This window comes from Odocoileus virginianus, chromosome 5 (genome assembly GCF_023699985.2).
Source record: "Odocoileus virginianus isolate 20LAN1187 ecotype Illinois chromosome 5, Ovbor_1.2, whole genome shotgun sequence".
NCBI classification, from domain to species: Eukaryota; Metazoa; Chordata; class Mammalia; order Artiodactyla; family Cervidae; genus Odocoileus; species Odocoileus virginianus.
In genome coordinates, this window is record NC_069678.1 from 73,851,377 (window position 1) to 73,973,272 (window position 121,896).

Genomic DNA, 121,896 nt, shown 5'->3' on the forward strand with positions numbered 1-121,896 from the left:
TTACTTCACTTAGTGTAATACCTTCTAGGTCCATCCATGTTGAAATGGCAAGATTTCATTCTTTTTTATGGCTAAGTACTACTCCATATATATTTTTTTATTTACCCATATCTTCTTTATCCATTCATCCATTTATGGACACTTAGGTTTTTTTCCATATCTTGACTATTGGAAATAGTACTGCGATGAACATAGGGGTGCATATACTTTTTCAAATAAATTAGTGTTTTCATTTTCTTTGGATTTATACAAAGAAGTAGAATTGCTGGATCAAATGGTAGTTGTATTTTTAAAATTTTGAGAAACCTCCATATTGTTTTCCATAGTGGTTGCACCAATTTACATTCCCTTCCAACAGTGCATGAGAGTTCTTTCCTTTTCCCCATATGCTTTCTTGCGCTTGCTCTCTACAAGATGGCAGAGTAGAAGGACATGTGCTCATCTTCTCCTTCAAGAAAACTAAAACTGCAACTTGTTGCTGAACAGAACAGCTTCTAGAACTACCAAAAAAAGATTTCCTTTACATCATAGGGAACTGGAATGCAAAAGTAGGAAATCAGGAGATACCTGGAGTAAAAGGCAAGTTTGGCCTTGGAATAAGCAAGGACAAAATTAAGCAGGACAAAGGCTAACAGAGTTTTGCCAAGAGAACATGCTGGTCATAGCAAACACCCAACACAAGAGATGACTTTACAACATGGATATCACCAGGTGGTCAATACTGAAATCAGACTGATTTTTTTTTTTGCAGCCAAATATTGAGAATCTCTATACAGTCAGCAAAAACAAGATCAAGAGGTGTCTATGGTTCATCATGAACACCTTATTGCAAAATTCAGACTTAAATTGAAGAACATAGAGAAAACCACTAGACCATTCAGGTATGACCTAATCTCCTATGATTATACAGTGGAAGTGACAAACAGATTCAAGGAATTAGATCTGATAGAGTGCCTGAAGAACTATGGATGGATGTTCATAGCATTGTATAGAAGGTAGTGATCAAAAGCACCCCAGAGAAAAAGAAATGCAAAAAGCCAAAATGGTTGTCTGAGGAGGCCTTACAAACAGCTGAAAAAAGAAGAGACGTGGAAAGGGAAAGGAGAAAAAGATAGATATACCCATCTGAATACAGAGTTCCAGAGAATAGCAAGGAGAGATAAGAAAGCCTTTTTGAGTGAACAATGCAAAGAAATAGAGGAAAACAATAGAATGAGAAACACTAGAGATCTCTTCAAGAAAATTAGTGATACCAGGGGAACATTCTAAGCAATAATGTATACAGTAAAGGACAGAAACATTATGGACCTAACAGAAATAGAAGATGTTAAGAAGAGATGGCAAGAATACACAGAAGAGCTACGCAAAAAAGATCTTAATGACTCAGAAACCACAATGGTGTGACTACTCACCTAGAGCTAAACATCTTAGAGCATGAAGTCAAGTGGGCCTTAGAAAGCATCACTATGAACAAAGCTAGCCGAAGTAATGAAAATTCCAGCTGAGCTATTTCAAATCCTAAAAGATGATGCTGTGAAAGTGCTGTGCACTCCATATGCCAGTAAATTTGAAAAACTCAGCAATGGTCACAGAACTGAAAAGGTTAGTTTTCATTCCAATCCCAAAGAAGGGCAATGCCAAAGAATGCTCAAACTACTGCACAATTGCATTCATTTCATATGTTAGCAAAGTAATGCTCAAAATCCTTCAAGCTAGTCTTCAACAGTAGGTGAATTGAAAACTTCCAGATGTACAAACTGGATTTAAAAAAGGCAGAGTAACCAGAGATCAAATTGCCAACATCTGTTGGATTATAGAAAAAGAAAGAATTCCAGAAAAAAATCTTCTTTTGCTTCATTGACTCTGCTAAAGCCTTTGACTGTGTGGATCACAACAAACTGTGGAAAATTCTTAAAGAGATGGTAATATGAAACCACCTTACCTGTCTCCTGAGAAATCTGTAGGCAGGTCAAGAAGCAACGGTTAGAACCAGACGTGGATCAATGGACTGGTTCCAAATTGGGAAAGGAGTACGTCAAGATTTTATACTGTCACTCTGCTTATTTAACTTATATGCAGAGTACATCATGAGAAATGCTGGGCTGGATGAATCACAAGCTGAAATCAAGATTGCTGGGAGAAATATCAATAACCTCAGATATGCAGATGACACCACCCTTATGGCAGAAAGTGAAGAAGAACTAAAGAGCCTCTTGATGCAGATGAAAGAGGACATGAAAAAGCTGGCTTAAAACTCAATATTCAAAAAACTAAGATCATGGTATCTGGTCCCATCACTTCATGGGAAATAGATGGGGAAACAGTGGAAACAGTGTCGGACTTTATTTTTGGGGGCTCCAGAATCACTACAGGTAGTGACTGAAGCCATGAAATTAAAAGATGTTTGCTCCTTGGAAGAAAAATTATGACCAATCTAGACAGTATGTTAAAAAGCAGAGACATTACTTTGCCAACAAAGGTCCATCTAGTCAGAGCTATGGTTTTTCCAGTAGTCATATATGAATGTGAGAAGTGGGCCATAAACAAGGCTGAGCTCTGAAGAAGTGATGCTTTTGAACTTGGTGTTGGAGAAGACTCTTGAGAGTCCCTTGTACTGCAAGGAGATCAAACCAGTCAATCATAAAAGATATTAGTCCTGAATATTCATTGGCAGGACTGATGCTGAAGCTCCAATACTTTGGCCACTTAATGAGAAGAGCCAACTCATTGGAAAAGACCCTGATGATGGGAAAGATTGAAGGCAGGAGAAGATGATGACAGAAAATGAAATGGTTGGATGGCATCATGGACTCAAAGGACATGAGTTTGAGCAAGTTCCAGTAGTTGGCGAGGGATAGGAAAGCCTGGCATGCTGCAGTTCATAGGGTTGCAAGGAGTTGGACATAACTGAGCAACTGAACTGACTCAACTTGCTATTTACCAAGTACTTTTTAAGTAAATTCAATTTATCTATTTATTTTTGGCTGTACTGTGTTGCTTCTTGAGCTTTTCTCTAGTTGCTGAAAGCAGGGGTTACTCTTCAGCTGCAGTGTATGGGTTTCTCATTAAAGTGGTTTCTCTTGTTGCTGAGCACAGGCAGTTCAGTTCAGTCGCTCAGTCATGTCGATTCTTTGCAACCTCATGAACTGCAGCACGCCAGGCTTCCCTGTCAAGGACACCCAGCCTTCAGTAGCTGTGGTTCACAGGCTTCAGAGCACAGGCTCAACAGTTGGAGTGCACAGGCTTAGCCGCTCAGTGACATGTGGGATCTTCCTGGACCAGGGATCGAACCTGCATCTCCTACATTGGTAGGCAAATTCTTTACCACTGAGCCCCCAGGGAAGCCCTGCCACATACTTCTTAAAACCCTAGACTTCTTCATAATGAAGGTCAAACTATTTAGCCTAGCACACCTTTGTGATCTTGTTCCCAGTTTCTTCTCTGACCCTCTTCATGGGTGAATTCAAGTCTTTCCTAACATGTTATGTTATTTTATACCTCTTCTTGTTGTTCTTACTTGGCCTTATTCAACTTTTATACTTTTCCTAACTTCCCCTCCCGCAGAGAAGCCTTCCTTGCCCATGACTGAATAGCCTGGCTGAGCCCTCATACCCCCTGTCCCATATAAAGTACCCCATATCCAACATTATCGTAAGCTTTGTTGTTGCTGTTCTTTTGTTTTTCCTCCTCACCAAGTTCAATGCCTGGCACAGAGTAGAAGCTCAACAGATATCAGCTGATTGAATGAATCAGAATTGGCTGAGAGCAGATTTAAGATTTTGAGCACTGGAGTTACCTGAATCACTTATTAAAACTATGAATGCCTGAGCCCTATCCTTGGAAATTCTGACTCAGTAGATCTAGTGTGGGGGCTGAGAGCCCACACTTGACAAAATCTCATAGGTAATTCTGACGTACAGTCTAGTTAAGATTAACTGTTCTAAACCTTTGCTATTCAAAGTGCAGCCAGTGGACTGGAATCACCTGAAGGCTAGTTAGAAGTGGAGACTCTCAGGCTCCATCCCAGAACTACAGAACACAGAATTTGCATTTTAACAGGATCCTCAGGTGATTTATAAGTACATTAGCATTTGGGAAACAGTGGTCTCTTCCACTGGACCAGTTACACCTGCATAATACAAAGATATATTTGTCATTGACATTCCTCACTTTGTACTTTTCAACGTACCTTTCAAGTAATGAAAGGAAAAGCAACCAAAAACTATTGGCTGCCATCCTCTGCTGTGTGCTGTACCAGTGTTATGTCATTTAACCCTCACAATCCTTTGAAATAGGCATGGGTCACGATACCCAGAACTCTAAGAGTTAAACCTATGAAATCTATCCAGGATAGGTTCTCAAATCAGATATATGTAAAGACATCCTACCAAGTGTGACTGAAGTCACATGATTAACATGTACCTTCCTGAAGGGTCACCATGAACATGTTAGTTGCTCAGTCATGTCTGACCCTTCGCAACCCCATGGACTGTAGCCTAGCAGGCTCCTCTTGCCATGGAATTCTCCAGGCAAGAATACTGGAGTGGGTTGCCATTCCCTTCTCCAGGGGATCTTCCTCACCCAGGGATTGAACCCAGGTCTCCTGCATTGCAGGCAGATTCTTTACCATCTATACTATTGTTCATATACTTTGGCCCAGAGAATCCAAAGTTCTTTGGGTCAATTTTGGAGTGCCATATAAAGTCGATCTTTCACCATATTTTTGCCAGAGAGAATGCAACCAAGGCGCCTCTATGATGCTCCTAATATTAGATTATCAGAATTTCCACCTGTTTCACATGGCTTCTTTAATCAGCAGAGCATGACAGGAGAAGGTGGCCTGAACCATGATATACAGGACACCTACAATGTACTTTAGAGGCCACCTGATAATTTGAAATAGTGTGACGCAAGATGCTAATAAAGCCTGACTTTATGTGTACAGTTTTAAAATAAGGCAACTCTCCTCATTTAAAAACTGTTAATCAGGACCTGCAGCTTCAAGGCTAGCTATGCAAATCTGTTGTGAACTATGTTTACATTCCTGCCACACGGTGGCGCCACGTTAGCCAATAAACAGAAATTCTTAACAGGATCCATCGATGTTGTCTGAAGGAGACATACTCTAGAAAGTCTTCTAATAACTGTGGTGGTTTTTATTTCTTTTTTGAGTTCTAAAATCCCTTTAAATATCTTATAATAATGTTATCCAAACATTCCATAACCAGTGGTGCTGCTGAGAATTCTGAAAAACACAGCCAGAGATCAGTTACAATGGAAAGAAGGTTAGAAGTGATTTTAAAAAACAAACAAACAAAAAAACCCCCTGCTATTCGAGTTGCAGAGAGCACACCATAAAATATTGGCAGTGATACTGAGAATACAGAAAGCAAAAGTATGCTACAGGGACTGTAGATTAATGCTTTCCTGGAATGGATTTCTAAAAATTATTCCTAGGGGAAAAGTAGCCCTGAATGATGGGCACTTGGATTCCTGCTCTGGGTGGAAAGGACTTGTTTATCTCACGTTCTCAGCCACATGCTGGGAGATCCGAAATGACCAGACTCTGGATTAGCTGTTGTTTTGCTAAGCAGTTAGGGCATGGATTATGGAGTGAGACCTTCTGAGTTCCAATCTTGCTCCCAAAAGTATGATCCTGGGCAAGTCATAAGTCTGCATCTTACCTCCTCATCTGTAAAATGGGCACGTGACTGTGCCCAGCTCATGGGGCTGTTGTGTGAGAGCTAAATGGTGACAATCTAGTTGGGGCTTCGCACAGTGTTTCAGGGCAGAGAAAGTGCTCGCTAAATGTTAGCCATCCTGCTTCTCCTCAGCGTCCCCTTATCCCTGCTCAGGGTTCTGCCAAACTCCCAGGAGATGGAGAGTTCTCAACCCCGCGAGAATTCTTTCCCCTTCATCTCTCTTTATGTCTGACATGTAACTGATCATGCATGTCCTGGAAAATCAGTATATTATTCTGTTCTTTGCCAGTGTCATTTTGAAATCCATGGGAAAACTTCTGAATTTTTCTGAAATTGTAGGAAAGGCTATCATAAACCTGTGAATCAAGATTGGCAAGATATTGGCAGAGTCTTCAGGGACCGGTCCCTCCCCTTTGCTACATCTACCCCTCTTTTTTGGGCTTCTCTGACTACCTCCTCACTTTCCTGGTGCCTTCACATGGACCTGCTGTCTGAAACACAGCACCCCATGAGCCAGCCCAGAGTTCTCCCCATCCCCTCCATCAAACCTCAGAGACCTGGGCTATATCAGAAATTTCCTTACTCCTTCTCCTCTGGAGGACCTGTTTTATGTGGGGGAAATAGGATATTTTAGGGATGAGTAAAAGGGTAATAGAGGCTAAGAGGGGATTATAGGGACCCTTCTCCCCATCCTTGAAGTAATATTTACGTGGGAAGACTTGAGGGCAAACTTTGAGGGCTGGGAGTAGAGACTGCTCTGGACTGGGAGCCTCTAACCTCAGGTCCCTCAGGCAACTGGACAAGTGCAGGAAGAGGGAGAGTGGGAGGGTGACTCCTGAGAGTTTCAGCTCTGTCTCCTGAAAGGTTTTAGCTACCCAACTGCACTTTAAAAACCATCTATTGGGCTTCCCTGGTGGTCCAGTGGTTAAGACTCCACCTTGCAACGTAGGGGACAATGTTCAGTCCCTGGTGTGGGAACATTCCACATGCACCAGGGCACCTAAGCCGGTGGACCACGACTGCTGAGCCGCATGCCCTAGAGCTCATGCCCTGCAGCAAGAGAAGCCACCACAGCGAGAAGCCCACACACCGCAACTAGAGGGTAGGCCCCACAGCAATAAAGAGGGCCTGTGCGCAGGCTTGGTAATGCTCTGGAAAGGGCCCTGGAGACCTAAAAAATGCCCTGAACTCCATCACTAATGTGCTGTGTGACCTCGAACTAGCCGCTCCTTTCAACCTCATTTTGGAAAGTGAGGGGATCTGACAGCATGGTCTCTGCGGTCCTGATGAGGGTTGCCTCCTCCTGATGCCATCACATCCCCTGTGCCATCTCAAGCCCCTGAGAGACACACAGTTGTCTCTTCTGTAGCTCCTTGTACCACATCCAACATAAAGTACCTACTTGGTATATTATGAATGAAAGACAAAAAGCTGATAGAGCATCTACAGGTACCAAGCACTGTGCCAGAGATGCTAGTGAACATTATGCATAATTCTGACAATACCTTGAAGGAGGGATTTTTTAAATTTTAATGCAAGAAATCAAATTGATCACACCTTTTGGTACTGGTGGGTGCATGCTCAGTTGTGTATGACTCTTTGCAACCCCATGGACTGTAGCCTGCCTGCCAGGCTCCTCTGTCCATGGAATTTTCCGGACAAGAATACTGGAATGGGTTGACATTTCCTCCTCCATGGTATGGCCTGTTATTGTCATTGATCTCTGCAATGTTATTTTCTGGTTTTATTTCCCCCCCTCATCACTAATCTCCATTCATAGGCATCCATTCTAGTGTATTTGATACAAATCTGTAAATAGGCATGTATCCTTGTAAAATACATTTTCTTGTTTTTTGTATGCTTCCGTCTTTTTTATTCATGTCTGTGGCATTGTGATACATGTTCTGCCCCTTAGGTCTTTACCCAACTCTGTTTTGAAGGATCATTCCTGTTGCTATATGTGTGTCTATGACTAGATGTTGCTTACATCTACTCTCAGAAATCCTGTAGCCACACCCACCACAGTTTACTTATGGTTTTCTCCAGTGGTGAAAACCTTCACTCCCTTTGCTGTCTGCCATCACAGACACCACCACAGAGGTAGAGGGATGGGGCAGGATTCCCCTCTAATATGTCTCCTTATTTATACACCTATAAGAGAACTTCTCTGAGCTATAATCCAAGATCAGGATTGCTGGGTCACAGGGCACATGTAAAGTAGAAATTTTAGTGCCAATTTTAGAGCTGAGAAAACAACACTTAGCTCACACAAAGAGAAATTGGGGATCTAGGATTCATTTCCAGGATTTCTGCCTCCAGATCCTGGGCTAGTTCCAAAGGGCCTTTATAAATAACTACATCTGGTCCAATCAACTCAGCAAGTAGTTTCCCTATTGTGTGGCTGTCAATGATGAACTCAGATAAACTGACTGGGTTGTCTAGACATCTTGGCATTTGCTATTAAGAGCATACTCACCATGCTGGGTACATTGCCCTGAGACTGTGGCTTGAGAAACTCTTGCTTCTTTGTGTGACTAACAATCTCTTGCATGTTACAGCAATAAGTAGTTAAAAGCATGTCCCATGTGTATTGTCTTACTTCTCATAATAACCCTGTGAGGGAGGAACAATCATCATTTCCATTTTACAGCGAAGGAAACTGAGATTCAGTGTCATTTCTCTGCAAAGTGACAGACCCAGGCCTTGGAGCCCAAGTTTGGTGTAATTTCCACCACATCAGAGCTGATAGCCTGGGAAAACCAACCTGCCCCGCACAGTCAGGCATTTGGATGAGATCACAAAAGCTCAGAACTTTGTAAATCCTGTCTGCAATTGTTTGGCCTTCAGCAGAGCCAGCTCCAGCAAGGAGACATCTGTTGGCACCCAGAAGGGAGAGGGACGTGGCACCAGGGAGGGCATCCCGAATGGCCGTTACAGAGCTAGAGTTCCGCGCTGTGTCCGCTGGTGGCAGCAAGGTGCTGTGCCCTGTGCCAATAAAGGAACCAACTGGCTTCGCTCTCTGACTCTCTCCCCAGACAGTGAGAATCATCACTGATGTTCACAGAGTCTCTCTGCTTTTGAAGACTTCCATGACAAATACCTTGAGTTTATTTTATTCCATCCCAGTGAGCTTGCAAAGCTGTGTAACTTTTAAAAATGTCATTCCATTTGACATTTACTAATTACTCTTTGCCAGGAAGGGTGCTCAGCCCTGGGGTTTTATTTATTTATTTTTAAATCTTAGAAAATCTTTTTGACTGCAGCCTGAGGCATGTGAGATCTTAGTTCCACCACCAGGAATTGAACCCACATCTCCAGTGCTAGAGCTGCCGGGACACCTCTTTGTGCCTCTGTGATCAGAAGCAGCAATCAGCGACCAGAGCACAGCCCCCTGGTACTAGAAGGACCTCTCTGGCTCCAGTAAGCTGCTCCAGGAACCTATGCATAGCTGTCTACCAGGAGCCTGGGATGGAGGATGGACAGCTGCTACTGTATGAAGAGCTGACATTGACCCAAATTAACTGCTATTTACCATCCAAGCCTTTGTCTGGAAGTTGCAAGCCTGGAACAGACTTCAGAGTACCAGAATATCTACCTCAGATGGATTCTGCCAGAGCAATTGTTGTCTAGGCTGGAAGATAGATTACTGGTGTTTTTTTAGCGTGCCCTGTCCCCAGAATCCCGTCTTGTGTTTAGTCTTAAAGCATCGCTTGGTACAGTAGATGGACTGAGAGGAAAGAACACTCAGGTGGTGGGAACAGAGTGAGCAGGACAGACTAAAAAGCATATGGGCATGCTCGGGAGGTGACAGGAATTTCAGTATGAGTGAGGTAAGGGAAGGAGGAAGAAAGGAAGGAAAAGTATAGAGAAGGGGACAAGGAGAACAGCCTCTGGCCTTTGTAATGAATACATTCTCATGGCACAGTTTCTGCTGATGTGCAAACTCAAACTTTTATTGGAGCATAGAATATGCTATGACCAATCAAAGGCTTTGCCCTTGAAATGTTGAGTAAATTTGACTTGTTCAACTTATCTAAACACAGCTATAAAAAGAGCTAAACAGAGCTTGAAAAGGAAGTTCTGAATTTTAAAAAGCATGGGGCAAGGCAGAGTCAGAAAAACCTCCTGCTGTTTTCAGGGAAATTGTCATCTCCTTGCTTTGGAACTGATGACTGCCACCTTGCATAGTTAACAGAAGTGAAAGATCCTGTGGTCCTAGTGTCTCATGGGCACAGCAGCCTCACAAGAACCTCTTCTGAAGCTTTTTCCTGCAGGCCTGCTGTCTTCCTCATCTCTGCTGCCTCCAGGCTCTCTCCCCAGTAACCATCCCACAGCCTGTTTATCCAGTCTAAACAATCAAGAACATCAAGGAACCCCATGTTGTTGATGGTATGAGAGCCTTTTGCATTGCATTTTATGAGCAATAAATAATAAGAAGACATGCCCCTGATAGACACTTAGTCCAGAAATAGTCCCCTGGGTTGGTGTAACCCCAGAACTGGCACCATCCAACTGCTACTCATTTTGTCTGGTACTCAGGACTTTCCACAACATTTGTGGAATTATAACATAGCAGAGACATTAGTTTGTCAACAAAGGTCCATCTATTCAAAGCTATGGTTTTTCCAGTGGTCATGTATGGATGTGAGAGTTGGACTGTGAAGAAAGCTGAGCACCAAAGAATTGATGCTTTTGAACTGTGGTGTTGGAGAAGACTCTTGAGAGTCCCCTGGACTGCCAAGGAGATCCAACCAGTCCATCCTAAAGGAAATCAGTCCTGAATATTCACTGGAAGGACTGATGCTGAAGCTGAAACTTCAGTACTTTGGCCACCTGATGCAAAGAGCTGACTCATTTGAAAAGACCCTAATGCTGGGAAAGATTGAGGACAAGAGGAGAAGGGGATGACAGAAGATAAGATGGTTGGATGGCATCACTGACTCAATGGACATGGGTTGGGTGGACTCCGGGAATTGGTGATGCACAGGGAGGCCTGGCATGCTGGGGTTCATGGGGTCTCAAAGAGTCGGACACAACTGAGCAACTGAACTGAACTGAACATGCCATCTTCATCTTTAAGAATCATTAAGGTCTGTTAAGTGAGGACTATATCTGAGGGCATTCAGATCCTCTGACTGAGTCAACTAGAAAGTTCAATTAACTAGAAAGCTCTATTTTCCAAATAATTCAGAATAACCAAGACTTCATTGGAATCTCCCTAAAAGTAAATATTCTGGACTTACTCCCCAGAATTTAATCTATGAACTTGGAGTTATAACAGCACACTTCACCTTAACCTAGAGGGCTATTCATTCAATAGTCAATAATTTAGTTAGCATCTGTGGCTCCCCTGGTGGCTCAGCTGGTAAAGAATCTGCCGGCAATGCGGGAGACTCAGGTGCGATCTCTGGGTTGGGAAGATCCCCTGGAGAAAGGAATGGCACCCAACTCCAGTAGTCTTGCCTGGAGAATCCCAGGGACAGAGGAGCCTAGTGGGCTACAGTCCATGGAGTCACCAAGAGTCAGACGCGACTAACACTTTCACTTTTTTTAAATTTTCCATGTGCCAGGCACTGCTCTGGTTTTAGCAGTTCAACTTTCTAGGCAACAGACATAACCAAGGGGTAAGGACTGAAGATCACTCAGTTGAGCAGAATAAAGAGACTGCACTGTGGAAATAAACAGAGACCACCCCAGTGAGAACAAACAGGGGCTGATTCTGAGCTTGCTAGAGCAAGGGAGTCAGCCGTGATCCTTTGCGTTTGACAGAGGCTCAAAGCCAAGCAAGGGTGAAACCTCCCCTGGCGGTCCAGTGGTTAGGACTGTGTGCTCTCACTGCTGAGGTCCTGGGTTCAATCCCTTGTCGGGGAACTAAAATCCCATGTGTGGCATGAACGAAACAACAATTTTAAAACAGGGAGGATGATCGGTTTATTATGAAAAAAGTGAGAGCTTCGGGGGTAATCTTATTGGAGGTTGTCGGCACAGGGTAATGGAAACAGCTGATTAGAAGTGGGGTGTCTTTATGAAATTGGTTTGGGAAGCAAATTTGGATTTTCTAGCTAGTCCTGCCTGAGTCGGAAGTGGGGGTAAAGATTAGAAAAGCTGACACTTCTTGACCTGGTCCTAAATGTTTGGACCTGATTGCTGAGGAGGTTGTGGCTAAGAGCTCAACTGTCAGCTATTGTAGATTTGTTGCCATTGTCTGTTTATATATTCGATCTCTCAGTACAAACACACTCCCCCAATTTTCATTCTCATTTTTGTTTTCAGATTATTCGAGACATTGATCAAATGTGACACAAGCTAGAGGCAAAACTGGGTTAAGAGGTGAGGAAAGGAGTTCAGCACAGTGATGAGTGGACAGCAGACATTTAATAAATCCATGGTTTGTTACTGATACTGGGAGATAAGTCTAGGACTTTAGACTTCTGTTATAGCTCATCCTCAATTCCCTTCAGTTCATTTCATCCATTCAACAAATATTTCTATTTGTTACTGTTGTGTTAAAATTGTCCTCTGTGTCCTCCATTAGTTCTTTCTCCAATAATCGTCATCAATCTGTTCTGATGTTTCAGCTTGGTTTCCCTCCCCCAAGTTTCTGAATTCTCTTAAATGGCTTGTATTGAGTTGAATAGTAGCTCCTCAAAAAGATATGTCTGCATCCTCCCTATAATCTGTGAATATGACCTTATTTGGTAAAAGGCTACTTGCAGATATCATTAAATTAGGGATTTTAAAAAAATTCTCGATTGGGAATCGAGATCCTAAATCTCGATTTAGGATCTGGGTGGATCCTAAATCCAATGTCAAGTGTCCTTGTGAGTGAGTCAGAGGGGGACCACACAGACAGAGGAGAAGCAATGTGAAGACAAAGATGGAGAGAGAGGGGCGCAAAGCAAGGAATGCCAGGGATTGCTGGCAGCCATCAGAAGTTCGGAGAGAGGCTTGATTCTCCAGTGGATTCTCCCCTGTGGTCTCTGGGGGTGGAATGGCTCTGCTGACACTTTGATTTAGGGCTTCTGGTATCCAGAACGGTGGGAGAATAAATTTCTGTTTTTGAAGCCACCGAAAAAAATGGTGATTTTTAAGCCATGTTTTTGTGATGTGTTTGTGCTCAGTCATGTCCAACTCTTTGTGACCCTGTGGATTGTAGCCCTCCAGGCTCCTCTGTCCATGGGATTCTCCAAGCAAGACTAGTGGAGCAGGTTGCCATTTTCTTCTCCAGAGGTTGTTCCCAATCCAGGGATAGAATCCTTATCTCTTACATCTCCTGCACTGGCAGGCGTCTGGACTCTTCACCACTGCGCCACCTGGGAAGCCCCACAACAGCCACAGGAAAAGAATATACTCACCCAAAGGAAGAAATCACTTTTGTTCACGTGAAATAGTTGTGTGATTTTCATTACTATGCTTATATAAACACTTAAAACCACCTAAAATTTTTTATTATGTATCTAGGCTACTTCCAAACTTCTTGTTACAGATAATGTTGCAGTGAAGAGTAATGGCAATAACACCACCATTTGTGCTGCCATGATGCCATGTGCCCACACAGTTCCCTGTGGATTTTTTTGGCTGCGCAATGAGGCTGGCAGGGAACTTCCCCTCTAGGTGATTTTATCTAAGCCTCTCAATCAAGAATTCTTTGAAGCAAGAGAGAGTTTGAGGGGGGAGATGGATATTACAGGCTAAGAAAATGGGGCTCTAAGAGGTAAATCAACATGTCCCCAAAGGCCCATAAAATTAGGAAGCAGGGGGGCTTGGGGTGAAATTTGGTCTGTCTCCAAAACTCATACTTGGTCATTAAGCCACACTGCCTCCCAAAAGTTAGTGCAAATAAAAATTTTAATTTGCATCATATCCTCAAATTACATTCCCAGGAGTAAGATGACAAAAGTCAGGGGTTAAATGCTTATCATGTCTTAAAAATACCCTATCATACTACCTGGGCAAAAATTTTGAAACAAACCAAATTTTCTACAGTCAACTAAACTGCTAAACAGCGATAAAATGTACTATAAAGAAGCCACTAGAAAGGCCTTGGGGAAATTTTGGTTACTCATATGAAAAGATGTTTATAATATATTAAATTAAGAAGTAGCATATACAATAGTTAAAAGGTAGAAGCAACCCAAGTGTCCATTAACAGATGAATGGATAAGCAAAATGTGGTATATACATATGATGGAATATTATTCAGCCTCAAAAAAGAAAGAAAATTTTGCAACATGCTGCAACATGGATGAACCTTGAGGCCAAGATATTAAGTGAAATGAGCTGGTCACATGATTCCACTTATATGAGGTTCCTAGAATAGACAGATTCATAGAACTAGAAAGGAGAATGGTGGTTGCTGAGAGCTGGTGGGAGGGGAGAATGGGGAGTCACTGTTTAAAGGTCACAGAGTCATGGTTTTACAAGATGAAAAGAGCACTAAAGATGGACAGGAGCAATAATTGCACAACAAAATGAATGTACTTAATACCACTAAATGGTACAGCTAAAAACAATCAGTTCCCTGGTGGCCCAGTGGTTAGAACTGTATGCTGTCACTGCCAGGAGTCCAGGTTCAGTCCCTGCTCAGCAACTAATATTCCGCAAGCTTCATGGCACAGCCAAACAAATTTTAAAAACTGGTTAAGATGGTAAATTATATTTTATGTGTACTTTACAACAATTTTTAAAAACTGAAAATAGAAAGCAGTGTGTATGTGATCCAGCAATTCTACTTTGGAGTATATACCCAAAAAATTGAAAGCAGAGATTCAAACAGATGTTTGTACGCTAACATTCATAACAGTGTTATTCACAAGAACCAAAAAAAGTGGAAGAAACCCAAATGTTCATGGATGGATGAGTAGATAAACAAAATATGGTGTACAACAGAATATTATTCAGCCTCAAAAAATAAGGAAATTCTGACACACGCTACAACACGGGTGAACCTTGAGGACATTGTGCTAAGTGGAATAATCCAGTCACAAAAAGACAAATAAATGATTCCATTTATACAAGGTGCTTAGGGTCCGAAAGTAAAGTGATGGTTGCCAGGGGATGTGAAAGAGTGGAATGGAGAGTTGGTGTTTAATGGGTACAGAGTTTCAGTTGGGAAAGATGAATGAAAATGTTCCAGAAATGGAAGGTGCTGATGGTTGCACAATCGTGTGCATGTGCTTAGTGCCACAGAACCACACACTTAAGAGTGGTTAAAAGAGTAAATTTCATGTTATGCATATTTTAGCACAAAGGAAAAAGAAACAAAGAAGCAATATGAAAGCTTTTGCCAAAAACTAAAGGCAGAAAACTGTTTGGGAGTATAAACTGAAAAGCTATTTCTGGGTGTTAAAGTACAGGATATTTTTGTGTTTTTCTTACTTTTCAACAATAAACATGTATTCTTTGAAGAATTTTCTTTTTTAGTTGGAAAAAGGAAGGAAACAGGCAGTAGAGGTACAAAGGCCCTGATGGGCAGTGTTGGGAAGGAAGAGCGCACCCCGACCTGTGTGATGTGGGCCACTCCTCTGCCTCTTCAGGCCAAGACCCTCTTTTGGGGCAAGGACTAGTTCAGGCATTGATCGATGGAACATAACTAACTTCAGTGGTCTTCATGTAGGTTCCCCCACGGTGGAGTAGGTCAGGACACTGAGTTTGAATGCTGGGCCCAATGACTCTACCGTTGCCATGGCATTTTACTTCTGCAGGAAGGTCAAGGGGCCTGTGGACTCAGGTTGTTTCTGTTCCTTGGTTATTGTGAACAGTCCTGCTGGGGGAGTGCAGGTATCTCTTTGAGATAGGAATTTTGTCTTTTTTTGGATATATTTAACTTCTTGATGCTCTTTATTGGATATTTAAATTGTGTAGGCTCTATTTTCCCCCAACTGCCTCTAGGAGGCAGCAATCCTTGTCGGAACTTTCCAGAAGCCCTAATAAGGGAAACCACGGAAGAGATTAGTTTGATCAAACATGTTAGACTTCAGTGTCTCTGCTGGATTCCAGTGAGCCTATCCCAGCAACATGGGAATTTCTGAGTGGGAAATCCTTTCAAATTGCATTTTGTCTTGGGTTTTCATCATAAGACTTTCCCAGGCACCAGGTCTTCCTGTCTCATGGACCCAGTTTCACTACTGAAAGTAAAAATTCAGTAAGATTATCATTCTAAACTAACTTGATTACATTTTTATCCTTTATTGAAAATATCACAAGTAGATACTTAATGATTTCTAATGGGAAGAGTAACTTTCTTGGCAAGTGACTTATGTCCATATATATTCTGTATTTTAAATGTATTTGTCAGTGTTTCTCACGTGGTCTTGAGCTACTCAAGAGCAAGAAATCCATTATATGTCCACATAGTAGGTCCTCATCTTTATGCTAATTAGGTAACCAATTAACTTCTTTACGGAAGCCAGGAATACTAAATGCTGATGATAATGATCAATGCATTTATTGCTTTACATTGCTATATTTCTTATGCTTATGCTACATATCAGGCATTGTTCTAGGTGCTGAGGATACAGTTCAGTTCAGTTCAGCCACTCAGTCGTGTCCGACTCTTTGTGACCCCCATGAATCGCAGCACGCCAGGCTTCCCTGTCCATCACCAATTCCCAGAGTTTACTCAAACCCATCTCCATCGAGTCGGTGATGCCATCCAGCCATCTCATCCTCTGTCGCCCCCTTCTCCTCCTGCCCCCAGTCCATCCCAGCATCAGGGTCTTTTCCAATGAGTCACAGTAGGAAGTAAATATTACAAAATGTAATTCCACCCGCTCCCCACCAAAAAATTTAAAAATCACTTTATAAAGCTTACCAGAAGCTGGGGCCCATAGATTTGACTATTTTAAAAAAGAGAAAAGGAGGCAGGAAGGCAAGACTATGCTGCAGTACAGTAGAATAAATGCAGATGAAGACTCAGAAATCTTTGGTTTACTCTGTGCTTTCTAACTGTCTGACCTTGGGGAAGTTAACTGACCTCTCTCTGCCTCAATTCCCTCATCTGTGAAACAGGGATAATGAAAATATCTAATAACATGGTAGTGAGGATTACATTAATCAAACCAAAGTGAGGTACTTAGAATAAAGCCCAGCACATGTTGAGTACCCAATAAATGTTAGCTATTTATTGTTGCTCCTGGTATGAACAACCCTGAATAAGTCACATAACATCTCAGCTTCAGGTTTTTTCCTTGTAAAACTGGGCATAATGGTAACATCTCCCTTATGGGTGAGGTTCAAGTGAGAGGAAGTAAGTGAAAGTGCTTTATAAACTGGGGGCTTAATCCAGAACTCAAAGCCTTGAGTGGGTAACTGCTCAGGGAACTCAGGGATAAGGGGTGATGAGGTGGAAGGTATGGGGAGTCACGGGGACTGTGGGCAGAGCGAGAATCCAGCCCTTAGTTCCAGCGATTGTGGTCATGCAGATGTTTCTAATGAAACCGCAAATCCAGACTTTTATGTAAGATCTCTAGTTTTTAAATGTTGGCAATTAAGTTGGACTTTTGTAAAAACACTTTGAAAGCCAATCAAAATAAGGATGCAGGCTGCCAACTTGTGACCTGTTTTAAACTTTTATAGCTATTACTTAATCAACCCTGGGGGAGAACTATAAAAACAGCTGATGCAATAGCTAAGCTGAAAAACCAAGAAACAACTGACATTAATTGGGTTCCCTGTGCCACGCACATTATAGCGTTTGATTCTCCCCGCAATCTCAAGAGATAGGGATTAGCATCTCCACTCTGCAGATGTGGAAACTGAGGCCCAGAGCTGCCTAAGGTCACATGACTGATGAGGGGCCAATAGGATTGAATGCCACCTCTCTGTTACTTCAAAGCCCAATCTCTCTTCACTCTGATGATGTTGCAAGATTGCAACACAGTATCGCCTGAGCCCACAGGCTCCTTGACTGAACTGCAGAAGTAAAATGCCATGGCAACGGGCAATTAGTGAGCCCAGCATTCAGACTGGTTGCCCTGCTCTGCTCCAGAAGGAAGAAACCTACATAAAGACCATTAAAGTTAACTCTGTTCTATCAGTCAACCCCTGAACTAGCCCTTGCCCAGAAAAGGGTCTTGGGCATTAGCCTATCTTTTCAGTGAGGCTTCCAGATAAGATAACCTCAAGAGAAAGGAGAGGGAGTCTGCAAATCAAAAATGGTCTCGGAACCAGCCCCAAAAGCAATGTACAAAAATGCAGCAAGGTCTATTAATACATTTTAACATATAAATGTTTATATATATAAAACAGTAGTCCTTAATATAAAAAATGAATACATTTTATGCTAAGAATCCAAACCATAAGTTTCTACATTGCTGTGGTTTAGACCAGTGGCTCTCATCACCCTCACCCCAATTTGCATCAAAATCTAGCATTTGACAGGGGCAGCGGTGAGTTTTAAAAGCTCCCCAGGTAATCAACTGAGGATCACTGATCAAGGGTCTACTGAGAGAATTCAGCATGTACATTTCATTCAAGAGCTACTTCTCAAGCACTTACTAGGTGCCAGATAAAATAGTAGTGTTGGAAATACAGTGAGCAATAGAAAGGAAATGTCCTGACTTTAGTGGGGGGAGGTGGGGAAGAAAAGAAATTAAACAAAAGAAATATCATTTTAGGTATAGTAATAAATATTATAAAGAAAAATAAAACATTTCAAGGGATAGAGAGTGATTAAGGAGCAAGTCATTTTACTGGACCTTTATTGGTTTCTTTAAATTGAGATTTCTTTTGAGTAGGTAATACATTCATAGGTTAAAAAAAATCAAAATGATAAAAACATGATACACCCTAGGAAGACTTGCTCCAACCTCTGACTCTTTCTATTCCATTTTTCTGGCCCAGTAGTTCTCAAAATATGATCCCTTGACCAGCAACCTGGGAGCTTATTAGGAATGCACATTTTGTTCTCCATCCCAGAGCTACTGAAGAAGAAGCTCTGGGCATGGGACCAGTAATCTGTGTTGTAGCAAGCCCTCCAGGTGATGATAATACATGCTGGGGTTCATGAACCACTGCTCTAGTGTAATAAATACACATCTCTTTTCATTTCTAATGTATCCTTCCAGTGTCTCTTTTGTAAATACCAGTAACATAAGTATTCATTCTTGTTTTCTTCCTTCTTACACAATTACTATTCTGCACCTTAGTTTTTTACTTAACATGTGCTAAAGGTCTTTCCATTTAAGCACAAAGTATTCTGTACTTTCCTATCCTTTCACAATGTGGATGTATCTTGGGGTATTTAACCATCTCCCATGTAATGGTTGTAGGTTATTTCCATTTTTTTGCTATTACTATTTGCTATTACCTTACTTAAAACCATTGTGCATGTGTCATTTCACATTAATACAAGTCAGAGGATGAATTCCTGGAAGTAGTGTGTAAGATCAAAGGGCAAAGGAATATGGAAATCTCATAGGGGGTATTTTCTGCTCACAGAAGTTTTTGCTTTCTTGTCTGCAATGATGAGACAATTTGTTTCACCACAAACTCACCAAAAACAATGTATTGGATTTTGCAAAGCTGTTAGGTTAAAAAAAATTGTAGCTACTAGACATTTTACTCTTTATTTCTCTTATTTTGAATGAAGTTGACCTTCTTTGCCTATGTTTAAGGGTCAGCCATATTTATCTGTGAATTTCTCATTCTTGTCTTTTGCCCATCTGTTTCTATTAGATCGATGTTTTGTTCTCCATTATTTCTAGAAGTTTTTTTTAATACCGGGGGATTAATCCTTTGTACTCAACATACCCACAAATTTGGAAAAACTCAGCAGTGGCCACAGGACTGGAAAAGGTCAGTTTTCATTCCAATCCCAGAAAAGAGCAATGCCAAAGAATGTTCAAACTACGGCCCAATTGTGCCATTCATTTCACATGCTAGCAAACTAATGCTCAAAATCCTTCAAGTTAGGCTTCAACAGTACGTGAACTGAGAACTTCCAGATGTATGAGCTGGATTTAGAAAAGGCAGAGGAACCAGAGATCAAGTTGCCAACATCCCTTGGATCATAGAAAAGCAAGAGAATTTCAGGAAAAAAACATTATTCTGCTTCATTGAGTATGCTAAAAACTTTGACTGTGTGGATTATAACAAATTGTGGGAAATTCTTAAAGACATGGGAATACCTGACCATCTGACCTGCCTACTGAGAAACCTGTGTGCAAGTCAAGAAGCAACAGTTAGAACTGGACATGGAACAAGGGACTGGTTCCAGATTGGGAAAGGATTACGTCAAGGCTGTATATTGTCACCCTGCTTATTTAAATTTTATGCAGAGTACATCATGAGAAATGCTGGGCTGGGTGAATCACAAGCTGGAATTAAGATTGCTGGGAGAAGATCAACAACTACAGATATGCAGATGATACCGCCCTAATGGTAGAAAGCGAAGAGGAACTAAAGAGCCTCTTGATGAAGGTGAAAGAGAAAACTGAAACAGCTGGCTTAAAACTCAACATTAAAAAAAAGAATTGTGGTATTGGGTCCCATCAATTCAGTTCAGTTTAGCTCAGTTCACTTCAGTCGCTCAGTCATGTCCGACTCTTTGCGACCCCATGAATCACAGCACGCCAGGCTTCCCTGTCCATGACGAACTCCCGGAGTTTACTCAAACTCATACCCATCGAGTCGGTGATGCCATCCAACCATCTCATCCTCTGTCTCCCCCTTCTCCTCCTGCCCCCAATCCTCCCAGCATCAGAGTATTTTCCAATGAGTCAACTCTTTGCATGAGGTGGTCAAGGTATTGGAGTTTCAGCTTCAGCATCAGTTCTTCCAATGAACACCCAGGACTGACCTCCTTTAGGATGGACTGGCTGGATCTCCTTGCAGTCCAAGGGACTCTCAAGAGTCTTCTCCAACACCACAGTTCAAAAGCATCAATTTTTCGGCGTTCAGCTTTCTTCACAGTCCAAATCTCACATCCATACATGACCACTGGAAAACCATAGCCTTGACCAGATGGACCTTTGTTGGCAAAGTAATGTCTCTGCTTTTTAATATGCTGTCTAGGTTGGTCATAACTTTCCTTCCAAGGAGTAAGCGTCTTTTAATTTCATGGCCACAGTCACTATCCGCAGTGATTTTGGAGCCCACAAAAATAAAGTCTGACACTGTTTCCACTGTCTCCCCATCTATTTCCCATGAGGTGATGGGACCAGATGCCATGATCTTAGTTTTCTGAATGTAGAGCTTTAAGCCAACTTTTTCAGTCTCTTCTTTCACTTTCATCAAGAGGCTTTTTAGTTCCTCTTCACTTTCTGCCATAAGGGTGGTGTCATCTGCATATCTGAGGTTATTGATATTTCTCCTGGCAATCTTGATTCCAGCTTGTGCTTCTTCCAGCCCAGCGTTTCTCATGATGTATTCTGCATGTAAGTTAAATAAACAGGTAACAATATACAGCCTTGACGTACTCCTTTTCCCATTTGGAACCAGTGTGTTGTTCCATGTCCACTTCTAACTGTTGCTTCCTGACCTGCATACAGGTTTCTCAAGAGGCAGGTCAGGTGGTCTGGTATTCCCATCTCCTTCAGAATTTTCCACAATTTATTGTGATCCACACAGTCGAAGGCTTTGGCATAGTCAATAAAGCAGAAATAGATGTTTTTCTGAAACTCTCTTGTTTTTCGATGATCCAACAGATATTGGGAATTTGATCTCTGGTTCCTCTGCCTTTTCTAAAACCAGCTTGAACATCTGGAAGTTCTCAGTTCACGTATTGCTGAAGCCTGGCTTAGAGAATTTTGAGCATTAATCACTTCATGGCAAATAGATGAGGAAAAAATGGAAACAGTGACAGATTTTATTTTCTTGGGCTCCAAAATCTCTGCGGATGGTGACTACAGCCATGAAATTTAAAAATGTTTGCTCCTTAGAAGAAAAGCTATCACAAACCTAGACAGCATACTAAAAAGCAGAGACATCACTTTGCCAACAAAGGTCTGTCTAGTCAAAGCTATGGTTTTTCCAGTAGTCATATGCGGATGTGAGAGTTGGACCATAAAGAAAGCTGAGCCTTGAAGAATTGATGCTTTTGAGCTGTGGTGCTGGAGAAGACTCTTGAGAGTCCCTTGGACTGCAAGGAGATCAGATCAGTCAATCCTAAAGGAAATCATCCCTGATTATTCCTTGGGAGGACTGATCCTGAAGCTCTAATACTTTGGCCACCTGATGTAAAGAGCTCTGACTCATTGGAAAAGGCCCTGATGCTGGGAAAGACTGAGGGCAGGAGGAGAAGGGGAAAGACAGAGGATGAGACAGTTGGATGGCGTCAGTGACTCAATAGACATGAGTTGGAACCAACTCCAGGAGATGGTGAAGGACAGGGAAGCCTAGTGTGCTGCAGTCCACAGGGTCTGAAAGAGTCAGATGCAACTTAGTGACTGAATATCAAGTCCTCTGTGATATGAGCTGCAGATAATATTTTCCAGTTTGTCACTTGCCTTTTGATGTTATGGAGTTGGTTGGGTTTTTTTTTTTTAGTTTTGTTTTTAATTTTAATAATTGCTTTCTACCTAAAATTTAGTTCTTGAAAATCTGAATTTGGTAACATTCAAAATGAATTGCAAGGCTCACCAGGACCTATCAGAAGCAAGTGGCCAAGTCCTAAGGAAAGCAACTGAGACCAAAAACAAGCTAGCTTTTTGTCTACAATATTTTGCAGACAACTATTTTGTCTATAAATATTTATATAGTATCTACTTTGTGTACAAACATTATGTAGTATCTACAAGTTTATTATGTTCATTATGTAGATACTACAAACATTTACATAGTAACCCAAACAACATCAACAGAGCCTGGTGGTTATACACAACAGGGCGACTTTCACTTTTTCAGTGAAGTCAAGGCAGGGCAAGGTAAACAATTAGGATAATTCTGGCAGGCTTTGGGCAGTAGGCGTGGTCTCTAGTTGCCCGGTACCTGAATCTGGGCTGCTTTAGGGCAGGAGAATATTGGCTTCAATATTAAGAGTTAGATAAAAAGGTGGTTAAGGGGATATAGACTCAGAAAGGCATACTCATTATCTCAGAATCAGCCAGCCTGGGAGAGGCAATCTTTTCCTTGATCTATAAAGGCCCTAAATGCCAGAGCATCAAGAATACAAGAAAGTATAGTTAATGTAATCGGCCCTGTGATGAATGGACGCCAAATAGACAAATACATTACCTAAGGAGACACAGTTGGAACACAAGCGTTCTTCGTGTATAACGCTATTTCATGCTCACAGTTGCCCTCCAAACAAGGAACTATTAACAGTCCCACTAGTTACTGACGGGCTCCTGGGCAGTTAAGTGACTCCCCAATGTCATTCAGCTGGTAGGGTGTTGGAGCAGGATTGACACCTAGGTCCGGGTCACCCGTGGGCCCACTGTGCCCACTTGTTGTCCTCCTATACCAAGCACTAGGGCTCAGAAGGGAGTGTGAGGGAAGGTGGCCACAACCACCTCCCCTTCCTCCCTCCCTGTCTCCTGGTTGCTCCAGGTGGATAGAAAACTCTTCTCTACAAAAACCTGGTTCTCTGGTTTCTTCTGTGACTAGGAAGGTAAGAAGTGCTGGGTTTTAAATCCTGGCTCTGCTACTTACTAGCTGAGTATCCGTTGGAAAATCAGTCTATTTAGGTCTAAGTGTTCTCGTTTGTGAAACAATGATAACAATATTTCCTCATGGGGTTGTTGTACAGATTAGATGAAATCATGTATGCCAAGGATGCTGCACAGAAGAAGTGCTGAATAAATGGGCTTTCAGGGCTTCCCTTGTGGTTCAGTTGGCTAATTTTCTGCTCTCCCAATGCAGGGTCCAGGTTCAATCTCTGGTCACAGAACTAGCTCCCACATGCCTCAACTAAGACCCAGCACAGTCAAATAAATAAATAAATACTAAAAAAAAAAAAAAAATAAGTGGACTTTCTTTTGGTGTGTTGATTGAAACCAAGACCTTCATCCACACTGGGAGAAAGTATTTCTGTTAGGATGCAGGTGTCTCCTGTCTTAACCCAAGAAAGTTACTCTGAATCAACCAATGATGAAGAGGAGGTGTCCTCTCCTTGGGTGAAGGGGATGACCTCTAGGCAGAGAGAAAGCCTCACCCTGATTTACTGGACCTGGCGGATTGTTTCAGAGTCTGTTAAAATAGGGCTGTCCTCGCCTTCTGTCGAGTCTATGTCAGACTGCAGGAGAAACTGGCAGTGCTTTACACATTTGTGGAGATAATGGGCCTTAGAAAAGAAATCTAGAACCCAAAACATTTTGCATTCCTCTGGTATGTAATCTATTTACGTAAGTAAGTTTCCTAGGTCTGTCCGGATTTTAAAGACAGAATCTTCTTTCTCTGTCAAGTTTACATTTCTTGATATTCCAAACATCTGATTTGAATAACCTGTTAAAAATTGTTGGTGCTCTCTGACACCCCAAGGAGAAGATGCTGCCTGTTCAGTGAAGATGTCCTTAGATTAATACAAGAATGTGAGCTTGGCTGGGAGGGAAAGAGAGGGAAGGCGCTATGGAAAGATCAGAACTATGTTTTAGGCAGTATTTATCACTCTACCAGAGTAAAATCCTTCCATGTATGCAGTTCCTGGGTTGTCTCACTGCAAAATATCAATATCAGACAAAATAGACTTGAAGGCAAAAAAATATTGATAGCGATAAAGATGGTCCCTACATAGTGATAAAATGATGAAATCATAAGGAAAACTTGTATGAAACTTAACCACACGGGCTTAAAATATACACATTACAGATCAAATGGACAAGAAGAAAAAGACAAATCTGCATCAGTAGATTTTAACATCCATCAGTAACTGCTGGGTCAAACAGACATGAAAATGGATACAGATGAAGATTTGAATTAATGTATTCTCATGTTTGACTTAATATATATATATATATACATATATAACACTGCACTCATCATTTACAGAATATGCATTCTTTATAGGCACATGTTGGACGTTTATAAAAATCAAACTGCTGCTTGGTCATAAAGCAAATCTCTACAAACACAGAGAATTACTTTCATGGATCCTCCTTCTCTGTTCACAGTAGGGTTATTAGAATACAATAACAAGCTTTTTCAATAAATGGTGCCAGAAAACTTGGATATTCACATGCAGAAAAATTAATCTATACTCTTAACTCACACAAAAATTCATTCAAAGGGGACCATCAACCAAAATTTGAGTTAAAACTATGAAACTTTTAGAAAAACTATAGGAGAAAATTTTCTTGAGTTTGGATTAGACAAAGAGTTCTTAGATGTGACACTAAAGAAAAAATTGATAAAAATCCATAAAAAAAAATTGATAAATGTGACACTAAAAAAGTTAGGGGAATTCCCTGGTGATCCAGGTGTTAGGACTCTGTGCTTTCACTGCCAAGGATTCAGTCCCTGGTGGGGGAACCAAGATACCAAAAGCCACATAGCACAGCCAGAAAAGAAGAGGAGAAGAGTAAAATACATAATAAAAGTCTTTTTTTTTTAATGTACTTTAGGACTTCCCTGGTGGCACAGTAGATAAGAATCAGTCTGCCAATGCAGGGAACAAGGGTTTGATCCTTGGTACATGGGCGTCCCTCTTGGCTCAGATGGTAAAGAATATGTCTGCAATGCAGAAGACCCAGGTTCCATCCCTGGGTCAGAAAGATCCCCTGGAGAAGGGAGTGGCTACCCACTCCAGCATGTTGGCCGGGAGAATTACATGGAAGAGTAGCCTGGTGGGCTGCAGTCTATGGGATCACAAAGAGTCAGATACAACTGAGTGACTAACAAATTTGATTAAAAAAATAAAACAAATGAACAGGAAGATTCCACATGCTGCATAGCAACTAAGCCCGCATATCACAACTCCTGAGCCTGTGTGCTACAAATACTGAGCCCTTGTGCCTAAAGCCCGTGCTCCACAGCAAGAGAAGCCTCTGCAATGAGAAGCCTGTGCGTGACAATGAAGAGTAGTCCTGCGACTAGAGAAAGCCCGTGAAAAACAACAAAGATGCAGCAGAGCCAAAAATAAAAATAAATAAATTATTTTAAAAATTGGTACTTTGAAAGACACTACTAAGAAAATAGAAAGATAAACCACAAACTGGGAGAAAATATTTGTAAGTCATAATTCTGATAGAGGTCTTGTGTTGAGAATATAGAGAATTTTTACAACTCAATAAGAGAGACAACCCAATTTTTTAGATAGACAAAAGATTTGAATAGACATTTCACCAAAGGACATGTATGAATAGCTAATAAGCACAGTAAAAGATGCTTAACATCACTAGTCATTAGGAAAATGCAAATTAAAACCACAAGCAGATTCCACTTCATACCCACTAGGATGACTATAATCAAAAAGATAGACAATAATAACTATGGGAAGGAATGTGCAGAAAGTAGAATCCTTATAGTTTGCTGACAGGAATGTAAAATAATGTATTAACTTTGGGAAATAACTTGGCAGTCTCTTAAAAAGCTTATATAAATTTATGTTTAACAACATAGTAATTTGACTCATAGACATCCACTCAAAATAAATGAAAACATGTGTCCACAAAAGCACTTGTACAGGAAAGTTCATAGCAACATTAATTCATAAAAGTCAAAAAGTGGAAACAATACAAATGTCCATTAACTGATGAGTGGGAAAAAATAAAACATGCTCTATCCATACAATATATATAATACGTCATCAGTAAGAAGAATGAACCAATTATACATGCTACAATCATGGAAGAACTTCAGAAATATTATGCTAAGTGAAAAAAGTCAAGGGAAAAAAGATCACATATTTTATGGTTCTATTATATAATATATCCACAAAAGGTAAATCTATGGATATGGGAAGTAGCAGCCATGAAATTAACAGACGCTTACTCCTTGGAAGGAAAGTTATGACCAACCTAGATAGCATATTAAAAAGCAGAGATGTTACTTTGCCAACAAAGTTCCATCTGGTCAAGGCTATGGTTTTTCCAGTGGTCATGTATGGATGTGAGAATTGGACTGTGAAGAAAGCTGAATGCCGAAAAATTGATGCTTTTGAACTGTGGTGTTGGAGAAGACTCTTGAGAGTCCCTTGGACTGCAAGGAGATTCAACCAGTCCATCCTAAAGGAGATCAGTCCTGAATATTCATTGGAAGGACTTATGCTGAAGCTGAAACTCCAATACTTTGGCCACCTCATGCGAAGAGTTGACTCATTGGAAAAGACTCTGATGCTGGGAGGGATTGGGGGCAGGAGGAGAAGGGGACGACAGAGGATGAGATGGCTGGATGGCATCGCCGACTCGATGGACATGAGTTTGGGTAAACTCCGGGAGTTGGTGATGGACAAGGAGGCCTGGCATGCTGCAATTCATGGGTTCGCAAAGAGTCGGACACGACTGAGCGACTGAACTGAACTGAATGGTGTTGTGCCTGGTGATTGAGGATTGACTAAAAATGGGCATGAGGGTTCTTTGGGGGATTATGGAACTCTAAAATTGAATTGTGGTGATGATTACATACTCAGTAAATTTACTAAAAAAACATCGAATTGCATCCTTTAAATGGGTGAATCATATGGCATGTAAATTATACCTGAATAGAGCTTTAAAAAAAAAGACAGAAAGCTAAATAGGAAAACTTATGTTGGGAAGATTAAAAAACATACTTGCAAAAGCAAAACAAATAGAAAATCCTTTTATTAAGTGAGGAATAAAAGAGAAAGAGAGCTTTCTTAATCTTAAAAAGATTATCTACCAAAAAACTATAACAATAACAATATTAATGATACAATTTTGAAAACATTTCTCTCTAAAATCAGGAATAAGACATGAATGCCCCCAAATCATGATTTTTGATTCAACTTTGTACTGGAGGTCTTAACCATGGCAGTAAGTGGGAAAAAAGTATAAAATGCTTAAGGATTGAAACGGATGAAGCAAAGATATCATTATTTGCTGATCATATGTTTGTCTACACAGAATACCTCAAAGAGAATTTGGTAGTCAACAAGATACCAAATCCAGGAACAAAAATCAGTTGTATTTCTAGCCACCAGAAACAAGTATAAAATGCAATAAAACAGGATATTAATTGCAATATCATCAACAAATATAAAGTATGTAGGAACACCTTTTTAACACAAGGAGAAAATGATAAAACTATTGAACTATGAAATAAAATTAATATTTTATGTCAAGACAAGAAACATTTAATGTAAAACATTCCTCTCTGCCCTTTGACCTCATTTCTCCCCTCACTGTTCATGGTGCATCTGCGTTATGCATTGACCAAACCTCCTCCATCAGCGGGAATACCTGCTCAGCCATAAAGAGCAACCTTTTTCCCAGCATCAACAATGTAACTTAAAAGAAAACATTCCAGAGAAAAATGGCAACCCACTCCAGAATTCTTGCCTAGAGAACCCCATGGACAAAAGGGCCTAGGGGTCTATGATCCATGGGGTTACAATTTAGCAACTACACCACAACAACCATAACAACAAACCCACAATCAGGCAGATTATGATTCAGGGAAATACCTTTTCATGAAAATGTGGCATAAAATGGAGAATGAAGAGACCTAGCAATGTGGAATGTAGAGTTTTGTAAGAAATTAAAAAGTGGGTATAGAAAAAAAAAAAAAACTTTCCTTCTTGAGCTTGTAAAAGGTCACATGACCTACTACAATGCCGCTTAGATCTGGATTATGTAAACTGTCAATAATACGTCATTTGGGGCTTCCTTCATGGTCCAGTGGTTAAGATTCTGTGCTTCCATTGCCATGGGCACACCCCAGTTGGGGAAGTAAGATCCCACATTTTGCACAGAATGGCCAAAAAAAAACCCCTGTAGCATGTCAGGCTCCTCTGACCGGGATACTGGATTGTGTTGCCATCCCTCCTCCAGGGAATCTTCCCAATCCGGGGATCGAACCCAGGTCTCTGCATTGCAGGAGAGATTCTTTACCATTTGAGCCACCGGGAAAGCCCTACATATGTTGTCTGATATACAGTCCTCTGTCTCAAAAACTTATACAACCGTTCCTTGAGTTCTAATGTGTGGAACAGTCTCGGAGCTTTCTGAGATGTTCTTCCCAGGTTATAATCCTCAAATTTGCTTGAATAAAATCTCCCATTTCTTTTTTATATTGACTGATTAAGTTTTTGTTGACAGAAACAAGTTCTAAATAAATGGAATGAAATATTATGGTCATGAATTGGAAGATTCAAAATCATAAGCATATCAAACCTGTCAAATTGAGAATTTCCATGCAATTATAATAAAAATCATAATTTTTTTCCTGGAAATTGACGAATTTTTTTTCCCCTAAATTGTTTTTGTGCCTCTGTTGAAAACTATTACATTCCTGAAAAGGAAGAACAAGAAACTTGCCTGGCAAAGTATCAAGAATTATCATAAATTTATAGTAACTAAGAGTGGCAGCAAAATTTATTTCATTTTAGTGAAAAGATAGATTTTTCAACATGTGGTACTGAGACGATTAGCTAATCTTAAGTAAAACATGATAGTCTTCTTTTTGTTTGAGATGACCATATGATTTTTATTTTTCAATTTGTTATGTGGTATATCACACTGATTGATTTGTGCATATTGGAAAATGCTTGCATCCCTGGGATGAACCCCACTTGATCTTGGTGTATGATCTTTTTAATCTATTGCTGGATTCTGTTTGCTAGTATTTTGTTGGGGACTTCTGCATTTATTTTCATCAATGATATTGGTCTGTAATTTTTTGTGTGTGTGGTATCCATGTCTGGTTTTGGTATCAGGGTGAAGATGGCCTCACAGAATCAGTTTGAAAGTTTCCCTTCCTCTGCAATTTTTTGGAACAGTTTCAGAAGGAAAAGTGTTAGCTCTTTTCTAAAAGTTTGATAGAATTCCATCAGGTCCTGGACTTTTCTTTGTTGGAAGTTTTTCAAACATAGTCTCAATTTCAGTGCTTGTAATTGGTCTGTTCATATTTTCTATTTCTTCCTGGTTCAGTCTTGGGAGACTGTACTTTTCTAAGAATTTGTCCATTTCTTCCAGACTGTCCTTTTTATTGGCATCCAGTTTCCCATAGTAGTCTCTTATGATCCTCTGTATTTCTGTGGAGTCAACTGTAACTTCTTTCTCATTTCTAATTTTATTGATCTGAGTCTTCTTCCTTTTTTTCTTGATGAGTCTGGCTAAAGGTTTATCAGTTTTGTTTCTTTCCAAAGAACCAGCTTTCAGTTTCATTGATCTTTGCAATTGTTTTCTTTGTCTCTATTTCATTTATTTCTGCTCTGATCTTTAGGATTTCTTCCCTCCTACTAACTTCAGCTTTGGTTTGTTCTTTCTCTAGTTGTTTTAGATGTAAGGTTAAGTCGTTTATTTGAAATTTTTTTGGTGTCTTGTGGTAAGATTGTAAACTTACCTCTTAGAATGGCTTTTGCTGCATCTCATAGGTTTGGGCTGTTGTGTTTTCATTTTCATTTTTCTCTAGGTATTTTTTAATTTCCTCTTTGATTTCTTTAGTGATCCATTGGTTATTTAGTAGCATATTGTTTAGCTGCCACCAGTTGTGTTTTTTTAGTTTTTTCCATGTAGTTTATTAAAACATGATAGACTTTTAAATCAGTCTTTAACCAGATTAGTTAGACCTATATGAGTAAAGTAAAAGTACACATTTCTTAGAAATTTAGATGACAGAGTAATTTTATTCAAGGATATGTATATTTTTAAAACAAGAGAGACAGATAATAAAGAAAAAGACTGACACATTTAATTATGTTAATAGTTATAAGGTTTTTTTAATCTAAAAATATCATAGATAAGTCATAAATAGGGAAATACATAGAAATGATAAAGAGTTAATATTCAGGTTATATAAAGAAGATCTATAAATCAATAAGAAACAATAAACAACCCAATTAAAAATGGGCAAAAGAACAGAAATTTCACTGAAAAGGAAACACAGATGGCTCACAAACACATTAAAATATGTTTCATTTCAGTGATGAGGATGCAAATATGTACCATAATGAAGTACTATTTCACACCTCCCAGAGTGGCAAGAGTTAAAAATTAATCAATACAAATGTTGGTGTGCATGTGGAGCAAAGGAACTTTCATAGACTGTGAATGAATGTATCAATTGGTAAAAGTAATTTGGAAACAGGTGGCATTACCGAGTAAGGCTGAACATCTGCATAACCTATGAGCTAATAATTCCATTGCTATGTATGTAACCTAGAGAGACTTTTCCCCACTTGCAGTTGTAGTTAAGAATGTTTACAATGGCATTATTCATAATAGGCAAAATTTAGGCAAAACACAAATGTCCATCTACAATATGTAAGTAAAAATAATCCATTCATACCATGGAATATTACATAACAGAAAAAATAAATTATAGCTACACTCAATAACATTGAATCTGTAGAGCATGATGTTAAGTGAAAAAAATTCAATGGCATACATCTACACAAATTCAAAAGTAGGTAAAACTAAACAATAAATTCAAATCTATGCATCGCAGGCAGATTCTTTACCACCTGAACCACCAAGGAAGCCCATAAAGAAAAGGAGTGTAATGATGAAACACAAAGTTTGTAGAGTGGTTACTTTGGGAAGAAAATAAAATAAAAGCTCCTCTTTAAATAGTCAACATGAGAGATGGTTAGGACTTACGTTCTTAACTATGACATCATTAGATTTTACTGATCATAGCTTGATGGGGGAAGCACAACAGCTAGAGCAAACTTGCCCCTTCTTAAGAATTTGGATGTAATTCAAAGTACTCAGGGGCTAAGTAGCTTAGCTAACCTGCTGACCCCAACAGGAGCCATCCCCAACCTTGACTTCTTGCCTTGATCTAATGACTAAAGATTCTAAATGCTACTGCTCATATTATCTTCAAGTGCCACATGCATCTCAATCAATGCACTAAGGAGTCCTGGACTTAAGGAGAACAGATGAGGTTTAACTGTAACTCAGTTAATCAAAGCCACTTCTGACCTTGGGTAAATCCCTCTCCTTTGCAGTTATTTCTCCCCTCCTCTGGAAAACACTGCTTGTTCTAGGTCAGAGTTACTTGACCCTTTTGAATACACACTCACTTTGGAGGAACAGAAGAGTTTCACATCCCCAGAGATTATGATGTGGCCCTTCCAGGGAACAGTCTCTCTCCTACAACATTTTGGGATTTTCTTGGCCAGTGGGGTTAGGTAGAAACAGCTCTACTAGCCAAGATGTTTTTGTTGAGCTCTACTCTGTGGTTCATAGAGTAAAAGAAAAGGGGATTTGGGTTTATTTGTAAAAAGTGAAATTATTGAGTATGGGTTTTAAAGCAAAACCTCCTTCAGAGGTTGTGCCACACCCCTCAAGGAATTATACTCTACCTCTCCCTCCCCGAGAGGAGACCCACCTGATCAGATGACCGGTCTGTGGTTGTGCCCACCTCTGGTGTCTGGTCTGGGTATCTGAGAAGGCCCAGGAGGTGAGGTTTGTGAACTGCTTCCCTGAGCTTCTCATTTCCTGCTCCTGAGAAGGCTTGTCTCTAGCCTGGAGATTCTCAGTGATTGCTGAAGACCCCTCTTTGGCCAGGCTTTCACTGAAGGAGGCCACTGGCCAGCTGTCTGCACCATTTTCTCTCATATGACTAGTCCCCTGCTGTACAAATATGAAATCCAAACACAGGCATGTGTGACGATGCAGAGAGACCTGTTTATAGTAGACTTTCTGGACAGACAATTCTCAGCAGGATTTTCTTTAGTGTTGTCCAAATGAGAATTTTCAGTGGTCACCACCCTCCCTAACCTAGGGGTGGGTAAGCAGCGTGAGAGAGGGTCTGGAAAAGACTGCTGGTAGCTATAACCCACTGCCCTTTTCCTTTCACTCCATCAGTTGAATCCCTTCTGCCAAGACAGAATGTGCCCTCCAAGACATTTCCTAGCTTTTGTTGGCTTTTGTCTGGGCACAAGGAATTTACTACCTTCAGATAGCCTATTCCATCCATAAACATTTATGGTTGTCAGGTTCCAAAATTGCTGTGGAATATTGAAATAGGGATGTGGTAGGAAGGAGGGAAGGTTCAAGAGCTTTTGAATAAATTGCTCTTTTAAGCTTAAGCTTTCTTCCTTGGGGCCGCTATACCTTGCAACCACTTATTGAGTAGTTACCATATGCCAAGCCTCTGTGTTAACTATTATTCATGTAAGATTCCATTGAAACATCCCCAAACCCTATGAGTTATATATATAATTAATATCCTCATTTCACAGATGAGGAAATAGAGATTCAGAGCAGTGCAGCAAAATGTCTAAGAAGTCACATGGCTAGTTAAAAATGGGGCTAAGTTTATATTCAGGTCTGTCTGACACCAAAGCCATGCTCCTCACCACTGTGCTTGCCTGTCTTATAGCCTCACTGTAGTCTCATGAAGCCAGGAGTCATCTTTGAGTTGAAAAAGCTGAGATTCAGAAAGCTCAAATGACTTCCCTGAGAGCATTCCTCAGTATTGAAATAAGAACTTAAATCTTTGCCCTTCCTCTGACTTTTTCACCCTCTACCCAGAACCTCCATGCACTGGCCCACTCTCACCTTGACTTTCATCAGAAATTAAGACTGAATCCATTCCTTGTTTAATTTCTTAATCTGATTCGCTAGCATCTGTGGTCCCAACTGCCCTAAATTCAGTCATTGACCACTGTGACTCTGAAGACAGCTGTCCTCTCTCCCTCCGCTCTGCCTCCCCCGTTCATTAACCGCTGACCTCAGCCCCTTCCCAAAGGAAATGAGCATCTGACCACCAGAGGCAGCAGGTACCAAGAGCTTGGACACAGGTTGCATAGGAATCAGTAGGCTGAGGTGGGGTGGGGGAGGAGATGTTCCAGAAAAGGGTCCACACAGTTACTGCCATGCAGGTTAGGAGATGGAGCAAAGTCTAGATCATAAAGGAGACAGACTGCAAAATAACAGCTAACAGCAGAACGATTCTTTAGGAAGGGCTGAATAGTAGGGAGAGGAAGACCCCAGTTCTGTTCTTGACCTGATGTCTAGTTTCCAGGTGGCCTTGCCCATGTTTCTTTCTCTTTTGGGGCCTCAGGAAATGTTCCAGAAAGTCCAGGGCTCCCTGTGGGCTTTAAGCCTGGGTGTTGAATGTGAGTTCCTTAAGTTGGTGGCTTTGTGGGCCCAAACAAGCGAGAAGCAGTGGGCTGAGAAGGAGTAAGAAATCACCTGGACCAGACAGTGGCCTGCAGTCTTTTCTGAGCCCGCTGTGGATGTGGCCCCAGGTGCCTGCTGCTGCCATAAAGGGGAGAGGTAGACATCAGAGAAAGAAGAGAGATGAGGAAAGTTGAGCTGCTGATCCTAAGTTCTGGAGCCAGCCTTACAGGGGATAAGATGTTAGACATTTTATACAAGAAAAGAAAGCCAAGAGTTGAATGACTAAGATGATGTACTACTTTGCTGTGTCTGTTCAGTCTGCTTTTATTTACTTAAATAAACTATTTAAAAATATTGTTATTTAGTTTCACAGAGTCTTATTTGCAGCATGTGGAGTCTAGCTCCCTGACCAGGGATCGAACCTGGACACCCTGCACTGGCAGTGAAGAGTCCTAGCCACCGGACCACCAGGGAAGTTCCCAGTCCACTTTTCTAACTCCTACCACATACATCTACAGGGTTACCATGAAAGCAGCAATTTTAAACATTATGACCCTGCCCCCTGCCCCTAGTAACCACAGATGATTGGTCCAAATCAGGCCAATTAGAACCTTTCCTGGCAATTTTGAACTTGGAGTTAAAGGGGCTACTGTTTCCTCCACTCGGACCAGAAAAGTAGTGGAAATGCTGTGTTTTCTCCTTTAAAGAAAGGATAATGCAGCCCAGATGTCACCACCAAAGTGTTAGCTCTGTGAGAGCTGAGGCTGTTGACTGTTTCTGTGTGTTGCTGTATCCCTAGAATATGCCCAGCACATAGTAATAATGAAAATAATAAGAATGTGTACATAGTGCTTATTATGATCAGACAACTGTCCTGTCTACATCACACATGTAATTTATTTAATCCATGTAACAATCCTGTAAGATAGAACATTATTATCCCCATATTTCATATGAGAAAACTGAGACACAGTGTAACTTGCCTAAAGTCACACAGATTATTGGTCTAAGAACCAGGATTCAAACTCAAGTCATCAGGTTTCAAAGTGTGTGCTCCTCATCACCATCTGACACCAAGTCTCAGTAAATTTGTGATGAATGAAAAATGAATGAACGGATCAGGCAGGCAGAAAGGAGAGCAGTAAGGAAGAGCATGCTGTAACAATCGAGCACCTAGCTCAGAGGATCTATGCAGCTCCGTGCTATTCTTACTGTTGGGCTCTGTGGAAGCCTTGCCATCCAGTCATGTAAGCAGGACTGGTTTCATGGGCAACAGAAGGGCCCCATGTGTGGCTTAATGCTCTGTTATTACCGCCTCTAAATTCTTATTAATTTTATATTTGAGCCTGTTTTATAAGCAAAACTCTGACAGGACAATGAAGCATGCACATGAGCTGAGAAGATGCATGTAGTATAAATGTCCTCCACTGTTTCTGATGTCTCCACCCACACACAGTGTATGTGATGCCCCATGAGCTCAGAATTCTGGTAAACTGGAGATACTTGGGAATTCAGCGAGACTCAAAGCAGGTACAAGGAGAGTATGCTATATTTGCAGCTGAGTAAGTAAGAGTGCTGAGAAAACACCCTTTCCTTAAACTTGAACTTGCTATGAACACAGAAAGGAGACAGTGTCATTCAAAGAAACAGAAATGACCAAGGAACCTCACGTAATGTTCTTTTTTAAAAAATTTATTTATTTTTAACTGGAGGATAATTGCCTTACACTATTGTGTTGGTTTCCACCATATATCAACATGAATCATCCACAGGTATGTCTAAGTCCCCTTCCTCTTGAATAATGTAATAATAATATTGATAATAATAATATTATCATTATTATCCATCCTTCCCACCCCATCCCACCACTTAGGTTATCACAGAGCATCAGATTTGAGCTCCCTATATCATATGACAAATTTCCACTGGCTATCTAATTTTACATATAGTAATGCATGTTTCAATGCTACTCTCTCAATTCGTTGCACCCTCTCCTTCCCCTCATGTGTTCACCAGTCTTTTTCTATGTCTGCATCTCCACTGCTGCCCTGCAGATAGGTTCATCAGGAACATCTTTCTAGATTCCTTGTATGTGTGTTAATATACGGTATTAGTCTTTCTCATTACTTCACTCTGTATAACAGGTTCTAAGTTCATCCACCTCAGTAGAACTGAGTCAAATGTGTTCTTTTTTATGCCTGAGTAATATTCCACTGTGTATATGGACCACAACTTCTTTATCCATTCATCTGTCAACAGACATCTAGGTGGCTTCCATGTCCTGGCTATTGTAAATAGTGCTACAATGAACAGTGGTGTACATGTGTCTTTTTCAATTACGGTTTTTTCAGGATATATGCCCAATAGTGGGATTGCTGGGTCTTATGGTAGTTTTATTCCTAGTTTGTTTTATTTTAAGAAATTTCCATACTGTTCTCTAGTTACATATCCTTTCTTACTGTGTTAGCAAACTATCTATACTGAAAATGATACAGAAGAAAAAGAAAACACAGGACTACCCATAGTTTTTTTTTTTTTTTAAAGGAACCTTCCTATTGCTGTTGGTGGGATGTAAACTGGTAATAGCCACTATAAAGAACAGAACAAAGGTGACATTATTTTTACTTTTTTAATATTTATTTTTAATTTATTTGCTTATTTGGCTGTGCCGGGTATTAGTTGCAGCATGTGGAATCTAGTTTCCTGGAAAGGAATTGAACCCAGGCCACCTGTATTGGGAGCTCCCAGTCTTAGCCACTGGACTGCCAGGGAAGTTCCCATAGTTTCTTTTCTTTTCTTCTGTTTTTATGTTTTTATTTATTTATTGTCTAGCTGGCTCTTTGTTGCTGCTCGGGTTTTCCTCTAGTTGTGCTGCATAAGCTTCTCACAGCAGTGGCTTCGCCTGTTGCAGAGCACGAGCTCTAGAGAATGGCGGCTTCGGTAGCAGCTCCCAGGCTCTAGAGCACAGGCTCAGCAGCTGTGGCACATGGGCTTAGCCAACCTGAGGCATGTGGGCTCCTCTCAAATCAGGGGTCAAACTCATGTCTCCTACATTGGCAGGTAGACTCTCCACCCCCACAGTTCCTTAAGTCCTTCCTCACTCACCAGTGAACCAAAGGGAAGAAGTGAAATACAGTTGAATTAGTTTTGTCCAGTGTTTCCACTGTTCTGGTTAAGAACCAAATACATATACATGTAAGAGTTACTACACATAGATTGTGTAATTTTGGTGATTCTGCATACTAGTTAAAAGCTCTTATATTTTGAAATTTGCATTGCAAATATCTTCAAGCATGAATGGGAAAACTCATGTTAGTAATTTAAGATTTTTATTTTTACTTACTTAAGACATTAAATAGCAAATTAAAAAACACTATGATAAGAAAGAGACTGTAGAGAAAAAAATAAAAACTAAATAATAAATAATAATAAAAACTAAATAATAAAACTAAAAAATGTTTTAGTACTTTTAATGCACTTTTTTCCTGCCTCACATGTTCATTTTGCTTTGGGCCCCACAAATTATCAAGTCAGCTTCGCTTATAAATTTTTTTTTTTACTGAAACTGGCTTGATTTAATTTCCTGTTATTTGCTAACAAGAGCCTTTGATTTGGAAACTTAATCTGAACTTGCTAGGGGTTTTAACTTTATACTTTGCTCCAACTATTATATTCAAGTGGGTGGAAGTGTGATGCAACACACTTGCAGGCTTTTAGATGTAGCAAAGAACACAAGCTCTTTTCTAGATGTAGAAAAGAGGCTCGAAGAGGCTTACCAATTTGGGCAAAGTCACACAGCTTCCAAGGGAAGATTTGAGTCTTGAATCCAGCTCATCATGACTCTATAAAGTTTAGTAAAACATTCTGTAACCCTATAAATATTCTGTAACTTCTCTGTTCAATATGGTAGCCACTAGCCACATGGGGCTATTGAGCCCTTGGAATATGGCTAGTGTGACTGAATTCGCTTTTTTCCTGTGTATAGCAGGACATGTATTCTTGTTATCATAACATTTTAATCTCATTACAAAGTAATTAGTGTTGTTTCCAGTGAAAAAGTCTCTACTGAAGTAACAAATCTAGTCCTATATTTATGTGGGTGCAGCCAGAAGTCCATTTATTTGATTCAATGGCTCAAGGGATGACAACACTGGTTTGACACCAGCTGTCCTTGTCAAAGGACATACACCAGGTGACCAGAAGCCCTTTTCAGGGACTGCGATGATAGTTAATTTTATGTGTCAACTTGACTAGATCAGAGGATGCCCAGATTTCTGGCTAAGCATTATTCCTGAGTGTGTCTAGGAGAGTGTTTCCGGCTGAGATTAACATTTGGATCAGCAGATGGAGGAAAGTAGATTGCCCTCCCCAATGGGGGTGGGCACCCTTCAATCTGTTGAGGGCTGGGGTAGAACAAAAGGGCAGAGAAAAGTTGAAATTCGCCCCTTTTTATCTGCCTTATTTCTTGAGCGGGACATCTCATCACACTTTAGAGTACTGAATTTTAAACTTTATGTCCCATTAATTTCATTTTAAGTAATGCTATTGAGTTGGACTGATCAGATCCAGAACTTGTGCCCTTCCCCTTGCACTTGTCCCCAAGTCCTGCAGCATTTGATCCAATTCAGTGATGCCTTTGGAGGGGCTGAATCGCTCACTGTCTCCCTCTGGTGTGAAGCTCATTGGCAGAGTCTGACACACAGTAGGTGCTCAACAAATAGCAACTGGTCTTGTGGGTGCTTAGGGCCAACTTCTAAAGACGAAGAATCTAGACAGGGGACTGGTCAGGGAAGAAGGAAGGTCATGAGAGAGTCACTTTACCCCATTCTCTGAGGCAAACACAGGAAAGGACCTGTCTCAGCAGAGGTCGGACAGCCTCTCAGTGACTAAGGCTCACAGGAATCCACGCCCAGTCGGGTTAGTTGTCCACAGAAAACCTTCCGGGAAGGGCCCAGCCTACAGAGAGCTGGGAGACGCGTCAGGGAGGAGTTGAAGGCGCCTCTGGTATGTCTCTGAAAAGCAGCCAACAAACCCAGAGCTGTCATCACCATAAAACTCAGCTGGGAGCTTAGACAGCTCAACCTAAACTCACTTTGATACACGGTGAAAGCAGTGAGACCCCAGGCTTGCCAGTCACTCAGCCCACTGTGTTGAGGGCTCCCCAAAGCAGCTCTTGTATCCCCAACCTGGGCCCCTCTTTGTAACAAGCTCTCCTCTTGCCTTCCCCTTGATCAACACTCCCTACCCTGGGTTAACTCCTGGGTTATTCAGGTCTCTGACTAAATGACCCCTCCTCCGAGAAGCCTTCCTACACACACCTTCCCTCGCTGAGTCAGCCCCTCTGCTGGCCCTGGAGAATCATTAATAATTAGCAAATAAATGGACCCTGCAGCTCTCTATTGTGATACATCCTGCACAGAGTTGCCATGGTGAGAACCAGGCTGACTACAAACTCATTCATGCAGAGTGCGACAGCTGTCCTTGTGATCCGGAGCTCTTTTTTTGCCAACACTGTTTATCTTCTCTGTCTACAGCATCTTAATCAGTGTGGCTCAAATCTGCCAGGAAGCATTTCCCATGCTTCCTGCTGCCCATCAGTTTCAGCTGCTCTGGAGGTAACTCCTTGCCCCTTGGGGCTCCCCTAGACCCAAGTCTAACTTTAAGGATGATCCTTCAAGGTGTTTTCAAATAACATGATAACAGAGACTTAATTTTGTTCACACAGATTTTTACTTCCTTGTCCGAGCCACCTAAAAGGGACTGGAGGGATTTCCCTGGTGGCCTAGTGGTTAGGAGTCCAGGCTTTCATGGCCATGGCCCAGGTTCAGTCCCTGGTCAGGGAACTGAAATCCTGCAAGTCATGTGGCATGGCACAAAAAAATAAAGGAATTGCGGTTACCCCCCAGTGGTGATTGCGAAAGGGCCTGAATTAGTGGGAAGAAAAGGAAGAGGGTGTACATCTGGGGTGATTAGGAAAGGCTTCAGGGAAGATGGGGCACTTGACCTGTGACTTTGGAGACAGAGAAAGACATTCCAGGCAGAGGAATAGCATGGGCACAGACGTGGAGGCCTGAGAGAGGATGCAGGGCTCCCAGAACCCTAAGTTGTTTGGTGTTATAGAAGCCTAAGGTGTTACGTTGAGCAGGAGGAGGTGGTGTGCTGGAGAAGTGAGCACATACAAGCCCCTGAGGATCTCAGAAACAGAGACTTCTTCCTGGAGGTTTCAGTGTTCCAATGTGTTTTCCCCAAACACCAGACCATAGAACTCTCAGCTCTTGAAGAGGGTTTCTGTACCCTCATGTGGAGACTTCCACCAACATATGCTAATTTTATAAAGGCTCTGCTAAAATGAATAGTAACTTCCTGTGAGTCTGCAGGGCACCCAAGCAATGCTCCAAGCATACAGCAGGCATCACTGAATTTGACCCGAATTTGATCACAACCCTATAAACTATGTAATGTTTTATTATTCTTATTTTATAAAAAGGTAAAGACATTTTATAGGGAGGTTAAGGTCACACAGCTAGTAAGTAGTAGAGTTAAGATATGAACTTGAATAGTCTGATTTTGAGCTTCCTGGAGTAAAGAACTAGCTGAATTTTGTTTCATCCAAATTATAGTTTTTTGCCCAGGTAGTAACATTGCAAGGCAATTGATTCTGTGGACAATGGGGAGCTTTTAAAGGGTTCTTATCCAGGAGCCTTTCTATTTGATTTGTAAATATCCTTAGTATGCTCATTATCAGTCACTTATACTTTAGTGTGAATTAGTCTTTTCCTGGGCTCTAAGTTGCTTTAGTCGTATCTGACTCTTCGCAACCCTATGGACTATAGCCCGCCAAGCTCCCCTGTATATGGGGTTTCCCAGGCAAGAATACTGGAGTGGGTTGCCATTTCCTCCTCGAGGGGATCTTCACCACCCAGAGATCAAAGCCAAGTCTCTTACGTCTCCTGCATTGGCAGGCAGATTCTTTAGCACTAGTGCCACCTGAGAGGTCCTTTCCTACAGCACCTCAATATTCTTGTAAGCTCCCTGAAAGCAAGTATTGTATCAACTCGTTGCTATGTCTCCAGTACCCAGAAGGGATGACATGAGAGGGTGCGATAAGAATATTTGCTTGGGTCTTCCCTGGTGGCCCAGTGGCTAAGAATCTACCTGCCAGTACAGGAGAAATGGTTTCCATCCCTGATCTGAGAAGATTCCACACGCTGAGGGCAGCTAAGCACGTGTGCCACAACCACTGAGCCTTCACACCCTAGAGCCTGTGCTCTGCAACAACAGAAGCCACCACAATGGGAAAGCCTCTCACTGCAATGAAGAGTAGCCCCCTCTCTCCACAACTAGAGAAAGCCTGTGCAAAAGCAACAAAGACCCAGCTCAGCCAAAAATTAAAAATATGTGTGTAAATCAATTAGCTAAAAAAAAAAAAGAATATTTGCTTAAATGAGTTGTAACTTCCCCTGTTGAAGACAGTGGAAGCAATGGAAAGGAAGGCCTGGAGCCTGGGAGGTGGTTGCGTCAGAGTGTGAGGGACAGGAGATAGGAATAGTTGTGGGGGCACCATGGGAATCTAGAGTCTTGGAGCCAAAACAGAAAACAAGACTCACCTACTTCATGGTTAAAGGCCAGGGTTGCACATCGACCAGCCTAGACAGCATATTAAAAAGTAGAGACATTACTTTGCCAACAAAGGTCCATCTAGTCAAAGCCATGGTTTTTCAAGTAGTCGTGTATGGATGTGGATGTGAGTGTTGGACTATAAAAGAAAGCTGAGCGCTGATGTATTGATGCTTTTGAACTGTGATTCAAAGACTCTTGAGAATCCCTTGGACTGCAAGGAGATCAAACCAGTTCATCCTAAAGGAAATCAGACCTGAATATTCATTGGAAGGACTGATGCTGAAGCTGAAACTCCAATACTTTGGCCACCTGATATGAAGAACTGACTCATTTGAGAAGAGCCTGATCCTGGGAAAGACTGAAGGCAGGAGGAGAAGGGGATGACAGAGGATGAGATGGTTGGATGGCATCACCGACTCGATGGACATGAATTTGAGTAAGCTCTGGGAGTTGGCGATGGGTAGGGAAGCCTGGCGTGCTGCAGTCCATGGGCTCGCAAAGAGTCATACATGACTCAGTGACTGAATTGAACTGAACTGCACACTGATCGAAATGCAAATCCAAATATCTACTCAGAATGTTTTCTCTTCTAGGCAGCAACTACATCACCTGCTCAATTGGAAAATAGGCATTTGTTGGAGCTGAAGGTGTTATTAGTAGATTCTTGGTTTTAAGAGTAGGAGTTGGAGGGGAAAAAAAAACTCTCAGACCTGTATCCACACCCATACTTCTAAAGTTACTGGAAAAGAGCAATATATTTGGAAAGAAAAGAAAGTGAAAGTCACTCAGTCATGTCTGACTCTTTGTGACCCCATGGACTGTAGCCTGCCAGGCTCCTCTGTCCATGGGATTCTTCAGGCCAGAATACTGGAGTAAGTAGCTGTTCCCTTCTCCAGGGGAGCTTCCCAACCCAGGAATCGAATCCAGATCTCCCACATTGCAAGTGGATTCTTTACTGACTGAACTACCAGGGAAGAGATTTGGAAGGTTGGCTTATGGCACCGAGGGATCCTTAGAAAGCACCTAGGCTGTTTCTCTCATTCTATGGAAGCCAAGACTGAGGTCCAGAGAGGGTAAGTTCACAGAGCTGGTTGAGACTGGAGGGTCCCCTCCTTGTTGGGGGCTCTGCCCAAGGCTTCAGGGCCTGCACCACTGTGCCCTCCCCCAAAACCCCTGGCAGTTCCTTGGCTCTGCCACCTTTTCAGGGGAGGCAAACTTGTGCACACACCACCCACCACAGACCCACAGACCCAAGCTCTCTGCTGTCACCTGACTGCCCTAATGAGATTAGTCTCCTAGTGAAATAGAGCGTTAATTCCCTCTGGCTTTAAAGGGCAGGCCAGGCCACAAGAAATAGCAAAAAAAAAAAAAACCAAACAAACCAAAAACCAATAAATAAACAAACCCCCCTCAAAACAAACAAACAAAAACCACCTTTATCTCTAACGCTGAATACAGATGATAATCCTAATAGCCTCTCCCTGCCGGGCACGTTACAGCTCACCCCTGCTTTCATGAATGTGTTCTGAGTAGAATGTTGCACCAGCCCTAAGGAAGTACATGGTGATTATTATGTCCATTTTGTTGGGGAAACTGAGGCCCTGTGTGATTAAATGGCTGTTCTGGATCACATGGCTAGCAAGTGGCAGAGCTGGGACTTGAATGTAGATCCCTTGGACATTGTCATCTCTAAAAACATGAAGCCCTGAGACCCTCCAGGGTTCCCAGCTTCAGGCTTAAAGCACCCTGAAGGACAATGGGTAGCAGAGCCTAAGTTTGAACTCAGGTCCACTGGACTCAAACCCTACATTCCTGGGCTTCTCTGGTGGTTCAGTGATTAAGAATCCACTTGCCAGTGCAGGGGACATGGGTTTGATCCCTGGTCCAGGAAGATCCCACATGCCACAGGGCAACTAAGCCTACACACCACAACTACTGAAGTCCACGCTCTAGAGACTGTGCTCCGAAACAAGAAAAGCCACTACAGTGGGAAGCCTCACACCACAACTAGAAAGTAGCCTCCACTTGCAGCAACTAGAGAAAGCCCATGCATGGCAATGCAGACCCAGTGCAATCCCCCCAAATTAATTATTTTTTTTAAAAATTTACAAAAAAATCCTACATTCCCTACAATACCGGAAAGGACCAGTGAACTCATCCACCTGTTCATGTGGTGGAAACCAAACCAACAAATTCCACTCTGCCACTTGCTAGCTCTAGGCCTGTGGCCAAAGGGACTCTGGCTCCCTGGGGTCTCAGTCTCCCTTTCAGTAAAATGAAGGTTGGAACCCAAGGCTGTTGGGATGATTCCCGATGATTCACACAGATAACACAACTTGAACAGGCCTGCCACACAGCATGCTTGCTTTTTCCCTACCTCTCTTTGCTCCATCTGTAAAATGATGCTAACAGTACTTACTTCTTGAGATCGGTGTTAGGATTAAATGTGGTAATACAAGTAAGGGGCACCTGGAACAGCACGTGGTGTACAATGAATGCTTAATGTTGGTGATTGTTAGCTCTGCTAGGTAGCTATTATTATTAGTTTATTGTTGCTTATTACTGTTACTTATTGTCTTGCCTTCAGTTCTTTCTGGAATGAAGAGGAGGTAAAAATCCAACTGACCAAACATTCCTCTGGTTCCTCCCACCAGTTCCCGGTCCTCTCCCCTCTTTAAGAGGAGGACTTGGCTTAGAGGTCTGAACCCCCAACCACGTGGCCTGCTCTAATTTCCCAGGCTCTAATCTGCTCCTAGCTCCTAATGATGCAGCTGGTAATAGGATTGTGGCTTCCCTCTGGGGCAGCCACGCAGGCCATGGCTGTGCAACTGGCGACTGGCGCTTAGCAACCTCAACCACCTGCCTGTTGAGGAGCAGGAGCCAGGACCCTGTGACCGGGCTGGCCTCCCGTGCATGGAATGGTGCTGTGCCCCGGGCCAGCAGGCTGGGCTCGCCATGGTGCTGGGTGCCATCCTGGCACGGGGGAGGGATGTGTGCAAGCGGAATGGACTGCTCATCCTGTCTGTGCTCTCTGTCACCGTGGGCTGCCTCCTTGGCTTCTTCTTGAGGACCCGGCGCCTCTCACCCCAGGTCAGCCATGCTGGGCACCGTGGGTCCCCATCTCAGAGGGCTGGGTGGGCCTGAGGGAGCTGGGGGTCACGCTCCCACTCCATGGCTCCTGGGTGGCGTGACAGTGAGTGAGTCACTTTTCATCTTAGGGTCCCAGTTTTCTCATCCGTAAAGCGGAGTGTGATAAATGCATGGCAGGACAAGAGTGTGAGAGGGAGTGGCTACACACTGGCATCTCCAGGTGAATGAGAGGCGAGGGTACCTTGTGAGAGTGCCCACAAGCTGAGAGCTGTGTCTGCTGTTGTTCAGTCACCAAGTCGTGTCTGACTCTTTGTGACCCCATGGACTGCAGCACGCCAGGCTTCCCTCTCCATCACCATCTCCTGGAGTTTGCCCAAGTTCAGGTCCACTGAATCGGTCCACGCAGAACGGAGTCTATAAGTGTGCAAAGCAGGCATTAGAGACCACCTCCTACAGCAGTTCACGGGGCATTCTAGGCAGAGGTAACAGCAGGAGTGGTGAGACAGAGGGGCATGGAAGATTTGTGAGGGAGGGGCGGAGCGAACTATTCACAGCAGCTGGAATGGACACTGTGAGTCTGGGGCTGGAGCACAAAGGCCATCAGGCTTCTGGATCCCATCACCCAGCACTGACTTAGGGCAACCTCGAGGAGCTCTGAGCAGGGCATTGATATGGTCAGACCTGAGCTTGGAGACATCCCTCTGGTGCTGAGTGGAGGATCCCTCTGGAGCTGAGTAGGACTGGCAGGGGGCAGTGAGGGGATGAGACATGAGAGTGGGGATGAACAGAGAAGATATGAGAACTGCTTCCCAAAGAAGAAGCTTTAGGATGTGGTGGCTGATTGAATGTGGGGCTGGGGACAGGGAGATAAGGTAGGCCTTCAGGGCTCTGGCCTGTGTAACAGCAAGGGTGATGATGCCTTGCCGGGGGAAGGGCCGTTTTCTCAGTTAGCACCCAGCTCCCATGGGAGAGGGAGGGACTCTCATGGTGTTGAAGAAAAAACTATCATGATGTTGCTAAAACAGTAAGGAGGACTTTATTCAGGACTATTGTGATAGGTGTCAAGACCACGGCAGTAGGGGAGAGTGATCAGGCACAACAGAAGCTGGGGATTTATAGCTGACAAGTGCAGTGCAGAGGTCAGTGAACAGACAGTTACTAAGAGACATCAAGGGTAGGGTAGGGGGATTCTTGCTAAACTCACTAACAAGATGCTTGCTGAAGGCAGAGTTGGGAGCTTCTCACTAAATTGACTTAGCAGGATTTTTGCTACAAATAGGTGAAGCACGATGAAGAAAAGGCCCAAGGATGAGGCTCAGTTGAAAAGAGGACTCAGAATAACCTGTCTAAAGTTTGGTCAAGGAGAGAGTTTTTGTCAATGGGTTTCTGGAAGATTCCCTATCTCATAGAATTCCTCTCTCTGCAGTTCAGTAATACGATCTCTACAACTGGGGCTCAAGGCATCAGATTTCATCATCCAGGAGAAGGAAAACATGCCTCTCTGGGAATCGAGCCCACTGTTATGATAGTGACACTGTTAAACTGCTATCAACTATTTAGGGAGAAGCATGGACTCTGGAGGCAGAGGAACTCTGAACTTTGTCTCTACTAGTAATGGCTGTGTGGCCATAGGCAAAATCCTATCTCCTTTCTGGGGCTCAGTTTCCTTATCTGCAAAATGGAGGGGGTGGGACTATATGTCTGCTAGAATTGCTGCGAGGGGTAAACAGGGAATCATCAGTGACCAGATGCAGTGGGTGCTTAGTGAGCGTTACTTCACTCCTCCTTCCCTTACCTATGAATCCAGGTGCTACCAAGAACCACCTCATATATCCCAAATCTGATAGAAATTCTTCCAGACCTGCCCACATCTGAAATTACACTCTCTTCCCACTCATCCCAGGCTCATCCCTCCACTGGAGCCCAGCCACTGGCGGTCTTGCTTCAGAATCATTTGTTAAGAGTCTATTTCTCCCATCAAACTTTGACTTGTTGACTAACACATAGGCTTTCTTGATCAAAAATGCGACCCTAGCTAAGTCCAGAGAGAACACTCAACTAATTGCTGAGTTAAACTGGCAATGGCACAATCTGCAAGACACTTTAATTTTCTTCATCAACTAAAATATATCTCTTGCAGGAAGATTATTTTGTGAAAACAAATTGGAATGCCTACTATTAAAAGCCAGACTCATCTGGGGCCTCCTTTGCCAAAGCTGCCTTCCCCATCTGTTTGGAAATGCAAACGTGTTCCGGTCTGGATTAACCTGCCAGATAAACTGAAGGAAGGATGTGGAGTCTTAGAACAATTATTTGGCAGGAATTGGCTTTCTCAGCATCTTACTTTGAAATCCAGGAGTTGTTTGTTTGATCTCTGCCTGTGACTCAGAAACCAAACCCTTCTTATTGTGTAAGCTTATGCAACAAGGCAAAAATCATAAACAATATGCAAAAGGGTAGAATGTCCTATTTGTGAAAAGAACTTACAAAATCACAACATTTATCTTTGGAAATGGGTATCTTGTTTAAAAACATAGATCATTTTGAGAGTTCCAGTTAAACCATGGTGAATTTGTAATTGCACCCATTTTTCTTTCCTTTCTGGGATACCACTAAAACTGTAGCAATGGGACTGTTTAAAGATACAAGCTCCCAAGAACAAAGATGATACAAAAGGAGACTCTGAAAAAAGAAGTTGAGGAATTACAATACATTAGATGAGAAGGGGATGGAGCTGAATGCTCTCATTTAATAGAGCACAGAAAGCTGAACTCCTGTGTCTGTAGAAGCAGATACCACTCGAGCTTGTCTTGGAAACTCCAGAAGGGCTCGGGACTTGAAAGCACAGGGTGCTGCAGGAGGCAAGGGTCAGGCATGCTGCTAAAATCGGGGATGTTGGCTAGCATTTTGTAACTGGAGCAGTTAGACCCCTGGGTCCCTTCCAGTTCATGTAATCAGGGGATTCCTTATCTACTATCTCTATTCCCCTGCTTGACACAAGGAACCAGAGAAGCTTGACTAAGAGATGTTAGGCCCACCTGTAAGTTCTGGGAGAAAGGAGGTGATGAGGCGCATGCTTCAAGAGAATGAGTGAAGGAATATTTGCATCTTGAGTGTGGGTCCACCTATGACTGCTGTCAGCTGGGCCTAGGCACAGCCACACCTCCACCTAGCCAGAAGTAGAAAGGGACTTCTCAATGAAACCTCAGAGGAGAAACCTCTAAATTCTGCTGGGAAGGAGAATCCTCCCCCCAGTGAAAACACCAGATCTTCATGCATCAGTCTTCCTTGAGGAGCCTTCAGTTGACAAGTTCCACTCATTCATACAGAAGTTTAGCATTTCACACTTACACATGAGCAGAAGGTGAAGTCAAACCTGCTAATGTGGAAGATAGCAAGACCAAACAAATAGCACTGAGGGTCTCTAACAAAGCATGGGCAATGCCCAGAGTAGAACATTTTCTAATCTTTTCATAAGTTCTTCAGGTATAAGAGAGAAGATATAGTGACTATAAAACAGAACAGCATGCAAAAAGAAGGAATAATTCAATAATAAGAAAGAGATTTTGGAAATTAAAAGTAGATGAGCCAAGATAAAAATGTCAATAGCTGAGATAAAGCTGCAGAAATCTCCCAGAAAGTAAAACAAAAAGAGATGAAAATAGAAAAAGAAAATATAAGAAAATGAGAACGTCCAACATTCAACCTCCTAGTAAGAGTTTTAAAGAGAGCTAACAGGAAAAAGTGGAGAGAAAAATTTCACAAAGAAAACAAGAAGTGAAAGGTATAAGCTCAGTGCTATGAATTTCTTAAAAAAGAAGAGAAACTCATACCATGGTCTATTCATGAAAATTACCAAAAAAGCTAGAGATAAACAAACAATCCTAAAATGGTTCTGAGAGAATAAAACAGGTCTAATTTAAAGAATGAGCTTCTTAGGTGGAGTCAGTAGTAAAGAACTCGCCTGCCAAGCAGTAGACATAAGAGACAAGGGTTCAATCCCTGGGTCAGGAAGATCTCAAGGAAGCGGGCATGGCAACCCACTCCAGTATTCTTGCCTGGAGAATCCCATGGACTGAGGAGCCTGGTGGGCTACAGTCCATAGGGTCACACAGAGTCGGACACGACTGAAGCAACTTAGCACACATACACACCTATGGTGTAAAGAATAGGAAGTAAGAATAGCTTCAAACATCTTCAGTGATGCTGGAATCTAGAAAACAAAGAGGAAATGCCTTTGAAATTTGGCAGGGAAATTCTTTCAAGCCAAGAATTTATCAGAGGTAAAGGGACAATAAAGGCATTTTTACTATGTAAGGGGCTTCCCAGTTGGCGCTAGTGGTAAAGAACCTGCCTGCCAATGCAGGAGACATAAGAGGTGTGGGTTTGATCCCTGGGTCGGGAAAATACCCTAGAGAAGGAAATGGAAACCCCCTCCTATTCTTGCCTGGGAAGCCCCACGGACAGAGGAGCCTGGTAGGCTACAGTCCATGGGGTCACAAAGAGCTGGACATGACTTAATGACTAAACAACTATGTAAGACTCAGAAGTTTCTCTCCCATTTGCCCTTACTGAGGAATCTATCAAAGGAGATGCTCCAGCAAAACAAGGAGGTAAACCAAGAAGACTAGGAATCCAGGAAAGGAGGGATCCTAGACAGGACAAAGTCCCAGCGAAGAAGAGACCCGTGACAACCACTGGCCTAGACAGCAGTCTATGCAGCCTGGAAAAAGAGGATGGAGAGCTTATGGACTGAGATCCCAGGAGCCTAAAAATGGACCCGTGTGTCTGAGGAAACACTATTGTTAAGCATTTTAAAAGAGATGTTAAAGCATTTGGAAGAAACTAATGAATGGTTCACAGAAAACAAGGTAAATGAAAAAATCAGTCAGTTATTAATTTCAGGAAGTAAATGAAGGTTGTACAAAAAGGGGCCACGGTTGGTTCAACAGTGAACAATATGTTGTGATCAAAGTTTTTAAATCTTGGCAATTAGTTTAACCAAGAAATGATATAATGGTGAAAAGATAGGAGGAAAAAGGGAGTAAGAACTAAGCCCTCATCTGTCATGGCAGGGAAGTTAATAGATGTCAAAAAGATATATCTGGAAATAGCATTATAACCATATTATTTACAAAGAGCCATACTAAAGGACAAAGTGGGTGGGAAGTTGGGGTTGAGGATAAAGATGGATGAGGAACAGTTGTTTTTTTTATCATTATGTGGTATGTTTCTTCAGTTGTGTCTGACTCTTTTGTGACCCCATTGACTGTAGACCGCCAGGCTCCTCTGTCCGTGGGGATTCTCCAGGTAAGAGTACTGGAGTGAGTAGCCACGCCCTCCTCTGGAGGATCTTCCTGACCTGGAGATCAAACCTGAGTATCTTATGTGTCATTATAGTGCTATTTAAAGTAAAGAATATATAAGAGATGGGGATACCAAATCACTTTACCTGCCTCCTGAGAAACCTGTATGCAGGTCAAGATGTAACAGAACCAGATATGTAACAATGTACTGGCTCAGAATTGGCAAAGGAGTACATCAAGGCTGCATATTGTCACCCTGCTTATTTAACTTACATGCAGAGTACATTGTGTGAAATGCTGGGCTGGATGAAGCACAAGCTGGAATCCAGATTGCAGGGAGAAATATCAATAACCTCAGATATGCAGATAACATCACCCTAATGGCAGAAAGTGAAGAGGAACTAAAGAGCCTCTTGATGAAGGTGAAAGATGAGAGTGAAAAAGCTGCCTTAAAACTTAACGTTCAAAAAAACAAAGATCATGGCACCTGGTCCCATCACTTCATTGCAAATAGATGGGAAAACAATGGAAACCATGACAGACTTTATTTCCCTGGGCTCCAAAATCACTGCAGATGGTTACCGCAGCCATGAAATTAAAAGATGCTTACTGCTTGGAAGAAAAGCTATGACCAGCCTAGACAGCATGCTAAAAAGCAGAGACATTAGTTTGCCGACAAAGGTCCATCTAGTCAAAGCTATGGTTTTTCAAGTAGTCATGTATGGGTGTGAGAATTGGACCATAAAGAAGGCTGAGCACCAAATAATTGATGCTTTCAAACTGTGGTGTTGGAGAGTTCTATAGAGTTCCTTGGGCTGCAAGGAGACCAGACCAATCAGTCCTAAAAGAAATCAATCCTGAATATTCATTGGAAGGACTGATGCTGAAGCTGAAGCTCCAATACTTCAGCCACCTGATGCAAAGAACCGACTCATTAGAAAAGACCCTGATGCTGGGAAAGATTGAAGGCAGGAGGAGAAGGGGGTAACAGAAGATGAGATGGTTGGATGGCATCACTGACACAATGGACTTGAGTTTCCGCAAGCTCAGGGAGAGGGCGAAGGACACAGAAGCCTGGCATGCTGCAGTCCATGGTGTTGCAAAGATTCGGATGTGACTGAGTGACTGAACAACAACATACATGGATTAAAATTAATTCAAAAGACAAGTCATAATGGGTATATATTTAAAAGTAGATTTTTGGGTGTGTTGGAAATGGTAGTGGAAGTGCACTGGAAGGCCCTATTTCTGTCCTGCACTGTTGCTAACTCATCCTGTGGGCAAATCACCTCCCTCTCCTGGCTCAGCTTCCTCATCTATAAAATGAGTCGACGGCTGGACTAGAAGATCTTTAAAACCCCTTCTCAGCACCAACATTCTATAATTTGGGGCTTTTCAAAGTATCAGACCAGTAACCAAAGCTATGTTTGGCTTTGGGTTTACAAAAAAATACTTATAAGTACAAAAATTTAAGTCATATGGTGTTTGTTTGAAAGTCTTGTACTGGCCTCACCCACAAGCTTACCCTCTGAGGAAAGTGGACTCAAGCTAGCATTGCCAGAAATAACAAAATTGAATTAAATTAAATTAAAAAATTTAAAAAGAACACATTCAGTTAAATTCGAATTTCAGATAAACAATGAATAAAGGAATTCCCTGGTGGTCCAGTGGTTAAGACTCTGTGTTTCCACTGCTGGGGGCAAGGGTTTGATCCCTGGTTGGGGAAATAAGATCCCACAAGCTGTGTGACTGGGGCAAAACAAGCAAACAAAAGCAAAAAACCATCTACAAATAATTTTTAGTATAAGTAAAGAACAAATATTTGTTGTTTATCTGAAATTCAAACTTAACTGTCCCTCGGGGCATCTTCCTCTTCAGTTATGTTCCAGTTATGTGACCAGTTACTCTGGAGACAGCAGATTGGGCAAGGACCTGGTGCTCTAGTCCAAGGGCCCCCAGATAAGGGGAAACCAGCAGCTTATGAGGAAGCTGGTTGTAAGAATTGCGCCCAGGAAGGGCTCTTTAATACAGACAGTGGTGTCTCACCAGCCAATCAGATTCTCTCTCTTTCAGCATTTTAAATGTGAGCCCTCCTTCAAAGGGCTGGTAAGCATTTATGAAAGTGTGGGGTGAGGAGACCCAGTACAGAAGGGAAACTGACTCAAGAATGCTGTGGTCTGTTTATGAGTCAGTGTTCTCATAAAGTAGACCGACAACTTCTCTGGTGCAGAAACTGCGCCTCGTTCACTCTTGAGTGCCCAGTACGAAGCCTGGCACAGTATGGGTGTGTGAACAGTATGCAACCCTGCCCTCTTGCCACATATCATCATTTCAGACAGATTTGTAGCAAGGCTAGGAGGATGAATGTACAGAGTCGGGGGAGAGAGGTGATTTAATGTGATTAATAACCATTTATTCTCATCCAGGCTCTCTGCCAAGTGCTCTGTGTGCATCCTCTCATTTAAGCCTCCCAGTGGCCCTATGAAATGGTTATGACCCTCATGTTACAGATGAGAAAAACTCAGAGAGGTTGAGTAACTTGCTTACGGCCACACAGCTACTTACAGGGGGTCAAGATTGGAACCCAAGTCTGTTTGGCTCCAGAGCCAGTGTTTTCTCCATGGACTCTGCTGTTCATGTGGTAGACAGGAGAATGTGGGTGAAATGGTGCTCTAAAGATTGTAAAATAACTATGAAGTCCATATAGGCTGCTCTAACCCCAGCTCTTGCTGTGTTTTCAGGAAATTAGTTACTTCCAGTTTCCGGGAGAGCTCTTGATGAGGATGTTGAAGATGCTGATCCTCCCGCTGGTAGTCTCCAGGTGAGGGGCGGGTGTTCGGCTGGGAGGGCTGGGGTGGGGTTTCCGGGAGAGGCTTCTCTACAGATTCCATCTGGGCCCTGCTCCTGCGGTGGGTGTCTGGACTGCAGGCTCCGGATGGCACGGATGGCATGGCTGTAGGGTCCTTATGGGGAGGAAGCTGTGGCACGGGCTGCTGGAGTCTGGCTCATTCAGTGGCACCGGTTGCTTCAGTCCCTTTCAGTGGACACTTTGTTGACTTAATTTGGAGTGATTTGGAGTCCTAGATATTGACCTGACTCCAGTGTAGCTCAGGGTCAGGGAGTTCAGGCCCTGCACCCAGGGAGAGAGGCTCTAGGTGATGAGTGCAGCGAGGCGTGGGGTAAAGGTGACCTTGGAAATGATCACAAGATGATATCCTGGCTCAGCTATGTGCTGTACTTGCCTGCAGAAACTTGGACAGGTTGTCAGACTCCTCTGAGCCTGTTTCCTCATCTGTAAAATAAGAAAAAAAAAATCTACTCCAAAAGGTTGCTGTGAGGACCATTGGAAGCTATCTATTTGCTAAACATTCAAGGACTGAGCACAGGCTTTGAGGGCAGACAGGTGGTAGATGAAGCTGGAGAATGGGTTCTTCATCACGAAAGACCTTGAATGCCAGGCTAAAGCATTCAAGTCTTTACCCACTAGGGTGAGGGCCAGTGTAAATCGTTGGAGGTCACCTGGTCTCTACCACAGAAGTGCTGGTGAGTTTGACCAAGGCCCTGGTCCTCTCTAGGTCTCAGAATTTTCAGATGTATAATGAGTTGGTGGCTCGAGATGGTGTCCAAGAGCCCTTTGCTCTGAGACCATGGGTTTAGAACCCTTACCTCCCAGGACTTGTGTGTAGGGAGGGAAGTGGACAAGCCTCTGAAACCTGGATTCAGGGGGCTTCTGGATGTAGGGGGCTCTGTTCCCCTGGGCAGGGTCATTAGCCTTCTTGGCCTCCATACTGCTGAGGAGAGAGCCAGCTCCTCTCCCCTGCACCTCTAGGGTGGCAGAGATAATAGTCCCCCATTATCTAAGAGGCCAGCTAATGGTGCTTTCTGCTGCCTGTAGGAGGCCTTGCCAAGCTCATTTCATCTGCATGCAGGCAGCATTTGGGTCTCTCAGGACTCAACCTTCAAGGCTCTGCTAAAAGGCCATTTCCCTCCAGAAACCTTGCCTGACTCCTCAACTGTCTTCAGTGGTTGCCTCCTCTTCGTGCATCTTTTGAGTCATTCGTTAAGTCAGGGAATCTGTCAAGGTCACCGGTAGCCTCCCTATTGCTACATCCAAAGGACACTCTGAGTTCTTGCTCTGCATGACCTGTTCACAACATTTCATACACTTGATACAATGATTGGTCACTCTTTCCCTCTTAAAACACTCCTCGCTATGACCTTACACTCTCTAGCTTTGTCTGCTCTCTGCCCCTTCATCCCAGTTTCATCCCCCTCTAATCAACCTCTGAATTGCAATTTCTCAGGCCTTTTCTCATCTGTCCTCATGGCTTTAACATACCACCTATAAGCCAAGTTAACAGACCCCCCTCCCCGACCTCCCTTCTGAGAATTACTCAAACTACCTACCTGAAACCGTGTGTGTGTGTGCACGCGCTCAGTCATGTTCAACTCTTTGAGACCCCATGGACTGTAGCCCACCAGGTTCCTCTGTCCATGGAATTTCCCAGGCAAGAACACTGGAGCGGGTTGCCATTTCCTGCTCCAGGGAATCTTCCTGACCCAGGGATTGAACCCATGTCTCCTGCATTTCCTCTATTGACAAGCAGATTCTTCACCACTGCGCCACCTGGGACATTGCCTTGATATTGACTTGATATTTCATGAGGATTTCAATTTAGTGTAATCAACATGAGATGTTTGGCCTGTAAACCCATTCCTTTTCCTGTTTTCTGCTGGTCAGTAAGCGGCAGCTCCACCTACCCAGTTATTCAAACCTCTGTGTTTATTCTCTTCTCCACCCCAGCTCATCCATCAGTGACTCCAGCTGATTCTTCCCCACAGCTAGAACCCATCGTCATCCCCACCACAGGTGCAGACTCCACTGTGACGTCAGTGGTCTCCAGGCTTGGGTTTTTGTTCCCCTCCCATCTCTTCTCCACCTGGTGTCCAGAATGGTCTCATGAAAAGCCCCTCCGGCCATGCCATTCGTTCCCCTAAAACCCTTCAGTGGCTCCCATGGCGTTTAGTATAAACCTCACATCCTTAGCCTAACTAGCAGGCCCTTCAGGGTCCTCAGCCTGTGCTTCACCTGGTCTCGTGCCTCACTCACTCCAGCATCCTGGCCGCTTAGCTTTGTAAGCAAACCAAACCCTCCCCATCTCAGGGTCTCCACACATCTCAGGGCCTTCCTTCTGCCTGGAGCCTGCTTCCCCAGCACTTTCCATGTCTTCCCCTTCCTCTTCTTTTAAATCTCAACTTCCATGTCACTGCCTTAGAAAAGCCCTCCCCACCCATCCCCCTTCACTGCCACCTTCACTCTCCCCCATCATGCCCTCTTCCTTTTCTTGCTTAGCACTTACTATGTGTTATTATTCTATATGTATGTCATCGTTAACTTGTCTTCCACTGGACTATACTTTCTGTGAAGGCAGAGGCAATATTCTGTTGAGGTTCCACCCAGGAACTTGTCAAATGCCTGGCGTGCTTTAAGTGCTTATTAATACTTGCTGAGTGGATTAATGAGTTCAACAATTGTGCTTTCTGGCATGTGGCCCTGTACTGAATGCTGTAGATGCAGAGATGAATGAGGTTCTGTTTACTAGGAGCTCGCAAGCTATGAGGGAGACTGATGAAGAAATAGACAATTACACAACAGCCAAATAAACATGCTGCCGGAGGAACACAGGACTCTGTTGTTTTGCTTCCTTTTCCCCAGTTGTATAGCAATATTATGGGGCATCTTCATCACCCTTTATTGTTGACCTTACTCACTGCCAGGGTGTTGCCTCTTACTCATAACAGAAACACTTCAAATGAAGTGGCCCTTGCATGGACCCTGGAATCAGGCAGACCTGCCTGGGTTCGCATCTGATATTTCCTAGCTGTGTGACTTTGGGCAAGTTATTTAACTTAAAAAAGAGTCCCGAAGTCAGGGTCAAAGGCCTGGGTCCTAGGTCTGCTTCTGCCACAATCACCAGGTGATCTTGGGGCAGGCAAGTTTACCTGGGCCTCAGTTTACCCAGGCTACCCAGTGATTTTAGGCCCATCCAGCTCTCTGAGTCCTGGCTCTCAAAGGCCTGGTCTCACGCCACCAGACTCAAGCGCTTTCTCTTGGCTGAAAGTGGAATGTGGTATTAACTTGAGAAAAGCCAGTGTGTGTTTATATGTTTCATGTGTTTATATTATATAGTTTGGGCTGGTGCAGAGCAACCATGTCACTGAAAAATGAAAGTGCTGTAAAACTTCCCTATTAAGGGAGAATTAAACCTTCTTGGGAGAAAATGACACATTTCTGAACGTCTAACTGCTCCATCCCTGAGCCTGTCTTCCTTTAGCTTCAACTGGTCTGTAATCCATCTGCCCATCCATCACCCATGGTTCTCTGAGCTCTTGCTCTTGACCATCCCAGGGCCAGGCATTTTTATCCTCAAGGAGCAGCCACTCTGGTTTGGGCTTGTCGCTCAGGACAGAGCAAAATCACCAAAGCAAATTTGAAAATTCAACTGTCAGGCCTCATTCCCAGCTTGCTGAACCAGAACTGCCAAAGGGCCCAAATGAGTTTGTTTTAAAAGTTCCACATGTGTTCTAAAGGTTTGAAAAGAAACCGTGATGACTTGGGATCAGAACTTCTGGCTGGATAGCTAAAGAGCCTGGCTTGAGGGCTGTTGCTCTTCTGTTCCCGGGCCTCCAAGCTGTACCCCCAGGAGACAGAGGCTTCCTGCTGTGTAAATTGCTCCAGGGCAGTGCAAGGACACATATCAAGGCACATTTGCTTCAATTCCAGTAACCTGCAAGTTGGGGTCCCAAAGCCTGGCACCCATTCCCCTCTTCCTGAGAATCTGCCTCCCTTCCCTACACCAAGCCCCTGCTATCAGGCTGGTCCCCTCATTAGTTTCTAAGCATGCCACATGCCACCTCTGCTCAGGCTGCTCCCCTCCCACGATGCCCTCTTCACCTCTTAATTAAGTCCCCCTCTATGTTCACAAGGGCATGGATCACTAGGGGTCACCTTAGGGTATGTCCACCTGTTTTCTGTCTCCATACCTTCCTTCTCTCTACCCCTTCAAGACGAGCCAGAAATCCTACCCTCCTTGTCTTTAAAAGTCATCTCCACTCACGCCCTATTCCTGGAGTGGGGTTGGGTGGAGGTGCTTCCCAGCTTCTGGTCATAGTGGCTCATCGAGGAATTTCTTCTGAACACGGGCAACCTCCTTACCATAAAAAGGATCCTGAAGAATATGAATTCGTCTCTTTCTCAGGGACATCACAGGGTCTGGTACATTGTATGTGCCTAAGAAATGCTTTTTAAATGAACAAAGAGCAGTGGAAGGAAGTTGAGGCAGAATTCAGGCAAGGTTTATGACCAACGTTTGAGCAAAGATTCGGAGTTATCTTTTTAAAATGGTTTGCACTTTAAAAAGTTACATAAGCAAATTACGAACACTGTGGATGACAAGCAATCCTATCATTCCACATCCCTAATTCTGCCCCTATTCTTTTTCCTGAAAATGTTTGTTCTTGTCTTTCTTATTAGTGAATTCACTAGGCCCAGGGTGTGGTCCTTGGCTTACTGATTCAGAAACTCAACCTCTTCTGAGCCCCTGAATTGGTCATGCCTGTCCTCTGATACCGGCAAGAAGCAGCCAAATAAACCAAATGTCAATTTCTTCATCCACAGAGATAAATACAATTGCCAAGGAGGACAAATGCACCCAGCCTCTGGCCAGAGCACTTCTCCCTATAGACTCATCACTTGGGGACCTCACTGGTTAAATCTGTGCTGGCAGGACAATTATGTAACGGTATAACCTGTATGAGTCTAGGTTTGCCATTTTTAGTTTTCAGGGCCCAGGTGGTGGAGTTCCATCCTACGTGCATTTAAATTCAGTGAATTCAATTACATGCAGTATGAAAAAGAGAGAAAATCATTTAAAGAAGACAAATGGCTTCCCCCATTCAAAGAGCTATGTCCTGGGTGCCTGTACCGTGGGAGAGCTGGGTCCACTTCACTCTAAGGCAGTTCCCACGTGTCTTGCAGAGTGAGCATTTCCCCACACGGCTGTGGTGATTCTAGGCCATGAAGAGAGGATTGTATGGTTTCTTTTTCACATCATGGCCTCCAAGTGAATGCCGTCCACTTCAGCTGGTGATCACCTAAAGAAACAGCAACCCAAAACTGGGACGAAAACTGTCTTGAATGAAAGTATATACCTCCTGAACTTTATGAACAATTTAAGGGATCTTCAAGGGAAAATTTAATTATGAATGGTTTTTGCTTTATGTACTGACTTGAGGACTGAATATGCACAAGCAGGAAGCCCATTTTCTTCCTCTTGAGGCCTGCACCCATTGGCCAAGATCAGCTTATAAGTATTAATAGGTAAAGAGAGAACTGGAACATCTGATCTTGCCACTAGCCCTGTTGCTCTGGTTCCTTCCACATAGTGTCACTGTTGAGCACAGGTCCTGCATGGATTGGTTCCAGCCTAAACACGGCCCTTTGCGGGTACATGTACCTGCTCAAGCCACAGGGATGCTCAGTTCTGGCTCTTAGGTCATACCAGAGAGCTCAGCTGTGGTTCTTCAAAACAACTTCAGTCATGCTCTGAGATTAGCTCACTGAGGTTGAGCCCTGAATCCATTCTCCCCCATGGTGAGTTAGCCCTGGAGGTCTTTAGTGCTGACAGACCTTGGTCATGGGCACCCTAGTAAACCCTGATTCTAACTTCAAATTGCAAGAAGCAGGGGTTAGGGTTTTAGTCTCTTTTTTCTCAGAAGGCCCCTGAGTCTCTTGTGCAAATTAGTGCCCCTTTCCGTAACTCGGCAGATTTTAAGGTCTCAAGGAGGGCACTTCTATCAAACTGCAAGCCTCTCCCTTCCCCTGCACAATGTGTGCCTTCTTGCCTTACAATTGCCACTTGAAAAATTCTTCTAAAAACGAACTCAACTGCAAGGAACACAGAAGCCTCAGAGAAAATTCAGGAAGCTCTGCCTCATGTTACATCGGCATAGGAACTAGTAGTCTGATGGTTAGCACCTGCCACGGCATTGGACTGGGACGGTGCTAAGGACCTTTCACTCTCTTCTGCCTTCTCTGTGCTCCACTGCTGACTGATTCCATGCTAATTACACCTTCTTTCATTAGAAAAGTCAAGCCTCTGGAGCCTTCCTTTCCCACTTTCTCCCTGTAATATCACTTGTTGCTACCTGGATCCCTTTTGCTTTACATTTATTATTTACCCCAATTTACATTTATGGTTTAACCCAAAGAATACTGGCTACTTTCTGTTCCTTTGTGTTCTTGGAAGATACCTCACTGCTGTGCTGTGCTTAGTCACTCCATCATGTTGGACTTTTTGCAACCCCCATGGACTGTAGCCCTCCAGGCTCCTCTGTCCATGGGGATTCTCCAGGCAAGAATACTGGTGTGGGTTGCCATGCCCTCCTCCAGGGGATCTTCCCAACCCAGGGATCAAACCTGGGTCTCCTGCATTGCAGGCAGATTCTTCACTGTCTGAGCCATGAAGGAAGCCCTCAGATTTACCCCAACACCTGTTATTTACCACACTCTTCATCTCAACCATAAAGTAGACACAATGCCTTCTGCAAACTTACAAAGATGTTCCTAGCAGGTGCTATGGGGGGAGGGGCACCATTTTGGCCCCAGTGAGGTTGGACTTTGCTTCTAATGTTGGGAGGTCATCTAAGCCTTGTTTTCACACATCCCCAGACAAGAGTGACGCAAGGAAGCAGGGGTGGGTCAAATCAGCATCTGGATCCAGCTAGGGCCTCCAAATCTCCACTTGCTTTTTGCCAAACTCTCCTCTCCCCTCATTCTTCAACGTCTTAAACCAGGCATCATTCAAGGAAAACTGAATCCATGTGTTTGTGACTCACTGATGCTGAACATGGCAGAATGTTTTGTTAGCTCCACATCATAGCAGAGAAATCCACGAGTGTGTGGGTTAATATGTGAATGTGTGCTGTAGATCTTTATACATGTATTGTGTGAGTGTATGTGTGCACATGTATATGTATTGCTTTTCTATTGTAAGAATTTTAGACTGATTTTTCTCAGAATGAGGAAGTCATGTTTGGCCAAAGAAACCCAAACCTCCCTTCTCCCCCTTCCTGAGGAACTCTAGTTTGGCAGACAACTCCCAAACACCCACGTTCTAACTTACTGGAGATGGTTCTGGGCCAAGCCGCCATTGAAGTCTGGCTTGAGAGCCAGTCTGCAAGGGGCAGTTGCCTGGGGCGTCCCAGGGTAGACAGTCAGTGGGAGGGAGGTAGGAGGAATGGGCAGCTTGCACTTCTGAACTCTACCCCACAAGTCATGGGGCAAGTGTTCTTAGCAGAGCCCTGCTGGCCTTTTTGATGGGAGCCCTGGGATCACTCTTTGGCCCTCTTGCCCAGTCAGCTGATCACCTTACTCATCAGGAGGGGAAACAAAGCCCAGCTGTGGGCTGCGGGTGGGGTCAGACCATCAGCTTGGTGACTTCGAAAAACTTCCAGATTTTATCACCCATCACAGACCCCCAGGCTCTTCCCCCCTTCCAGTTAGAGAATTCCTACTCATCCTTCAAGGATCTTTTCAGCAGCCACCTCCTATGGGAGCTCCAGCCTGATTCCCAGGCTGGGCTAGACCCCTCTCTGGCCTCTCTCAACCCAACCACGACCCAGGGCTTTGTGATGTCCAGCCTGCAGGTCTCTCTATCCACTTGGGGGCCACAAACCCTCCTCCTTTCTTTTTAGGAGCCCACGACACGCAGAGCATGTGTTCAACATGGGGCATTCTGGGGACCTATGTGAGTCTGGGGAGGTGGGTGAGGTCTTGAAAAAGTTCCTGCTACTCTTCTCTGTGGACAACCACTGTATGGGGAGGGTCAAGTTCAAGAGCCTGGGGCAGCTGGACTAGACACTAGCTGCCCTCTGGAAGAGGGAGGGGAAGTAGGGGACCTGTGTTCCCATATCCTCTGGGTGGGTTCTTTCTCTCCCTCCTAACCATGGCATAGGGGCACTGGTCATAACCAGTTATGACAGTTGTCCCAGGAAAGCCGTTCCTAATGGTGGAGGTGACTACCTGTGGCCACAGAGCCAAGTCACGGTCACATGTCGGAAAACTGGCTCCCTCCACCTGACATTCTTTGCTTCGCGGAAAATAAAGGGGTAGGAGACTGGAAACTGGATGGCCCCTTACTGCTCTTGGGAACGCAGCCTTCTTAGTGAAAAGTGGTTGAGATTGACATATGATCAGACATGAGCTCTCAAGAGCTGCAATTGCGGCTCCTCCAAGCTTTTGCTTTTGACTGAGTTCAAGCTTGTCACTTGCAAGTTCCCAACCCATCTTGTGGCCAGGGGCCTGGGAAGGGGGACCTCCAGAAGGCAGTTGGGGACACAGCAGCATCCCCCAGATCCATGCCTGGCTCCTTGCCACCCCTACTCTTCTATCTCTCACCCTGCTTCACACTCTGAGCTCTGAACTTCATCCCCACCTTCCCACCCACCCCGGTCCCATGGAATCTACAGTGGAACCAAAGAGGTTTGGTCTGCATGGCTCCAGGTGGGCAGGGCTGGGCTCAGTGTAGAAATTCTCTTCCCTGGAGGCAGATGTCATACTAATAGGTATAACTAGCCCACAGTGAAGGTAGTGAGTCCTCTGTCCCCTGAGGTATGCAAACAAAGATGGTAGAGTAATTCCCACCCTTGGAAAGGGGGTGCTGGAGCCAGAAGACCTAGACCTTAGCCAAGTGGGAGCCTAGGCATCCTGCCTTAGGTCTCTGAAGAAGTTTGGCTTGAGGGTGGGGGTGTGGCCGGGACAGCAGGGAAGTGCTAACGTGGCACTTGCTGTCAGCTGCCGGGTCTATGGTCCGCTCAGGGGAAGGAAAAAGACCTGAATACTTGGAAGGGCTGACGGGACTCCCACGGACCCCCGGATGCCTCCATCTCTTGCCTGGGTGAACTGCCTGCAGCTGCACCCAGAGGCCAGCTTCGTAGAGCCTCCCTGACTAGGTCAGCCAAGGCCAGAGCCCAAGGACTTGGCTCCTTCCTGTCTTTAACTTCCCGGCACAGCATGTTGTCATGCTGGTAGACCAAGGTTCAAATCTACTTACTCACTGTGTGACTTGAGAAAGTTGATTGCACACCTCCAGTGACTGGGAGCTCACTACTTCTCAAGGAGGTCCCTTCCAGGGCAGGACAGATGTTTCTAGGAAGTGATTCCTGGTGTTGAGCTGAGCTCTGCTTCCCCATGGCTTTTCCCGTGGATCCCAGTGTTTCCCGGGTCTGCTCTTCTATGCTCCACAGCCCCTGGCCTCCAGGCTGGCATCACTGTCCCCCACCACCTACCCCAGCTGCCCTCTCTGGGACACACACCTCCCTCCTTTGTCCCTTTTCCAGTGGGTCTCAATGTCAAGGGCAGGTCTGTAGCCATTTCAGCAAGCCCTCCAGGCTTCCAGCTACACAGGCTGCCCTTCGGCAGCCTCATTCCCCAGTGACTCACCAAGCTGGCAGCAAACAACCCCCCCCAATCCCCCTTCCGCATGCTGCAGCTGGGGTTCAGCCCTTCTCCACCCCAGTGTTCGTGCTCTCTGGGGTGCTGAAGCCAAGAATGGCTCTGCATGTGTCCATGTTCATCTTCATCAGGTCAGACCAGGCTAGCCTGAGTTCTGCTTAGCTCCAACTCCCTCATCCAGCACACTGGCCGTTCCTCCCAGCTTCCCATCCTCTACAAATCTGATCCACATGCTGTCAGTGCCCTTGGCCAAGCCATTGATAAAAACAACCGGGAAGGACAGGGCTGAAGGGAGAGCTCCAAAGTGCAGCTCCAGAGGCCCTCCCAGGTTCTCAGCACTCAGAAGCGGGCTCTGCCTGTGACAGTCATTCTCACAGTTCTCAGGAGGCCCTGTGCCAGCTACCTCAGTGTCACACGGACACACAGTGCCAGGGGCACTTTGCTAAACCTGGCAAGGGGGCCCAGGCTGGTCCTGGTGACTTAGCCCACAGTGGGTGCTCACGGTCATCAGAGCTCAGAAGTCACCCCCTTTCATAGTCTAGTCTAGAATTTCACCCTGGCTTAACACACACACACATACACACACACACCAGCAAACCTGCACCCATGCCAGGCCAGGCCCTGCACTCTCAGGACCTAGAACTGAGCCAGATTCTGCCCTTCCCTAGAGGAGCTCACGGTCCGCTTGGGCAGGTGGCCATGGAACATTCGATGACAGCACAGACGTATGCTAGTAATTGGAATGTGTTGACTATTTGCTATGTACCAGGCACTATTCTAAACCTAGACTAACCCTCACAGTAAACAATCACTATCCCCATTTTGGAAAAGAAAATAGCAGCCCACTTCAGTATTGCTGCCTGGAAAATTTCATGCACAGAGGAGCCTGGTGGGCTACAGTCCATGGGGTCACAGAGTCAGACATGACTGAATGACTGGGCACATCCCTATTTTATCCAGTGGGAACTGAGGTGCACAGAGGCTCAGGAACTTGCCCAAGCCTCCCACACAGTGAGGGCTGTGTGCAGGCAACCAGGAGCTGCCTGGCCTGGTCTGGCGGGCTCAGGAGGCCCTCAGAAGGAGGAGGTACCTGAGTGGAGACTAGAAAAATGGGCGGCAGCAGGAGAGGACCAGAAGAAAAGCAGGGAGGGCAGGGGCAAGGTAACAGCGTTCCCTCACTGTTCACTGCTTCACTCAGCATGGTTTCCTGCCAGCCTGCCCGGTGCCAGAGCTGGGTGGTCCCTGGGGATTCAGAAGTGAGTGTGCCAGCGGAGTGCCTTGGAACAAACTGGGAAGTACAGGGTGCCCTGGGGAAGTGAATGAGATGGCCACGATCAGGGAAGGCTTTCCAGAGGAAGTGAGGTCTGAGCTGAACTTGGAAAGCGCAAGTGGAAACCGGTTGGGTTGGAGAGATGTGCATGGGGTGGGGTCGGGGGTACCAGGCTAAAGGAACAACCAGCACAAAGGTGGTTCAAGGAGCAGCAGTGAGAGCGGGGCGGCTGGAGAGGTACCAGTGAGGAGAAGAATGATTTTAAGGCCGTGAAGGAGTGTGGACAGTTCCTGAGGGCCAAAGGGAGCCACCACGGACTTCTGCCAGGGCGGGGCCCCCAGCAGTCTGAGCAGGCTGTCCGCCCTCCACAGCGAAGTGTGCAGGGAGCAGCGGCTACCTCTTCTGGTTATGCAGGGTCACGATACTCACCTCAGGGGCGTGCACGAGAGCAGGTGAGGGTCAGTAGCAGCCTTTTTCTCCCTCCTGGAGGAGCCTGGCAACAGCAACTCCTCTCCCCTACCCCTGCAAGTGGAGCAAGTACCAGATTACCAGGTTGCAACAGACAGGGCCCAGGGGCCAGTCAGCTCCCCAGTCACATCAATCTCCTGAAACATAATCCCGGGCCCAGCGGGGTGGCCAGATGGCTGAGGAGGGAGTCCCAGACTTTTGGGCTTCCTGAAGCTCTTCCCAGGGCCCTTGAGGATGTGGGGGGTTCCCAGGAGCACCCCTATTCTGGGAGTTGCGAAGGCAAGTTTACCGAGTCTTCCCTACCTATAAATCACAGAGCCAGAAGGAACATTTGAAGTCAACCTCATGGAATCTCCCACTAAGTCTGGAAGCCTTGATCTAGCATTCCAACAGGTGGCCACCCAGCCTCCACTTGGATGCCTCCAAAGATGGGGAGCTCACTACCACAACTCTGAGGGCAGTGGCCACAGGACAGGTCATGAACTCTGAGAGCTGAACTAAAGAGGTATTACATGGACTGAATCACACTAGAATTATGATTAGCCAAATCTGGAAGGCCTTATACTTCCATAGAAGTTAAACCAGATCTGTACCATGGGGAGTCAGTGTGGAAGAAGGGAAACCCCACAGGGTTGAACCCCAAACCCCTGTCCCAATTTTAATTCTACAACTGACCAGCTGGGCAGCTTGGTCAATTGTATCCACCCCCTTATTTTTCTTATCTGTAACTTAAACTATGCAGCCCAATAAGGCAGTCCCTAGTCGTAAGTGACTGGTGAACCTTTGAAATGTGGATAAGTGCAACAGAAAAACTAAACTTGTTTTTAATTGATTTAAATTAAAATATTTAAAACCAGAAGTAGTTTTTATAAGCTTTTTCTATTAATTACACATTGAAATGATAATATTTTGGATATACTGGATTAAAATATTAAAGTTAATTCCACCAAAAATGAACATCACTTGTTTCTTTTTTTTTTTTACTGTGACTGCAAAAAAATTTTACATTACAGGGTGGTTCACCTTATCATCCCATCAGGCAATACTGACACAGGAGATTAAGGATCCAATGAGGTAGATGTTCAGGCGTTTGGGGGCAGTTAAGGTCCAGACAAATCATGGTCTCTGTGGCTACTGCTACTTGCGGTTGTGTTTTTCATTGCACAGGTAAGACATGTTCATTCTAGAAATAATAGAGAATGTGGAAAAACAATAAAAACAGAACAGAAATTGACTATAATCCCACCACCCAAAGACAGCTACTGGTAAATTTTCTTGTTTTTTCCCTGTGCATGACCATGTGACCTAACACTCCGTGCAGGCCACCCCACCCCAGCTTGTAGGTTCTCAGAAAGGCCACTTTAACTAACGGCTTGGCCCCAGTCTACACTTCAAAGAGCCCCCTCCAGCTGAATGGCGGGACCTTGAACTTCCTTTCCTGTGACTGTGAGTTCCAGGAGTGGCCGCTGTCTTCTGTGAAATCCAGGCCCTCCCGCACTCAGCTCCTGTTCTCTTCGGCCTCTGCCATCACTTGTGGTCACCCCAGTACTGCTAACACCAGCCTGGGGAGGGGAGAGGAGGGTCTTCTCTGATATACTGTCAGTCTGGGGAGGGGAGAGGAGGGTCTTCTCCGATATACTGTCAGCCTGGGGAGGGGAGGAGAAGGTCTGCTCTGTCATAGTGTCAGCCTGGGGAGGGGAGAGGAGGGTCTGCTCTGTCATAGTGTCAGCCTGGGGAGGGGAGAGGAGGGTCTTCTCTGATATACTGTCAGCCTGGGGAGGGGAGAGGAGGGTCTGCTCTGTCATAGTGTCAGCCTGGGGAGGGGAGAGGAGGGTCTGCTCTGTCATAGTGTCAGCCTGGGGAGGGGAGGAGAAGGTCTGCTCTGTCATAGTGTCAGCCTGGGGAGGGGAGAGGAGGGTCTTCTCCGATATACTGTCAGCCTGGGGAGGGGAGGCGAAGGTCTGCTTTGTCATAGTGTCAGCAGTTCATCACTGCTGCTCCCACTTCTCCTCAGCCAGTAGGGAAAGCTTTTCCATGCTGGGTGGGGGTTGGGAGAGCGGCTCCAGAGCGGAACCGCTTGGATCCTGGGTGAAGGTATTCTTTCCATCTTATTCATTAGCCTTCTCCTCTCCAGAGCCCCCGTGTCAGGGGTCCCTTTGGCTGGATCTAGAACTGGCACTCCCTTTCTTATCACATCTGGTCTCTTCCTGAGTGGGCACTAACCCCGGGTGAGACTTCTTTTTCCTCGGAGTGACCTAATGAGGGGCCCCTTGCTTCTTTCTGGGATCTGATTTTCACCTACACCCCTCTCCTGCACAATCCCTCAAGCACATCTATGTTTATCTGGACCACAGAAGCTCCAGGGCACCCCGCAGAGAGACAAACTCTCTCATTCTTTGCTTTCCCCACTTGACATTAAATAGGAACACATCACCAATGAAACCATCACTTCTAATGGCTTCATAGAACCCTATTGCATGGATAGGTTGTAACTTTGAATCTAATCTGCCTCAGTGATTTAAGATGGCCCCGTGTTTTTGCTCTTACAAATACTACTTCCCTATATACTTTGTTCACTTTGATATTCTCAGACCTAAGGAATGTTTAGTTTTCCCTTTTCAGACTTCCAGCAAATCCTACCAGATGTGTTGTTAAACCCTACCCTCCTCTGTGTCCTCCTTGGGTTGGCACTCAAGGCCACCCCCACACCTGAGCTTAGTCCATCCCTTCTGCCCCACATGTCACCCAACCTCAAATATGACCTGAGCTCTGACCACATTAAGCACCACAGTGTCCCCACACTTTCCAGCCTCTCGGCCTCCCTGTTGGCTTTTGGTGTCCCACCGCCTGGCACCTCTGCCCCCATCTCCAAATCTTCTTCATTTTCCAGTGCCCTCTCCTCCAGGTAACCTTTCCTTATTTCTCCTAGCTGTAAGTGACCCCTCTCTCCTCCGAATGAAGACAGCATGTCCTTGTCCTCTCCCTTGTGGTACTGATGCAAACATCATGTCCTTGAGTCCACTTATGTCTCGAATGTCCAGGTCTGTCTTGCTCCCCACCCCCATCCCAGAGCAGGAGCTGCTTGAGGGACTGACTCTGATTTCCTTCTGTGGGCACAGAGCATGGCACAGAGTGGACATGCACTGCTGCTGCTGCCGCTAAGTCGCTTCAGTCGTGTCCGACTCTGTGCGACCCCATAGACAGCAGCCCACCAGGCTCCCCTGTCCCTGGGATTCTCCAGGCAAGAACACTGGAGTGGGTTGCCATTTCCTTCTCCAATGCATGAAAGTGAAAAGTGAAAGTGAAGTCACTCAGTCGTGTCTGACTCGTCGCGACCCCGTGGTCTGCAGCCCACCAGGCTCCTCCGTCCGTGGGATTTTCCAGGCAAGGGTACTGGGGTGGGTTGCCACTGCTCTTCTCTGAGGATATGCACTAAAGGACTAAATAACTACAAGGGTGAAAGAGGACAGGCCTGGAGCTAGGGACTGAGTTCAGCCAGCCACTAGTGTCCTGGCTCAGGGCCAGGGCTTCCCTATGGCCTGCAGTAGTTGGACTTGGCTCTGGGGGAGTCTGTTACAGTCAGAGGCCCATTTGGCCCTGAGCTGATGTGCTGGCCCTCGTCTGGGGATAATCTCTCTCATGGATAATGTTGCAGGGCAGCCCCTCATTTCTCCATTCAATCTCATTACCAGCCCTTCAGGATTTACATTTAAGACCCACCCTAAGCCCATCACTAACATATGGTATCTTGGCAGACAGACATGAATGGAGATTGTAAATACTGACTCATTCATTCATTCACTCCTTCACTCAGCAGACTACACTCTAGCAGTTCTGGAGTGTGGGTTCTGGCTCCACAGGCCCAGCATTGAAACAGACCCAGGCTCAGCCCTGGAGGCGCTTTCAGTAAATAGTCAACAGCTTAGTGAGGTGGGATTGGGACAGCACAGGGATAGTGGCATCCCAGCAAAGGGGTATTACCCCTGTCTGATGGTCAGAGAAGGCTTCCTGGAGGAGGAGACCTTTAAACTGTGTCTTAAAGAGGAGTGGGCCTTTGCTACAGCAAGAGCAGGGTGCTCACAGGCAGCGGTTACAGCCAGGGGTGGGGGAGAGGCTTTCTGTGCTCAGCTCGGATGCTAGATGATGCCTGCTGCAGTCTAACATAACAGGAGGTGGATGGGAAGGGATTATCTGCTCTTGTTTACATGATTAAAAACAGACAAATACTTCCTTTATCTGAAAGAATGAAAGGGCTTTGGGGAAAAATCCTTTTGGCAGCAAAGCAAAGTGCAAGCATCTCCTTAACTGACCTCACTTGCTCCCCCCACACCCTCAACCCCCTCACGCACACCCCCAACATCCCCCCCCACCCCTGCCCCAACAGCCATGAGAAGAATAGCTCCAGGGTTGACTTGCTCTGGTGGGTGGCAGGCAGAGGTGGGGAGGAGCCAAGAGGAAGGAGACCCTCAAGACCCTTCTCACAACCTCCCACATGGAGAGTCTGGGCCGGCCACAGGGAAAATCTAACCATGCTCCATTTTATAGATGCAGCTCCTGACATCCAAAGATGGACGCCTGGGTCACAGAGCAGGATCGCCAACTCCCAGCCCGTGGCTCTAACTCACTCCCTCATTCAGTCTCAGGCATGAGTTCATTCAAAAGCCTGCATTAACCACCTGCCTGCAGCAGCACCGAAAACTCATGCTGGGCACGAAGGACACACAGATCTGCCCCTCTGCTCACACGTCCTCAGTCTGATGAGAGAGACAGACAGTGACAACCAGGGTCATGAGAGAGGGGCCCAGGAGTTGTGGGGACTCTTCCCATGGGGTCCTAACTCTGGGGAGAGAGGCAGGTAGTCCAAAGAGATTTCAGTCAAGAGGTGGCACTGAGCTTGGTCTCATCTGCTGGGTAGGAGTTGGGCAACTGAAGGGAGCTGCTAAGAGGACAGAAAACAAAAGAAAGAACATGTGGAAAAGTCTAGAAGTGTGAATGGGCTTGGCTGATGACACCGGGGAGGGGACAAGAGCAGAGTGGGGCTCGATGGAGCCAGGGGATTAGGGGTAGGAGGATCCCCATGCCTGCTCATTCCCAGGAGCTCTGCGAGGGTGCCGGGCAGAGCAAGGAGGGGGTGAGAGTGGGTGCACCTGAGTGCTTGGCCTGCCCACCCACAGACGCTGACACCCACCGCTCTCCCAGCTTGATGTCCGGCCTCGCCTCCCTGGATGCCAAGACCTCCAGCCGCCTGGGCATCCTCACCGTGGCGTACTACCTGTGGACCACCTTCGTGGCGGTCATCGTGGGCATCATCATGGTCTCCATCATCCATCCGGGCGGCGCAGCCCAGAAGGAGACAACCGAGCAGAGTGGGAAGCCCATCATGAGCTCAGCCGACCCCCTGCTGGACCTCATTCGGTAACCCCCGCGGCCAGCACCCTACTTGGGAATGCCACACCTGGGTGGGGCTGCTGACTCCACAAGCCCAGCCCTGCCTGTCACCCAAGGAGCGGGAGAGGGGTGGGGACAGGTGCTCAGGGTCTTCTCTTGATCGCTCGTGGTCACAAAGGGTCAGCCACAGAGGCCACACTCTGCCCCCTCCACCCCGTGCTCTCCACAGGCTCACACTGAACTGTCCACCCCATCAGGACGGGATGAGCAGGCGGGCAAAGGGGATGCAATAAGGACATTCATCAGGAAGGCAACAGTTGCACAGAAGTCCTGAGCTGGGTGCAGTGTTGTAGGGAGAAGTCACGGGCCATTCTGGGTCCTGAGGTGTAAAGGGGGAAGTGGACAGTCATTGCTGGAGAAGTCAGTTGGGGCCAGGCCATGAAAAGCATTGGGAACCTAAATTTTAGGAAACTTTACCCTAAAGGCCACAGGAAATGGGTTTTAGACATAGGAGTGCCATGATCCAATTCAGAAGGCTTACTCTGTCTGCCAGAGTGCTGGTGGATAGGACTGGGGATGCACAGCCAGAGAGGAAGACAGAGGAAGGGATGGGGCCAGGGTGGTAGCAATGGGCCTGGGGGAGGAAGGCAGACTGAAGGCCGCGGAGGAGGTAAAATCAGCAGGAGACGGCGAGATGAGGGGAGAAGTGGAGGAGGTGGGGCTGCTGATTTCAAAGGCATGAAGGTGTCTGGCCTGGGCACCTGAGTGGGCAGCAGCGTGGTCGCCAGGCCAGAGGACAGTGCGGAGCAGGTGTGGATCTCCTGGGGGAGGTGTCACCTGGTGGTTGGCTGCTGGATTCGAATCCTGTGGGGAGTCTGAGCCAGAGATGGAGGTTGGAAGAAGAGCAGATAGAGGCCTTAAGAAGACCCCAATGGCAAAGGTGTCCCCCAGGACAGTGTGGGTATGGAGAGAAGGGCTAGGACTGAACCCAGGGAAGCACCACATTGGAAACAGTTTATTGGGCTCAACAGGGTGTCCCATTAAATGTGCTCTGTGGACTTCTGGTCCCTCCCATTTTCTTGCCAATTTCAGATATAAGAAATCCAGTCCAGGACTTTCCTGGAGGTCCAGTGGTTAAGACTCCCCACCGCCAATGCAGTTTCCATCCCCGGCTGAGGAAATAAGATCCCATGAGACACACTGCACAACCAAAAAAGAAAAAAGAGAACTCTTAAGAAATCCAGTCCAACCTAACAGTAAAACTCTAAACTCTTTCCATTTAAAACAGATCCTGTCCTAGCCTTTTGCTGATTCAGACATGGAAATCGGAGTGAGGAAGAAGGTCATAGCAGGCTTTTCCTTCTTTCTTGCTCCATCTACTTCCCTGTTGTTGGCTCTGGGGCTGCACAGCAGAGAGGGAGAGGAATGGCTAGCAAAGTCCTCCTTCACTGGAAGTGGAGTGAGCTGGGGTAGGTGCTCCCTGATTGTATTTCTTCAGAGGAGCCTTTGTGGGCTCTTTGGTGCCCCTCCTATCACTGGTATCTCTCACCTGTTATCCCCTTGATTCGGACACTCCCTGCACCATTTGGCTGCTCAGGATGCCCTCCTCAGCCCTGACCTCTGGTGTCTGGGCACACCTTACCACCACTCACTCCAGTGATCCTCTTAGGCATAGTCCCTTCTGCAAAGTTCACATTGGCCTGTGGAACACACACACACACACACACACACACACACACACACACACACACACACATCTTTTGTGGATATGCAGGCCTTTCCCAGGTCCTTTGGACATGAGTCAGGTACCAGGTTCTACACACCGCAGATCCTAGAGGACACAGCCAAGGTCTTTGAGTAGTTCTCTTGACTTAAAGTGAAGGAGAAGCAGTCCTCTCGTCCCCTATGGGGGTAGATGCCCAGCATACAATCCCTCTCTCTCCCTTTCTCTTTCTCCCGAGTAACGCTTGCCCTCTGTATCAGTTAGCTGTTGCTGTGTGACAAATCATCCAAAGACCTAGTGCCTTAAAACAACCACCACATGTCTACAGGTCAGATGGAAGTTCCCGCTGACTTGGACTGAGCTCAGCTGAGCTGGCTCATGTGTCTGCAGGCAGCTGGCCACTCCACTGGGGAAGAGCTGCTACAGGATGATCTTGGCTTAGATCTAGCTGTGCTCCTCATGTTCCCTCATCTTCCTGCAGGCCAGCCTGGATTTATTTCATGGTGGTGATGGGGTTCCAAGGGAGAGCTAGTCTGGGCATGTTCTTATGAGGAAGATAGAGGAACAAGAGAGGGAAACAGAAACATGTCAGTGTTTTTGTAAGTCTCTACTTTTGCTGAGTCCACTAACATCCTATCAGCCAAGAAGAGTCATGTGGCCATGACTTAGGGTGGGAAGGGATAGCAATGTGACAAGGCAAAAAAGTTGTTGTGCCCTGTCTGACTCTTTGTCACCCCATGGACTGTAGCCCTCCCGCCAGGCTCCTCTGTCTATGGAATTTTCCAGCAAGAATACTGGAGTGAGTTGCCATTTCCTACTCCAGGGGATCTTCCCAATCCAGGGATCAAACCCATGTCTCCTACATCATCCTGCACTGACAGGCAGATTCTTTACCACTCAGCCACTTGGGTATCCAGGCGTGACAAGGCATCAATGAATAAGGGCCATTAGTACAATCAAGCGACCACTCCCTCCATCTTCTCCATTCTCCAGGTTCTTTTAATCCTTTGAGATATGTGATGAACAAAGGATCACAAAGGTACCTGCAGTTTTGCTCCTGCTGTGTGGTTCTCACCCACAGGGTCAAGAGTTCCAGGCAAGGTCTCCTGTAGCTACCTTTACTTGCCTGGTGATTCCATCAGTACGATGGTGTTGTACACTTTCTGTACACTGACACTGCCAAATTTTGTTTCCAGCAGAAACCTCTCACCTGCACTCCAGATTCTTCCATGCACTTGTCTAAAGGCATCTCAAAATGAGCACATCTGAAGCTCAACACTTGATTTTCCCCATAATCTGTCCTTTCCTCAGTCCTCCCATCTTAGTCTGGTGTCTCTTTTTCTCTCATGTCCTGCATCCAGTCTTTCAGCAAATTCTGTCAGCTCTGTAATATCTTAAACCTTATGCCTTTTGTCCCTCTGCCTCTTCCACCTTCGCACAGACCACCATCACCTCTCTCTTGAGGGTCCAGTATGGTCACCTGCTTTCTCTCTGCTTCCCTACAGTCTGTTCTCAGCGCAACAGCCAGATGGATCCTTTATAAACCTGCTCACAACCTGTCACAGGTTGACAAAATCCACAGTGTTCACTGTGGCCTATGGGCCCATCATGATCCACCCCACCACGTACAGGTTGGGCCTCTGACCTTCACTCCAACTCTCTCCTGGCTCCAGCATGCTGGCCTCCATACAGTCCTCGGAATATCCTTAGGATCCTGTCTCAGCACCTCAGCCTCCTTGCTGCCTCTGTCAGGATAGTCCTTCTCTTGCTCCGTTTACACCTCTGCAGAGGCCCTCCCAGCCTCTCTCTCTTCATAGCCGGTCTTAGTGCCTGACATTACCCTAAAGGTGTATTTCTGTCTCTCTTACTGGAATAAAGTATGCTCCGGGAGGGCCAGTTGTTTAAAAACCATCCTGCTGTATCCTGGAGCCTAGAGCAGACCCACACAGCAGAAGCGCTGAGTGCTTGCTGGTTGCATACGTGGGAGGCGGGGACATCTGTTGCACTGGGGCCCCAGTGGGGTTTGAGGCACTGAAATGGGGAAAATGGCCAAACACGAGGTGTCGAGGCCCGGGTGAGTCTCTGCCCACAGCCACCCTGGAGGATGGTGCAGAGCTGCTGGAGCAGGAGGAGAACCAGGAAAGCTGATGTCCTGGAAGCCAAGGGCAGAGGAATTTCGAGAAGTTTCATGTCTAAGACCCACTATTTCTAAGATTTGGTGCCTATGAGTCATCATTTCTTGGAGCCTATGATTCGAAACAGCCTTTCCCTGTGGTGGAAGGAGTCTTGGCGCGCGGGGAGCCCCCGCCCTCCCCAACGGCCTCCCCTGCTCAGGGGCTCGGGGCCCTGGATCATACACACATGTCAGAGTCAAATGTTCCAGGAGGAGTCCCTGCTCTCAGCTGCTTTTCACGTGGTGAAAATTGATACTTTTGGTTTGAGGTTTTTCCCCCAGTCGCTCTCAACCCTGAGCAAGCTTTTTTGCAAAGCTGGGTGGTTGGACATCAGTGTCACCGTGTCTCAGTCAGAGAGCGGGGCTGCAGGGGGGGATCACGTGCTTCCCGCAGGGACCCTCGTCTCAGCTCTGTGGGATTGCTGTGTGGCTCTTGGGGGCCAGCCCCCTCCCCGGGCCTCTTCCCCCAGTGGGTTTCAAGATCCTTTCTAGCTCTGTGGTTCTGAAACACAAAGGCCTAGAGGCCAGTGAGGAGGCTTCTGGGCACGGGCAGAAAGTTCTGGAGGCAGGTTCTTGGAGACGAGGTTGGCAGGACGGTATAGAGCTCAGCCTTGCAGACTTGATTCCAGGCTGAGGGGGTGGCTGCTCTACTTGAGAAGGGGGAGGCCAGTGGGTTTGGGAAGGATGGATCAGAGCAGGGTGGCATGGGGTGGCCAGGATGTGCCTAGAGGCATGGGGATGCCCTGGGAAGGGGTGTAGTCACTTCAATCGCCTTCAACCCACTTTTATTAAGTAACTTCTCTGGGCAGAGGCATTGGACTGAGAGCTGGTGGGGAGAGAGGGCGGGGGGAGGGGTGCGGTGGGGAGGGGGGTAGAATAAAGGTCCCTGCATCCAGCCATCAATCATCTTAGGACACACAGATAGGAAGGGCGCTCTGGATAGCCATTCTCGAAGTCCTTTTCTAGCTCTGAGGTTCTGAGAGGCTGTGCAGAAAATGAAGACACCAGCAGGGAGGTTAAAGCAGCCGCTTCACCCTTGCTCTGGCCCAGAGCCATGCCCACCAAGTGTTGAAAACAAGAGTACAGGTGACCAGGAGAGGGAACTAAGAAATGGAAGCAATACATGTAACTCCATGACTGATTCATGTCAATGTATGACAAAACCCACTGCAATGTTGTGAAGTAATTAGCCTCCAATTAATAAAAATAAATGAAAAAAAAAAAAGAAATGGAAGCAGACATGACTAAGGAAAAGTCAGAAAGATGAGGGTTTCAATTGGACAGGAAAATAAGGCTCACAGCATCCTTCAGGATGGGAAGATATACATTGTATCTCTCTAAGATGCTTCCAGAGGAACACAACAGGCCATCCTCCCTGGATGACTCTCCAAGACATGAGTTCATTTCCTAGGACTCCAAGTGGGGGCTCCAGAAAACTGATGTCTGCTCACAGGGCAGACTCCCGGGACAAACCCAAGCGACACACCAATCAGAGCTGGGCCCCTTCTTTGTTTTCTAATCTTTCAAAAACACCAGAGAGATTAAGTCAGCTTGGCTCTATTTATAGCCCCCAGTCACCCTTTCAGGGATTGGATGAAGCTCTTGGGAGCTGTGCTTGGAAAGGAACCATTTCCACCTTTGGAGTTTGGGCTGGGGATGTGGGATTAGGGGTGAGTTTGGGAACTTACAAATAATAAATGAGGTGGACTGTGGCCTTGCCCCAGGAAACATGCGGGGAGGCCTGGGGCAAAGTGAATGGTCTTGGCCGACTAATATCTCCCAGGCACATTATGTGTGAATTTTATGTAACTACCACCAGGAATCCAGGTCTCCTGGGGAAAAAAGGAAGGCTTCCCATGGGTCTTCAAAACCAAAAGAAATGTATGTTTTTTCATTTAATAATCAAAAGTATAATTATTTATAAAAATCTGAGGATAGGACTTCCCTGGTGGTCCAGGGGACACAGGCTTGATCCCTGGTCAGGGAAGACCCCACATGCCAAGGGGCAACAAAGCCTATGCACCACGACTACTGAGTCTGCCGGTCACAACTGCTGAAACCTGTGCTCCTAGAGCCTGTGGTCCGCCACAAGATAAGCTACAGCAATGAGAAGCCCGTGCACCATACGAAGACCCAGTGTAGCCCCCGAATCTTTTTAAACACAGTTTAAAAAATCTGAGGATAAGCTTGTTGATAATAATACAGCCACATGCATCAGGAAGTGCTTTTGGCTGCTAGTTAAGAGAAACCTGAAGCAGCAGAGGCTTAACTAATGTAAAGATGTGTATTTTCTCTCCAATAAGCAGACCAGAGGTGGCAGTTTGTGATCACCAGGAGCCCATGCTCCCTCCACCTTTGTGCTTTCCCATGTTTATTTAGCACTTGACTTTTCTCATCAGTGTCTCATGGTGCAGTGAGGCTGCTAAAGCTCCACCTGTTCTGTCCATGTTCTAGGCAGAAAGAAATGAGCTGGAGGAAAGGACCAAAGGTTCCTGGCTGCATGAGCATCTTTGCAAACTTTTTCCAAGAAATGCCACCCAATCACTCCCACTTACATTGCATTGACCACCCCTCTGGAAAGAGAGGCTGGGAGACAGGGCTTATTGTCAGGGCCCTCTTGGTCCCTGTAACAGCCTTCAGTTTCTGTTAGTAAGAAGAAAGAATGGAGACTGGGTAGACAGCTAGTCATCCCTGCCACAGCACATATTTTAAATTATTTTCATTGTTAAGGACGTTGTAAAGAGATGAACGCGTGAGGTATAAGTTCCGTTCGCTTTCTTACGTGTGGCCTTTTGAATGCTCTTGGTTTCTGCTCAGGCTAGAGTGACTTTCCTTCTAAGTTTTCTTAGAGAAACATCTAGTCACTCGAACCTACTGGGACTGTTTCCAGGAGACATATTCAAACTGCTATCACTGGTGCAGCGTGGGCGTCCTTCATTCTGGTCATGAGTGCTCAGGCCAGTGTGCCTGGTGTTAGCTTTGGCTCTGCTTGATTTCCAAAGCCCTTGCCAGCAGCCATTGTTCCGGTGACAGAAATTTGCTTATCACTTATTGAAAAAAATCCTCAGGTGAGCTTCTTCAATCTCAGCTCCTGACCCTGCTTTCCCTCTCCCTTGTGACAATGCTGAAATCAGTGGGGAAAACCATGACCATTCTTTGCCTTGGCAGCTCACTGTAAGTCCTCTCCTAACCGCCACACAAAATACAGGTTACCCTGAGCATGTATTTTAGCAGCGGTGAAAAAAAATTATAGTTTCTGCTTTTCAACACTGACTGCTGGGGTGTAAAGTCAAGAAAAAAACCTCACACTCATGTTCACTTGTATAACTCCATGGATATGTGAGCTGAGTCTTGCAAAAGAAGAGACATGCCAAGAAAAAGAGTGAGCAGGAAGGAGGGTCCAGGTAGAAGACACAGCGTGAACATGAGGTGCCTGGCCTGTTCAAGGAAGTGCTAGCACAGGAACAAAATTCCTTGTGAGCATCTCTGACTCAGGATAGATTCCTAAGGCAGATTGTAAAGGCAGAGACCCTCACCGTGAATTGCAAATTGCCTTATAGTTTGCTGCCAGAACTGTCTGAGGGAGTCCATGTCACCAAACATCCTCTGGCATGACCCTTCATTGGGATTCGAATAAAAACTGACCTTTTCCAACTCTGTGGCCACTGCTGAGTTTTCCAAATTTGTTGACATACTGAAGGCGGCACATTAACAGCATCATCTTTTAGGATTTTAAATAGCTCAGTTGAAATTCCTTTACGTCCACCAGCTTTGTTCATTATAATGCTTCCTAAGGCCCACTTGACTTCACACTCCAGGATATCTAGCTGTGGGTGAGTGATCACACCATTGTGGTTATCTAGGTCACTAAGACTGTTTTTGTATAGTTCTTTTGTGTATTCTTGCCACCTTCTTTTACTCTCTTCTGCTTCTGTTAGATCCTTACCTTTCTGTCCTTGATCATGCCCATACTTGAATGAAATGTTCTCTTGATAAATCCAGTTTTCTTGAAGAGAACTCTAGTCTTTCCCATTCTATTGTTTTCCTCTATTTCTTTGCATTGTTCACTTAAGAAGGCTTTCTTGACTCTCCTTGCTATTGTCCAGAACTCTGCATTCAACTGGGTAAATCTTTCCCTTCTCCCTTGCCTTTTGCTTCTCTTTTCTCAGCTTTTTGTAAGGCCTCCTCAACCAGTTCACCTTCTTGCATTTTTTTGTCTTTGGTATGGTTTTGGTCATTGCCTCCTGTACAATATTGTGAACCTTGGGCCATAGTTCTTCAAGCAGTCTACCAGATCTAATCCCTTTAATATATTCATCACCTCTACTGTATAATCATAAGGGATTTGATTCAGGTCATATCTGAATGGCTTAGTGGTTTTCCCTATTTTCTTCAACTTAAGCCTCAATTTTTCAATAAGGAGCTCATAATCTGAGCAACAGTCAGCTCCAGGTCTTGTTTTTGCTGACTGTATAGAGCTTCTTCATCTTCAGTTGCAAAGAATATAATCAATTTAATTTTGATATTGACCATCTGGTGATGTCCATGTGTAGAGTCATCTCTTGTGTAGTTGGAAAAGGGTGTTTGCTATGACCAACATGCTCTCTTGACAAAACTCTGTTAGCCTTTGCCCGGCTTCATTTTGCACTCCAAAGCCAAACTTGTCTATTATTCCAGGTATCTCTTGACTTCCTACTTTTGCATTCCAAACCCCTTCAATGAAAAAGACATCTTTTTTTGGTGTTAGTTCTATTAGGTTGGTACAAAAATAACTGTGGTTTCAGACTGTGAATTTTAAACCATTATAACTAGGCTCAAACACATCTTTGTTAATTAAAATAGGAACCATTACAATCAACACATTTTTGCCAATGAGAAATAGGTTTGTTCCTGTAGTGTAAAAATTTGTGCTTCAGAAGTCAATGAACTGTTGGGAAGCATTTTCTGCCTCCTGCTGGTTGTGGAAGCATTTTCTCTGCAAAAATTTGTTGAGATGCTTGAAGAAGTGATAATCAGTTGGCAAGAGGTTAGGTGAATATGGCAGATGAGGCAAAACTTTGTGGCCCAACTCATCCAACTTTTGAAGCATTGGTTGTGTGATTTGCAGTCAGGCATTGCCATGGAGAAGAATTGGGCCCATTCTGTTGATCAATGCTGGTTGCAGGCACTGCAGTTTTCAGTGCATCTCATTGATTTGTTGAGCATACTTCTCAGATGTAATTGTTTCTCCAGGATTCAGAAAGCTGTAGTGGATAAAATGGGCAGCAGACCACCAAACAGTGACTATGACCTTGGTTTGTGTGCAAGTTTAGCTTTGGAAAGTGCTTTGGAACTTCTTCTTTTGTTGATTATCAGGGCTACTTCATTTCTTCTAAGAGATTCTTGCCCACCGTAGTAGATATAATGGTCATCCGAATTAAATTCACCCATTTCCATCCATTTTAGTTCACTGACTCCTAAGATGTCGATGTTTACTCTTTCCATCTCCTGTTTGGAAGATTGACCATGTCCAATTTACCTTGATTCATGGACCTAACATCCCAGGTTCCTATGCAATATTGCTCTTTACAGCATCAGACTTTAATTTCACCACCAAACATACCCACAACGGAGTGTCGTTTCTGCTTTGGCCCAGCTGCTTCTTTCTTCCTAGAGCTATATAGTAATTGTTCTCCACTCCTCCCTTGGACAACTTCCAACCTGAAGGGCTCATCTTCCAGTGTCATATCTTTTTGCTTTTTCATACTCTTCATAGGGGTCTCACATCAGAAATACTGGAGTGGTTTGCCATTGCGTCCTCCAGTGGACCATGTTTTGTCAGAACTGCACTATGACCCGTCCATCTTAGTGGCCCTACACAGTGTGGCTCAGAGCTTCATAGAGTTATGCAAGCCCTTTTGCCATGACAAGTCTGTGATCCATGAAGGGGATCATTTTTCTATTGAGGTATTCATGTTTTTGTGGTCCATTTATTTATGCAGCAAATATTTGCTGAGTGCCTGTTATGCATTGGGCACTCTTCCAGGAGCTAGGGACATAGCAGAGAACAAAACAGAGATCCCACCCTCCGGGGAGCTGATGTTCTGGCGAGAAAACACAGAGTGAACATGGAAGCAAGGCCAAGATTTGTAAAAACTCTTTAAAGATTGAAGATGGTAACACTTTGTTGTATAGCTTCCCCAGTTTGTTTGCTTTATTATTTTATTTGTATTGTAATCTGTCTTAAAGAGCTTCTTAATTCTTTAGCTTTTGATTTTGGCATGATTTTAGGTTTATAGAAAAGTTGCAGAGTACAGAGAGTTCCCAGCTCTGCTCAACTTCCCCTGATGTTAGTAACCTACATCTAGCACATTTGTCAAAAGTAAGACATGAAATTAGTACAACAGTATTAACTAAATTGCTTCATTGGATTTCACCAGTTTTTCCACTAGTGTCCTACTTTTCTGTTCCAGAATCCAACCCAGGATACTAAGCTGCACTTAGGAAGTTCTTAGTTTTAATGAAGTAAAATCTATTGATTTATTTTAATTGCTCATTCTGTTCTTAGAAGTCCTTCCACATCCTGAGATCTGGTAAAATATTAATCTGTATTTTTTCTAGATATTTATGGTTTTATTTTCTAAATTATTTATTTCTTTCAGCCATCTGGGATTTATTCTGGTTCAGTGTATGTAAAGATCTAGGGCTTCCCAAGTGGCTCAGTGGTAAAGAATCTGCCTGCCAAGCAGGAGACACAGGTTTGATCCTGGGTTGCAAAGATCCCCTGGAGAAGGAAATGGCAACTCATTCCAGTGTTCTTGTCTGGAAAATCCCATGGACAGAGAAGCCTTGTGGGCTCCACTGGGGTCGCAAAGAATCCGACATGACTTAGTGACTAAACAAAAGCAACAACATAAAGATCTAGGGTTTATTTTTTAAGTTTTTTTTTTAAGGGGACCATTTTTAAAGGCTTTATTGAATTTGTTACAATAGCGCTTCTGTTTCATGTTTTGATTTTTTGACTGTGAGATGCATGGGATCCTAGCACCCAACCAGGGATTGAACTTGCAATCCATGCTGTTGTTGTTCAGTCGCTAAGGGTTGTCTGACTCTTTGCAACCCCATGGGCTGCAGCACACCAGGCTTCCCTGCTTTCAAACTGTCTCCCAAACTTTGCTCAAATTCCTGTCCATTCAGTTGGTGATGCCATCCAACCATCTCATCCTCTGTCACCTTCTTCTCCTCTTGCCCTCAATCTTTCTCAGCATCAGAGTCTTTTCCAGTGAATCAGCTCTTCACATCAGGTGACCAAAATATTGGAGCTTCAACTTCAGCATCAGTCCCTTCAATGAATATTCAGGCTTGATTTCCTCTAGGATTGACTGGTTTGATCTCCTTGCAGTCCAAGGGACTCTCAAAAGTCTTGTCTAACACCATAGTTCAAAAGCATAAATTCTTCAGTGCTAGGCCTTCTTTATGATCCAACTCTCACATCCATATATGACTACTGGAAAAACCATAGCTTTGACTAGACAGACCTTTGTCAGCAGAGTGATGTCTCTGCTTTTTTAATACACTGTCTAGGTTTGTCAAAGCATTCTTTCCAGGTCTTTCAATTTCATCCACAGTCACCATCCACAGTGATTTTGAGATCACTGACCAACAAAATAAAATCTGTCACTGTTTCCACTTTTTTCCATCTATTTGCCATGAAGTGATGAAACCAGATGTCTTGATCTTAGTTTCTTGAATGTTGAGTTTTAAGCCAGATTTTTCACTCTCCTCTTTCACCTTCATCAAGAGTCTCTTTAGTTCCTCTCCTCTTTCTGCCATTAGAGTGTTATCATCTGCATATCTGAGGTTGTTGATATTTCTCCTGGCAATCTTGATTCCAGCTTGTGATTCATCCAGCCTGGCATTTTGCATAATATATTCTGCATATAAATTAAATAAACAAGGTGACGATATACAGCTTTGATCTACCCCTTGCACTGGAAGGCAAACTCCCAACCACTGGACCACCAGGGAAGTTCCAAGATCTAGTGTTTATTTTTCTGAATCATTGGTCAGCTATGCAGTTCTCTAGAATGGGTCCTTCCTTTCTTCACTGATTTGTGAAGCAACTTCTATCAAATATGAAATATTTAGATGTCCCAGCTTCTGTCTCCAAGTACAGGTTCAGTTACATTGATTTTTCTGCTGATGGCTGTCAGTATCTCACTGTTTTGAGAGTTGCATATTTATAGTATGTTTTCACATCTGGTATGACAGGACCCCCTCCTGCTTTAGAAGATGAAGGTTATGTTAATAAGAATAATGATCCTATTTATATGCCAGGTTCTATTTTGGGAGCCACAGATAAGATACAAATGATCAAGTCCCCCCTTCAAGGAGGCCAGTCAATGGGGAGGCAGACACCTGACTAGTGCCACAAGCAGCATGCTGGAGCTTAGGTAGCTATAGGGGAAGGGCCAAGGAGTCTGTCTGGAGCAGTTGCAAAAGGTTTGGTCTCTGTTTGACTGGTATAGGAATCAGCCAGAGAAGTAGGCAGGGCATTTCAGGCAGAAGGAACAGCAGTCAAAGGCCTGGAATTGGAAACGCATGCAGCATATTTTGGGAAGCATATGCAGTTGGTGTTGAAACCTGAACTCCTGAGATGGGAGTGATGGGAAGAGGTAAAACTGCAGGGGCAGGTGGGGCGGGGTTATGGAAGGCCTCCACTGCCAAAGGAGGTATTCAGGTGACCTCAAGGGCCCTCCTGTCCTGGAATTCTTCAATTATTGACTCTCTTCCCAGGAACATGTTCCCAGCCAACCTGGTGGAAGCCACATTCAAACAGGTGAGTGGGTCCCTGGGCGATGGAGGGTGGGCAGGCAGGGCCACCCTGGGCCCTGCTCGGCTGGTCAGTCTCCCTGTCTCTGGGGGTGGGAGGCTACAGGGGAGGAGCAGGGGGAGGACCTAGATCTTTAGAGCCTCCTGTGGCCGTACCCCTGCCCTGGGTTCTGACTTTTCACAAGGAAGAATTATGAGGGGAGAAGGAAGCCCCCACTGAGTGCCGGCTCCACCCTCGATCACGCCCACGCTCACGCACAGGATCTCGCTCAGTCCTCACAATAACCCTACCCTGGGCTAGGACCAGAACAGCTCCTGGATGAGGAAACTGAGACTCAGAAGGGTTAAAGGGTTTGCCCAAGGTTAAATCACTAGTAAATGGCAGAACTAGTAGGCGAACCCAGGCCTGTTGGCATCAAAGCCTGTTTTCTCTTTCTTTTTAAAATAATCCTTTCGTCCTAATAAAAACAGTAATAACACTCACTGTAAAGTATTAGGGAAATACTACAATAAATAAGTGAAATTCATTCAGTTGTGTCTGACTCTTTGTGACCCCATGGACTGTAGCCTGCCAGGTTCCTCTGTCCATGGAATTCTGTAGGCCAGAATACTGGAGTGGGTAGCTGTTCCCTTTTCAAGGGGATCTTCCCAACCCAGGGGTTGAACCCAGGTCTCCTGCATTGCAGGAAGATTCTTTACTATCTAAGCCACAAGGGAAGCCCAAGAATACTGGCGTGGATAGCCTATCCTTTCTCCAGGGGATCTTCCTGGGGTCTGATCAAACTGGGGTCTTCTGCATTGCAGGGAGGCCCAAAGCAGAGGATAAAAATCACTTGTAGTTCCAAGACCTAGCAATAGTGATAGTAGAAGTTATGCTTCTAGTCTTTTTTTCTCTGCAGAAATGTTTTTAAAAATAAAATTAGGATCATAGTACACACACAGTGTGCATCTTGCTTTTTTTCCCCCACTCCCATTATATCATGAGCACTTTACATGGTTATTAATGTTTCTTAAAAATACAAGTCATGTACGGATGAGAGAGTTGGACCGTAAAGAAGGCTGAATGCTAAAGAATTGATGCTTTCAAGCTGTGATGTTGGAGAGGACTTTTGAGAATCCCTTGAACTTCAAGGAGATCAAACCAGTTAATCCTAAAGGAAATCAATCCTGAATATTCACTGGAAGGACTGATGCTGAAGCTGAAGTTCCAATACTTTGTCCACCTGATGGGAAGAGCCGACTCATTGGAAAAGACCCTGATGCTTGGAAAGATTGAAGGCAGGAGGAGAAGTGAGACAGAAGAGGAGATGGTTGGATGGCATCACTGACTCAATGGACATGAGTTTGAGCAAGCTCCGGGAGATGGTGAAGGACGGGGAAGCCTGGTGTGCTGCAGTCCATGGAGTCACAAAGAGTCAGACAGGACTGAGCGACTGAACAACAACAAAAAATACAGTGCTTAGTGATGATGCCACAGCCTGATGTAAGCCTAGGCTGTAATTTATTTACCTATTTCTCCTTTTGGTTGTTTACCAAAACAGCCTTGCTGTTATTCAGTCACTAAGTAATGTTTGACTCTGTACCCCATGGAGTGTAACACACCAGGCTCCTCTGTCCTCCACTATCTCCCAGAGTTCACTCAAATTTATGTCACTGAGTTAGTGATGCTATCTAACCATCTTATCTTCTGCTGCCTCCTTTTCCTTCTGCCTTCAGTCTTTCCCAGTATCAGGGTCTTTTCCAGTGAGTTGGCTCTTCACATCAAGTGGCTAAAGAATTGGAACTTATGAATATTCAGGGTCAGTTTCCAACAACCCTGTACACCAATCTTGATGTGCACTTCTAATAATTTCCCTTCTAAAATGTCAGTCTGTTGGCTGACTCAGTCCAACAAGCATTTCCTGATCTTCCCTGTGGTGGGCCCTGTATTGAGCCTGGAGACACACGAGAGGTGGTTGAGAGATGGAGGAGGGCTCCAAAATAAGGAGCTGTGAAAGCTTGAGCTAATCACTGTATCTTCCCTAACCTCTTGTGTCTTCATCTATGAAATGAGCCAAGTAGTGGAGGGCCCTGAATGCTAGGCTAGGGAGTTTGGATATTATTCCAACAGCGATGGGCAATTACTGAAGACGTGAGACAGAAAGAGAACATTGCTCTACTTTCTACCGCATCTGGAATGCCCTTTATCTTTTGGCGAACTCCTGCCCATCCTTCAAGAATCAGCACCTGGCACAGAGTGTTCAACACTGGGATGATGATGGTGGTTATAATGGTGATGGTGGTGGTAGTGATAATAGCAGTAATGGTTACAAAGGCTTACCATGTGCCAGGCACTACTGCCAGCACTTTACATATATCATCTCATTTAACCTAATGAGGTAAGTAACTATTAAGACCCCACTTTACAGATGAGGGAACTGAAGCATTGAAATTTTATGTCTATTTCCTGAGTGGTTCCTTTTCTCCACCCACCCCCAGAAACTTTGCTTTATTGATACTTGGTGTTAGGAAGATAGGAGCCCTTGTTTGTGCTCATAGGACCTGAGGAATGAGAAGAAAAGACTTGGAAATGTCCTGGGGGCTGAGGAAGAGAGGTAGGTGACTCAGTCACTCAGTTCTCCCCAGCTGGCATCTCATCTCATCAAGAAAGCTTGGGGCAAACTAAGCTTTCCTAACAGAAGGTCCAAGTTTCCTTCAGTGGAAGGCAGAGCTAGCTGGCTGTTAGGCAGATGGACAGTGGATTGCTGAAAGAGGATAAACAGGTGAATGGAGGATTATCCAGGTAGATTATCTGTGTAGGAGATGGATGGATGGTTAGAGAGGGTCCCAGCCAAGTGGCGCTAGTGGTAAAGAACGTCAATGCAAGAGATTTAATCCCTGGGTTTGGGAAGATCCCCTGGAGAAGGGCATGGCAACCTGCTGCAGTATTCTTGCCTGGAGAATTCCATGGTCAGAGGAGCCTGGCGGGCTACAGTCCACAGGGTCTCACAGAGTTGGGCATGACTGAAGTGACTTATCACAGGTAGGTGTAATGATGCACAGAAAGAAGAGGGGAGGAGGGATGGAGGGAGGTGTGCCCGGGGTAGTGTGTGGATGACCAAACAAATCTCAGTTTTGTTTTTTGGTAAAATATTGATAATAACCCCTGTTGTGCCTATGTCACAGGGTTACTGTCAATCATGTAGTTCATGAGTGGATACAGATGTGCTTTCAAGATGTTCTTATTATTGTTGTTGATATTACGCTTGGTCCTGACTCATTCCTGGTTGGGGTGTTGCCCACCAGTATCGCACCAAGACCACCCCCGTTGTCAAGTCCCCCAAGGTGGCGTCAGAGGAGGCCCCTTCTCGGCGGATCCTCATCTATGGGGTCCAGGAGGAGAATGGCTCTCATGTGCAGAACTTCGCCCTGGACCTGACACCCCCACCAGAGGTCGTTTACAAGTCAGAGCCTGGCACCAGCGATGGCATGAACGTGCTGGGCATCGTCATCTTCTCTGCCACCATGGGTATGTGCTGCCCACCACCCCGGGAAGCCCTGGAGCCTGGCCCTCCTTGCATTTACCCCTCCCTACATCCCGTGTCCAGTAACCTGAATAGCCTGGAGCCTCCCCATCTTCCAGGAGGTTCCTTCCTTTCCTTTTCCGAGGAAGTGACTCAAGTCCCTATTCCATTACCCAGGGGCAAGGGGTTGTCCCTAGCCCTCCCCGAGTTGGAGCTGCTGTTCCTCACTGGGACTTCCCCGTCCCTGGGTGCTATTTGCCTCCAGGAGTGTTGGTCCTCCCTCTGAGAAGGCCATGCCTCTAATCTTGCCAGCAGCTATTTGTTTAAAGCCCTCATTCTTCCCTTCCACCCTCAACCACAGGGTTTTCTCAGTAGCCACCTCTCTCTGCAGACCTGTCTGTGCCATTTCTGGGGGCCTGTGACCATACCCTTTCCTTTGCTGGGTCTCCAAGGCCCACCACAGTCTACTTACCATGAAGCTGGTGATGTTTAACTTGCACAGGTCCCTTCTAAGGCCTGTATCTTTTTTCCTTTTTAAAATTTTATATTCTTTTTCTTGAAGAAGGCTCCAAACTGTGCAAGCTTCAGATCCTACAAAATCTCTGGATATGCCTCTGCCTGCAGCATCCCTCCCTTGACACCCCCACCGACATATGCACACAGCCTTCTTCCTTCTTTGGTAGTGGTGGTTTGTCACTAAGTCACGTCCAGCTCTTGCCACCCCAAGGACTGTAGCCCACCAGGCTGCTTTGTCCATGGAGTTTTCCAGGCAAGATTGCTGGAGTGGGTTGCCATTTCCTTTTCCAGGCGATATTTCCAACCAAGGGTTGAACCCGCATCTCCTGCATTGCAGGCAGATTCTTTACCAACTGAGCTACCGTGAAGTCCTCTTTCTTTTTTAGAGTCTAGGAATTCCTAACCCCTCCACAACTATCTAGCTTGTCAGTCACACCTCGTCTTTCTAGGTCATGCCAAGGGTCACCAGGAGCCTCACTATAAAATCCTATCAGCCCCTTCCCCACACTGCCTCAGCCCTGGGCCGAGTGGAGGGCTCTCCAGCTTCCAACTCCTACACAGGTTTTCTTCTCAAGTGGAAATTCTCCTGTCTTTTTGGTCTCTTAGGCAGGAACTTGGGGTTACTTTATACTTTGCCCTCTGCTTTAGCTCATACCCAAATCCCACCAGGTCTGCCTCTGAAGTCTCTCCAGCCTCTGCATTTCCTTCTGCCCACTGACCCAGCCAAGGCCGTCTTCATCTCTCACCTGGTTTCTGGAAAAACTGCCCCAAGAGTCCCCTGTCCTTGTGTGTCCTCCTCACAGGGTCGTCGAGTCCCCACGTAAAGCCTCCACTGGCTCCACTGTCCTCGGAGAGGGGTCCAAACACCACATGACCTACAGAGCCTGTGAGCTCAGGCCAGGCTGCCGCTCTCGGCCGCTCACTTCCCCAGCCCGTCGGTTCCTGGAAGGCGCCTCCCTCGGCCAGGCTGCTCCTGCCCTTCCCTCTCCACTACACTTTTCTCATCCCTGAGGGAGCTCAGTATAAGCGTCCCATCCTGGGGAAAAGTCTAACAGTCAGGTTAGACTGTTAGGTGCCCTGTGTTACTCCCTAAATGTTTGATCTAATACAACTGCCTACTTGTTAGCGTGGCTGTTTAATGCCTGCGTGGCAGCTGTGTATCCATGCAGGCAGAGACAGGTCTTGGTCTCCATGTAGCCCCACAGCCACCATGTGACTGGTTAGAGCAGGTGCTCGGTAGGTGAACTTCAGATCAGATGAATGACAGTGGTTAATGGAGCTCTTTTCATCCTGGTCAAAAGACCAGGCAGGCACACAGAGGGGCCAGCACCTCAGAGACCCCAGAGTATGAGAGGACGGTGTTAGGAAGCATCCTCAGCACATCTGATAATCTGTCCCCCGCCCTGGACTTTCTTCCTCTTCCCCAGCCACCACCGCTCTCTTAGGGCTGGGAACATACAAAAAGGACATCTATTAGCAGAACTAAAGAAAACTTGGAGACCCTTTACTTCATTTCACTGTTTACTGAGCACATGACACTGTCCACGTGTCAGTGACTATTTTTTGTGTGTCCTCAACTCTAGCCGTGCCGACGTCTCTGTGTACCCCCACCTGAGTGTGGGTGAGCACTCCTGCGCAGCTGCCCCCCTCACTGCAGCCTCCTTCCCCGTCTTCTCCCTGGTGTTGGGATGAGGCTGATGCTAAGGTGGCATTGGCCTTGCTTGTGGGAGGAAGCCACTGCCACCCTACGCATCCCATGTACAGTTGCTCTAAGCCAAGCAGAGCCTGTGGGTGGAACAGGGAGCTTGATGAGGAGCAGGAATAGCTGGGAACCTGGCTCTGAGTTCAGCCAGGCTTCCACAGGCCAGGTGGACAGAGCTGGGCCCAGTGTCACCTGCCTCTCTGGCCTTTCCTGCCCACCCCAGCAGGACCCCACCACTCCCCTTCCCTGTGGTAGCTGCTCCCTGTTCAGCATGGGTTCGGGGCATCCCGGGCAGGGAAAGAGCTCATCTCTAGGGTCCCAGAGGCCAGGATTCAGATCCTGCCCCTCACCGGCTGAGTCAGTAGGTGAACCTCTTGGACACGGCAACAGTAAGCTCCGTGAAGGCAGACACAGAGTGTATTATGTTCTTGTGTCACCAGTGGGAGAGCAGTTGCTTGTCACTGTTCCAGGAGTGACCTAACTGTGGTTACCTGCATGAGCTCAGAACCCCAAGGGGAGGGTGACAGGGGCTTCGGAAGAAGCTTCATCATTCATTCCCTTGTTCATTCATTCATTCAATGATAAGTTGCCTTCATGGGTTAACTTTCTATTGGAGGAGACAGAACAATACAACAGATGAGTGTTGTAATAAGTGATATGAGGGGATCAGAAAGAGATGGGTGAAAGAATAAATGGGGAGTCTGCCAAGGGGGAGTTGGGGGGGCAGGCCTCCAGGCTAGGGCTTCAGGCATCAGGAACTGAATGGACAAAGGCCCCACCACAGCCAAGAGCTTGATGTAGTCTAGAAACGTGAAGAAGGAGTGAGTGAGGAAGGGAAAGCAGGGCCAGACAGAGGCGGGAGTTAGAGACATGGCCAGGTCAAGTGGGGCCTGAACCAGGGTGGGAGGGGTGGGGTGTTAGTTATGGTCTATGTGCAGGAAAGTCAGTTGGGGGTGTTGGCAGGGAGCATTTTTATCTTTAGAAGGTGGCACATGCTGCTGGGTGGAGAGGAGGAAGAGATAGAAGCACTGTGGGAAGGTCACAGCCCTCTCCAGCAGGGAGGCCAGGAAGGGAGGGGAGGTAGGGGGGAAGCGCTGGGTGGCAGAGACTGCTGGGCAGTCCGCCAGGCGCTGAGATCTGTGTGTGCCCGTGGTCTGTCCGTGCCTGGCCACAGCATGTGTTGGCTCACACAGGTGTCATGCGGTCTGCCTCCCTCTGCCAGATCTGTCATTTGCTGTGTCCCTGCCCCCCGCAGGCATCATGCTGGGCCGCATGGGTGACAGCGGGGCCCCGCTGGTCAGCTTCTGCCAGTGCCTCAATGAGTCCGTCATGAAGATCGTGGCCGTGGCTGTGTGGTGAGCCTCGTCGTGGGGGTCAAGGGCAGACTCCTACGCACTCAGCCCCGTTTCAGCCCTGCCCTAGGCAGCTGGAGGGGCCCCGTGGTCCCAAAGGAATGAGCAGAAAGCTGGGCACAGGAGGATACCCCCAGCCCTGACCAGGCCAAGTTCCAGCCCTGGGCCTGCCATTTCTGGCCCCATCAGGCCCATTGGAGGCAAATCAAGAGCTAATCAGCCTGGTCCTGACCTCTGTTTCCCCATCTCTTGGGGCCTCATTAGCTCAGCTTTTGGAGAAAGGAGACACTGGAAGTGACAACCAGCTGCCACTCCTTGGCTCAGAGTTCAGACCTTAGGAATCTTCTAGTCCGACCCAGCACAGTGAGATGAGAAAAGGCAGAGGCCTGCCAAAGTCAGCCATAGAGACTGTCTCATTGCTGGGCTGAAATGTGGAACTGCAGAGGAAGGCAGAAGGGTAAAGACTGCATGGCTGGACTGGTTAAGGGGGCATTAGTGACATCATATGCCAGGTACTTGGGTACATAGTCACATTCTATCCTCATAAGAGTCCTGGAAGGCTCAGGGCAGTCAGGCCCAGCAGTGATACAGTGCCTGGGACCTCCCACGGTCTTTGCCTGCCTGGTGCTAAGCCGGCTGCCCTGCCTACCTCAGGTACTTCCCCTTTGGCATCGTGTTCCTCATCGCTGGCAAGATCCTGGAGATGGACAACCCCACAACCGTAGGAAAGAAGCTGGGCTTTTATGCAGTCACCGTGGTGTGTGGGCTGGTGGTCCATGGCCTCTTCATCCTGCCCCTGCTCTACTTCTTCATCACCAAAAAGAACCCCATCGTCTTCATCCGCGGCATCCTCCAGGCCCTGCTCATCGCACTGGCCACCTCCTCCAGGTAGCCCTGGGCAGTGAAAGTGTCAGGGAAGAGACCATGGCTGAAAGCTATCCTTCTGTCCAGCCATCATTTGTCTGTAGCCATGGAACCATGGAACGTGTCCATGTGACCTACTTCACAAACTTGGGGGAGGATTTGCTAACAAGACCTATTCTTGAAATGCTTGAGCCCCTACCTTCCCGAATGGCAGCAAGCCCTCCTCCACATCCCCAGTGTTCCCCCAGTCCACATGGAGGTTGGCGTCCGCGTGCCAGGGGCCGGCAGAGCTGAAGAGTGATGAGTCTGCGGTCTCTGCTGCCTTTCATGGCCACGAGGTGCTTCTGCTGGAGCCAGGCCCTCTGCTCTTCAGGGACTTTGCCTGTTTACTGTCACTGGCAGGTAGCCCTGTCACAGCGCTGGCAGTGTCTCTAGACAGTGGGAATTTGAGTCATGATTCCATTACCCACTAGCTCTCTGACTGCGGGCAAGTCACTCCACCTCCCTGGGTGGTGGGATTAGTTTCCTCATGTACAGACCGGGATCACTGTGGCCTCTGGCATGTAGAGTTGCTGTGTGATTAGTGGAGATAACCCACTAAGGCCATTCTGGGCTTGGTGAAGCAACACCTGACCTCAAGCATCCCAGACCACAGCTGAGTGCAGAAGACCCAGGGGGATGAAGTCATGCAAACTCTGCTGTTGAGTGAGGAGAAGGGAAGGAGGCGGTCACTTACTGGGCATCTAACCCTGTGAAGAAAGAGTGGTTCTCCCCACAGTGAGTGTCCAAGCTCTACATGGAGGAAGTCTCCTAAACTTAAGCCCATGTCTCTGGCCTCAAAGGCCTGGCTCTTCCGTCCATCCCTCACTGCCTTCTCTTCCCTAGGCCTCAGTCTCCCGGTCTGTAAAATGGGAATAAGGGCCACCACAGACCTCCTTCCCCAGCAGCCACATAACCTGCCCTTGGCAGCAGAAGCACCTCATTCAGGACTCAGGAGGAGCAGAACCAGTGAGGAAAAGTCCTAGAAGCCTTGTCTGGGAACCCCAGCCAGGGAAGAGGGACGAGGCGAGAGGGAAAGATGAAGCCCCAAGCAGCTGCTGGCCCCCATGTCACTGGTGAAGCCCTACCAGCACCGGCAGCCCTCGCTGTTTCCTGTTAGCAGGAACCACAGCCTCGGGCCCAGCATGCCTGGGGCCCATGAGAGGCTCTGGCAAATGTACCTGGGCCTCCCAGGCAGTGACCTGTGGGGGAGTAAGGACTGTGGGGCTACGGAAACCTGAATTTCAGGCCCAGCACTGCTACTGGGAGCTCAGAAACAACGCAGCTACAAGAGCAAGGGCTACCATTGGTTGAGTACCTACGATGGGTGCTTGCCATGTCGCTAAATCGTGTCCGACTCTCTGTGATCCTATGGACTGTAGCCCGCCAGGATCCTCTGTTCACGGAATTCTCCAGGCAAGAATACTGGAGTGGGTTGCCACACCCTCCTCAAGGGGATGGGATCGAACCTGGGCCTCCTGCATTGCAGGCAAATTCTTTACTGTCTGAACCACCAGGGAAGTGACGTGAAAGTCGCTCAGTCATGTCCGACTATTTGTGACCCCATGGACTATGTAGTCTATGGAATTCTCTAGGCCAGAATACTAGAGTGGGTAGCCTTTCCCTTCTCCAAGGGATCTTCCCAACCCAGGGTTCGAATCTAGGTCTACCACCTTGCAGGCAGATTCTTTACCAGCTGAGCCACAAGGGAAGCCTGAACCACCAGGGAGGCCACCTACAATATATAGACGCTATTCTAAGCAATCTCTTGTTGAATACTCCTAATAACTCCATAGTGTACCGATTGTTTGGGACAAGGAAACTATGGCACGTACAGGTTGAGGAAGGGCCAAGGCCACTAAGTTAGTGGGAAGCTGGAATCTGAAGCCACTGCTCGTACCCAGAGCCCTGCTGCTGACCACTTCATCTCCACTTTGCACGGTTGGTCATTTGACGTGGCGTCAGCCCCTCCTCCCCTCTGGGCTTCATTTCTTCACCTGTTAAAGGAGCTCCAAACCTTCCTAGCAGGAAGCCATGAGGTGTAAAGCACAGCGCCTGGCACATAGTAGGTGCTCTGCTGGTGGGCACTCCCTTCCTGACCAGTGTGCCCAGGGGTTCTCTAAAGTTCTGAACCTGGGCAAGTCTGGCCACATGACCATTTAAAAGCCCCTTCAGTCTGTTCTCCACCCTAGATGGGCCAGCTGCCTGGCACTGGGGGCGAGGGGAGCTTCTGTTACTGACCAGCTGGCAACCTGGGGGCCCTGACCACCCTGGAGGAGGGTGATGGGCAGACACTGGTCCTTCTACCCACAGCTCAGCCACACTGCCCATCACCTTTAAGTGCCTGCTGGAGAACAACCACATCGACCGGCGCATTGCCCGCTTCGTGCTGCCCGTGGGCGCCACCATCAACATGGATGGCACCGCACTCTACGAGGCTGTGGCTGCCATCTTCATTGCCCAGGTCAACAACTATGAGCTGGACTTCGGCCAGATCATCACCATCAGGTGTGCTCCTGACACCCTGCACCCGGTGTGGATTGGGGATGGCTGCTCTGGAAGGGCTTTCGGGAGTCTTGAGCTCCCATATCTCATGTGGTCTCTGAGGTCCAGAGAGGGCAAGGGGCTCATTCCAGGTCACATAGCAAGTCAGTGCTGGGGTCTCATGATTCAGGGCACCAGGCTCCTTCCCCAGTGCCGCCCTGCAGATAGGGAGCTCTGAGCAACCTGGGAAGCTAGGTCCCAGAGGAGGGCCTGCAGTGGGGACATACATAGGCAGGCACAGGGCAAGCAGAGGCCAGAGGCGGGACTGAGGACAGTGGAGGGGCTGCTGGTGTGGCTGGAGCTGGGGGAAGGTGCTAAGTGAGGACAGAGGTGAAGGGGAAGGCCTCACAAGCCAGCCTGAGGGTGCAAGTCTCACCCTGGGGACCCAGTGCCAGAGGATGATGGGAACCTGTGGACAACTTCTTGGAATCCTACAGCGACAGTGGCCTGCCAGGCTCCTCTATCCATGGGATTTTCTAGGCAAGAATACTGGAGTGGGTTGCCATGCCCTCCTCCAGGGAATTTTCCTGACCCAGGGATCAAACCCAGACACAGGGCTTTCCCACAGACTTCTTAGGATGTTCTGCTGAGCCTCTGGGACCACAGGACCTTGGGCAGAGGCATGCCCCTGCCCCAAGAATGCTCTGCTGTGGCATTCCTAACAATGCCTGCTCCACAATGCTGTCCCCAGAGGCTCTGGCATTCTGGCCTCCTCCTTGGGCTCAGGGCCCAGCAACGCTCCCTACCCTCTCTCGCAGCATCACGGCCACCGCAGCCAGCATCGGGGCAGCCGGCATCCCCCAGGCCGGGCTCGTCACCATGGTCATCGTGCTCACCTCCGTGGGGCTTCCCACCGATGACATCACCCTCATCATCGCTGTCGACTGGGCTCTGTGAGTGGGGTTCCCCCCACCGTCTCCTGTCCCCTGGGAGGCAGGCACTCACAGTGGACCGGGGAGCTGCCATGGTTTGGCAGAGTGGGTACTCATTGACACCTGCCCAGCTGAATGGCTTGTGGAGCCCGGTTTTCAAAAGTGAAAACCTAGGATCCCTTGTTCAAAAACTACAAAGAATTTCAGGAGGGGGGGGAGCAGAGCATTAGCCCAAGCCCTTTGACACACAGGCCCTGAGGCACCACACAGTCACATGCCTTCATCACCCGCTTCAGCACCGCCAGGGGGTGCTGGGCCAGGAGGACCAGGAAGGCACCCGTCCGTGAGCACCGCCCTCTCCCATATCCCCTTACAACAGAGGGCCTGCCGCTCACCGCTCACCTTGGCCCACCAGGGACCGTTTCCGCACCATGATTAATGTTCTGGGTGATGCACTGGCTGCCGGGATCATGGCTCATGTCTGCCGAAAAGACTTCGCTCAGGACACGGGCACTGAGGTGAGCACACCGTCTCCCTCCAGCTAGGCTGCCCAAAGGCCCAAGGGTGAAGCCAGGAGTGGTAGGCAGGGCAGCACAGCAGCTACCCACCAGCTGGGCAGCCTTCCACCAATCCCTCCACACCTTGGTCTCCTCACAGGCACCCAGGTGACAGATTCCTCTAATAGCTGATTGTTGAACATCTACCACGGCTGGTGGTGAACACAGTCAGCATCCTCAGGGAGCTATACCCTAGTGTCCAGTTGACAACAAGGCCAGTGTTCACATGTCTGCTGGGAGCTTCATGGTGCTCAGGGCTCCTTCAATAACCACGTGTAGCGGCTGTCCCACTCCGTGGGGAGGACGCTAAGGCTCAGGCAGGAGTGCTGCCCACTCCCACACTGGATCCCAGGGGGCAGGTGCCTCCTCTACTAAGACAGTCCCAGGAGGCAGGACAACTTGGAACTGGAGCCCAGAGAGGCCCTATGAAAGCTCTCACAGACTGTCTGTAGGAAAACCAGACTGTCCCCAGCCCTTTGCTTGTCTAGTCCTCCCTACTGTCTAACCTCAGTCCCTCCTGCTGCTGCCAAGACCTGTTTCCTCTCCTCAGAAACTGCTGCCCTGTGAGACCAAGCCTGTCAGCCTCCAGGAGATCGTGGCAACCCAGCAGAATGGCTGTGTGAAGAGCGTGGCTGAGGCCGCAGAGCTGACCCTCGGCCCCTCCTGTCCCCACCACGTCCCCGTCCAGGTGGAGCAGGATGAGGAACCAGCCACTGCCAGTCTGGACCACTGCACCATTGAGATCAGCGAGCTCGAGACCAATGTCTGAGCCCTGGGAACTGCCAGGCCCGGGGGAGGCCTCCGGGGTTAGGGGCCAAGGGCAGGATCTCAATTCACTACTTTCCTGAGCACAAGGGCCAGCCTAACACTATCTCCCCACCCTTGAGGGTCCAGAATGGGCTCCACTTGACAGAAAGTGGAGTGTCAGAAAGGGGAAAGATTGCATGTGGGGGTCCCAGCTGGAGAGTTACAGGCAGGTGTAGCCTGAGCCCCAGCTGTGACATTTCCACTGGGCTGGCCTGTGAGGGTGGCAGGCAGGGGTATGGTCTCCACTTTCTGAATCACAAAGTTGAGGCTCTGAGAGCTGAAAACACTTGCCCCAGGTCTCAGAACAAGTGATATCAGGACTAGGATTCTAGTTCAAGGCTTTCAAGCCCTGGCCACTCCCTGCCAGAGGACAGAGATGCCTGCAGGGCCAGATGCCGAGAGGGATGCTCTGACCCCTCCAGAAGCCCCAGAGCCACCACTGCTTTCAATTTATGAAGATATGGCAATGTCCCGGTTCTGCCCCAGCTGTGTCGCAGCCCAGACCCGCCCCCACCCAGCCCATAACACGTGGCCTCAGACCAACAACTCTCCCCAAGGACGGGCCCAGCCTAAAGCTGAGACCCACTGCCTTCCACGTGCCACAGCCAGTCCCATCTCCTGACCTAGCAGTTCTGTCTCATAAAGCTCATCTGATGTGGAGATGAAGATGTCTTCACCAGAGCTGCAGGGCCCCTAGAAACCCCCGGGCTAGTCTCCCATTGGACAGGTGAGCCAGCCAGGATTGGGGACGCAGACTCACCTGGGATGTTTCAGTCAAGCTGCCCAGATGGCCCTGGGGTCAGCATTCCCTTCACCCCCTGCCCCAAAGCCCATGTGATGAAGAGGAGATAGATTTTCTATTCCTTTCTGTGTTTGCAAGTTCAGTGATAACTAAATAAAGGTATTTTGTTTTTCAAGTCTTGTGGGCTTAGTGACCATACCCAAACCAGCATTTCTTTATGGGGTTAATACAGGCAAAGCGCAGACTTGCTTGTCTGGGCAGTCCGAGTACAGACGGGGCTGTCCAGGAAGCCGGAATGTAAACAGCCTAGTCTGCAGCGCTGGAGTGTAGACAGGTCTGTCTGGGCTGTCAGTGTACGGATGGGCCTGCCTGGGCAGCCAGAGTGAGGACAGACCTGCCTGAGCCATTACATGCAGGAAGCAGAGCACCCACTGGGCCGCCCAGGGGCCTGTCTGGGAACCACGGTGTGGACAGACCACCCTGCTCATAGCCTGGGCTCTCCAGTCAGGGCCCTGAGGTCAGTCCTCACAAAAGAAACACATTTCCTCAGCCAGCCTGGCTCCCATCAGTGAATGCTTTGCTTTAAGCAGGGGATGTGCCCGAGAAGTTTTCAGACTCCCCTTCCCTCGTTCTCCTCAGCCTCACCACGTCTCCAGGAGGCTTGCAGGGGAGATGGAAGACCCTGGCCACACAGTCTGCCCTGGATGCACTTTGGGGAGAAGATACAGCCCCAGGGTTTTGCACCATGGAGCCTGTGAAGCTGGGAGAGAGGATGAGCCTCCCAGGGTCAGTCAGAGAATCAGGAGGGTGATCAGTCCTGAATATTCTGTGGAAGGACGGATGCTGAAGCTGAAGCTCCAAATACTTTGGCCACCTGGTGCGAAGAGCTGACTCATTGGAAAAGACCCTGATGCTGGGAAAGACTGAAGGCAGGAGGAGAAAGGGGCAACAGAGAATGAGACGGTAGGACGGCGACATTGACTCAATAGACAGTGAAGGATGGGGAAGCCTGGCATGTTGCAGTCCATGGGCTCGCCAAGAGTCGGCTGAACAACAATGACCACCTTCCTCCCAGGCCCCGCTCCTGAATTACCTCCATCTTCCTCCCAGCGTTATGGTCTGAAGAGTCCAGGAAGGGCCCTAGGCTCCCCCTCCCACCATAGGGCTAGAGGCTGTAGAATGCACCTCGGGAGCATCCCTCCTTCCTTAAGGCCTATGACGGATCAGATGTCCAGCTATCGTAACTCTCCCCACGGTGTGGCCTACCTTTCTGTCCACCTTCCTGGGGCACATCTCTCTGAGCAATGGCATCTGCTCCACACGGGTCAGGAAGCTGCTCTTTACTGGGCCCGACAGTAAAGCAGTGGCCGCACGCTTACACACCCCCAGTGGCGCACTACTTCCAGGGCTACCACTTCCGGGGCATGCGACCCACTGTGGGGCAGCTCTGCCTGGAGACGTTTTTTGCTCTGGGCTGGGGGCTGCCTTCTTCTGGCCCAGCTCTGGCCCCACTGGTGATGGTGGCACACTGGGCTAGCCTGCCACCTCTGGGCAAGCCTGCAGGGACCAGGGCCCTGAGGTGGGCTCTGCTCCAGCTCCCAGGCCTGCCTCCAGCCCCCTTCCCATTCCAGCATCCTCTATGGGCTAGACCCCATCAGTCATGCCCACTCAGTGCCCAGGAGCTCTGAGCAGCCCAAAGCTGGCAGGTCCTCTGCCGGGATGCTCAGCCCCTCGGAAGCACAGAGCGAGCGGGCTCACAGGCTTTGTGTGGTGGTCCCGGCCCAACCTGTTGACCCCACCCCCCGAGCTGAGGGGCCTCCAGGCCGCCTCACCTTCACCTAAACCCTGTGTCCCTGGACTTCTTTCTATGGGGTGAATTTGTGGGCCCCCAAAAGTGAACTCGGCGCTGACTCCTGCTGGTCAGAAAGTGCTGAAGTGCTGGGATCCCGCCTGGCCGGCCAGGCCTGAGCCCGGCACCTGGCAGGAAGCACACACAGACAGGGCCACAGGCTGCCAGACAGGGGTAATGCTTTTATATTAGTTTTTCTGTAACAAGAAAAATCAGCTTTGAAGTTTTTATCTTTTTTTTTTCCTTAAAAAAGAATTAAAAAAAAAAAAAAGGCACCCAGAACTCCCCTCAGGCCCAAAGAATAAAAAAGTTCTCTCATCGGTGCAGCTGGGCCCTTCGCTCTTGCTCCACCCAGCCCCGCCACCTCCGCCGAGCTCCAGCCCAAGACCCCAGCAGCCTCAGACCTTCCCTCTGGCCTCAGTGGGGCTCGTCCATCAAAGTTGTGTCTGGGCCCGGCCAGGGCCTGGCGGGGAATGACTGACCCGGTTTTGGGCCAAGGAAGCAGTCCTGAAGGTTCCTTCCCCAAATGGAGAGAAAGGAAGAAAACCCAGTCTGTGAGATCCAGAGGGTGCAGGCACCTGGCCGCAGACAGCATGGAGATAACTCTGTGTCTTCTCCAAGGGACAGACAGAGGGGGCAGACAGACAGACAGCGAGCTGGCCATTTCTGGCTGGGGCAAGAGCTGCTGGTGGCAGAGGCCGAGAAGAGCATGTAACTCATGTGTGTGTGTGTGTGTACATGTGTCCACGGGGCAGGGAGCAGGTACCCATGAGTGCTGGGACTGGTCAGACCCTTTGCCTCGTCTGCAGGACTCAGGGACTGAGGGCAGCATTGAGTGTGGGGCCAACATGGGGAAGTTTGGAGGACGCTGTGATGCTGGCTGTGTGTGGGTGTCTGGCTGTGGATGGACTGCAGGAAGGGGTGGGGAGGGGAGACTGGGTCCAGTCTGTTTGTGGAGTGGGGCCTGGTGGGCACTGTGCTGTGAGTGTCTGTGAGCAAGGCAGAGTGGGGGTGTGCAGGGCTCAGGCACGTGCTGCAGAAAGGCTCCAGTGGTCCGTCGTCCTGCAGAACATGCGGGCGAGTCAGGGGAGGCCAAGGCTGATCTGCCCACCAAGCCCAGCCGGGGCCAAGGGGATTAGAGCTGGGGGCCCTGGCAGGGTCAAGCAACTGCTGGCCTGAGCGGGAGTTGCCCTGGGAGTCCAGAGCCAGTGAGGGGCTCCCATGGGAGGTGCTCCTGTGGGCCTGGTGTGGACTGGAAATCTCTGGACCCCTTTGGCCTCTCCCGGAGCTGCTGACTGTGCCCAGTGTCCTCCAGAGGGGCAGATTCTCTCTACCCCAGGACCCACAGTGCCTTTCTGAGGGCCCCAGCACCCCCACTGAATGGCTAGTCACCCCAGTCACTGACCCCTGGCTCTGCCAGAGGACAACGCATGGAGATAAGGGGCTCTACCTCCAGGCCCCGGGGCCCAGGAGTCAAGAAAAGTGACTCCCGAGCACTGCCTCTGGGCCTGCCCTCCACAATCAGGTACCAAGCCCAGCACACTCACTCCTCTCTCTGCCACTGGACCCCTGTTCCCTCCTCCTTATGTCCTCCACCCATAGGATCCTCAACCCCACTCAGACTTCTCTCTGTCTCAGACCCTACTTCAATTCAACATCCTAATAGCGATCCAGCTCAGCTTACTCTGGTATCTCTCCTGACCACACCTCCCCTCCTGGCTACTCCCCACCACCATGTCCACCCTTCAACCTCCTCCCCCAGGAGACCAATCCCTCCCATCTGCACCCCTTCCCTTTTCAGCCTGGGCCCCAGCATTTGCAAGACAGCCTCTCTCTTGCCAGCACCCTCAGTTTCCTTGTTCCTTGCCTTCCTGTCTCACACTCCTGGCCAAAACCTCAGCCATGGGAGGATCCAAATGGCCATCGTCTCCACACCCACCCTGGTCTGCTGAGTATCTGCTGCACAGAGAAACCAGAAGGCTGAAGGCACCGGGTGGGTGTGACTTCACATCTAGCCACGAAGCCGCTGACCTGCGTGTGACTGTAGCCTCTGCAGAACTGACCCCCCTGCGCAAGCCAGTCTTTCCTCCTGCTTGCACAGGTGTGGCTACACCCAGCTCTCCTCTCTTATGCTTTTAACTCCTCCCTCAGCATGGGCCCCTCCCTATTGGCATTCAAACCAGCTCCATTGCTTAAAAAAGGCCCAGCAAGAACAGAACCCTGCCTGAGCTTCATGCATCCTTCCCACCACCAGCCTCACTCATCTCTTCATAATCAAGCTTCTTGACAGACTTGTCTATACTCCCTGAACCCTCTCCTTTCCAGCCACTTTCTCCACTCTCTTAGCCCCTGAAGCTGCTCCCGACAAGGTCACAGTGACCTCCCTATAGATAAGTCCAGTGGGTCCGTGGCCACGCTCAGCTCCATCATTCTCTCTGATGCGCTCACACAGCTGATTCATTCCTTCCACTTCCTGTGCACGGATGCATAACATGCATGCACATGTATATGTGTGTGTGCACATGTGCACACAAGGGCATATGTGCCTGGGGAGGCACATGTGTGTGTACTCACATGCATGCACACATGAGTATATGCAATGGTGTGCCTGTCCTGCATCTGCAAATACACAATAAAGTACATGCAAGTGTATCTGTGTGTGCACATGTGTGTGTGTGTTTGAGTGTCTGCTTTGTGCATGTGTGTGCATGTTTAGATGAGTGTGACTGTGTGCACGTTGGTGCACTCCGTGCACGTGTGATGACCCTCTGTCCTGGGCTGTCTGCAGTTCTGCCTCCCTCCCCTGGTGCTCTGTCCCCTTCCTCCTGCCGCTCCCCTCCAGCTGGCCATCCCCCTCCCTCTTCTCTCCCTGGAGAGCTCCCCCAGCCCCTCCAGTCCCCCAGGGACTGTTTCAAGGCCTACAATTCCTGGACCTCCCTCTCCAGCCAGACCTCACTCTGCAGCCCCAGATCCAAATAGCCAGTCCACCCTGGGCAGTTCCCCAGTGTCCTCCAAACTCACCGTTCCCCTCACCAGACCTGCTCCTCCAAGTATTATCATTCACCCAGAATTCCAGGCTAGAACTGGGATCTTGTCTTCTCCTTCACCCCAGGTCCAGCAGGACTAGCTGGGCCCCTCAAGTCTGCACCTCCAGACCTCCTTTCAGGCCCATCTGCTGGTCTGCAACCTCACTGCCCACCTCCAGCATCTCTGGCTTGAGTTGCAGCAGTAGCCTCCTCGTGGGACCCCGTATCCATTCCCTGCTTCCCCCCCTCCCAGTCCCATCAGGGATGCATCGCTGTGGGTCAAGGCCCTGGCATGGGCCGGCCTCCCGCTGGCATGCTATCTTCCCTGACCTCACACCCAGGGCCTGAGCACACTGAGCGCTCTAACAGAGTTGCAAAATGAACAGTGAAGCAGGGTACAGTGGGTGGAGAATGGACAGAAAGACCCTAGACTGGGGTCAGGGGCAGGAATGTGGTGAAGCAGGCTAGGGCGCCCCACACAGACCACCCACCTATGTCAGATCCGATTCACCCAGTCACTACCGCCTTTCCTCTTCCTCCTCGTCGTCATCGTCCTCCTCCTCCTCCTCTTCCTTCTCCAACCGGCCCCGGTCCTTGGAAACGTCACCAAACTCAAAGTTGCCCTCTATGTCCAAGACTTGCAGGTGCTTCAGCTTCCGGAAGGCACTCTCCACCACGGAGCCCACAGCCAGCTTGTTAAACCTGTGCAGGGCACCCATGTGAGGTCTGTGCCATTAGCCCGACAGTGTCCCCACAGTGACCCAGCCCAGAAGTGGGTTGGAAGGGACGGGCCTTCCAAGAAGACATGCAGCAAGCACAAAAGAAGGGGCTTAGGAGTCCAGGCCATCACAGGGAGCTTGAGCTATTCTGTGTGGCTACTGCAGTGGGGAAGGGTGACCCCGTACAGAGGAGAGAAGGCCTCCACCATATATGCTCTTACTATGATCTAGGGGTGGCAGACACAAGCAAGTGCTCCCTGCCGCTCGTTGGCATTAACCTGGAGGTCTGAGGATGCTCTGTGGCCAGCCGGAAGTCACCTTGGAGCTGGGTGTAGAGGGGCACAGAAAGGCCAGGGCCACAATGGGTTGGGCACGCACTTACGTTCGGGAAGGGGAAGGCTGGGCTCTGATCTCAGACCCCCTTAACTCTCTGTACCTCAGTCTCCTGCAGGAGCCGAGGCACACTGCACCCCGATGTCACCCAGCCTGGGCCTTCTGGGCCACAAAGTCCCTGGGAGTGCACATGCTGCCTTTGTCTGATCTGTCTGACTTGGAGGGGGATGGTGGGAAGAACCACCCTGGTTCTGCTCTCCTAGGGGAGCCGGGTCTCCTGCATTATCCTAAACCCCCAGAACCCAGAAAGGACCTGAACATCTGCTATCCTGGGTCTGAGGCCCAGGCCCAGCCTGTCCAGCTATGGACACAGCAGTCACCTGTGCTTTCCGGGCCTCAACTTTCCCAGCTGTAAATTGGGAAGATGCTCTCTGTGGTCCCTTCCTGCCACAGGAACATCAAGAACGCCCACAAGTTCTGCTTTTTAAAGTTTCCAAAGCCCTTTCACAAACCAGTGAACCTCACCAGGGCTGGCCAGGACTGTTTTCACCCTTGAGAGCCAAGGGAACAGGAGCTCAGTGGGGCTCTGTGATGTAACCAGGGCTCTGCTCTATGGAAGCACTGCTTCAAGCACTGACCTCTGCCTGTGAGTGGTTCCCATGGGCCCTGACTGTTCTGCTGGAGCTGGGCAGCCCCCTGAGGGGCAGGGGCAGGCCTCCTACCTGAGAAAAATCCCTTTGAGGTTGGGTGTAGAGTCAAAGGCATTGGCGGGCACGGCACTAATCTTGTTATTCTGCAGGTACAGGTACTCCAGCGACTCTGGAAGCCCCCTGGGGATCTCCGTGAGCTGATTCCCAGCAATGTCGAGCAGCTACAGGGGTGAGCAGGGCAGATACGGCACTTGACAGTTTGCCAAGCTCCCACTGACCCGGAGCATTCTAAATCTCATAACCCCGTGAGGCGGGCTCTATAACTACCCCCATTTCCAGATGGGAAAACAGAGGCTTGGAGAGGTTCAGAGATCTGTTGCAGGCCATAGGGCCTGTAAAGGCTGGAAGCCGGGGCTCGTGACTCCGAATACTTGTTCTAATTGGTGTATCTCCTACCATGCTCGTTCCACCTGGCCACATGAATTCATGGTCATAGTGTCTGGGTGCTAAAGTCCTCCCTCCTTAACTCACCTGTCACCTCCCTCAGACTAAAGACCCCAAAAGGGCAGGGACTAGGTGTCCTCCAGTCTTTAAAGTGCAACCCAATTTGCCAGATGAGGATGGGGGCGGGGCTACTCCTTTGTGGCTCTCAGGGCCATGTAGACAGGGGCCGAGGGTCAAGATTCAAGGCTCAGAGAGACCCTGGCATGGCAACCAGGCCCTAGGCTGGTCAGTGTCAGACTCACCACAGGTCTAGAGTCCAGGAAGCAGGTGGCCAGGGAAATGGGGTGGTTTTCCCAGGGAGCAGAGCACAACTGCAGCAGGAAGGAGACTTGGACATGCCCGGGCCTGGCTCACTGCCTGCACCTTGGGCTGTCAGCACCCTAGCCCTGATACACACCTGTATAGCCACGGGTGGGCTTCCATCATTTCAAGCTCCCTCCTCACCCTGACAGGATGGGGCTCAGAGCCAGGGAACTGGGGGCCATAAATCCAGATTCCAGATTCAGGGAAGCACACAATTCAGGCAACCTAGGAATCCTCCCTGTCACCTTCTCTATCAGCAGGGCTCCCTGCTCCCCACTGGGTTCCTTCCACACGAATCCAGCACTTCCTCATTCATTCTAGACCTCCTCAGTGCCCACCAGCCAGGCTGGCAGGAGAGATGGACACAAGGATCTGACAATGACAGCAGTGGAACCGGGCTGTGATAAGGCAGCCGGGGGAGGGGCCTGATCCAGCCCAATTGGGGTCGGGGGAGTAGACAGCAGCCCACACAGGTGGGAGCTCTGGAGCAGTGAGAGTCGCTGCTTGTACGAAGATCCAACAGGCTGAGGAAGATCTTCACCAGATACCCCCTTCCTGACTGGACTCACCCAGAAGGCCATTTCACCTGCCCATAGGTGGTGGCTTCCTGGTGGAGGTGACAATTGAGCTGAGTCCTAGGTAGAAGATAAGCTCTAGGAGGGCAGTGACCCTGGATTTGTGTTAATCCCCTCTAGGTCCTCAGTTCTAGAACTGGTTCTGCATGTGGTGAGGGTTCAGTACCAGCTTGTGGAATGAATGAGTGAGTAGGTGTCACTGGCTTTCCAGCCAAGGGGACAGTATAAACAAAGTCCAGGGCATCTGGGAAACCAAGAAGCTCAGCTGGGAGCAGAAGCAGGCCAGGCCCTGAAGGTCATGGCCAGGATTCTGGTCTGGGTTCTAAAGGGAAGCCACTGAAGGGTTCTGGGTGGGTGTACAGTGAGCATGTTTGGTTTTTTTTTGTTTTTGTTTTTTTGTTTGTTTGTTTGTTTTTCAAGATACCAGCTGATTGTATGTGGAAGACAGGAGTGGAGTGCTCCTAGGAAGCTGAGGACCAGGAAGAAATGGGGTGACTTGACTTTCTGATATGTCCAGTAGGATGGAAAAAAGTGGAAAGATGGGGAGACGTCATGATAGAGTGGGAAGGTTTAGTAACAATGGGCAATGGAGGTCAGACGGCGTGGAAGAGGGGGTGTCAGGGCAGCATCCACATTTCCTGTGGACACCCAGGTGGATGTCACCTCCTTCAGCGAGTTAGCCAATGCAGCAGGAGGAGCAGGTATGGAGGAGAGGGTAATAGGGTTGGGGCCCCTTAAGAACTGGCACAAGAAAGATGGGCACTGGTGGCTGGACCCTGGTGTCTGACACTCAGCAGGACTCTCTGGGTGGGGAGAGACCCTGGCTGCTCCTGTAGGACCAGCCGCCTCCCACCACTAACCCTTGGGGCTCAGCCCCACCTCCCTGTCTCCCACTCTCAGGGCCTCTCCCCTGCACTCCTCTCAGACACCCCCACCCTGACAGCTCCCCTGACAAGCATGGACTGCGTGCCTCCCACAGCCGGGGCCCTGGTCCAGCAGTGAACACAACTGACTAAAACGCCTGCGCCTTGTTCTAGCAGGAAGAGCAGGAAACAAACAAGTAAACAGATGACCTACTTTCAGAGGGAAGAAGGTTATGATGTAAAACAAAGCAGAGGAAGGTGGCAGGCAGTGAAGGAAGACCTCCCAATGAGGTGATATTTGAGCAGAGCCCTGCGGAAAAGGGCAGAGCAAGGCCTGAGGACATTTGGGAGAGGGGGGCCTGGTAAAACAGCAGAGCCTCCCAGGTTCCTTAATGAGGTTCCCCTTCAAGCCCCTCACTGGGTCGGGAGGCTTCACTTGTAACCAAGGAGGCTCAGTTCACATGGCCAGACAGCCTTCCTGTCTCAGGTTGTGGCTACAGGAGCCACAGCCACCGGTCAGTCCCAGAAGCCTCAAGTTCACTACCCTAGACTCTGCAGCCTGGTGAGGTTAGCCTGCCTCAGGCACCTGCCACCCTCCCCTCCCACAAGCCCAGCCTTCTCCAGGCATCTATCCTGTGCCCACAGGTGGGTGAGCTCCACTTTCTCATGCCACCTGAACTGTCCCTGTCCTTCAGTCCTCCTGGACAATGCCCCCCCCCCAACCTGCAGCCATGAACTTCCCTTGTCCCTACAGGATTCCGCAAGCCTGTCCCTGCAGGTGGTAAGCTCTTGCTTGCCAGCCAGCTGAACTCTGCCATGTGCTGCTGTACCATGAGCCTGCCAGATCCTTGGCATGGACCAGGCTCCGTACCGTAATACCCTGGCTGCCCAGCGGGTCCTTCTCTAGAGGCCCTGCCCTCCTGCTCCCCCCTCTCCTGGGCCCAGCAGCTGGGTGGGCTCAGGGCAGCCTGACCAGTAGTACTGTATATGGGCACGGCCCTGCCCCCTCACCTGCAGACCAGAGAGGTCGGCCCAGGCACGGGGTCCCAGGGCCCGGTTGCGCAGCCGGTTGCCGGTGAGGTAGAGCTCCCGCAGCTGGGCCATGCCGGCCAGCGCCCCACGCGCCAGGGCGACCAGCTCGTTGCGCTTGATCTTCAGCACGTGCACGTTGCGCGGCAGCCCAGGCGGCAGGGTGTGCAGCCGGTTGCCGGAGAGGTCCAGCGAGCGCAGCAGACGCAGCTTGCGGAAGGCATCGCGGTGCACCTGCGGGCTGGTGATGCGGTTGTAGCTGAGGTTGAGCTCCTCCAGGTAGTAGGTGGTGGCAAAGTCGTCGCGGCCGATGCCGGTGATCTGGTTGTGCAGGATCATGAGGGTGCGCACGCGGCGGGGCAGGCCGCTGGGCACGCGCTCCAGAGCGTTGTTGTACAGGTGCACTGTGTGCAGCCGCTTGAGGCCCTGGAAGGCCCGCGGGTGGATGCCCTGCGCGCGCAGCTGGTTGCTGTGTAGCAGCAGGTACTCGAGGCTGCGGATGGGGGTCAGCACGTCCGCGGCCACGCTCCGGATGGCGTTCTTCTCCAGGTGCAGCAGCACCAGGCTGCGCGGCAGCCCTGCCGGGACCCGCGACAGGTTGTTGCTGGACAGATCCAGGTACTCCAGGCTGGAGAGCTTCCTGGAGGGAAGCGGGGTATTAGGTCGGTGGACAAGAGCCCACGTGGCACTTGTTTCCAACATTACTCCCAAGGGAGGTGGCAGGGACTTCTTCTAACTCATCCCAGCTCTGCCACTGGCTGACTGGGGAACTCAGTCCTCTCCCAGCCTCTCAGTGGCTTGATTCAAAGATACATTGGTGTAAGAAGGATCTAGCAAGTTTCTGACACAGGATTTGTTTGAAGACTTTTAAAGCCTTTTGTCCTTTTAGGCTACCCCGGGCCTAAAAACTGAAAATAGATCTGCCTTCAACGAGAATGCTTGAGTCTCTACTTTGTACCAAGAAGCCAGCCTCTGCAAACACTTCCTTGCCTTTTTTGGGGCAGGACTTACATAGCACTATTCTTCGGGACAGAAGTGTCAGTAAAGGCACAAGCCTTAAAGTTCCTTCTCCGAGAAAACTGGCCAGGGTCAGGTGGGCAAGGGCCCAGCCAGGTGAGCCCTGGGAGGGGCCTCCCGAGTGCAGAGCTCACACTGAGGCCCAGGCAGGAGCTCACCAGAAGGTCTCATTGTCCAGGCCCTCATCAGTCAGGTAGTTGTTCTGCAGGTACAGCTCACGCAGGTTGCTCAGCTCGCTGAAGGCACCTGGTGGGATCTTCTCCAGCTTGTTGTTCTGAGAGATGGGAGGGTGGGGAGGGGGCATGAGGGACAGTCAAGGGGCAAGGACACAGCCTTGGGATGAGATATGGAGAGGGGTCTGGGGGAGCCATGGGAGGGGGCCCAAGCCTAAAGTACTCAGTGTGGGGCTGATGGCCGGGTGTCTGGGTCTCTGCTTCTCCGCAGTGGAGCCTGTGCCCCCAGCTCGTGCCCGAGGCCCCGCAGCCTCACGACTGTGCCCACGTGGGCCTGGGCTCTCCCCTGCTCGGGCAGTGCTCCTCCCTGCCCTCTCCCTCCCACCTTGAGGTGCAGCTTGTAGAGGGCGGGCGGCAGGTGCTTGGGTACATGGCGCAGGAAGTTGCTGGACAAGATGAGGATCTCAACATTGCTGGAGCCATTGAACATGTTGTCCGGCAGCCCGGCGTCCGCCAGCTTGTTGTTGTGCAGATACACGGACCTGGGGGCGAGGCTCAGGTTCTCACTCAACCATCCCTACCCAGCTCAGCTGGTGAGCCTCCAGACCTTGCTCAGGTTGGGCCTGTGGCCCAGGGCACCCTCCTCCCATCTCAACAACCTCAGACTCCACCAAATCCAGTTCCCCCTACATAGCCGAGAGGATGAAGAAACCACCCTACAAGTTAGTGGAAGAAACAAGACTTCCTGACCCCCAGTCCCTGCTTCTCCATAACCTTCAAGGTTCTCACTTGTTCCCCAAGTGATGCAGCCCTGGAGTCCCTGCCTGTCCACACAGCTGTCTCTGAGCTCTGTGGGACCTCCTGAGAATGGATCCTATCCCTGTCACCTCTTTGTCCCCAGTGCCCAGCACGGGATCTGGGTTCAGAGGAGGTGACCCCTCATTCATTCAGCAAGCATACAGTAAGTGCCCCTATGTGCCAGGACTGTTCCAGATCCTAAAGATACAGCAGTGGACAGAACCAACAAGTCCCTGCCTTCACGGAGCTAACATTCTATACGGAAGACCATGCAAAGAGAAATCCATCGGCAATACAGCTCATTCTTGCTGTATGGCCTCTCTTGGGCCTCAGTCTTCTCGTCTGTGGGACAGAGCCATACACAGCAGCACGGGCTTCTCCAGGGGATGGAGAGAATCGAGGTGACAGGTTCAGGGACAAAGTGGCATGGGAGGCCGTCAGCACTTTCTCCTCCCCAGCACCCCCTCCCCTACCCGCTCACATACCTGTGCTGTGGGGCCTCACCCAGAGCAGCCTCAGCAAGGGCAGCTCTGCCTATTGGAAGAGGCTTCCCTTCCCAGGGGCTAGGCAAGGAGGGAAATACCCTCATCTGCTCCCCACAATTCCCCAGACATCACCCTCTGTCCTCGCCTCTCGACTGACTCCTCCTCCTCCTTTAGGGGTCAGCCTTCCAGACCCTGTGCCCCTGCAGCCCTGGGTGTCTGTCACCTCAGCCCTGGGCATGGGGCATCAGGGCTGCACTGCACTACCCATCCCTCCTCTCTGGGTTGCCTGTACCCCATTCAGGGCCTGCAGCCTCTGCCTCAGCTCCTCCCCTCTCCCCAACCTAAGCCCACGGTCCCCCTCTGACCTCTGACCTCAAGTTTGGCTTCTGACCAAAGGTGAGCCCGTAGATTTTGGTGAGATAGTTGGCAGCGAAGTCCACACTGATCAGGGCATTTGGCAGGAAGCGGGGTGCCAAGGTCAGCTGGAAAAGGAAGAGTTGGGGTAGAAAGACCAGTGGAGGGTGAGAGGCCGGCTCGGAGTCACACTGCCTGCTGCTCATCTGAGCCCCTTCAGTTTGTCTCGTCTCTGCAACCAGAGCCATCTTTCTAAAGTCCCCAGTAACACAAAACCAGAACCTCTATGGCTCCCCATAGTCCTGAGCTTGACATTCAAATCTCTCCATCTTGTCCCCTGCCCTGCCCATTCTCCTGGCCTCTCCCCTCATTGCCCCTGACACTGGCCCTCTGTGCAGGCACAGTGAGCACCCACGTTTCTCCAGCCCCAGTCCACGCTATCCACCCTTCATTTATTCAACAGTACTCCCTGAAATCTGCAATGTGAAGGCAGAGTTCCAGGCCCTGGACATGTCCTAGGGAACAAGACACAGGTCCCTGCCCACACCACCCACACCAAAAGCTTACATCCTAGTGGAAAAGATGATACACAAGGAATAAAAGTATCGAGAGTGATCACTGCTGTGCCAGGAATTCAAACAGACAGAAGACAATGAACAACTTTGTGGGGTGCTTGGAGAAGAGATGACGTCACCCTAAATGCCATCTGTGTGGGAGAGTACACAGCAGGGACAGTGAGCAGAGGCCCATGCAGGACGGTCTGCCAGGTTTGGGGGTGGGAGCCAGTGGGGAGATGAGTTAAGAAAGCCAGGAGGGCCGGGGACCCAAGTCTGCAGGTCTCAGGGAGATGTGTGGGTTTATTCCTGGGCAGAGGGTGAAGCCATGGGAGGCTTTTAAGTGGGAAGGGGACGATGTAGAGCGGGAGTGGGGCAAGATTTTGAAAAGCCCCTCTGGCTGCTCTGAGGAGAAGGGCCACAGATGAGAAGGTGGGTTGTCCTATGCTGGTGGGCAGGACAGGGGGTTGGGGAGCTGTGGTGAGAGCAGATGTGGGTGAGCGAAGCACTCAGGGATTCATGGCTCTGACCAGTGGCGTTGCAGGTGGTTGGAGATGCCCCTTCCAGAGATGGAGAGACAACAGAAAGGACTGTGATGGGAGCGGGTAGTTCTATTTCTATCAAACATCCAGGGGAGATGCTGAGGAGGCAGGGGGATCTTTGAGTCTCACATGGGAGTAGGGGAAAGCCTGGAGCCCTCTGGATGTGGCCTTGAGGTAGATGGGTGTTATAGACCAAAGAGGAGATAGTCACCTTGGGAGTTTAGAGAGAAGGGCCAGGAAAGAGCCCTGCGACAGGCCAAATACTGTGAGGCTGAGTGCCTTTGTACCTTCACTCATGCTGTCGCTTTTACTGCAGTGCTCTTCCCCTTGAGGCCTCTGGCTGAAATTCCATTACCCTTCATGGCCCTTCAAATGCTATCCCTCCAATGCCCCCTCCCCATGGGGATGAGCTCTCACCCCACTATGCTGATGTAGGCCTTGGCCTCGCTCATCATCTGACCACTCTGAAGCCCTGTGTTAAAGTGTGGGGTCTGGACCATGCCTGAGCAGCAATAGGAACCCAGCAGCCGGCCCAAAAGAGGCCCTGGTGAAAGTTCCCTGAGCTCAGCCCCAGACACCCTGCCCTGCTGCGGGCCCCTCACCTTGTTATTGGCCAGGTACAGGTAATTGAGGTTGGTCAGATGCTCAAATGCCTCCTCCGGGAGCCCTTCAAAGGACAGGCATCAGTCAGAGCCCTGGATGAAGGAGACGCTACAGGGGAGCACGTGAGCACTGACCACCCCACACCCACCCCACTTGCCAGGACAGGGAGGCACTGCCTGGGGCAGATGCGGCTCTGAACCCTACCCAGCCAGTCCCGACAGGCCTGGCCAGGGCCACCCCACCCCCAGTCCCGCTCTCAGAGGCCCAGGCTCAGAAGAGTAGATGGCAAGTGTCTGCTGAGAGATGACTGATCCTTCACTTTCTCAGGGCAGCCTGGGTGGGAATGGGCACCCAAAAGATCAGTCCACAGGGCAGAGGACCTGCCAAGAAGGAGTGTGCCCCTGGGGACAGCTCCAGAGGGTCAGAGAGAATCTCCACACCCAGCCCCAGGCAGGGTAGGGCAAGGCAATGGCTTCTGAGCCCCTTCCCGCCCCCACCCTGCACCTGGCCCTCTCCTGCCCCATCTGGCATATGTGGTGTCAGAACCCAGCTGTCACTGGGAGCCCAGCCAGGCTGGCCCTTCTCCAGTCCTGAGGTCGGCCTCTGACACTTGGTTCTGATCTCCCAGACCCTCAGATCCTGGGACTCACCCAAGTATCTAACAAGAGGGAACAGTTACATAAACTGTGCAGCATCCCTCTGCGGAATACCCTGTGTCAAATGATGGCCGGGGAGAGTTTTCAGCAACATGAGAAATGCTGCTGAGCTAACTGCTAAGTGAAACAAAGCAATTATAACAGTTATAGTATCGATACTATCAGTACAGCTATGAATTAAAAACACAAAGTAAAAGGACTGGACTGGATTGTGGTGATGGCTGTACAACATATAAACTTATAAAAACTCATTAGATTGTACCTTTAAGTTGAATAAACTTTATGGTATATAAATTATGCTTTTTTTTTTTTTAATGAAAAGAAATATACCAAAATGTCAATAGTGATGAACTTCACGTGGCTCAACTGACAGAATCTGCCTGCAATGAAGGAGACCTGGGTTCAATCTCTGGGTTGGGAAGATCCCCTGGAGAAGGGAAAGGCTACCCACTCCAGTATTCTGGTCTGGAGAATTCCATGGATTGTATAGTCCATGGAGTCACAAAGAGTTGGACACAACTGAGCGATTTTCACTTTCACTTTTCAGGTGGCAGTGGCAGGATAATGAGTGGGGTTTTTTGTACTCCAATTTCTATATTTCCAAATTTTCTACTATAATTAGAAACTATTTTCATCATCAGAAAAAAAAAACTTAAAATTTGAGGATTCTACACTCTTTGATTATAAAGGCCTTCTGTGATTCCTCGGACTCTGGAGTCTGAGCTGCTCTGAAGCCTCTCCCTTGATCAGACTCCCCAGTCTCAGAAACAAACAGCAGTGGCTGTTAGGCAACCACAGGGAGCCCCTGCCATGGGTCCGGAAGCCAACCCAGCCCAGGCCTGCTCTTTCCCACATGCCAGGGTCTGGAGGGCAGGGCTTTCCCCATAGGCACCTAGTTTCCTGTCTGGGGTCCCAGCCCCCAGCCCTGGGCGATCTCTCACCTCGGGAAGTCAGGCGGTTGTTCTGGAGGTTCAGCGTCTCCAGCCGATGCAGCCGGGAGAGCTCCCTGGGGTAGATCTTCTCCAGCTGGTTGTTCTAGGGGGAGAGAGGTGGGGATGGTGAGGAGGCAACACCAGGGGGTACCCAGGGCTCCTGCCCCATTAGATGCCTGCACCCACCTCAGTCCATTCCCAGGAGCCAGTCCCTCTGTTGGGCCCCTCCCCTGGCATTCTGTCCCATGGTGGACAGCCCCTGGGGACTAGCTCTGAGCCAGGCCCAGGTGCGGCTGTTACAGGCACAGCAGTAACCACAGCAGAGGTGTGGGCCCCCTTGTAAGAGGCAGGCGTACACACACACACACACACACACACACACACACACACACACACAGATATCCACAGGCAGTTCAAACTTAGAATGCTGTCTTCCCTCCAGAACTGTTCCCACTTAGTGACAGGTGTCCCCAGCCCATTCTCCCCTTCCCCAAGCCAGAAACCCACTTTTGGTTCCTGGCCCAGTGGATCCCATTTCCCCTTGGGATGCTTTACAACCTGGGTCAGGTAGCACCTCCTCCAGAAGCCTTCCTGGGTTGGATTGGGGGCTGGACTAGGAGCTGCTCTGGCCTCACAGCACTAGTCCTTCCATCTCTGTCTGTTCTTTCTACCTGTTTAGGTCTCTGCCTCCCAGAGAGACAGTGAGCACCTCCCAGCAATACATGTCCTAGACCTCCCTACTTGCCCAGAAGCCCACACAGGACCAGAAGCATAGAGCTGGTACACAGGAGCTACTTGGTGAATGAACCAACAGTAAGTCCTGTCCTCAGCTTGCCTCTTTCCCTCAGGGGCTACCTTGGTCTTGGGCTCCCACCACCACCAGTGCAGACCCGTGGGGGCTGCGTGACCATGGGCTGGTCACTATCCTACTCTGGGCCTGGTCTCCTCCGGGCTGGTCACTGTCCTGCTCTGGGCCTGGTCTCCTCCGGGCTGGTCACTGTCCTGCTCTGGGCCTGGTCTCCTCCGGGCTGGTCACTGTCCTGCTCTGGGCCTGGTCTCCTCCGGGCTGGTCACTGTCCTGCTCTGGGCCTGGTCTCCTCCGGGCTGGTCACTGTCCTGCTCTGGGCTGGGCCTGGTCTCCTCCGGGCTGGTCACTGTCCTGCTCTGGGCCTGGTCTCCTCCGGGCTGGTCACTGTCCTGCTCTGGGCCTGGTCTCCTCCGGGCTGGTCACTGTCCTGCTCTGGGCCTGGTCTCCTCCGGGCTGGTCACTGTCCTACTCTGGGCCTGGTCTCCTCTGGAAACAGGGGCAGCAGCCCCTCCCTGTCCCTCAGGGTTACACGAGGGTGATTACGGTCACATCAGTGCCCCCAGAGTTCCCATCTGGAATGCTGTGTCCCACTTCCGGAGGTTCTGAAATCTAGATGGGGCCTCAGCTGGGGAGAGCACTGGACCCCCCAGGGTGCTCTTCAGGGGTCTCCTGTGTGTTCACTTTTCTGGTCCGTAATGGTATCTGGGGTACCCTGTCTTCCCAGAGGGTCAGCTGAGGGCGGGTCTGTGTCGGATCTCAGACAGGTCCTGACTCTACTGACAGCCTCAACCCAGACTCCTCCCAGGAGACAAAGCAGGTCGTAACATCACAGTGCTCTGTGCCGGGGATGTCAGAGCCAGGATGCCCCTGGTGGAGCCATCCTTTTGTTTGACCTGCCCTCGCGCCCTGCGTCTGGAGGGTGGGAGGCCATGGGCAAAGACCATGGTGGGGGTTGCGGGGGGGAGGAGTTCCGGGATGGGAGCCACCATGTGCGGGCAGCCTCCGGCGACCGTGACCGTTGGCACAGCGCCGCAGCCTCACCTGCAAGGACAGATGGTTAGTGTGCTCGGGCAGGTCCCCCGGGAACTCGCGCAGGTCGATGCCGCCGCAGTCCACGACCCCCTCCTGGGAGCAGGCGCAGTCTCGAGGGCAGTCGATGGTGGCTGGGCCGCGCCCGGGCTCCTCGGGGCTCAAGACTAGCACCGGCTCCTCCTCTGAGAATTCATTCTCTTCGGGGCTCAGGCTGCGGGCGCCGCTTCGGCCAAACCCCGGGGTCCTGGCAGCGAGCACCACTCCCAGCTGCCGCGGCAACAGCAGCAGGAGCAGCAGCGCCCAGCCCTGGGCCATGGTGCCTGCAGGAGGGGTCAGTTCGGACTCACCCGGAGGCCGGGGCTGACAACCTATCAGGTAGCACGGCCAAGGGACTAGGGCCCGTGGAAGTCATGCTGGGGCCTTCCAGGCCACGGGGCAGAGCCCCTCTGGACCCTGTCCTCCGCACACGCCTGCTCTGCTGGCTGCTGCCCTCCCATCCACACCCCCTTATCAGCTCTGCCCTCCGGCAGCGCGGGGAGGGGGGACAGGTGAGCTGAATCCCTGTCCTTAAGCAGATCTGCGAAACCCTGGATCTGGGGAACCCTCTCTGGGCCCGGGCTCAAGGGATCTGTACCCTCATTTCACAGAAAGGAAAGCTGAGGCCTGGGAAGAACTTGGACTTTCAGGGCTTAGCTTGGACTTGGCTGAGCTCTCGCTGTCCTGGCACAGGCAGTGCTGGGGTCGGGGGGCGGGGGGTGGGGCGGGGAGGGGGGCTGTCCTTCGTGGAGCAGCCACAGGTCATGGTGGGCCAGCAATAGGTCTGGGACACCACAGGTCTGAGGTGTCCCAGCACCTCAGATTGCCATTCCAGGATCTTCAGGACTTGGCCCGGCCTCTCTTCCGGCTCCCACACTCACCTGCCCTGCTTATTGTCTGTCTTGTGTTCCTCCCTCCAGGCCTTCCCAGTGCTGTTCCTTCTGCCTAGAAGGCCACTCCTCCACCTCTCTTGTGCAATCAGGAGTTTCTCCAAGAACTAACGCCAGTGTTAGGTCCCCTGGAATATGAGATGCCCCGGGGCTCTGTATCACTTTGTTCCCCCAGGGCTTGGCATGAGTTGAAAATGTGATGTTTTGTGTTTCTCCCACACAGGGCTATGAGCCATTCTCTGTCCCTGTGTGCTGGGCACAGAGTAGTCATTAGTGAATGGAGCTGCTACTGCCTGAAAAACCCTCAAGTCTTGTCTCTGGTATTTGCACCCTCAGCTGCCCTTACCTGAACCTACAGTGCTCATGTGATCAACTGCCACCTGCAAGAGACCTCTCCCCAGCACGGTCCCTAAGGCAGCAAAGAGAAGGTAGAGGCATGGCCTTAGGCCATTGAGGAAGATGCTGGGATTCCATCATCCAGGCAGCCATGGGCATGGCTTAGCTCTGGGCTGGTCCCTGGAGTTCCCTTTAAGAGACTCACTTAGCAAACATCTCTGGGGTGTGGTAAGCTGGGACAAGCGGTCACTCTGGTACACGGACTCTGGAGTCATACACACCCAGGTGAGGTCCCCCTTTACTGCTTGGTGACTCTGACCTTGCTGAGCCGGTTTCCTCATCTTACATTGCAGATAAGAGATCTAACCTCACAACTCCTGGAGGGAGTCAGCAAGAGAGCAGATGCAAAGCCCCCGGCACCCATTGGGTGATGAGGCTGCTCCTACTATTGTGATGCCTACGAATGCAGGTACACGACAGGCGTCCAAGCCTGGGCACACCCACTCTGCAGCCTGAGCATCTCTTCCCACCATGAGCCCAGGGATCACAGCCCGGTTGTTCGAAGGCTCTGACGAGATGCTGGGTCTGGGAGGTTGAGCAAACAGGGAGCTTGATGATGATACCGGTGTCTGGTTAAGCAGGCATGCTCTGAGCCAGAGAGCCGGGGCTGTGAGCGCTGCTCTAGTCCTCGTCAGTCCTGTGACTCTGTGCAAGCTTTGCCACCCTCTAAACCTCACATTCCTCTCCATCCAACTGGGTGGCCTCAGAGCTCTCCTACTGGGGAGACTGTGAGAGTCAGTGGGATGCAGGTACTGCACACAGTAAGTGCTCAATAAATGTTAGCTCCCTGATAGTTAGCTCCACTATAATATCCGATCCATGGGCACTGTTGATGTCTCAACCACAACACTGTCTGCTTCAGAACCCCCCTGTTTCTTCCCCTTCCAGTGAGTAGCTCCTGATTGTGCCTTCCTGGTCCAGTGCTAAGCCCACCTCCTCACTGAAGATTTGCACATTCCATTCTTCAGCTAATTCTGCTGCTCCATGGCTGCTGCGGTATTTCAGACACTGCTTTGCCTCACTCGTTGGTTCAGCCAGCTCTCGAAGGTGAGGCCCCACCTAGCCCTGTGCTAGACCCGGAGAATACAGGTAAAGTAGATAAGGTCCCTGCCCTTAGTCTCCAGAAGGCAGCAGACCCCAGTAAAATAACCACTGCCTACCAGCTTACATGAGCCCTGTAAAAGGTTCATGAGGCCCCAGAAAGAAAGCTGTGAGGAGAGAGAAGGCTGGCAGCCAGGCTAGCTTGACCCCATAGGTAGGTCCACAAGGCCTCAGCAGTCAGGCCCCTGAGGCAGCAGAGAACCAGGGGGCCCAAGTACACATGGCTCTCAGGCTCTATCAGCAGCAGCAGTGGATGCATGCTACAGCCTGGCCCTGCCTGCCCTACCACACCCCTCTGCCTCGCACCCTGACCAAATGGGCAATAAATCCTTGGCCAGTCTACTGATCGTCATTCCCAGGGCACGTTATAACTCTCCAGCTATCTCAACAGCTTCCAGCCCCTGGAGCCACCTGCATTAGACCTGAGTCTCCCTAGCCTGCCTGCCGCCTGTCTGACCCCACTGCAGATCCAGACTCTGGGAGGCGAAGTATGGGCATAGGCCCAGGCCCCAGATTCAATCAGAGCAGGAGGCCAAGAAGAAGGATCCTCCCCATAAATCTTGTACACTCACTAGACCAGCTAATTCTCCTCTTTCACCTTCAGTTTTGCATCTGTAAGGATCTGTACACTCTATCTATATAAATATTTAATTTATATGAACATTATGAAGCAGATTGAAAATGTTATCACCCCTACTTTATAGATAAGCAGCTGAGACCCAACAGGGTTGGCCAATATAACACAGCTGTTAAGTGGCAAGGCCAAGGTCCCAGCCTGGGTCTTAACCACAAAGCCATGGAGCCCTTCCCTGGGCCAAGCACAGCTGGGCACTGAGGACCCAAACAAGTGAGTCAGGTATGTCTGCTGCCCTTAAAAACCTCATATGGGTACTGCTCAATATAGTGGCTGCATGTGGCTAACAGTACTTGAAATGTGGCTACACTAAATTGAGAGGTGCTATAAGTATAAAATGTAATATATATGGATTTCAAACTACAAAAATGTAAAATATCTCATTAATATTAATAACATAAAATATCTCATTTATTTTTTATAGTATTATGGGACAATATTTTGCATATTTTGAGCTAAATTATTAAAATTTTGCCTGTTTCTATCATATATTAACACATATATATAGAATCTAGAAAGATGGTACTGATGAACCTATTTGCAGGATAGTAATGGAGAGTCCCTTGGACTGACTGCAAGGCGATCCAACCAGTCCATCCTAAAGGAGATCAGTCCTGGGTGTTCATTGGAAGGACTGATGTTGAAGCTGAAACTCCAATACTTTGGCCACCTGATATGAAGAGCTGACTCATTGGAAAAGACCCTAACACTGGAAAAGATTGAGGGCAGGAGGAGAAGGGGACGACAGAGGATGAGATGGTTGGATGGCATTGCCGACTCAATGGACATGGGTTTGGGTGAACTCCGGGAGTTGGTGGTAGACAGGGAGGCCTGGCGTGCTGCGGTTCATGGGGTCGCAAAAAGTCAGACATGACTGAGCAACAGAACTGAACTGAACTGAACTGAACGGAGATGCAGACATAGAGAACAAACTTGTGGACACTGTGGGGGAAGGAGAGGATGGGATGAATAGAGAGAGTAGCATTGAAACATATACAATATCATATGTAAAATAGATGTCAGGGTGGGAATTTGCTATATGACGCAGGGAGCTCAAACCCAGTTCTCTGTGACTACCTAGAGGGGTGGGACAGGGTGGGAGGTGGGAGGGAGGTTCAAGAGGGAAGGCACATATTTATTCATGTTGCTATATGGCAGAAACTAATACAATATTGTAAGGCAATTATCCTCCAGTTAAAAATAAATTAATTACTTTTTTAAAAATGCTTTGCCTGTTTCATTTTACTCTTTTTAACATGACTTCTAGAAAATTTTATGTCACACACATGGCTTACATTGGTGGTTCTCATATTTCTGCTGGTCAGCGCTGGTCTAGACATTTTGTGTAAATTGAGTATTATAATACCACTGTCATCAGAGGTGTGATAGAGGGAACCTAGAGTCCACAGGGGCCCAGAGGAGGCCTAAGTATGCCTGAGGCCAAGAAGACAAGAAAAAGCAATGCTTTATCTAGCCATGAAGGATGACTATCAGGCAAAAGGAAATGGGTGATACAAGCAAGGGCATCAGTGTGTGCAAAGGCCCTGGGGCAAGAGTACCCATGTGACCTCTACAAAGCTCACTAGAGTGTCTGGTGGGCGTTGGAGGACTGGGCAATGGCCATAGTCCAAGCCAAGAAAAAAGTCAAAAGCTAGATTAGGAAGAGTATCCCTTATCTTTGGAGAGATGAGAGGTTATTGAAGAACTGGAGTGTGGAATAGGCAGGCTTATGGAGGGACCAGCGGGGAGCTCACAGAGGCTGTGCAGTGCTGCAGGCAAGGGGTAATAAGACTGGTCTAGGTGGGAGGAGCTGCTGAACTGCAGGATGGAGAGGAAGAGGTGGTTTCAAGGGAGTGGGAGCAGTAACAGACAAGGCTTGGAGAGTGGTGGCCCCAGTTCTGGGTCCCCCTTCTTCCAGCTTGGCCAGCCACCCTCAGGGCCTTGGGATCCTGGGTAGCTCCAGTTCCACCACCTCATTTGCCTGTGACTTTGGTGACATCACTGACCCATCTGAGTCTCAATTTTTTTGTTTTGTCTCTCTAAGAATGTGGAGCAAAATAAGCCCCCAAGTCCCTCTTTTGTGCTGAGCCATGTTGGAGCTGTGTGTGGAAGAACAGCCTTTCGAGGCTTTGGAAGTCCCCAGAGTGAGCTGTCCTGATGAGCAGAGCTCACACTGTTGGGCGAGAGGGACAGTTCAGTCTGTGGGAGTTGTTCCAATTTGAACTGCTGGATGAGTCGCTTCAGTGCTCTGAGCCTCTGTTTACTAGTCTAGGCAATGAGATAAGAGCTCCTCATGAGGAGTCAGTGAAAAGACATGCCCAGCTGATGCTGGCACCCAGCAAGTGCAACATGCTTGGGGTTACTGTTACTGTGGAAATAGCTGGAACCCACTGTCACCCACCCACCCACCCCTACCCAACCCCACCCCCCCGGAACCAAACCTTAAGGCCCAGAACCGCTTAAATGAGGGGTTAAGGCAGGACTAGAAGAAGGAAGGTGAAAGGAGATCCAAATCAGGAGGTCAATCCTCAGCCCAGCACCACCTCCCTCCTCCACTCAAATTCAGTAAAGATTTGCTGAGCATCTGCTCTGTGCTGGGCCCCAACAGCTGTATCTTACTGACCACAACAGAAATCCCAAGACTAAGAGTTAGTCTTCCTACTTTGCAGAGGAGAAAGCTAAAGCACAAAGAAGCTCCCACTGCTGCCCATCCCCAGCAAGCTGCTACTCTAATGCCTTTGCCTTGGGAAGCCGCTCCTGCTGGGTTAGGGAGTTCTGTGATGCTCCCGCAGCTCCCTTCAGGGCTCAGCTGAGCTTTCCCTGACTCCCTAGGCAAGGAGCAGGTGCTCAGGAAATGTTTGCTGAATGAAGGAATGTGTTTGTGAAAGGCAGAGTTGGAAAGATCTACAATATTATTATCTGTCTGATTTCCTCAGTTTACTGATTAGTGTTTTAAAGGCAAGGCCAGGATTAGATTTTGTGTCTTCTGACTCCTGCTCAGAGCTTTGGGCCGGTCCTGAAGACTGAGTAGGGAATTCTGGTGGATGAACGGGAGGAAACGGCACTCAAGGCAGAGGGCAAGTCATGAGCAAAGGCACAATGTGCGGAGGGTAAAGAGGGAGGTGTGTTTAAGGAAGGGTAAACAGGAAAGGGAGAGACAAGTTTCCAAGGGCATCAGGCACTTAAAGGGTTGCTGATAGGGAGCTATCAAGGGTTCTAAGCAGATCATGGTCAGAGCTCTTATACAGGACTCTACCAGGCCTAAAGGTGAAACCATTAAGTCACCCCTGTCCCAAGATTCAGATAGAAGGGACAAAGATGCTCCCTCAAGATTTCATGAAAGCATTCATGTGAATCTGACATTTCTTAACTTGAATAGGCTGGCCCTGGACCCTAAAAGGGGACATGACCTCCCAGGGGCTCCCAGTGGGGCCTTCTGTAGCTGGGTTGACCACAGCATCACTTTCCAGGACCAGCCTGAAGTCCAAGGGTAGACGCTCCAGTTTGTGTGGCCCTCCATCTTTCCGTGATGCTCTGCAAGGTGCAGGGTGCGCATCCTTCTGTGCATCCCAGACTCGGATCCGGACGATCATTGCCGCAAGCACGCTTGCGTCTGCTCCTCTCCTGAACTTCAGGCTGCAGCTACCGCTCAGCCCCAGCCCCGGAGGCCACCAGCAGCTCGCCGCCACCCCCTCTTCCACCTGACGGCGCATCAGGTATTCTAATGCCGGATCGCATCCCCCGCCCAGGCCAGCCTGGAGGTTTAAGGACCTGCAGCCTGGGAGCTTTGAGCGCCTCCGCCGGGGCGCGCCGGCCTCGCCCCTGACTGCACTCCGCCGCTATCCCCCAACCCCCTTCTCAGTCCCGCGGTCCCAGCGGGGAGGCACCCGGATAGACAAACAGACACCAGGGCCCCAGCTGAGAGCTCTGGCTCCGCGACTGCGCGGCGCGGGGCTGAGGAGTCAAGCCCAGAGCGGGCTGGGACAGGGACGCGCGGGCTCCGCCTCACCTGTCCGCGCGTCCTGGGAGCAGATCTCTGCCCCGCTACAGCCCTCAGTTTCTCTGTCTGTAAAGGGGTCGAAGAGTGGGCTACCTGGGATGATCTGACGTGGAAAAACACGGGCATGCTCAGCGATCAGGCTCCAAGTACAGGACTCTACCCTCCCGGGCTCCACCTGCCCCCTGCGTTCCCTGTCGCCTGCCCGCGTCCTTCCACTCCCCCCTCCCATCCGCCCGCAGATTCTTTCCAGATGTGCGCAGCGGGAGGGGCCGGGGCTGGGACCAGCCTCCCGCCGGAGATGAGAACAGGCCCCTGCCGGCTCGGGATCGCGGAGGGTCGCGCCCCCTGAGGCAGATCTCTTCGGCTGCGCCCTCCGCGTAGGGCTCTGACTGAGGGGGCGAGATGCGTGGCCCCGCCTGGCCAGCTGCTGGGGCCACCGCACCAGGGCGGGAAGTCCGAGTCCGCTGCCCAGCCAGGTCCCGGCCCTCGGCCCACCCGGCCGCCTGCGCCCGGTACCTGCTGCGCCCCGCCGGCCGACCGCGTTCTCCAGAGTCTCGGCTGCGCTCCGCGGGCGTGGGCTCCTTCCATTCAAGTCGAGCCGTGCGCTCGGCGACCGACGCAAGTTTTGTTGTGGGTTCTCTCCTCCCCGCCTCTCCCCCGCCCCCACCCCCCCGCGTGCATCTGCTGGACGCCGGCCTCCTCCGGACACAGGCGTAGGGTCCCGGCAGGCGCGGGCCAGGGAGGGCCTGCCCCTCCCAGCGTTGGACCGGTCTGAGCCCCACTTCCCCCGGAGGAAGAGGCGCCGCACAGACCCCTCACCCCTCTCCGCCCTGGCGGGGCCGCCGTACCACGCCCCCACCCCTCTCTAGGAGACTGGGAAGGCGGGGTGCCTAGCCCGCGACGCTTCCTAGTTCCCAGCTTTCCCAAGTGGAACCGGACCCCCTCCAGGCCCCAGCACCTGAAGGGCGGGCGGGAGAGAGGGCCCCTTCCACCAAGTGCGTCTGAGTTCTACCTCCCTCCCCGCAGAGGATTTTGCAACCGCTCCAGGCAAGAGTACCTTTCCGTTCACTCTCCTACCTTGGGGTCCTGGGCCGTGGCTAACTGGGCAGCGAGCCAAGGCACTGCTGTGCCCCTTCCCGGAAAAGTTCCCCCCCCCCCCCACAACCCTCCACCCCCACACCCAGGCCCTGCGCCCACAGCCTGGTGAGCCTTGAAGGACGATAAATTGGGCTGAGAGTAGGGTGCCTGGGAATCCCAGTCGCAGAGAGACTAAGGGGGTGAGCCGTGAGCCCTCGTGGCACCATACTGCTCCCAGGAGCTGAGGACGTTTCCAAGTCAAGG

The 121,896-nt window shown here is 48.2% G+C and overlaps 2 protein-coding genes and 1 long non-coding RNA gene across 6 annotated transcripts; 2 read left to right on the forward strand and 1 right to left on the reverse strand.

The window, feature by feature from the left end:
• Positions 1–44,352: 44,352 nt before the first annotated feature.
• SLC1A7 (solute carrier family 1 member 7) lies at positions 44,353–95,853 on the forward strand. The gene is made up of 11 exons (XM_020871440.2): positions 44,353–44,542; positions 52,590–52,669; positions 69,300–69,515; positions 82,160–82,202; positions 85,481–85,703; positions 89,172–89,271; positions 89,923–90,156; positions 92,485–92,679; positions 93,474–93,608; positions 94,003–94,105; positions 94,695–95,853. The coding sequence occupies exons 1-11, from the start codon at positions 44,366–44,368 to the stop codon at positions 94,911–94,913; spliced, it is 1,725 nt and encodes a 574-aa protein (XP_020727099.2). The 5' UTR covers positions 44,353–44,365; the 3' UTR covers positions 94,914–95,853.
• Positions 95,854–97,704: 1,851 nt separating this feature from the next.
• On the reverse strand, positions 97,705–121,199 carry PODN (podocan). 4 transcript variants are annotated; one of them, XM_070468143.1, is made up of 12 exons: positions 121,072–121,199; positions 120,565–120,658; positions 113,508–113,818; positions 111,668–111,761; positions 110,070–110,134; positions 108,390–108,499; positions 107,120–107,276; positions 106,720–106,835; positions 105,527–106,184; positions 102,343–102,491; positions 101,060–101,270; positions 97,705–98,604 (listed from the first exon to the last, which is right to left on the reverse strand). In XM_070468143.1, exons 1-11 carry the CDS (start codon positions 121,141–121,143, stop codon positions 101,087–101,089), a joined length of 2,010 nt encoding a protein of 669 aa, XP_070324244.1. In that variant the 5' UTR covers positions 121,144–121,199; the 3' UTR covers positions 97,705–98,604; positions 101,060–101,086. The 4 variants fall into 4 exon arrangements, with proteins under 4 accessions (XP_070324244.1, XP_070324247.1, XP_070324246.1 ...); XM_070468146.1 differs by lacking the exon at positions 120,565–120,658 and adding an exon at positions 114,416–114,552 and having other exon boundaries at positions 121,072–121,088; XM_070468145.1 differs by lacking the exon at positions 120,565–120,658 and having other exon boundaries at positions 121,072–121,154.
• Positions 114,549–116,772, forward strand: LOC139035234 (uncharacterized). The gene is made up of 3 exons (XR_011487867.1): positions 114,549–115,229; positions 115,709–115,867; positions 116,626–116,772. It is a non-coding gene; the product is annotated as an uncharacterized lncRNA (long non-coding RNA).
• Positions 121,200–121,896: the final 697 nt, after the last annotated feature.

Coding starts and splice junctions, on each gene's coding strand:
- SLC1A7 (XM_020871440.2), top strand. CDS start 44,366: ATGGAATGGTGCTGTGCCCCGGGCCAGCAGGCTGGGCTCGCCATGGTG. Junction 52,670..69,299: donor CTCCCGCTGGTAGTCTCCAG/GTGAGGGGCGGG, acceptor CCGCTCTCCCAG/CTTGATGTCCGGCCTCGCCT. Junction 82,203..85,480: donor TGGAAGCCACATTCAAACAG/GTGAGTGGGTCC, acceptor GTTGCCCACCAG/TATCGCACCAAGACCACCCC.
- PODN (XM_070468143.1), bottom strand. CDS start 121,143: ATGGAAGGAGCCCACGCCCGCGGAGCGCAGCCGAGACTCTGGAGAACG. Junction 111,762..113,507: donor CTAACCATCTGTCCTTGCAG/GTGAGGCTGCGG, acceptor CTCTCCCCCTAG/AACAACCAGCTGGAGAAGAT. Junction 102,492..105,526: donor CCGACCTCTCTGGTCTGCAG/GTGAGGGGGCAG, acceptor TCACCCCTGTAG/CTGCTCGACATTGCTGGGAA.